Source organism: Leucoraja erinacea, chromosome 2 (assembly GCF_028641065.1).
Source record: "Leucoraja erinacea ecotype New England chromosome 2, Leri_hhj_1, whole genome shotgun sequence".
Classification (NCBI taxonomy): Eukaryota; Metazoa; Chordata; class Chondrichthyes; order Rajiformes; family Rajidae; genus Leucoraja; species Leucoraja erinaceus.
This window is the reverse complement of record NC_073378.1, coordinates 82,859,902-83,004,080: the sequence shown is the minus strand read 5'-3', so window position 1 is coordinate 83,004,080 and position 144,179 is coordinate 82,859,902. Positions and strand designations below refer to the sequence as shown.

The following is a 144,179-nucleotide window of genomic DNA, read 5'->3' as shown; positions in this document are numbered from 1 at the left end:
TCTCTTGTTGATTTAGGATAATAAAACATTATGAATAGATAAGATCTAGATTCCTAATTATTTTACATAATTGAGTGACAAACATTTTTCATTGTTGAGTTCAAATGAAACTAGGTAATTTGGAGATCATGTTGCAGGTACCACTCTATGTATTTATATATCTTATATATTTACTGCAGGTTTTCACCAACAAAGATATAAAATTGAGTAGATGGAAAGACATGCCATTATTCAGTGAGATCATAGCTTATCCATTTTGCCCATGATCCTAACAAAACTTCCTTTGATCCCAATAGAAGTCGACTATGAACACATTCAATTCTTTAGGATCAACTACCCTTCGGGACGGAAGATTTCCAAGATTCACAACCTAGTATGTAAAAATCGTTTCTCCCCACTTAGAGCCAAATAATTGACTTCTTACCTGGTTGTAATCCAATTTAAAATACTTGTTGATTTTTAATGCAGAGTTTATATTTACCAGTCAGACTAAAATCAGGCTTTTAGTTTCAATCATAACATCGTTCATTGTCTCAACTCCAGAGAGCATAGATATATCTTACTCAAAGGTCAACGCACTTATCCTAAGAATCCATCTGGTGAAAACTCACAGCACTGACTCCATATGCATCCCTGGATAAGGAAACCCAACATGCATGCAGCAATCCAGATGTTGTTTCACCAAATGCCAAGTAGCTTATTTGGAAAGCAGCTAATAAATGACCAGTGACAAGAATGAGACCAAAAACAAGATTTAGGAAAAAGCAAAAACATTCTCAGATGTATTTGCATTGGTAGTGGGTACCCAAAAGGCTTTGAACGTTTAATAATAAAGGACAAAAGTAAAAATGTGTAAATAAATAATTGCTACAGGTAGGTAAAGTAATCTATTAGCAATGGATAACTATTAGTGAATCAAAGTACTGAATCAATCAGAACACAGGCTTACAAATTATGCTAGGCCTATAGAAGGTAAAAAAGTGTTTGAAACAGTGCTTCTGTTTCTTATTTAAAATTGTTCCATTTAAAACAATAGGAGAGGTTGCAATAGGAAAGATCATAGACTGATTATAAATGGAAAGCGATCAAGCCAAAATATTAGGGAAGAGATTGTTTGTAGGTTTTGCAAAATCAGTAAACCAAACTAAAATTGTTCTGGTTGTCTATTTCAAGGCATCTGCTACATTGTTTTGCAAATACAAAAATATTAGCGAAGCTTTTGAACTGTGTTTGATCATTTCTGTGAGACCCCTTGAGACATTTTCAAAGATGGTATATAAATGGAGCAAAAATACAAATTGCTGGAGGAACTCAGCAGATCAGGTGGCATATGTGAAGGCAGAAGGATGGTCGACGTTTCACATAGATACATACAAAAGAGTGAGCAATCTTTTACGACTTCACATTGTTCTCATGTCTGCATATTGAAAATGCATATACGGCCTGAAAGAAAAATAATCTTAATGTGATGAGCTCTGAAGGATCATTGTCCATTTCTAAGCCTGCATTTCATAAAATAGCAAATCTCAGATTCAGATTCAATTTTAATTGTCATTGTCAGTGTACAGTACAGAGACAATCTCTCCATCCAGGTATCTATAATAAAGAACAATAAAACTAAATACATCCCAAATCTCAAAAATAACATTTCAGTTTCAACCATGACTGCAATCAAAAACAAATCAATGAAATTACATATTTTGTTCACTTTAATTTTTATTTGCATATAACAACATAAAAAAAAATACTACCAATTCCAAATGATCTTACATTAACCAAGAGGGGAAAATATGAATTCTGCTTCCAGTTCAAAAGGAAGATCGCTCCTGCAAACAAAAACATGTAATGACTTATGGTCAAGTTGACAAACTGCACAAGGACATTTAGATTTCATTCTAAAGCCCACTAAGCTGTCAAACTATGCCAGAGTCCTTTAATTGGTCTAGACAATCAAGTAAGTCTTTCAAAACCACCTAATACCATATGGTCAAGAAGAACAGGCTTCTGTTGACAAACTGAGTGCTAATGGTCTACTGCAGTGCTTATAGAGTAAGAGAGGATCAGTGTACATAACTCACAAGAAGCTGTAGATTTGTTTTTTCCTGGTATTAAACATGTACATTCGTGAACAATCTAAAACTTTGCATGGCATTCCTACATTTTAACCTCAAGATATGAAAGAATTCCTGCTGTTTATCAGAACAAAGGTTCACTTTGCACACACACCATCTCAAATTATCATTACAATACGTCGTTATATTTGTAAATCATAGTACACCAATAGTTCACATTTGATTAATTTATTATAAGGTAATTGCACAATTCCATGAACATTGAAATATAAAATATAAAACATTTATATAAATGACGTGTAGCATCCCATCAGACATCTCGTAAAGTTCCTGTGTCTTTCATTCTTCCATTTTCTGCAAAACTATCCTTGACTGCAGAGTTTATTTTCACATTCACAGTGACAACACCAGGTGACCACCGTGACCAGCAGGCTAAATAATAATTCACAACTCCATATTCAAAAAAACTCAGACAGATGCAGATTTCCAATATCAGGAGACAAATAATGATCACAGTTTAATAAACTGTTCTCTTTAGTAACATGAGGACGTCCCATTTTTATTTATTAAAGGTAAAAATAGAAGATGCAGTACTTAGAAAGTTAGGATACGTCTGCGGAGGGCCAATAGTTATATTGCTTCATAAATTCCTAAGTAACTTTAAAATCTGAAATCCAAAGATGGAAAAAAAAGTGAAATATATCAGAACAAATAGCTTTGGGCAGAACACTGAAATTACAATCAAAATCTATCCTTAAAAGAGGAAATTACCGTTTATTTTCTTTTAAAAAGCTCATTTGCAATAAACATTCAATGAACTTTCTCCCTCCAATAAAGATAACTCCCTGCTGTGTCAAGGTTTCGTAAGTAGTGCTCATTTGTTATCTCAACCAAGTGGCCATTTTCATGTAACGCATGGAACCAGTTTTTCTTTAGCTGCCTTTTGTCTAGAAGTGTATCAGAACAATGCCAACACCTACACTTCAAGCAAGGAATGCTAGCAAGCAATTAGGCCAATATTCCTTTGCCCAGAGAAGCATCTTACTATTCAGGAAAGTAATGGAATTGCTAATTGTATTTAACAATTCGAAGACTAATAACACATTTTACAAGGAACATTCTGAAAAAAATACCCAATTACCAAATTGGGTAATTCCAAACTAAATTCCTCCTCACATATAAAATAACACTGCTCTGATAAGTAAATCAAATGTTAAATTTTACACATCGTCAAGTACAATTCCAACTGAATCTACAGGATAAAACTCAACAGAAAGTTCTGTAAACCAATCCTGCCATAATTAATGCAGAATCACTGAATGATTTAAATGGAATGGATAAGTTAAGGCAAACAGTTACCCGTTTATTTTACCTCAGTGAATTTTGCTGTCTCAATCAAATGTAGCTAAATTCATAGACTTAAAGAAAACGCTTGCTTAGCAAATAAGTTATTAAATCAAGGCAATGGATGATAAATTTCCATAAATTAATACAGAAGCAATTTATGAATGGCTGATTTACATTTTCAATGTGCAAGAATAATATTTTCTACCAACAGCTCTTGTATTAAAAACAAACCATGATAACTTTGGGATTGCCATTTGTAGCACACATAATGCAAACTCACAACCAACATTTAGGTGCAATTAAATGTTGTGTTCAGTTCATAAAAAAGGATTCATCAAATGCATTTTACATTTTCAGTTACGTTTAAATTTCTTTCAATTAATTGCAGTCGTTTATTTTGGTGCTTTCTACAAATGAACGTCTTACAAAAAAAGGCCTAAATTTCTTCAGGCTTTTTCTCTCTTTTCATTCCAGAAGTTGCAATTAAAAATAAAACGGCTCAGAGTCAGACATTCCCATCTACAAAAAGAAAAACACTGCATCAAGCTCCGAGCTTCCATGAATTTCTTTTGCAAATGAGGTCTATATGGATGATTTAGGTTTGGAGAACAGTCTAGACTGCAGATTTGGAACACATGCCCAAAACAGAAAATGAGCCACAAAACAGATCCTTGCAATTTTCATCTTTTACGACTTCACATTGTTGTCACTGCTGCTATTTCCAAGCCCTGAGGATGAAGTGCTGATGAAAATAAAATAATAAAGAGGAAATTGGTTTCTACAACACAGTTAAAGCCTGAGTAACAGAGGAGAACCTTAATTATCTCCAGTCTTAGAGAGACAGGAAATTTGGTCTTTTAATTAGGTGTTTGCAGTAGAGTCTGATATTTTTTGCTAGATAATTTAAAAGGAAATAACCCAAGTCTAACAAAATGAAATTCAGATAATCAGAATACAGATAATTGAATTTTCACTGCATTCATTAAGTCAGTGTGGAGGTGCGAGCAGCTTTCTATGATGAGCTGTCACAGCTCTATAACAATGAGATGGATTAACAATGGTTTTAAAAAATATATAGTGGGATTAAAATCCTTGCATTTCGAATTTAAACAGATCTTTGCTTTTTACACTTCCTCGACAGGGAACCTTTGGCTGGACGTTGCGTGCCTATGAACAGCATCAGAAACTGTATAGTCGGTCAGACCAGAGACGCAGGCCTCAATCTCTGTGGTGCATAGTTGTGTCTGCAAGAAGAGGTGCAATCTACTGTCGGAAAGGAGGATGTTGCTCTGCAATACTCTGCAAAACAAAAAGGATCATGTCAAGCACTTTCTTTAAAAATGTATACATTGGACAATGAATAGGCTATTATGTGATTAAATACGGAATATGATGGGAGAAGAATAAAGCAAGAGCAGCTGATATATTTCAGTGAACTCCTGCATGTTCTTTGTTTATTAAAAAAAGAAGCTGTACAGTCAAAAAATAGTGTTTTCTCACAGCTCAGTTAAAGCAGTAAGTTGCTGACAGGGAGAGAGAGAGAGGTCCTTCACCAGGGAGTCTTGCAATTGAGAAATGACTAATTGAGACAACACCACAGGAAGGTCAAAACCAATCAACTTCACATTCATTGGTTTACATAAAACGTTACAGTTGTGTGTTTGACTAAACTCTGGATGCAGATGGTCTAGGAGATGGGGCAACTGTGGTTCACCAAGATTTCAAAACAAATATAGAACCGCAAGGACTTAAGGAAATGTTGGCCACTCTTAGTCAGCAATTATGCACCACTACGGAGAATTACTTTTCAAAAAAGAAAAGTGCACAGATTATTTACCTATTTAAGCATATTGCAATTTCCCAAATATCTTCACAAATTTATATTACCTTAAATATAAATCATTATGTCTTTTCATTAAGGAGCCTACATTGATTGTTTTATTAACATAAGTATTAGAGGAATAACAGTTCTGGTTAAAATAAAAGCTAATGCAATCATATCAAATGCAAACAAACACATGTAACAGCAATCATTCCTCTATTCCGTTCTTTCTCCCACATCAAAACTCTCCTATACTAGCCCACTCTATCCTCTTCAAGATTGGTCGGCACTTTCAAATGCAATACAATACAAATCCTAGGATCTAATGAGCATTCAGCCCAAACTACAGAAACATCATAACAAAACTTGCTAACTTTCATACTTGCACAACATTTCATATGTTCAGTTTCAACCACAGTTAATAAATTGAATGAATCATTGATTTTAGCTTAATAGTTGAATTTGATAGTCTGAAATGGTAGTTTGTCAAAACCATGATTTGCTGTAATAATATAGCAACATTTTTCATTACAAATCATTTAAAAAAGCTTAGTTATAGAGTGAAGTACCTCAGTTATAGGTGCCTATTGACCAATATATGGTAAGGAACTACCATTTAGATGGATGTTTTGATTTGTATAGTTTTGCCAAGAATCAGCTCTGCAATGAAAGCCTTTTGGGGAGAAAATAATATTTTCCAATTTATTTGTGAAATTAAATATAAACTGATTTATTTTGGACAATTCGTAATTATCTAGAATTAGCCCGAAAGCCAAATTTGGAAGATATAGCCAGCCTTTAGACTTGTATGTGCTTTGTATGCAATTGTTGAAACCAATAATAATTTTTAAAACTACAATTATGGCACAGGTGAGTACAATGGGATTTTAGCAGTTTGCATGCAAGATGGTGCTCGCTAGTGTAAATTTCATAAGAGCAATTCCCCTCCAACTTACATACAACAACCATTTCAATGCTTTGAAGATAGATTCAAAACAAACAAAATTATATATTCCTTAAATATTTCTACAGTATATGTAGTTTATGATCAATAGTCAATGAACATAGAAAAATTTAGCCAGAAACAGCACAGGGCCATTGGGTTTGCACTGACAACAAAGCCAATCTAAATGAATGCCTATAAATGGTCCATATCCTCTATTCCCTGTCTGTTCATTAGTCTGTGTAAATGCCTCAAACCCTGCCATTCTATCGCGTCCCACGACACCGACCACTCTCTGTATAACAAAAACATGCCTCGCAATTCTCTTTTAAACTTTTCACCTTGCATCTTAAAACTATTTCTTTGGTATTTTACATCTCTATCCTGGAAAGAAGACTGACTATCTACCCTATAATCAATGTTTCATTTTTCAATCTTTACAATCTTCTGATCACGATTGTATGGCTGATAGAAAGAAATACAATGTCATATGAACTATATAATACCTCGTGTCAGCTCTGGACTTAGAATTAAGATGCATAATGTCTTCTAACGTGCATCTTCTTTGTCCCTACATTCAGCTTTTGTCAAGTATCCCTGCAACACTAAAATACTCAAATACATATTTTACTTTCAATAAGCCTTATGGATTTCGCTGCTGCCATTTGAAATTTCTGATGGGTATATAACAAAATAGCCATCATAAAAACCTCGTCAAGTAGTCCTTTAGGTTAAAATCATACATACAATGTATTTAGTCTCTTGGTCCTGAAGTCCAAGTATTTGCAGATATGTAGCTCCATTATTTAAAAAAAGAACATTAGCCTTTACATTTATTGAATGGAGTATAAAAAGAAACTGTTTTGAGAGTCCTTTTCAAGCACATGTTAAACCACACCTGGACCACTGTGTAACATTTTGGGTATTGTTTTTGTCCAGGAAGGAGTACACTATCCAGATATTAGTGTTTTAAGCATTAAATTATGAAATATTAAATAAACAGATCTTGTGTTATCTGGGATATAGATAGTCAAGAATGATCCTTAAATAGAAACATAGAAACTAGGTGCAGGAGGAGGCCATTCGGCCCTTCGAGCCAGCACCGCCATTCATTGCGATCATGGCTGATCATCCCAAATCAATAACCTGTGCCTGCCTTCTCCCCATATCCCTTGATTCCACTAGCCCCTAGAGCTCTATCTAACTCTCTCTAAAATCCATCCAGTGATTTGACCTCCACTGCCCTGTGTGGCAGGGAATTCCACAAATTCACAACTCTCTGGGTGAAAAAGTTTTTTCTCACCTCAGTCTTAAATAGCCTCCCCTTTATTCTAAGACTGTGGCCCCTGGTTCTGGACTCGCCCAACATTAGGAACATTTTTCCTGCATCTAGCTTGTCCAGTCCTTTTATAATTTTATATATTTCTATAAGATTCTCCCCTCATCCTTCCAAACTCCAGTGAATACAAGCCTAGTCTTTTCAATCTTTCCTCATATGACAGTCCCGCCATCCCAGGGATCAATCTCGTGAACCTACGCTGCACTGCCTCAATCACAAGGATGTCCTTCCTCAAATTAGGAGACCAAAACTGTACGCAATACTCCAGATGTGATCTTACCAGAGCCCTATACAACTGCAGAAGAACCTCTCTACTCCTATACTGAAATCCTCTTGTTATGAAGGCCAACATTCCACTAGCTTTCTTCACTGCCTGCTGTACCTGCACGCCAACTTTCAGTGACCGGTGTACAAGGACACCCGGGTCTCGCTGTACCTCCCCCTTACCTGACCTAACCCCATTGAGATAATAATCTGCCCCCTTGTTTTTGCCACAAAAGTGGCAATCATCCTTGACTATCTATATCCCAGATGACACAAGATCTGTTTATTTAATATTTCATAATCTAATGCTTAAAACACTAATATCTTGATGGTAGCGAAGGACAGTGGTATTAAGAGGAATGTGCAAGAGAATTACTCAGCTGTAAGATGGCACCACTTAGAGGCCAAACAAAATCAGTCAACAAGGTGGATATGGCGTCACAATGATGTTCCTTGGTGTCCAGAGTATAAAAATGGTGGAACTCATATGGTCTTTCCTCAAAAAGCTTAATGACAAAGTAGAATGTTAATGTTGACAGTGAAACAGGAATTTAAAAGTTTGCACATGAATTTTAAATGTTTATACATATCAGAAAAGCTTAAAAATGGTTTAAAATTTGAACTATGCAGCTTTAAATGGAATACTCTATATGTTCTCTAAACCTACCAGTGAATATTTATAGAATTCTTTAGAAAATCTGTTCATTTAGCTGATATATACATATATTTTCCTTAAAGTATGACATTCTTGAGTTTTCTCCAGTTCCCTTTGTGTGTGTATGCATACACACACACACACACACATATATATATAGTTTTAGATGCAGCATCAAATGATCAATTGATTGAATACCTTTTCAGCTGCAGAGGATTGTGAAAAGGCAGAAAAGTTGGATAGAACCATGGAAATTTGAATTTAATCTTGGAAAATGCAAGGCAATGATTTAATAAAGATAAGACATTAACAGTGATTGCTAAAGTCCAAGAGTGTATTGTGGAGAAGAGAATCGTGCTGAACAATCCACAAAGCAGAGTTAAAGTGGCGAAGCAGGTATGTGGTATGCTGCCCTTCATTAGCTAGGGCTTTGAATAAGACCAGAAAAGTCTTGATACAAATCAATTAAAACATTGGTAGACCACAGCTGAAGTGTTATATGTGGTTCTAACCACCATACTGTAAGGAGGACGTAATAGTGCTGAAGTGGTGCAGAGCAGATTCACTAGGATAGACAGTAGGTGCAGGAGTAGGTTATTCGGCCCTTCGAGCCAGCAACGCTATTCACTGTGATCATGGCTGATCATCCACATTCAGTACTCCGTTCCTGCCTTCTTACCATATCCCCCGACTCCGCTGTCTTTAAGAGCTATCTGTATCTAACCTGGGATGGAATGTTTCAGTTATGAGGGGAGCATGAATAGGCTGGTTTATCTTCTTTGAGCTCTGGTGGCTGAAGGGAGACCTGACAGAGGTATACAACATTATGAGGGCATAGATAGGGTAAACAGTAGGAAACCTTTCCCCACAGCAGGCAGACCTACCACGAGAAAATATACATTTAGACCATGGAGGAGGAGGTTTATGGCGAAGTTGAGAACATTTTTTTTCACCCCGAGGATGGTTGCACTTGAATTGCTGAGGCTCAGAAGACTACAGACCAAGTACTAGCAAATGGGATTAGTATAGATGGACAATTGGTGGTTGGCATGAACATGGTGGGCTGAATGGCCTGTTTTTGTGCTATATGGAAGAGACATAGTTTTAAATAAATAAAAACAAACTCAGCCGTACAATTTGCAAGAAAGTGCATTCCAAATATTCAGTAAAACTATAGAAGTAAATACATGTTTGAAAGAATGAGCAAGTTGCTGCAATCTGTAAATTATCAGATGTTTACCGTGCAGATTATGAATCAATTTACACAACGCAATGTTCATACCTCAACCACTGGCATTAATTCTACTCAGTCTAAGTTACATCTTGATACTCCTTTTTTTGGAAGGATGAAAATAAATATTCGTAACACAAATATAAAAGCCTGTTACCAGGAATTTAGTGAAGCATAGTGTCAAGAATGTGACACGTTCACCCGATGCGACATTGGGGTATATAAGTCTGATACTGGGGACTATGATGAGCAAACAAATAGAGGGTTCCAACCCAAAATGTCATCCACCCATGTTCCCCAGAGATGTTGCTTGGCCCGCTGAGTTAATCCAACATTTTGTGTTTTTTGTGTAAACAAGCAGCTAACTGGGCAACTATGGAATGCTTCTTTTCTGAGGCATTTCAAGTTGATTATCGGAAGCAATCTGTATTATAAGGAACAGTTGTTTTAAGTTTTCGTAATATCACATGTTTAAACTATCATTTCATAAAATCTGTATGCTATGTCTTCAGGGTGCATATATCCACTGCATTAGCACCAATACATTGACTTGGAGCTGTTCCGAGCAGGGTAGAATATTTGGGAGGCCATAAACAATAAAGACTATTTCCACCCCCTTCCTCTCCCCCAAATGCATTTTGGAAACTGGCATGGCAGGTCTCAATAGGTCTTGTAAAATCACTGAAATTATTGAAAGGAAGGTGCTCCAGAACACTCCACTGATTGCATGAGAAGTGATCACCACTTATTCCACAACCGAGTGGTCGTACAGAATCACACATTTTAATTCAGATTACAGCCCATCCTTTTCCTGATCTACTTGCCTTCATAAATTTACAACAATAAATATTCAGCCAAAATAAATACACAAGACCCCTCCCCCAAAATAATTACTGGATGAGTCACAGGCCTGAGACCAATTGTAAATCATTCAATAAATTACCATTGCAACCCTTGGGGGCAAGCTCTAAAGCAGACATTTTCAAACCAAAAGTTTAAGATCCATTTGAAATATTGATCAGCAGAGTTTCCAGCTCAGACCATTCAGAGATGGAGAGTTTCACCTTGCTGGTGCTACAGGATGCCATGCTCCAGTTAAGTCAGAGCTTGAGGTCCGGAACGCTTGCACTACTTGACAAACGTAACACCAGCAAAAGCAATGCACAGAAGGCACAGTTATTTCTTATTTTAAACCAAAAAATTCTGCAAGAAATAAGGATGTTCAAAGAGATGTGGTTAATTTTCCCACAATCATTGCCCTGATCCAGTGATTTAAAGCTGGAAGTTCTTTGGAATAGTTGGCTTGTACCCGAGTATTTGGGAAAAAGTTCAGGCTTCTTATCTAGAGAAATGACAGAAATCCTGAACATGCTCCCAGCTGAGCTCTGATCTGGGGACTGCTCCCCACTGATGGACTCCCCTAGATGGGGAGATCTGCTGAACCTATGCCAATGCATTCATTGTAAATGACTGCTGAGCTGGGATGGGGAGAGGGACAATATAGTTCCCTTTCTTTAGGTCAAGTTATTTAAATCATTCCAAATGGCTGAAGTGTTTTAATGAGATTTTTAAACATTAAACTCCATTGCAGTATTTTCAGTTTTCAACATTGGTGAATGTCAGAGATATCAAATCAGCTTGGCAGCGGGAAAGACTGAGAGCACAAAATGTTTTGTGGAGAACATGGCTTGTCAACTTGGATCAGATAGGCCCCAAGCTGCATAGGGCATTGCCTGTCAGCAGCAAGATGGTGTGCACCCTGATGCAGAGAAGCTAAGGAAAAAGCAAGTTTATGTTTCAGTGATGTGTTCTCTTGACTGTTCTCCGAGTACAAAACAATTGGGCTATTAAAGCCTTGATTATATAAACCATACAACCTCCATATTGTCTAGTGCACAAATCAGATTCGAATGTCATTGTCAAATCTGCCACAAGCTGCGTACAAGCTTAGGAATAAGAGGTACGCCATTTAGAATGGAGATGAGGAAAAACTTTTTCACCCAGAGAGTTGTGAGTCTGTGGTATTCTCTGCCTCGGCAATGGAGGCCAATTCTCTGGATGCTTTCAAGAGAGTTAGATAAAGCTCTTAAAGATAGCAGAGTCAAGGGACATGGGGACAAGGCAGGAACGGGGTACTGATTGTGGATGATCAGCCATGATCACATTGAATGGCTCAAAGGGCCGAATGGCCTACTCCTGCACCTATTGTCTATTGTTACAATTTTGTAGACAATTTTGAACAGCCTCATTTGGCTAGACTATTAAATTTTCTCAATTGAAACAAACTACAGTGCCTTCCATAATGTTGGGGATAAAGACCCTTAATTTATTTATTTGCTTCTATACTCCAGAATTTGAGATTTGTAATAGGAAAAAAAGCACGTGGTTAAAGTGCACATTGTCAGATTTTAATAAAGGCCATTTTTATACATTTTGGTTTCACCATGTTGAAATTACAGCTGTGTTTATACATAGTCCCCCCATTTCAGGGCACCATAATGTTTGGGACACAGCCATGTCATGTAAATGAAAGTAGTCATGTTTAGTATTTTGTTGCATATCCTTTGCATGCAATGACTGCTTGAAGTCTGTGATTCATGGACATCACCAGTTGCTGGGTGTCTTCCCTGCTCTGCCAGGCCAATATTGCAGCAATTTTTTGTTATGCTTGTTTTGGGGGCTAGTCCCCTTCAGTTTTCTCTTCAGCATATAAAAGGCATGCTCAATTGGGTTCAGATCGGGTGATTGACTTGGCCATTTTTTAGCATTGAAAAACTCCTTTTTTGCTATAGCACTATGTTTGGGATCATTGTCTTGCTGTAGAATGAACAGCCGGCCAATGTGTTTTGAGGCATTTGCTTGAACTTGAGCAGATAGGATGTGTCTATACACTTCAGAATTCATTATGCTACTACCATCAGCAGTTGTATCATCAATGAAGATAAGTGAGCCAGTACCTTCAGCAGCCATACATGCCCAGGCCATAACACTCCCACCACCGTGTTTCACAGATGAGGTGATATGCTTTGGATCTTGGACAGTTCCTTCATACTTAGCTCTTGCCATCACTCTGATATAAGTTAATCTTCGTCTCATCTGTCCACAAGACCTTTTTCCAGAACTGTGGTTGCTCTATTAAGTACTTCTTGGCAAACTGTAACCTGGACATCCTAGTTTTGCGGCTAATCAGTGGTTTCCATCTTGCAGTGTAGTCTCTGTATTTCTGTTCATGATGTCTTCTGCGGACAGTGGTCATGGACAAATCCTCACCTGACTCCTGAAGACTGTTTCTGATCTGTCGGACAGGTGTTTGGGGATTTTTCTTTATTACAGAGAGATTTCTTCTGTCATCAGCTGTGGAGGTCTTCCTTGGTCTTCCTTTGCGATTAGTAAGCTCACCAGTGCTCTTGTTCTTCTTAATGATGTTCCAAACTTGGTTTTGGTAAGCCAAGTTCTCAATAATGGCTTCTTTGACTTTCATTGGCACAACGTTGGTCATCGTGTTGATAAACAGCAATAAAAGTTACCAAAGGTGATGGAAAGACTGGAGGAAAGACTGGGTGCTGAGAGCTCTGATACCTGCATTAAGGAGGCATTTAAACACACCTGAGCAATTATAAACACCTGTGAAGTCATGTGTCCTAAACATTATGGTGCCCTGAAATGGGAGGACTATATATAAACACTGCTGTAATTTCTACATGGTGAAACAAAATGTATAAAAATGGCCTTTAATAAAATCTAACATTGTGCACTTTAACCACATGTGATTGTTTCTATTACAAATCTCAAATTGTGGAGTACCGAGGCAAATAAATAAATGATGGGTCTTTGCCCAAACATTATGGAGTGCACCGTATAAGGCCAGTGACCACCTTTAAGGTTACCTCAGAGAAGACTCCAGGCTGGCAACAGCCATGCAGTCAACAAAGAGAGGAGGAGGCCACACAGCTTCTATCGCATTCCACAGGAAGCTCTGAGAGAGCCATGGGGTCTGCACAGTCTGTCAACACATTTAAGCAGCCAAGTCCTCATTAATCCCGGCACTCACTGTGCCAGCTAATGTGGCTCTTAGTCTCTGCATCACAGTGCTGATCAGTTGAACTGTTCATCCCAGCCCATCCAACACCAGTCCTGCCATTCAGCCTCTGCACATTGCCTCTGCTGTTCAATCCATACTGAGCAAGCAGCACCAAGATTCCCATTTCATTGCTATAAGGGCTCATACCAGGTCCTCAGCACAGTGTTGCACAGCCTGAGTGGACGACCATCTTATGGAAGTGGCAATGGGGCAGTGCACAGGTGTGAGCATTCACACTTCAGGACAAAGAGTGCAATGACAAACCAGTGCTCTTGTAGGGTCAATCTGAGTGATGTGCCTTTGAAGAATAAATACCACCCAAATCCAATAGCTGTTAAAACTCATCTGTAAACCAATAATAACTTCAGCATTTGAGTTAGATGCTGTGCAATTAAATAATTCTACAAATAACTCTGTCCGTACTTTAAAATAAATCCATAATTTGGCTCTAGGTATTAACTGATTTGAATAAAGTGCCTTTATTAAAATAACAAAGGGAATTACAGAGCAACTGAACATATTAAATGTTGAGCATCAATTGTGCATGACTCCATGCATATTTGCAGGGATTTTGAGGCCTCAGAGATACTTCAGAGGTATTACAACAATGCACCAGAAACAATTGGTTTCTATGGTGACAAGTTGAAGGTAAAACTCTTGATGATGAGGAGCAGCAGTGAACAATTTCCATGCTTCATTCGATCCAAAGCACCAGAAAATAAAACAGATTTCATCAGCACACCCCACCTATTTGGATCTGGCAATAAGGGCAACACAGTGGTGCAGTGGTAGAGTTGCTGCCTTACACCGCAGAGACCTGGGTTAGATCCTGACTACAGGTGCTGTCTGTACCGAGTTTGTACGTTCTCCCTGTCACCGTGGATTTTCTCCAGGTGTTCTGGTACGCCAAAGACGTACACGTTTGTGGGTTAATTGGCCTCTGTAAAATGTAAATTGTCTCTAGTGTTTACAACAGTGCTAGTATACCTTGTGGTCATGGTAGCGATTGTGGTCGGCATGGACACACAAGCCAAAGGGCCCATTTCCACGCTGTATCTCTAGTCTGAAGTCTAAAATTTGTGAATGTTAAAGACCTGTACACAAATGCATCTTTCTATGAAGTAAGGCCAATAAATGTACGTACAAAAATGCTGGAGAAAATCAGCGGGTGAGGCAGCATCTACGGAGCAAAGGAATAGGTGACGTTTTGGGTCTTGATTTTTTTCAGCATCTGCAGTTCTTTCTTAAACAGAACAATAACTGTACACAGATGTAACTGCTTGCTTACATTGCATTTTTGAGCAGTTTACTGCTGTTGCTGAATCTGCCTTAGGAATTAATATTATGAAACTGGGTGAATATACAAGGAAAAGCCCATCTTAATTGCAGGAATCACTTTAATGGGCCAGAACAATTACCACATTCACTGCAGTACCAACCTGTAGCCACATGATGGGAGTGGAGATTCAATAAAAGACAGATGAAGACATCCAGCAACAGGAATATAGCGAAGCTGAGCCAGCAATAATTTATTGGCGATCAAGGGCTAAAGGCATTATTTTTAAACTAAAAAAGTACATATGGAAAGCCCAATGCAAAAAATACCTCAAATTATCGCAAAGAGTAGGAGTAAACGGGTCCTTTTCACAATGGCAGGCAGTGACTAGTGGGGTACCCCAAGGCTCAGTACTGGGACCCCAGCTATTTACAATATATGTTAATGATCTGGATGAGGGAATTGAAGTCAATATCTCCAAGTTTGCGGATGACACTAAGCTGGGGGGCAGTATTAGCTGTGAGGAGGATGCTAGGAGACTGCAAGGTGACTTGGGTAGGCTGGGTGAGTGGGCAAATGTTTGGCAGATGCAGTATTATGTGGATAAATGTGAGGTTATCCATTTTGGTGGCAAAAACAGGAAAGCAGACTATTATCTAAATGGTGGCCGACTAGGAAAAGGGAAGATGCAGCGAGACCTGGGTGTCATGGTACACCAGTCATTGAAAGTAGGCATGCAGGTGCAGCAGGCAGTGAAGAAAGCGAATGGTATGTTAGCTTCCATAGCAAAAGGATTTGAGTATAGGAGCAGGGAGGTTCTACTGCAGTTGTACAGGGTCTTGGTGAGACCACACCTGGAGTATTGCGTACAGTTTTGGTCTCCAAATCGGAGGAAGGACATTATTGCCATAGAGGGAGTGCAGAGAAGGTTCACCAGACTGATTCCTGGGATGTCAGGACTGTCTTATAAAGAAAGACTGGATAGACTTGGTTTATACTCTCTAGAATTTAGGAGATTGAGAGGGGATCTTATAGAAACTTACAAAATTCTTAAGGGGTTGGACAGCCTAGATGCAGGAAGATTGCTCCCGATGTTGGGGAAGTCCAGGACAAGGGGTCACAGCTTAAGGAAAAGGGGGAAATCCTTTAAAACCGAGATGAGAAGAACTTTTTTCACACAGAGAGTGGTGAATCTCTGGAACTCTCTGCCACAGAGGGTAGTTGAGGCCAGTTCATTGGCTATATTTAAGAGGGAGTTAGATGTGGCCCTTGTGGCTAGGGGGATCAGAGGGTATGGAGAGAAGGGAGGTACGGGATACTGAGTTGGATGATCAGCCATGATCATATTGAATGGTGGTGCAGGCTCGAAGGGCCGAATGGCTTACTCCTGCACCTAATTTCTATGTTTCTATGTTTCTATTATAAACCACAATCTAGGAGCACATATTCTTTAAAAATGCAGACCCTCCATTCAATGGTAGATTCAAACCAAGTACTAGAAAAAAATCTGCAAACATTCCAGTAATTATTTTGATTTCCACCATGTGTGCTTTTTTTAAGTTGCATCATTTGGTTGAATGCCAAAAGGAGACTGACTTTCCCCAGACAGGCCTGAGTAGCTTCATTCGTTCTTAAATGGAGCAATCCCATCTCTAGCACTGTGCTATTTCAGATCAAAATTACATGTAAAATGATAAATTAAAGCTCACGGCACATAAACTAGACAACAATAAATATTCTGAGCAGTGGAAGATCAGTGCTTGGAGGGAAAAAGAAAAATAGTGAACTGAACAGGTACCCTGAGAATATATATTACTATTAACCATATAACAATTACAGCACGGAAACAGGCCATCTCGGCCCTACAAGTCCGTGTGGAACAACTTTTTTTATTTATTTTTTATTTTTATTACTTTCCAAGTAACGATGGCACAAAAGAGTTATCTTAACCGAGATAAAACCTGGCCTCCACAACAGTTTCAAAGTATTGCTTAGTTTAGTTTAGTTTAGAGATACAGCGCGGAAACAAGCCCTTACGGCCACTGGGTCAGCGCCGACCAGCGATCCCCGCACATTAACACTATCCTATACCCACTGGTGACATTTATTTTACATTTATCAAGCCAATTAACCTACAAACCTGTACGTCTTTGTAGTGTTGGAGGAAACCGAAGATCTCGGATGAAAACCCATGCAGGTCATGGGGTTAACGTACAAACCCCATACAGACAGCACCTATTGAACAATTTATTTTATTTTCTTCGGTATTCAACAAGGAGAAGGATATTGAATTATGTGAGGTAAGGGAAACAAGTAGAATAGCTATGGAAACTATGAGGATCAAAGAAGAGGAAGTACTGACACTTTTGAGAAATATAAAAGTGGATAAGTCTCCAGGTCCGGACAGGATATTCCCTAGGACATTGAGGGAAGTTAGTGTAGAAATAGCAGGGGCTATGACAGAAATATTTCAAATGTCATTAGAAACGGGAATAGTGCCGGAGGATTGGCGTACTGCGCATGTTGTTCCATTGTTTAAAAAGGGGTCTAAGAGTAAACCTAGCAATTATAGACCTGTTAGTTTGACGTCAGTGGTGGGCAAATTAATGGAAAGGATACTTAGAGATAATATATATAAGCATCTGGATAAACAGGGTCGGATTAGGAACAGTCAACATGGATTTGTGCCTGGAAGGTCATGTTTGACTAATCTTCTTGATTTCTTTTGAAGAGGTTACTCGGGAAATTGATGAGGGTAAAGCAGTGGATGTTGTATACATGGACTTCAGTAAGGCCTTTGACAAGGTTCCTCACGGAAGGTTGGTTAAGAAGGTTCAATGGTTGGGGATTAATGAAGGAGTAGCAAAATGGATTCAACAGTGGCTGAATGGGAGATGCCAGAGAGTAAAGGTGGATGGTTGTTTGTCAGGTTGGAGGCCAGTGACTAGTGGGGTGCCACAGGGATCTGTGTTGGGTCCACTGTTGTTTGTCATGTACATCAATGATCTGGATGATGGTGTGGTAAATTGGATTAGTAAGTATGCAGATGATACTAAGATAGGTGGGGTTGTGGATAATGAAGTAGATTTTCAAAGTGTACAGAGAGATTTATGCCAGTTGGAAGAGTGGGCTGAAAGATGGCAGATGGAGTTTAATGCTGATAAGTGTGAGGTGCTACATCTTGGCAGGACAAATCAAAATAGGACGTACATGGTAAATGGTAGGGAATTGAAGAATGCAGGTGAACAGAGGGATCTGGGAATAACTGTGCACAGTTCCCTGAAAGTAGAATCTCATGTAGATAGGGTGGTAAAGAAAGCTTTTGGTGTGCTGGCCTTTATAAATCAGAGCATTGAGTATAGAAGTTGGGATGTAATGTTAAAATTGTACAAGGCATTGGTGAGGCCAATTCTGGAGTATGGTGTACAATTTTGGTTGCCTAATTATAGGAAGGATGTCAGCAAAATAGAGAGAGTACAGAGGAGATTTACTAGAATGTTGCCTGGGTTTCAGCAACTAAGTTACAGAGAAAGGTTGAACAAGTTAGGGCTTTATTCTTTGGAGCGCAGAAGGTTAAGGGGGGACTTGATAGAGGTCTTTAAAATGATGAGAGGGATAGACAGAGTTGACGTGGATAAGCTTTTCCCACTGAGAGTAGGGAAGATTCAAACAAGGGGACATGACTTGAGAATTAAGGGACAGAAGTTTAGGGGTAACATGAGGGGGAACTTCTTTACTCAGAGAGTGGTGGCTGTGTGGAATGAGCTTCCAGTGAAGGTGGTAGAGGCAGGTTCGTTTTTATCATTTAAAAATAAATTGGATAGTTATATGGACGGGAAAGGTATGGAGGGTTATGGTCTGAACACAGGTGTATGGGACTAGGGGAGAATACGTGTTCGGCACGGACTAGAAGGGTCGAGATGGCCTGTTTCCGTGTTGTAATTGTTATATGGTTATATGGTTGTCAGGATCGAACCTGGGACTCTGGCGCTGTGCCGCACAAGCATCACAAGTAATGCCACAATGGCAAAATAAGTTTACATACTTTTCTAGGAATTCCTGAAGTCCTTGACGACGCTGCTCTAAGACCTTGGCGTTACTGGTGCTGAGGAAGGTTATTTTAGGAGGAATCTCTGGTAAACTTCTATAAAGAAAAGAATAGTAGGGTTTTCATGGTCTGATCAAATGGCTTTTAACATTCAAAAACATCACAACATCTGATCATCGGGGAGGGGGGGAGGGGGGAGGTTTTACGAGAATCTCAAAAATACAGAACAAACTTTATTGTGAAAGGCCGAATAACAGGAAATATTTGTGATACCCAGTTGCATGCAACCAATACATTACACAACCAAGACAAAACTGAAGATTTAAAAATATATGCATTGCTTAGTCTTAAATTAGATTACAAGTGACAATAAAAACTATTGCAACTGTGGTGAACGCTCATGTTTTAACAATTTTAACACTAATGAGCACTTTTTATTCCTGTTCAGTCTGTGACCAAATGCCAAGTAGAGATAATGATATTCACTGACTAAGACTCAGTGGAAAGAACGCAGTCTAAAACTGGTCAATACCAACCAATGTTAGCATACAAATTGCCCCTGATGGCTCAGGCATGTTTGAGAGAGTTGGGACAGGGGACATTGCAAGAGTTGGGAAAAGGAGGATGATGCTTTTGTGTTACATATTGGGAGGTCCAAATCAGATTTTCACCGGTAAATTGACAAATCATCTTCATATTAGTGCAAGATTCAAAGCTAAGCTAGATAGATTGTTATAGAGTAGACAATAAAAACGTACATCAGCACAGCATTGTCTTGTAGCCGTTGCCTTAGCCAAGCAAATTCCTTGTAACGTCTTCTGACACAAGATGTCTTCTTTGTAAAACACATGCTATTAGTCTAGATTCAAAAAAATTAAAAAGCACTTAATTAGGACAAGCAAACAAAGTGTTTAGCCCATGCATCAAACATGAGGGAAATGAAGAGGAGGGAGATGGGGTAGGAAATGTAGGAAACTATCAATAAAATTAGCATCTTAAATAATTCTAAAACGTCAGTGATACAACACATGGCCAAGAACAGATTTTTTTAAACTGTGGGTACCTCTATTAATACCAGAGTATTGGAACACATTTATGCAACTCAGAGCAAGGGAAAAATCTCTCCAGCTATAGATGAGAAATTGTGTTAAATACTTTGAAGTCTACACTGTGCAAAATCTAGATACTGCAGTGAATGTTTTTCTTTCTGACCAGTATTAAATCTCAAATTTTCAAAACCTGATAAGGATAGTGCACATGCAGACATCACATCAAGCAAAGATACCTGATAAATACCATGTGCTGGCCTCATGAAAAACAGAGCACATGATTTAATCTAACTGCCATTTTTAATGTACTTGAAAACATTTTTTAATAAGCATACTAGACCAAGTGGCACCCGTTCAAACCCGTTCCCCTACACACACGTGCAGTGTCACAGGGGAGGGCTGGGCCCCGAATGCAATATTCCACCACTCACCCATATGTCCCAATACTCACCACCCCATAGAGATGGGGGGGGGGGGGTAGAGAGGGGGGGGGGGGGGGTAGAGAGGGAGGGGGGGGAGTAGAGAGTGAGGGGGGGTAGAGAGTGAGGGGGGGGGGAGAGAGAGTGAGGGGGGGGGGGGGGTAGAGAGTGAGGGGGGTAGAGAGTGAGGGGGGTAGAGAGGAAGGGGGTTAGAGAAGGGGGTAGAGAAGGAGGGGGTAGAGAAAGAGTGGGTAGAGAGGAGGGGGTAGAGAGGGAGGGGGAAGAGAGGGAGGGGGCAGAGAGGGAGGTGGCAGAGAGGAAGGGGGAAGAGAGGGAGGAGAGCAGAGAGGGAGGGGGGTAGAGAGGAAGGGGGTTAGAGAAGGGGGTAGAGAGGGAGGGGGTAGAGAGGGAGGGGTAGAGAGGGAGGGGTAGAGAGGGGAGTGAGAGGGGGGGGGGGTAGAGAGGGAAGGGGAGGTGGAAGAGAGGGAGTGGGCGGGGGTAGAGAGGGAATGGGAGGAGAGTAAAGAGAGGGTAGAGGGAGGGGAAGTGGGGCAGAGAGGGAGAGGGGCAGAGAGGGAGGGGGGTAGAGACCCCACCCCATCTCCCTCCTCTTCATTTCCCTCATCCTCCTCCCCTCACTCCCATTCCTTGCCCCAGAACCTACCGGGGCCTGAAACTCGGGCTGGTTCTCATACAGTCTACATCCCGGCCCTGGCTGTAGACTGCAGCCATCAGCTCGGCCGTGGCTTGGGCTGCAGTCCAGGCCCCAACTACATCTCCGAGCTCCTCCCTGACCCTGGCTTGTCCTTGGTTCCACCAACGGCTTCTTTCTCGGCTCCGATCCCTACTCCATGCCAAGCCCCGGGCTCAGCCCTCACTCCAGCTCCAGCACCAGGTTCGGCTCCAGGCAAGGCCCAGACACGATCGTGACCGCGGGCGGGCGGACCCGGGCGGGCGTGGACTCGAGTACCCGAGGACTGCGACTGGACGAGGCAAAGGGAGGGGGTTTCCAGAACATTCCAGCATGGCGGCTTCCACCCGCCGTGAAGAGCCGGAGTATACCCTCGTGCCTTGTGAGTGCATTGTGACGTCACTCGGGGTTTTTTTTCCGAAAGTCGGTGAGTTTGGGCTGGTTTTAAAATTAAGAATCAATAACTTTGTGGAGATGCAAAGGAAAGATGTTTATCGCCTCCATGGGAATAGGGAGCAGAATGCGAGCAGTTATAGAACAACTGGTAGTCGTGCCATCCAAAACATTACACTACACCAAAGAGGATGTGCAAAATTAATTATCCATACTGCAGAGCTATATTGTAAAATAGTACATGGGAATGATTAGAAGCAATGTGTGGCTCAGGACTTTTAACAAAGTTGAGAATTTCCAAGACAGAAAAGAGGATTACCCAATATTTTTTTTTTAACTCCAAGGCTGTGCACCAATGCAACATCCAAATACTGCTGATGTTACATTGCATTGGTGGTCATGCCATCATTCTGAAAGTACTCAACATCAATGCGAATTGTAAATAAAATAGCAATAACATGTTGAAACACGCAACTCTGAAGCAACTTAGTATGGAGGTAATCTGATTACACAAGTATAACTATTTTGAATGTAGTTTCTTTTATAACCCAAGATTTATTTCCAGAAATGACTTACTGAACGATCAAATGTACTTACATGAACACAAATTTCATAATCTACAAACGGATGCCAGGAATCTTCCTTCTGAATTTGCGGGTCTCGTACCCACACCGTGATGAATTCCTGGTTTGGCATATTAGAGAACGTCACTGGAATTATCACTTCACAGCAAAATGTACAGAAACGTTACTGCTTTTGTACAAGCATCCAGAACATGTCGCAATTTCTAGGAAGTTAGACGTGTTGAATCATAGCACAAGTTTCTTTCACCCTCATGATCAGATTTATGAAACCCAGAAACACAATAGTGCCAACAGTAGAATATACAGATATTACAAACATGGTCCACTGTGATACGCGGGGCAGGGCATCATGGCACCATGGATATGAAGCTGCACTTGTAACAGACTATGTGTTTCCAGATCCCATTGCAATTCGAATCTAAATTCTATAAATATGGTAATTCATAGATGGGGAGACTCATCGCTTCTGCACATTTTGTGATTCACTCAAGGCCTTCAGGATTATGAGGAATCAGACTATAACCACTGCCTTGCCAATGTTACCAACAAAACAAAAAGCAAAAAAAACACAAAGTGCTTGACTAACTCATCAGGTCAGGCAGCATTTCTGGAGAACATGAATAGGCAAGGATCATTCTTCGCACTGATTAGGGCGGGGGGGGGGGGGGGGGGCATAAGAAATGGAGGAAAGCTGGAAGAGAGGAGGGGCAGGACAAAGCCTGGCAAGTGATAGGTGGATACAGGCGAGGGTTTTTTATTTGCTAACTTGCAAACAAACAGAATTTGCAATGGGGGGGGGGTTAGGAGGATGCTGTCTGTCATTGCCGATTGTCCACTAGAAATGAGTAGGGAATTCACTCCAACCACCGGGCAGTCACTGCGTGAAAGAACAAGTTGTTTTCAAAGTTTTTTTTAAACAGCTAAAAATGTAAGCAAGGTAAAAAATGTAAAGGCTGTTTGTTACGTTATTCAATAGAGTATCATTGCACAAGTCTCAATCAAAACCATTGCTTGTCAATTTCAATGGCCACCCGCAGTGTAATTTGCACCCTGCATTCATAAAGAGACAGTGGCGTCTGATTACTATGGGGACACTCAGTCCGCTAAAATCAAAACCCATTATAAAGAGGTCATTAATAACGAGGATAGACTGTACTCAACTCAACATCAGCAGAACACAAAGACAGAAATTGGCTACTTTTCAGCTCACTATTCATCAGTTTGGATAACTTTCTGGGCATTTCCAGCATTTATTTTTAAATGAAAAAGCATGTAGATACAGAAAAGGTCTAGAGAAATTCAGAGAAAAATTAGGAGGTATGACACAGCCCTAGGGAGTTAGCCTTTTCACCATTTCCTTCTCAGCGGCCTTAATGCTGGAATGTAGCTCCACTACCTGCCATCCTTAGCCTGATCATCAGTCTACCAGTTTACTCATTGACACGTTTGAGTTCAATCCTGTCTCAGTGTAGTGCATTTCCAGTAGGGTTATTGGAGGTCTTGTGATCTATTGTGAAACTTACTTCCAAATGCTGAATTATCGAGTTGAATCAGGTTAAGCAACTGTGGAAATTACTGTGGACCTGAAAGCCTAAATGTGAATCACATTTTCTCAATTAAAATAAGTATCTAAAATCTTCAATGTTTAAAAACATTGGCAAGACAGAGAAAAGGAAAAGGTAAGGTAAAACAAAAGACAAAAATGTCTTACCCATAACAGGTCAACATATAATAGGACCTCAGAGATTGGTTCTCCAGTATCTGTTGGTTCACCTCATTCAGCCAATACCTTTTCACCCATGTTTATTATTATATACAATACCCTAGCCCACATCCCAGCTTTTCCACATAAGACTTTATCAAAGTTTTTTTGAAAATAATAAATAGTCACATGTTCGGAGTTTAGTGAGGCAGAGTTTGCTCCGACAAAAGTGATTTTGGCTTTCACTTGCCAACTAACTTCCATGCAAGTTTTCAAGTAGACTTTTAATCTTTTTTACCCAAGCAGAATATGATGTGCTATTCCTCCAGTTTACATGTGGTCTCACTCCGACAATGGAGAGTAGGACAATAAGATCAGTATGGGAATAGGAATGGACCCTGGGCTGTGTGATTATTAACAGATATTTTCAAATGGTTCCAAAATGTATTGATGTAAAGAGCCAATTGGGATGAAGCCATGTCTTGTTGATAAATTCTGCCATTTAATAAAATCTCAATGTTGTATTGTTATTAATTAATTGTGTACGAATCTGCACAGTGTGTTTACAAGACTGTTGTCACATGATTTAAACCTCACCATGATGGCTTGAAGCAATTTTCTTCTAGATATGTGCACTCTTGTCTGAAAATGCATCTTGCTTAGAAACTCAATGGTACAGAATTCCCAGGAGTTGCAAACACTAAAACTAGAGCATTAAAACTCCACAGCCCTGGAAAGATTTCAAAGTTACTTACATATTTGAAAATATGATAAGAGTTACACTTCTTACCTTTTTCCCATCCTTCATCTTGTTTTCCATTACTTCTAGTTGGAGTCTAGGTAGAAAATCCACATATTATCTCAATTTCTAGGTACAGTGCACAGAATTAAAAACTAAACAATGAGTACATAACAATTATAAAATTAGATAAGGCACACCAATAGAAAAAAAACTTACTTTTACATAAACAGTAGCATTCAGTTCAATAAATAAATCTATACCCTAAAGTCCAGCATTTCCCCATTCCCTTTCTAAAATTCCCTGCATCTCCAGCCATCTCTACTCCTTTCAGATTTCTTAAACCAGGAACTACTGTCCTAATATTGTGCTGTTTAGGTCAAAACCGGTCCATTATTGCTCCCATGTTGCATCATATGGTGTTAAAGGGTGCCAAACAACTGTAAATCGTTGCTTCTGCAGTTGTATAGGGCTCTGGTGAGACCACATCTGGAGTATTGTGTACAGTTTTGGTCTCCTAATTTGAGGAAGGACATTCTTGTGATTGAGGCAGTGCAGCGTAGGTTCACGAGATTGATCCCTGGGATAGTGGGACTGTCATACGAGGAAAGATTGAAAAGACTAGGCTTGTATTCACTGGAGTTTAGAAGGATGAGGGGGTGTCTTATAGAAACATATAAAATTATAAAAGCTAGATACAGGAAAAATGTTCCCAATGTTGGGCGAGTCCAGAACCAGGGGCCACAATCTTAGAATAAAGGGGAGGTCATTTAAGACTGAGGTGAGAAAAAACGTTTTCACCCAGAGAGTTGTGAATTTATGGAATTCCCTGCCACAGAGGGCAGTGGAGGCCAAATCACTGAATGGATTTAAGAGAGAGTTAGATAGAGCTCTAAGGGCTAGTGGAGTCAAGGGATATGGGGAGAAGGCAGGCACGGGTTATTGATAGGGGACGATCAGCCATGATCACAATGAATGGCGGTGCTGGCTCGAAGGGCCGAATGGCCTCCTCCAGCATCTATTTTCTATGTTTCTATGTTTCTGGAATCAGCTGCAGCCCGAGTTTACAGAAATGCCTTTTTTTTAATTTGTATAATGCTGGCCAATCCTGCATTGTTAAATCTAATATCCCACTAAACTGGTTTGAAAATTTCCAGGTTATTTCAAACTTGGATGCTCAAGCTGGGATGTCACATCTTTGAAATTCAAAGCGATGACAGATGTGCTCATTTCACGTCAGAATAATTATTTTTCTGGAGTTGAAAGTGTCTTGCTATCCTGATGATGCAAAAGCCCCTGCAGTCAAATATCAGGTTACACAAGGGAAACATTCCTGAAAAATCATATAACTGAGGCATTAATGGCCGTGAAAAATAGGGGGAAAGGGAACTGGTACCAACATTTGATAACCTGGTCTGTCTAACACCAGCCCTCAAAGACAGCCTTCCACCACTGAGATGTCGAACAATTAATTGCTGTGGAATTTCCACCAAATGGCAAGGGTTGCTATTATAGCAACGTGCAGTCACTGGGAAGGTCGGCATTCACACGAGGTTCCCGCATGCCAGCATTGTCAGTTATACAACTCTCTATGTGCAAGGATAAAATGATTGTATCCCTGATTTCATGAGCATATTCACTCCTGAGCACTGAGGTAGTAGCATACAATGTAAAGGTGAAGCAGGGAACCTGTCGTCAAATGATAGGGAGTGCGCATATAGGTGTCACTGTAATGACCAATGGCATTTCTTTAGATTCCAGATTGTGAAACATTCCATAAAAATGACAATAAAATACAACTTAAAAAAATTAAACTGGATTGTTCTTGCATTAATCCTACTGACTTAATCAATGTTCATTTAATATTTGATTGGCTCTGCAGACATTATTCCAGTGCCTCACAATCTATGTTGCTCATAAGGCTATGATGTGGAACAATCAGATACAGTCTACCATCGTTATTACGGATTTTTTTTATAATGAATTTTGGTTATAAAGGACCGAAGCATCCGTTCATGGTGGCGTTTGCTGGACAGTGCATAGTGCAGTGTTGTGCAGCGGAAAGATGGCTGCAGGGATAGTTCGAGCAATAAAACATTCTTGAAAAGCATTGCAATGGGCAGGGGTTTGCAGCGGCTGCAATAAAGCGAGGTCCGGGGGGCGGAGGGAAACGCACCTGCGTCACCCTATCAACGCATGCCTCAGTCGCCTGATAACAGCGTAAGGCTTCCTTTGCACTGCCCCTGCTACTACCACGTTACCCGATAAGCTGGTGCCACATGACGTGCTCACAGTTGCGGGAGCAGAGAGAATGAAGGTGGCATGGGTACCTGCTGCTACCATGTGTGGGGCCAGGGCTCTGCAGCTCCCCGCCCTGTGAATTCCCCATAGTATCACCCCCCCCCCCCCCCCCCCCGCCCCGCTCAGTGGCCTTGGGTTAAAGTAGCTAACACTTACACCCCCCCACCCTTTACTTGGTTATAGTGGACAATAGGCAATAGCGGACACCATCCCTCCCCCCCCCCCCCCCCGTGGTCTGTTATAACAAGGATTTACTGTATACAAGATGTCTGAACAGTCTATTTTCCAATTCATCATAGAGGAAATGAATTATCATCCCCAAACTTATGGAACCTGGAGTCAGCACTCCCATCAGCAGATAGATCCTCGACTTCCACACCAACAGACCATAATCAGAGGGGATAGGTAACAAATTATCTTCTATGATAATCCTCAACTGGTGTCCCATAAGGATGGGTTTTCAGTCTCCTACTCCTTATACACTCATTACTGTGCAGCCAAATATCAAACAAACGATTTATATGTTTCCAGATGACACCACTCTAATGGGCTGGATATTAAATAATGACGAGACTGTGTCAAGGATGGACAACCCGGTTCCAAGATAACCTCTCCCTCAATGTCAGCAAGACAAAGAAGATTGCGATTGACTTCAGGAAGCGAAGCAGTAAACGTACCCTGTTATATATTGATGTCACCGAAGTGAAGATGGTTGAAATCTTCAGGTTCAGAGGAATAAACATTACCAGCAATTTGTCTTGGACCAGCCACATCAAAGCTATGGCCAAGAAAGCACACCAACGCCTCTACTTCCTTAGAAAGCATTTTATCCAGATGGATCATAACATGAAATTGCAGATGTAGCCCAGACCATCACCCAAATCAACCGCCTTTCCAATGACTCAATCCACACTTCACATTACCTCGACAAGGCCAATTGCATAATCAAGGGACAGTCTCACCTCGGCCACAGCCTCTTCTGCCCTCTCCCATTAGGCAAGAGGTACAGAAGTGTGAAAACACATATCTCCAGATTCAAGGAGTGTTTCTTTCCCAGTTGTTATCAGGCAACTAAAACCGTCCTTTCACCAGCAAGAGTGTGGTCCTGACCTTCCATCTACCTCATTGGAGACCTTTGAACTATCTTTAATGGGACTTTATCTTGCAGTAAATGTTGTACCCGTTATCCATTATCTATACTGTATACGGCTCGATTCTAATCACATAGTCTTCTTTCACCGGATAGCACACAATTAAAAGCTTTACACTGTTCTTCGGAACACGTGACAATAATAAACTCAACTAAATCAAACAGAGAAGTGGATAGTGTGGCAATAGAGATGGCCTCTTTGGCCTGGATGGTGCTGAGATATCCGTTATTATTGTATCACACAGTCTGTTAACTGCAAGGTATACCATTGACTGTACCTTACAGATTGTGAAAGGCTATAGGTTAGTCAGGAGACGAGCCACTGGCTGAAGAATATCCAGCATCTGACTTCCTGTAACCATATCATCACAACACAGGCACAATAGATTTCTGGTCATAACCCTCAGGATGTGATGCTAATATTTTGAGGAGCTATTGCCCAGCATTTTGGCACAAATTCTGCTGGGCACATATCAGCACAGGTCTGAATTTTGTCTCGTTCTGGCCAAATGTTTACAATATACATGGACTGGCCATGAAAAATTGCACGATGAAGTAAATATCCCACCATCTCCAGCAGACATGCCTACATCTGTCTTTAATGTGTAGGCAAGGTGGTTGAAGCAGCAAAAGAACATAACATAAAGTCCAATTCAAGATAACATAAAGTCCAATTAAAGATAGACTGAGGGCTTCCAATAAGGTAGATGGTAAGGATCACTCTCTAGTTGGTGATAGGATGGTTCAGTTGCCTAATAACAGCTGGGAATAAACTGTCACTGAACCTGGAGCTATGCATTTTCATACTTCAGTACCTCTTACCTGATGGGAGAGGGGAGAAGAGGGGTGACCGGGTTAAGGCTCGTCCATGATTATGCTAGTGGCCTTGCCAGTTGGCGCGATGGTCTGGGCTGCGGCCACAATTCTGTTTCCAGCTCGTCTAATTCACATCCACCATGGCTCTATAATCATGAGTGGCGATCTGCTGCTCATTCACTACTGAAATAACATTCTTTAATCCAAAGCTGCAATGTGTTATGGAGCCTGTGGGTGAGCATTAGTTAAACTTGTTGGCAAGCGAGTGCCACTGATCACACTGTTGACAGCAATTTCCCTCACAATCGTATGAGTGGAAATAGCTGGAAACATCATGTACTAGAGGGGCATGGTTAAGGTGAGAAGCAAAAACATTTAAAAGGTAAGTTGCAAAAGCGTTCTGTCAACACAGATAGGGATAAGTGCCTGGAACATACTGTCAGGAGTGGCAATGGAAATAAACATAATATAAATGTTTAAGAGGCATTTAGAGAAATCAGGAAGTTGGAGTCCAAGAGGAGGAGCTATTCTCCAGGGGCTTTAATACAACCATGACACAACCAAAGACTTTGCTTTCAAACATACAAAAACCGCAGTGAAGCTGCACTTACCCAACACCCAGGAAATATTAACTGTTCAGTGTTAGTATAAATGTTGTCAATTCTTAATCACTGCCTAACTACTTTTCTCTGACGCTAGAAATTTCCTTTCACTTTCTGTTAGTGATTCGTGGTTGCATTAACTCAAAATATTCCAGCACTTGCTGGATCAATAACAAAATGTATTGAATGTTGAAAATTTGACAAATGGAAATGCCAACAGGTGCAACAATACCTCTGAAATGAGAAAACGCACTGGACATGTCAGAGAAAGGTTCTTCAGACATTTCTTGGTTAAGCCTCTTCTCAGTAAACATTCCACAATCTGATTGGCTTGGGAGATACGCAGTGCACACTCTATTTGCAGTTCCCATATCAAGATCCCCAAACCCAGTGGTTTTCTGCCCTGATTGTTTAACTGCAGAGCCCCTTGAAACGCTGTGGGTAAGTGTTACATAAATACATAGAAAATAGGTGCAGGAGTAGGCCATTCAGCCCTTCAAGCCAGCACCGCCATTCAATGTGATCATGGCTGATCATCCACAATCAGTAAGTAACCTGTTCCTGTCTTCTCACCATATCCCTTGATTCCGCTGGCTCTATATACCTCTCTTTTGAATGCATCCGGTGAATCGGCCTCCACTGCCTTCCGAGGCATAGAATTCCACAAATTCACAACTCTCTGGGTTAAAATGTTTTTCTTCATCTCAGTTCTAAATTTCCTACCCCGTATTCTTAAACTGTGGCCCCTGGTTCTGGACTCTTCCAACATTGGGAACACGTTTCCTGCATCTAGCATGCCCAATCCCCTAATAATTTTATATGTTTCTATAAGATATCCTCTCATCCTTCTAAATTCCAGGAAATACAAGCCCAGTAATTCCATTCTTTCATCATATGGCAGTCCCACCATCCCGGGAATTAACCTTGCGAACCCACGCTGCACTCCCTCAATAGCAAGAATGTCCTTCCACAAATTAGGAAGCCAAAACTGCACACAATACTTGATCTCACCAGGGCCCTGTACAACTGCAGAACTGCCCACTAATTTCCTGTGTGAGGCCTTATCAAAAGCTTTAGTACATGCTTGGTTGTTTTTCCCGCGTATATATTATCCGGTTCTGGCTCTCTCTTCTATAATACTAATTTGTAAAGAGCGGAGCTAAATGTAATTGGCATCTACGGAGTATTTCTAGATGCTGCTTTTTCATATTACTTATGTTATTTAGCACCTTTTTTGCTTTTTCTCTATAGTGCACCTTTTTTGGGGATATACCTACAGAGTTCAGAAACTGGGAGCACCCACCCAACACCCAAAAGGTTGAGTTATTGTGTTGCACCATCTGAAATAAAGGAACCAGTTATAATGCAAGACGACCCTCTAAAGAAAACTGGAGGAATTACGTTCTGTAGCTGGAACATTAGGGGCGCTAATGAACCAATCAAAAGGGGTAAGATTCTTGCCCAATTAAAATCACTCAATGCCGATATAATATGTTTACAGGAAACACATCTTAAAGCTCAAGCTCAGACCAGGCTGAAGGCCAATTGGATCGATCACTCCTCCTATCTCTCTAAATCCAGAGGAACTGCAATTATAATCCGTAAAGGCATACCATTTAAACATAAAAACACCATTGCAGACAAAGAGGGTAGGTATGTCATAGTCTCTGGGGATATACATTCTACCCCACTTACCATGGTAAATATTTATGCTCCTAACTTTGATAACCCACAATTTTTTAAACAAAATCTTGAATATAATTTGAGTTCACCCATGCAAAATGTGATAATCGGGGGAGATTTCAACTGTGTTTTGGATCAATACCTCGATAAATTTGCCCAACAAAAGAGACATAATATAAAATCAAAAATCAGTGAACTTTTAAATGCGTATATAAAAATACAAATATAATAGACTTATGGAGGATTACAAACCCTGCTGGAAGAGAATGCTCCTTCTACTCATCAGTACATAAAACGTATACACGTATTGACTACTTCCTAGTGGACACTAAATTAATACCCTTCACAACTAACCCTAAATACCATAATAGTATCATTTCCAATCATTCTCCATTAACCTTCTCCTTAAAACTAGAAGGAATGTTTAACAAAAAATCGTTTTGGAGGTTTAATCCTCAAATACTACATACTTAAAACAACAGATGGAACTCTTTTTTGAGACCAATGATACCCCAGACATCTCGCCCACCCTATTATGGGAATCTTTTATTAGAGGTTCTATTATTTCATATCAAGCTTATCAAAATAAAAAGAATAGGATGGAACAATTGCAACTAGAAGAACAGATCAGACAACTTAATTTAGAAAATGCGATAGATCCAACTATAGACAAACACAATAAGATAGCAATATTGAAATTTAAACTAAACAAAATCTTATCTGCAAGAGTCATTAGATTATTTCAATTTACAAAACAGGAAAATTTCGAATTTGGCGATAAGCCACACAAACTCTTAGCACGCCAGCTGAGAAAAGTTGAAAAGAACACTATTTCAAAAATTAATTCAGATAAAGGTGAACTGCTAACGCTTCCCAAAGACATTAATGAAAGATTTGCCCAATTTTATCAAAACTTATACACATCCAAAACATCAACAGAAAGCAGAAAAATTACAAACTTTCTGGACAACTGTAAACTTCCAACACTTAACCGCTCGAACAAGAGGAATTAGGAGCACAGATTTCAATTAAAGAAATAGAAGAGACAATCAATTCACCGAAGAACGGTAAAACACCAGGACCAGACGGGTTCAGTAATGAATTTTATAAAAGATTTTACGAGGTAATTTCCCCACATTTACACAATCCTTATACACATGCATTTAATGAACAGACATTACCACAAACACTAGCTGAATCAACTATCACACTTATACCAAAAAAAATAAAGATCTAGAAGATCCGGGATCATACAGAGCAATCGCTCTGCTAAATACAGATCAGAAAATACTAGCGAAAACTTTGGCAAGAAGATTAAGTAAATACGTTAATAAATTAATATACTCGGATCAAACGGGGTTTATACCCAAGAGACATTCATTTAATAATTTGAGATGCCTTTTTAACATAATGTACTCATACAGAATTAAAGAAGAAGACATCAATTATTTCATTAGATGCAGAAAAAACATTTGACCAAGTAGAATGGAAATACCTTTTCACAGTACTGCAAAAATTTCAGATGGGAGAGAATTTTATTTCATGGATAAAATTATTATATGATAGGCCGACTGCCAGAATACTGACCAACCACATACTTTCTCCGAAATTCCAGCTATCCAGGGGCAATAGACAGGGATGTCAATTATCAACCCTGTTATTTGCCCTTGTGATTGAACCCTTAGCAGAAAGTATAAGAGTACATCCGAACATTCATGGCTACAATAACAAACACTCCAATAATAAAATATCATTATATGCAGATGATGTATTATTATATATTACTAATTCCCAAATTAGCATTCCAAATATATTAAATCTTATAGAGGAATTCGGTTCCTTTTCAGGATATAGAATAAACTGGCACAAAAGTGAAATTATGGCAATAAAACCTCAAGAGCCGACACACCTTTTAAATTTCCCTTTCTGAATTGCTACAGAAAAATTTAAATATCTGGGTGTTCAGGTAACCAGAAAATATACCTCTCTATTCAATGCAAACCTCCTGCCTTTAGTTACTAAATTAAACGCTCTTATTCATTTCTGGAAAATACTCCCGATGTCTCTAATAACAGAATAAATGCTATAAAAATGATCTTCCTCCCACAATTTCTCTATTTATTTCAATCAATACCGATATACCTACCTAAAATTTGTTTTTAAAATCTTGACTCTCGGATTACAAACTTTATTTGGGATTATAAAACACATAGAATTCATAAACGACATCTATGCAAACACAAAGAAATGGGCGGATTGGCTCTCCCCAATTTCTTATATTATTGGGCAACGAATATTAAAAATTTAATTTATTGGCTGGATTACGCTTGCCAACAGGTAGACTGGTTAGTAATAAAGAGAGAGGACTGCTCGCCTTTTAGTATAGGCGCGATTCTTCTCTCTCCAACAAAGTTGAAGAACACACTATATATTAAAAATCCGATTATACACAGCACTTTACGAATCTGGAGACAAGTAAAATCAACTTTTAAACTAATAATAATAATAATAATAATAAATTTTATTTATGGGCGCCTTTCAAGACTCTCAAGGACACCTTACAAAATTTAGTAAACAGAATACAAAACATGCAAGCGGAATGAAACAAAACAAAAAATAACGACAAAAAAAAAAAAAAAAAAAATAGTAAAGACATCAACAATACACAATTCAAAGACACAATTCAAAGAGAGAGCAGCAGCAGCTAATCGCGCCAGCGTTCACTCTCCCTTCCGGCAGCCATCTTGGAAACGGAACAATAAGGATCTTTAACGTAGAAACATCCCCCCACAATGGTTACCATTATGGGGGAAGGCACAATGTCCAGTCCCCACCCCCAGTTCACCCATAGACGGGTCAATTGAGGCCTTCACAGTTGCCTCTACGGAGGCCCGATGTTCCAGGCCGTTCTCGCCGGGAGATGGTGCTCCGGCGTCGGGAGAGTCCTCTCAGCAGCTAGGGACACCTGGAACGGCCGCTTTCTTACCCGGCTTCCAAAGCCGACAAGGCCGCGACGGTTGGAGCTCCAACACTGGCTCCAGATGTTGAAGTCAGCGTCGCCACCCGCAGCTGCCCGCTCCTCAGACCCGCAGCTCCGCGATGTTTTTATCGGCGGTCTCCAGCTCACCGGAGCTCCAGCGCGGCGACCCAGGCAAGGCATCGCCCGCTCTGCTCCGCAATAACGCTCCAGCGCTGTGCCGCCGCCGAGGTGCTGGGTGGTCCCCTCGGGAAAACGCCGCACCAGGCCCGCTGGTAGGCCGCGAGGACGGGTCGACGGTGCAGCCTGGAGAATAGCTGCCTCTCCAACCAGGTAGGGACCTAGAAAGTAGTTTCTCCCTCTCCCCCCCCCCCCACATAAAAAAGTCTAGACCTCCTAAAAACAAACACTGAAACTCACTAAAAATTAAAGAAGAGTGAAAAAGACGGACAGCTGCTAGCTAGCAGCCGTGCCCCAAGATGGCGCCCCACTTAAATGTGAACTAAGAAATTTATCTTTTCTTTTACCAATAGTTAATAACCCTTCATTTAAGCCGTCTACTATAGATAAAACGTTTACTTAATGGGAAAGACTAGGAATTTAAAAACTTGGAGATCTCTACGAGATGGGAAATCTCCTGTCATTTCAGAATTTACAATCGAAATACAATCTGAAAGGTAATCAATATTTTAGATATCTTCAAATTCAAGATTATTTGAAAACATATATGCATGACTATCAAACTCTGCTGCCAGATATATTAGACGAAGATTTGAATAGAAACTCAGTCAAACAATTTAATATTATACTTGTACAATACCCTTCTAAATATAGAAATTCCATCATCAGACACAATTAGAAGAGACTGGGAAGAGGAACTAGGCCTAAAAAATTTCAAAGACAGATGGGGAAAAAAAATCTTTTATATATACAAAATTGTTTGATTAATGTTAGACACATTTTAATCCAATTTAAAACACTGCACAGACTATACTACTCAAAGACTAAACTGAATAAGATTTTTTCAAATGTATCGTCTATTTGAGAATGTAAATGTCTCCTTCTTAGAGTATAGAAGCAACTAGAACACACTCCTTTGTCTCTTGCATAAAACTACATAACTTTTGGAAAGGATTTTTTTCAAAAACATTAAAAACAAAACTGGACCCCCATACGGAACTGATTATTTTCGGAACATCAAAAGCCTGCCCTGAGCTATCAATATTTCAAAGAAGTTTCCTTAATTATGGCTTGAAAACGGCGCATAAATTAATACTTAAATTTTGGAAACATACATCTACCCCTACTCTTAAAATGTGGATTACAAACATGTCTGAAACGCTACATCTTGAAAATATGAGACTTGTCTTAGCAGGAAAACCAGAGCTATTTTCGAAGACATGGATTCCATTCATTGATTTATTACAAGGATAGTATGGTGCAACACAACTTGGGAATTAAACCGATTTACGGGGTGGGTGATGGGTGGGGTGAGATAAGAAGCAGGTATATCATCTCTTTTTGTTTTTCTTTCTGTTTTTATCTTTCTATTTTTTTTAATTTTTCTACTTACATACTCTTCGACTACACTTATTTGGTAGTCTGGGGGTTTTATTCTTACACATTCACTTTCTCTTGCTTTTTTCTCTCTTTTTCTATTTCATCTTAGCTAAAAATTAAAATTGAAGCTGTACAATAAATGTATTATGTCATATACAGCGGTTTATACTTTTGTACGCTGCTTCTAATAAATAAATTAAAAATAAAAAAATAAAAAAACTAATGTCTTCCGTGTTGGTTAATGGCCAGGTGGACTTCCTCATTTGCCGCTGACTACAAAATTCGGGTAGTACATTGGCTTGCGCTGACACACACAAATAGTTTACAAAGAAATTTAAGGGTCATCATAAAAACTCATTTTATTCACTCTCAGTTTATGTATCGTGAACACGATACAGAAAACTGCCCTCATTACGTAGTTCTACCTACTTATCAAAGCACATTCAATATTTTTTTTATATCAGTTCAAAAGGTTTGCTCATTGAACATTTATTTCAAAAATTTGCCACCAAAACCGCCATCACATAACAAAAGGTAACTGTAGTCCCAGCACCTTGCAGCACCACACTAGTCACTAACTGCCAATCTGAAAGAGACCCAGGGCTCGCTGGTGACCTGGGAACAGCAGCTAGTCCCGGGGCTCGCAGGTGACCTGAGAACTGCAGCTAGTCCTGGGGCTCGCATGTGGCCTGGGCGCTACAGCCAGTCCCGGGGCAGGCGACTTGGGAACTGCAGCTAGTCCCGGGCCTCGCAGGTGACCTGTGTGTTACAGCCAGTCCTGGGGCTCGCAGGCGACCAGGGAAGTACTGTAAAAAAGGTTTCCAACCCCTCGACTAAACCAAACCCTTGATCCTGCCCCACCAGCCTTTTTTCAACATTTAGCAACTCAAAATGAGGGTGCGTCTTCATTGCCGGGAAATACGGTATCTAAAATAAAACCTGGTCATCCCCGAGTTAGCTGGGAAAATAATAACACTGCCGGGTATAATTTAGGTGGTAAGTCATTAATTCAACCATTAATAAATATTCAATTTAGAAAATCTGCAGCTACAGTGTGCTCAAAAGTCACATGTTTGGTCAACCTCAAATCTACAAATTATTGCTATTGTCAAATTTTACAATTGTGAATACCCACCCAGAAAGATTTATGTGCATACATAAAAGTGGTCAACAGATCAAATTTAGTTCTTTGAAAGGTTGTCTTGGCTATAGTGATAATTAATCTCCAGGGCAACATTAACTATTTTAATGTATCATGAACACGATACAGAAAACGGGATACTCCAGTCCACACCACATAAAAATAGTGGATACATTTAAATGCAATGTAAAATCCATTCATGTACAACAAAATAAGGGATGCTTAAATATAGAGTTAACTGTGGACAAATACATGAGTTTAAAAACATTTTTTTATATCATTTTTTTATATCATTTTAAAACTCATTTTTAAAATATGTTTTTTGGCATTGAAAATCACAAAAACAACTGTGCCAGTGGGAATTAGACCGAGTCAACTCCGAGAAAAATTATTAATACAAAAAGACTGATTCCATCGACATGAGATACAATATCCCACTATCTTTCAAGTTTCCATATTTGGATATTTTAGTATTTGTTACAGGAGAAGCCCGAATATTTAGCACATTTTTACAGTTTCAAAATTTTAAAACTCGAAATTGTAATTCTGTTAAAATATTTTGAAATAAGATGCAATTAATTATAAAATGATCATGACACTACACCCACTACAACAGAAACACCAGGTGGAACATAAAAAAGAACTCAGATTTGCACTCACTTTGTCCTGCATTATTGACATCAGTCAGTAATTTGGTGAATCTGATCAAAGTTCAGTTGGCCAGATAATTCACATCTTCCTTCCCTGACTGTGGTTTTACTAAAGTTTCTTCAGACCATTCGGCTGAATAAAGGATGACCAAATTCAACAGAACACTTTCTCTCATTATATACAGCATCAATTGCCAGTCTGTATAAACGGATAAATTAATTTATCAATTAACGAGGCAGCAACAGAATTAGACATTTTCATAGTAAAGCCCTAAACCTAGAGGGAATCTTTACTTGAAGCCTGTAAGTTATCACACAAATGGAACATAAACCAGTGAAAATTTACAATACTTCTCATATAGCCACTGCAGTGTAAACCACCAGTAAAACATACTTTTTGAAAATGGGAAGTAAACATGACAACAGATTGAATATTACAAATGCATTTATATGCAAGATTGAAAGTATTTGTCAGTAACTCCAATGTTGCTAATCCATCCAGTAAACAACAAGCAGGCAGATGAAAAGTCCAGTGTTTGAACCTGTGTTTAATTAAACAGTGGCAATCAGTTGAGAATGACAAGGTTAAATTCCAAATACTTATTTTCCAATTCTGAGGGGTCATTGACCTGATATATTAACTTATTATCTCTCCACTAAATGCTGTCTGACAGGCTGAATATTTCAAACCCCCCCGTTTTTTATTTCAGTTACTCATGGCCACACTTAACTATTAAGCTCAGCTGTTATATTCCTTGTGACAAACAACATTCACTGAATAAAGAAAGCAGTCAGTAAGACTAAATGCCAACAAAAGAAAGAAATTCATGAAAAGAACCATTAGAAAAGGCAATTCAACCTAATATTACATCACCCGTCCTAAATTAGATGACATTTTTTAACTGATGAAACACTATGGGAAATTTGGGAGAAAATGATTGGTGATTTTCAACACATGGGATTGCATGATTGATAAAAGGAGAAGCTTACAAGTAATGAAACATAGAAACATAGAACTGTAGATGCTGGTTAAAACCCAAAGCTCACAAAGTGCCGGAGTAACTCAGCAGGTCAGACAGCTTCACTGGGGAATATGGATTTGTGGCAATTTTGATCAGGTCTGAAGGAGGGTCTCAACCTGATGCGTCACCTATCAATGCTCTCTAGAGATACTGCCTGACCTTGAACATTGAGCACTTCCAAACATTTGCTAATTGCTAGATTGTAAATGGCACAGCAAAAATAAAATGTTGCTGCCTCACAGTTCAAGCAATGTGGGTTAAATCGTGATCTCACATGCTGTCCATGCAGTTTCACTTTCTCCCTGCGCTTACATGGTTTCTCCTGCATGCCCAGTTTCTTCCCACAACCCAAAGAAGGTCGGTTGGTAGATCATCTGGATAATGTGATTCCCTTCCTATGGGAGGCAAGTAGAAGAATCCGGATGGTGGTCATGGGCATGAGAGGATAAGTTACCAGGAAATTGTATTAATTTATTTGCTCTGACTGCTCGCACACTCAATGGGCCAAATTACCTCCTCCTATATATTGCAAAATAAACAGATATACAGAGAAAAGCACTCCTATTGGCAGTGGCTGGAAAAATATATAAAGGAGACTAGAGATGTATATGCAGCATGCAAGTTATTAGTGAAGACAGATTCAATAATTGCGGACAAAAGGTAGTTGGATAAGCATTAGGAAAGAAATAATCTACAGGGCATGGTAGGAGCGAGGTTGGTTTTATATCGACGTTATAAACACAATGTCCTCCTGTCATAGTGTAAACAGTTTCTGATTCTATTAAATGTTTATATTGAAGTGCCAATTCACATTTTATGATCTCTGGGTTCTTATGGGTCCACCTCTAACCCATTGTGAACATTAGACTTTATCTACGGAACATATTAATTCCATTAAGACAAGACAGCTTTTCGTTTAATTTTATAGCCAACGAGATGTGCACAATTCAGATTGATGGTGTACAAATTACAATTCGGTACAAATTAACCTAATACAACTGGAAAATTATGGGATTAGGCACAGCACAGATTTTACACATCTGCATATTTCTCACCATTTATTTAAATAGATTTTTTAAAAGTGTTGCGTGAAGTCAGATGGGAGATTAAAATGCACTCATAAAGTCACTTTGCTACACATCCAGACAACAGTACAGAATGCTATTTAGCATTTTTACTGACTTTCTGGTTCAGTTATCAAAAAAATCCTGTCAGGACTACCACAGATCAAAGAAATACTCAATACCAAATTAATACGTGTTCCGCTAATAGGCATAGTAAAGGACGTGCAATTAATGAGAACCTGTTCTCAATATGTACCATTCTTGAGAACCTCCTGCCCAACTAGAGGCCCAAACTAGAGGGAAGAAAATATGTTAATGGATACTTTTTCAGGGCTGACAACATTGGGTAAGAGTTGGGAGTGAGAAATTGTGAGAGACCAAGCCCGAGGGTGCACCATGGTGCCCCGCCCATGGTACGGAGCTTTTGCATTTTTCAGCTTGAAATTGTGCAATCTGGTGCATATCTTGCGAGTCTTTTAACTTACACTTGAATGCAATATTTATGCTTTCAATTGGATTAGCTATGAATAAGGTTATGCTAAATTGCATATCTAATTATATTCCACATTGGAGCCAGGCTCTGATAAACAGCTGCAGCACATTAATGATCTTAGTGTATTCAAGCATGGAAATCAGATTATAATCAAGCTCTTGGCCCATGTTGACCAACCTGGGTCTCACTGCACACCTGTTACTACTCCTGACCCTGGCTCCAGTTGCATACCTTCTCTCATTCCTGACCCTGGGTTCAGCCCAACACTGGCCCCTTATTCTACCCTGATCATAGCTGCTTATCTGCTTAGGTTCCCATTGTCCCAGCTTTGACTGCACACCTAGTACTAGCCCAGACCTTGACTCTGGATCCACACTTGACCTTGCTCCTAGCCCCTCTGCACAGACAATATATCTGGCCCACACATAAAGCCCCATATCTGACCCCCCTGGACTTAACCTATTACGTTGAAGTCCGCAGGTGCTTATCTAATGCGGTAATCTTTTATGGGGCACTTCATGGACCAAATTTAGCATTACAACATTTGCTGCATCCATTGGCTTCCTTGTTATCTAACATGCTAGTTACTTTGTCAAAGTCATCATCAATTGGTTGAACATAATTTCTCATCCATAAAATTACACTCACTCAGCTGTCTCAGTATTCTGTTACCATTTCCTTCATTTTCTTAACAAACTGTCCTAAAGAAATTTTGACCCCCAATATTTTCAGTATTCTGCTGTCTTCATCTCAGCTGGGACTTTTCCGAAATGCAAAGTCTAATAACAAGATATTTAAGCAATAATATTCTATTTAATGTGATCTTGAGAGTACATAATATTTTCTGTGGCATTCATAACACAACAATGATAAAAATATATTTGTTTTGATTGCAACTACCAACATGCATACATTATTATATTACAGTTGATATGTACCGAGGGCAAATTTTTGTTCTATGCTCCCCATTACCAATTACTTGTACATTGAAGTGATTGAAATCCAAGTGAAATTTAAATGACATCAGAAAAATAAAACCTCCGGGATGGATGATATTCATTCATCGGTTGGAGTCAGTATCAGCACAATTACTATATTAAACTTTGAATCTTCAGATGCCCTGGTTCAAGCTAAAACTAAAGACAAACAATAACCTCCTCACACATTCCCCTGCAAGTATCTCTGTCACTCCTTTAAAACATGCCCCTTCGTTGAACAAGCTCTTAAACATTGCATTTGAATCAGTTTCCATCTGATTACACTCCTTGAGGATGTTCATCTACGTGTTCAATTAATAAAACAACAAGATTGGGTACATTTCTATTCAACCTGTCAAATGAATTTGGGGTGGGGGGTGGTTTAGAAACAGTCAGTGAGGTAAACAAACATAATCGTTGAGTGGCAAATGACAATAGTGCTATCTTCCCAATATTTAACTGAAGGAAATAATGGGTTATCGGGGCTATATGTTCTGACAGACTGCATGACACCTTGCATGTCATTTTAATGTTACACTTATCCCATCCCCTTGGATATTCCAGATTAATAAATTAAGGTTTTGTCAACTAATTACAAATCAGGCTAATTACAAATCAATAGGAGAAGCAGGTGGATGACCTCAGGTTCGTCCGAGAAACTGAGTCGTTCCTCGACATGTCCTACAGTAAGATTGTTACGCCTAAGGTACTGGAAGAGAGAAGGTGGGAGACAGTGAGAATGGGAGGGAAGCATGGAATGCAAAGGTCCCCGGGTGTTGTACCTCTTGTGAACAGGTTCACCCACTTAGAAGCTGTCAGGACAGAAGACGTTTTAACACTGAGCGGCAGACTGGCTTGCGATGCGAATAGGGCTGTTGAGCCAAAACCAAAAAGGCCATAGTCAGGCAACGCCATTGTAGTGGGAGACTACAATTACCTTACCACCCATCGCATGACATTTTAAGACCCTTATCCTTCGTAAGACCCTTACCACCCATCGCATGACATTTTCTCCATCCTCCCATCTGGGAAGAGGTACAGGAGCATTAGCTGCAAAACCAGCAGGATGCTCCTCAGCTTCTTCCCACAGGCTATAAGACTGTTAAATGGACTTTGCCCCCTGCCAAGTATCGCGCACAAACCCCCACACTGCAGCAGAGCCACTGTTGTGCCGCTGCCGGTCGGAACGGCTGTTGAATGTTTAGTAGAGTGTTAAATTTGTTCATGACATGTATTTTTTAATTTTAATTCCTATTTATTTTTTAATGCAAACTGAATGGACACTGGTTGAGCAACGTTTTTTTGTTTCCTCTGGGTATGCCAATACTCAGGAAATGACAATAAAGATTTACAATTACAATTACAATTACAATTACAATTTACAATTTACAATTACTCCATCGTGAGAGGTACGGACAGGGGTTTCTGCGGCAACAGACGGGATTCGAGGATGGTGTGTTGCCTTCCTGGTGCCAGGATCCAGGCTGTCACGGACAGAGTGCAGAAAATCCTCAAGAGCAAAGGTGAACAGCTGGAAGTGGTTGTGCATGTCGGCACAAACGATGTCGGAAAGAAGGGAATGAATATTCTGCAGCGTGACTTTAGAGAGCTCGGAAAAATGCTGAAAAGCAGGACCTCCAGTGTTGTTATCTCCGGTTTGCTTCCAGTTCCTCGTGCAAGCGAGAGCAGGAACATGGAGATACGGGACCTGAATGTGAGCGTAGAGACAGAGGGGTGGAAATGAGGGTAAAGCAATAGGTAGCAAGGTGAAAAGAAAAAGTGGCAGGCAGACAAATCCAGGGCAAAAATCAAAAAGGGCCACTTTTCAACATAATTGTATAAGGGGTAAGAGTGTTGTAAAAACAAGCCTGAAGGCTTTGTGTCTCAATGCAAGGAGCATTCGTAATAAGGTGGATGAGTTGAATGTGCAGATAGCTATTAATGACTAAATATAGTTGGGATCACAGAGACATGTCTCCAGGGTGACCAAGGCTGGGAGCTGAACATCCAGGAATATTCAATATTCAGGAGGGATAGACAGAAAGGGAAAGGAGGTGAGGTAGCATTGCTGGTTAGAGAGCAGATTAACACAATAGAAAGGAAGGACATTAGCTTGGAGGATGTGGAATCGATATGGGTAGAGCTGCGAAACACTAAGGGGCAGAAAACGTTAGTGGGAGTTGGACAGGAAGGTAGACTATTATCTGAATGGTGGTCGATGCAGGTGCAGCAGGCAGTGAAGAAGGCAAATGGTATGTTAGCATTCATAGCAAAAGGATTTGAGTATAGGAGCAGGGAGGTTCTACTGCAGTTGTACAGGGTCTTGGTGAGACCACACCTGGAGTATTGCGTACAGTTTTGGTCTCCTAATCTGAGGAAAGACATTCTTGCCATAGAGTACAGAGAAGGTTCACCAGACTGATTCCTGGGATGTCAGGACTTTCATATGAAGAAAGACTGGATAGACTCGGTTTGTACTCGCTAGAATTTAGAAGATTGAGGGGGGATCTGACAGAAACTTACAAAATTCTTAAGGGGTTGGACAGGCTAGATGCAGGAAGATTGTTCCCGATGTTGGGGAAGTCCAGAACAAGGGGTCACAGTTTAAGGATAAGGGGGAAATCTTTTAGGACCGAGATGAGGAAAACATTTTGGTGAATCTCTGGAATTCTCTGCCACATAAGGTAGTTGAGGCCAGTTCATTGGCTATATTTAAGAGGGAGTTAGATGTGGCCCTTGTGGCTAAAGGGATCAGGGGGTATAGAGAGAAGGCAGGTACAGGATACTGAGTTGGATGATCAGCCATGATCATATTGAATAGTGGTGCAGGCTTGAAGGGGCGAATGGCCTACTCCTACACCTATTTTCTATGTTTCTAATAACATTAGCCAACTCTGAAACACGAAGCGCTGAGCATTGGGATCCAGATATCACGAACAACTGGCCTCAGTTCCCTGCTCACATCTGGCAGTGCTCTCTGTCTGAACCAGGGGCTGAGTGGGGGGAGGATGTGGGAGGGGGGTGCACCCCTCCCATGGTAGGGACTTTTTAAAATTTGATGTATTGAAATCATGTTTTAGTGCATTGTAAAGTATGATTTCAATGTTTTTTGTTTAAAGTATTTTTAAGAGGTAACATTTTAAACTTTTTCCACACAAAGGGTGGTGGGTGTATGGAACAAGCTGCTAGAGGTGGTAGTTGAGGCAGGGACTATCCCAACATTTAAGAAACAGTTAGATTGATACATGGATAGTTCAGTTTTGGAGGGATATAGACCAAAAGAAGGTAGTGTATCTGGGACATGTTGGCGGTGAGGGCAAGTTGGGCCGAAAGGCCTAGTTTCATGCTGTATCACTCTATGACTACATAATACCTCCACCATGCTTCAAAATCAAGTGGTCAAATTTCATTGCCATATATACAAGCATAGAAACCTAGAGCCAGCACTGCCATTCAATATGATCATGGCTGTTCATCTAAAATCAGTACCTCTTTCCTGTTTGTTCCCCATATCCCTTGAATTTGCTAGCCCCAAGAGCTAAATGTAACTCTCTCGTGAAAACATCCAGTGAATTTTCCTCCACTGTCTTCTGTGGCAGAAAATTCTACAGATTCACAACTCTCTTGGTGAAAAATGTTTGTCCTCATCTCAGTCCTAAATGGCCTACCCCTTATTCTTAAACTGTGACCCCTGATTCTGAACTCCCCCAATATCGGGAACATTTTTCCTGTAGTTACAGTAAGTGTAAATCTAGCAGGCAAGCAGGATGCTTTCTTCAACCAGCCCCATTTGAAGGCCACTATCTTCCACCGCTTCTACCCAGTGCTTGGTACCTACTTCCAGCAGCCACTGGTTGTCCTCCAGGATGCACCGAGCCGCAGCCTGGTCCATGCCATTCCCCAGGGCAAATCCGGCGCAGAGACTCTCAAGGCAGCGGCGCGATGCTTCCGACGCCTCCGACAGCCCGGGACTCTTGCACTGAGGCTGCTCCATGGCCGGACCTGCAGCGAGCGACTCTCCAGTCCCGGCACCCCGTCTGTATTTGCCCCCACCGCTGCTTCTGCTTCCATCCCTCCCTCCTCCCCGGCTCTCCAACACCCACGACCAGGTTGCTCAGAGCACAGCAGCGCCTCATCCAAAGCCGGAGACATTGAAAGATGTCTAGCGAAAAAAGTGGGGGGGGGGGGGCTGCAGCACCCCCGGTTCCGCAGCCCATGTACCTCTCTCCTGCCACTCGCCAACCGCGCTCATGTCAGCCGCTTCCTGCACATGGTATTACTTGCTGCGCTGGGTGACACTCATTCACTGCCCGGTCTGTGTCTTTCAATGTAAATTTGCACGGGGACATGGTTTGGAAGTGTGTGACGGTTTGGTCAAGTGAGAATAACAGAGAATAAGAATGCTTCTGTCTTGACAACAGACGCGCACACAAGCAGTTGATATTAGTTTTGAAATTCTCGTTGATCACAGAATTTCTCACAAAAGAGCGTGAGAAATTCTGTGACCAGCGTGAGAGCATGACAATTGGACGAAATGCGTGAATCTCACACTCAATGCGTGAATCTCACACTCAATGCGTGAGAGTTGGCAGGTCTGCTTTTTATCCAATGGCCCGGATGGCAAATCTCCAACAAGGAGGGTGTAAATAGCTCATTCTAAGCTGCCCCCCAGTCTAGTTTCAGTCAAAAAACACTGAATCAAGCACGCGCAACTAATCTTTATTTTGACAAAACACAATTATAATTCAATCAGTATACCTAACCACCGCGGGTTCGATCCTCGTATATAAATATATAACACACACATATGTATGTTTCTCTAGTTTCTTTCTTGTGATCTCCCAATTTTGTTGAACTTTTTTTCTTTCATTCAACCTCTCTCTCTGAAATCCTAATATTATGAATAAATAAAAATGAGCACATGCCAAGATATTTTTTCATTCTATATTAGTGTAAAGAAATATAGTGTATACATACCTACATTGATGGAGAAGTGCGAGCATTATACATGAAAACTGTGCATTGCTACCATAGTTTAGTTTTTAATTTAACATATATTTGAGGGAAATCTACATATATTTGAGTTACCGTATTTCCCGGCAATGAAGACGCACCACCATTTGAGTTGCTAAATTTTGAAAAAATGATGGAGGGACAGAATCGAGGGTTTGGTTTAGTCCAGGGGTCCGCAGCCTTTTTTGCCTAGGGGCCAGGACCCTCCGGGACTAGCTGCAGTTCCCAGGTCACCTGCGAGCCCGGGTCTAGCTGCAGTTCCGCTGTCCGGGCCCGGCAGCCGCTCGCAGCCAGCCGAGCTCCGAGTGAGTTTTTGAATGTGAATATCTCATAACTAAACATTTGTGGGTTAGCAGTGTATTGCATCAATCCACTCATTTTTAAATCGTTCTACAACAAATTTCATAATAAAGATAATACTTTTTATTTCTGTCATTTATGGTAAGATTTACATAATTTATTGTTTTATGTGCGAGATATACAGGGTGTTCAGAACAAAGATGGCAGTTCTTTGACAAGTACTCCGTAGTTCCCTATAGGAGATCTTATCAACAAGTATTCTGGACCCACTGTCAACATCTGAAATTACAGTAAAATATCATATAGAATTAACTTATAAGAACAAATCTGATTATAACTACATAACTGCAGAATGGATGATATGTCACTTAATTGCAATTGTTTTCAGGGGTGGGGAGAGACATGTATATTGAAGATGCATTTTTCCTCTAGTAGGTCAATTTATGCCTACTGAATATATTCTGTATTCATGCCTACTATATTCTGTTGTGCTGAAGCAAAGCAAGAATTTCATTGTCCTATCTGGGACACATGACAATAAACTCTCTTGACTTGACTTGATTTATCTTAAATGTAGACGAGCTTACAATACCATGCATGCCTTACGACAAGAACAAAACCAAAAATGTACAGCAGTGTAAAAATTGATACCTTTATTATTGTTTAAGAAGAAACTGCAGATGCTGGAATATCGAAGGTAGACAAAAATGCTCCAGTATTTTTGTCTACCTTTATTATTGTGCTAAGTCTAGATCTATAAAAGAAGACTTTCTAATAACTTGCTCATGTACCAAAAAATGTCATATATAATATAATACATTGTCGGGATCATAAGAATAGATTTATATATGTTACAGTCATCATACATTGGGAAGGAAATTAAGGCTTCAATGTGTGCTCCTCATGGCATGTTGTTGTTCCCTATAACTATCATGTATTTTAAACACCATTGATCCGTGTACATTGTGTATATATATATTTTTTTAATAATTTTATTTATTAGTAGTAGTGTACATTACAATAATATGCCAAAAATAACATAATACATTTCCTGTACCACTTCATATTTTAAACTTTAAAAAGCAGAAAAGTAAAGAGAGTGAAATAGGATAGTGAGTGTGTGAAAGAGTGATCAAAAGAGACCCTTAGACACGAAAAATTCGAAAAAGAATTAAGAAGTAAGCCATAGAAAAAGAAAAAGAGAAAAAGAAAACAGAAGATATATTAAAAGTAAAAAAAGAGATAAAAGGGATATACCAACATTGTGTATATTTAATAGCATTTATCGTGTATTTTAAACATTATTTCAAACCGGCTTAAACACAAGGCGATTCGGGATCTCCCCTGCTTGGAGGTCCTGAATTGGCTGCCTCCTACCGGAGACCAGGACTCATGATGTTATAGGCCGCGGGCCGGAGCTTTTCTCCGGCGAGGAATCCCAGACTCCGCGAGGGAAAGTGCATGCTGCCCCCGCGACTAGAAGCTCCACACACCGCGGCTTCAGGGTGTTATAGTCCGCGGGACCAGCGATCAGAGCAATTCTTCTGGCGACCACCGGCTCAGCGATCTGAGCTATAGGAAGAGATCGGCCTCAAGACAGAAAGTTATAATTTGTTCTTACCTTTCATCTTTAGTGGGGAACCTGAAGAAAGATTGCTATAAAGTGCTTGAATCGCTTACATTGGCGATTCAAGCACTATAGCAGAACGGCTCGCTACGCGTGTAGATGTGGGCGCCATGACAGCAGCCCATTAAAAAAATATATATATATCTATGATTCCCAAAATGGCACGTCACATTCTGAGCGAACTAATCCGCGAGTTCAGACGAGTTTGCCCTCGACTCATACTCGCAGAATGGTCGACACGAGGTCCTAGGAGGTCTTTGTAATTCTCCTTCATGCTCGGGAGTAGTCCCCGTGTACTCGAGGCCTCAGCTAGGTCGCGGCGTATTTTTCAACATGCTGAAAAATGCCTGCGAGGAAAAAAAGGTCGCCATGGAAAAAAATCGATATTTTTAGGTTTAGGTTAAGGTAGGTCGTAGGTCGGCATGTTATTCGTAGGTAATCAAGAGTAGTCAAAGGTAATCAAAGGTAATCGTAGATAGTCTTCAACATAGTCGAAGGGAGGTTGAAGGAGATCGAAGGAGGTCGTCTTCACTCTTCACTATTCGGTGTCCAATTTTCCCAAAGCTAGTTGAAGCTAGTCTTCAACATAGCTGAAGGAAGTCGATGGAGGTCTTCCACGTAGTCGAAGGAGGTCTTCAACATTACACTTTTTCAAACTCTCCTAAACTCGCCAATTAGGTCGCCGCAGTGAGACAGCCCCTTTATATTTTGTATGCCTCTTCAATGAGCATTCACATGGGATAATAATTGCTCCGAAGGGAACAAAATATTTCATGCGCACTAATATTCCAATAAAAACAAGTAGGTGTCAACATTCTCACCAAAAGTATTCTTTCAAACACTACATTAAAAAAAAAATTCAGTTTCCAATTTTGTGGGGTAGTGCTGTACTCAAATTAGTCGCCAACATAACTTTCAAAATACATTAGTTATGAATCCAAATAATAAGCAAAAGCTGGAAAAACCTGCTCAGTCCCTTATACCTGCTCTGAATAATACACAAAAGCAGGAAAAACCTGCTCTGCCATTCATTATGACCATAGCTGACATTTTACCTCATACCACATCCCTGCATTAATCACAAATATATCCCTTAGTATCTAAAAATCTATCAATCTGCCTAAAATAAACTGAACAAATGAAACTTCACTGTTCTTTTGGATAGAGAATTACAAAAAGACATCACCCTCTGGGTAAAAAAAAAATGTTTTCTCATCTCCACCCTTCATGGATGACCCCTTATTCTGAGTTCCAGATAGTCCAGTAAAGGGAAACCTCAATGCCTATCTTGTGGTGTAATTTGTAATTCCCAGACAATTAATTATATTTCTGTGGCCTGTTAATCTGGATAAGTAAGTGGAAGGCTCCAAGTGCATCCTGTTGTATTCCCCAAAATTTCGGGCCAACTGTTTGGTGGCACGTTGGCGCAGCGGTAAAGTTGCTGCCTTACAGTGCCGGAGACCCAGGTTCAATCCCGACCACGGGTGCTGTCTGTACAAAGTCCGTACATTTGCCCCGTGACTTGCGTGGGTTTTCTCTGAGATCTTTGATTTCCTCCCACACTCCAAAGACGTACAGGTATGGAGGTAAATTGGCTCTGTAAATGTAAAAATTAGGCATAGACATAGAAAATAGGTGCAGGAGGAGGCCATTCGGCCCTTCGAGCCAACACCACCATTAATTGTGATCATGGCTGATCGTCCCCTGTCCATAACCCGTGCCTGCCTTCTCCCCATATCCCTCGACTCCACTAGCCCCTAGAGCTCTATCTAACTCTCTCTTAAATCCATCCAGTGACTTGGCCTCCACTGTCCTCTGTGGCAGGGAATCCATAAATTGTCCCGTGTTTGTGGGATAGTGTTAATATGTGGGGATCGCTGGTCGGCGAGGACTCGGAGGGACGAAGGGCCTGTTTCCACGCTGTAAATCTAAACTGTTTGGTGCATGCTTGAGGCTACGAAATAGAAACTTCACTGTCGGGAAACTTTGCTTTTCTACAGGGAAGAGTAGCCCATTGTTGATGAGATTTTTATTAAATTAGTCTTTTAACTTCCAATTTAGCAAACCAAATAAAAACAATAGTTAATGCACTGCTGTAAATGCAGCTATTATAAAGCAAGTTTTGTCACAATAGTGACATTAATAAAAAGGACCAGAAAAAAAATACCAGAGTTATATTTGCATTCCACAATAACTGATATTTTAGAATACGACTACAGTTTACAAGGGTGCTTTATGGTCAAACCAGAACTGACAGTGGATGGATAAATCTGTCATTCACCACATCAATACCTGGTCAACTCTACACCCTTTAGATGTGATAGAGAAAACAAAGGCCGCATCAAGAATTGCAAACAGGAAGAAAAAGAGTATTTGTTTTAATACACAAATACTTCCTCTAAATGTGGTTACACAGAAAAGCTGGAGAAACTCAGCGGGTGCAGCAGCATCTATGGAGCGAAGGAAATAGGCAACGTTTCGGGCCGAAACCCTTCTTCAGACTGATCAGGGGTGGGGGTGGGTGGGGACAAGAAAGGGAAAAGGAGTAGCCGGAAGGCTGGAGGGTGGGAGGAGACAGCAGGGGAGCTGAGGAAGGGGAGGAGACAGCAAGGACTAACAGAATTGGGAGAAGTCGATGTTCATGCCCCCGGGGTGCAGACTCCCCAAACGGAATATGAGGTGCTGTTCCTCCAATTTCCGGTGCTGCTCGCTGTGGCCATGGAGGAGACCCAGGACAGAGAGGTCCTGAAGAAGGGTTTCGGCCCGAAACGCTGCCTATTTCCTTCGCTCCATAGATGCTGCTGCACCCGCTGAGTTTCTCCAGCTTTTCTGTGTAACCTTCGATTCTCCAGCATCTGCAGTTCCCTCTTAAACATCCTCTAAATGTGGTTCTTGGCACTCACTGTAATTCTAACCATGTGCAACATTTTCTGTACCTGGCCACCAACTCTCAATTCCTGCACTAACTTGCTTTTCTCCATTTCGGCTTTCAGTTCTGAAATACAGAAGTCTTCCTAGATATTGACTTCAGCAGACTGGTTCTCTCAGTCACCCCATACCAGCATTTAACATTCTCAGGTCACGGACAGGATCAAGTCCAGACTCTGAAGTCCCTTGAAGGCAGTCTAAGTCCCAAGTCTGAAGAAAGAGACCCAAATGAACATCACCGAGCCATGTCCTCCAGAGATGCTGCCTGCTACGGCAACACATTCCTTTTTTTAACTCAAAAGTAATTCTCCAGACATCTTTGAAAATCACAAGAGAATACCCACCGCCATTTTCACAGGCAGTGTGGCCAGATTGCAACCACACTATGGATGATCCCCTCACATGGTGTCTTCAACCTATGCCATCTGATTCTATTCCTCTCAATATATTGCAATTCTCTGTTCCCCTCTCCACTACAATTACGTTGTTTTTGCATATCTAAATATTTCCAACATTATTGGATTTTAGTTTTTTAATTTTAGGTATGCAATAAAAATGTTTCTATATCATTGATTGTTCATTATTATCTGACAAATATATGAAATTAAATGAGGAAGTGACCAGAGAATGTGTTAGGGAAACTAATGCTGTATTTCTGATTTTAAATAAATTCTTCTGGTTTTAAATATATAATTTCTTTCATTTCATGGACTTCAACTTCACCACCAATTTTCATCCTGCACTCAAATTTACTTGGACCATCTCCCTCTCCTTTCTCGATTTGTCTCCATCACAGGAAATAGACTATTGACTGACGTCTATTACAAACCAACTGACTCCCACAACTATCTTGACTACACTTCTTCCCACCCTGCTTTCTGCAAAGACTCTATCCCCTTCTCACAATTCCTCTGTCTACGCCGCATCTGCGCCCAAGATGAGGTGTTCTATACTAGAACATCCGCGATGTCCTCATTCTTTAGGGAACGGGGGTTCTCCTCTACCATCATAGATGAGGCCCTCAATCGTGTCTCCTCGGTACCCCGCAGCTCTGCCCTTGCTCCCCCTCATCGTAACAGAGACAGAGTCCCCCTAGTCCTTGCTGTCGCTTACAACACACAATCATCCGAAGTTTCCGCCACCTTTAACGGGATCCCACCACTAGCCACGTTTTCCGAACTCCACCCCTTTCCGCCTTCCGCAGAGACTGTTCTCTCTGCAATTCCCTGGTTAACATCCCTTCCGACCCAAACCACCCCCTCCCCAGGTACCTTCCCCTGCAAACACAGAAGATGCAACACCTGTTGCTATACCTCCTCCCTCGTCTCTGTAATGTTTAAAGAGCAACAGAAGATAACCAAAAAGGCAATACGGGGAGAAAAGATGAGGTACGAAGGTAAGCTAGCCAAGAATAAAAAGGAGGATAGTAAAAGTTTATTTAGGTATGTGAAGAGGAAAAAATTAGATTAAGACCAAAGTTGGACCCTTGAAGGCTGATAAGGGTGCATTTATTATGGGGAACAAGGAAATGGCAGATGAGTTGAACAGCTACTTTGGATCAGTCTTCACTAAGGAGGACACAAACAATCTTCCTGATGTACTAGTGGCCAGAGGATCTGGGGTGACGGAGGAACTGAAGGAAATCCACATTAGGCAGGAAATAGCGTTGGGTAGACTGATGGGACTGAAGGCTGATAAATCCTCAGGGCCTGATGGTGTGGAAGTGGACGCATTTGAAGTGAGGAAGTGGCTCTAGAAATCGTGGACGCATTGGTGATCATTTTCCAATGTTCTATAGATTCAGGATCAGTTCCTATGGATTGGAGGTAGCTAATGTTATCCACTTTTTAAGAAAGGCAGGAGAGAGAAAACAGGGAATTATACACCATTAGCCTAACATCGGTGGTGAGGAAGATGTTGGAGTCAATCATAAAATATGAAATAGCGGCACATTTGGATAGCAGTAACAGGATGGGTTACGTGGATTTACAAATTTACGTATTTACAAAATTTTTGAGGATATAACCAGGAAGATTAACACGGGAGATCCAGTAGATGTAGTGTATCTGGACTTTCAGATAAGATCCCACATAGCAGATTAGTGGGCAATATTAGAGTATATGGTGTTGGGGTAGAGTGCTGACATAGATGGAGAAGTGATTGGCAGACAGGAAACAAAGAGTAAGGATTAACGGGTCCCTTTCAGAATGGCAGGCAGTGACTAGTGAGGTACCGCAAGGCTCAGTGCTGGGACCACAGCTATTTACAATATTTAGCAATGAATTAGATGAAGGGATTACATTAGCAAATTTGCAATGACATAAAGCTGGGTGGCAGTGTGAACTGTGAGGAGGATGCTATGAGAATGCAGGATGACTTGGACAGGTTGGGTGCATGGCAGATGCAGTTTAATGCGGATAAATGTGAGGTTATCCTCTTTGGTAGCAAAAACAGGAAGGCATTATCTAAATGGTGTCAAGTTGGGAAAAGGGGGAAGTACAATGGGATCTGGGGGTCCTTTGTAAATCAGTCAATGAAACTAGGCATGCAGGTACAGCAGGCAATGAAGAAAGTAAATGGCATGTTGGCCTTCAAAACAAGAGGTGTTGAACAGAGGAGCAAAGAGGTCCTTCTGCAGTTGTACAGGGCCCTAGTGAGACCACACCTGGCGTATTGTGTGCAGTTTTGGTCTCCAAATTTGAGGGAGGACATTCTTGCTATTGAGGGAGTCCAGCGTAGGTTCACAAGGTTAATTCCCGGGATGGCGGGCTATCATATGCTGAGAGAATGGAGCAGCTGGGCTCTGGAATTTAGAAGGATGAGAGGGTATCTTATTGAAACATATAAGATTATTAAGGGTTTGGACATGCTAGAGGCAGGAAACATGTTCCCGATATTGGGGGAGTCCAGAACCAGGGGCCACAGTTTAAGAATAAGGTTTAAGCCATTTAGAACGGAGACGAGGAAACACTTCTTCACGCAGAGAGTTGTCAGTCTGTGGAATTCTCTGCCTCAGAGGGCAGTGGAGCCCGGTTCTCTGGATACTTTCAAGAGAGAGCTAGATAGGGCTCTTAAAGATAGCGGAGTCAGGGGATATGGGGAGAAGGCAGGAATGGGGTACTGATTGTTGATGATCAGCCATGATCACATTGAATGGCGGTGCTGGCTCGAAGGGCCGAATGGTCTACTCCTGCACATATTGTCTATTAAACCAACCTGATCTCCCGGTTGCTGGACACTTTAATTCTCCTTCCCATTCTTACACAGGTCTTTCTCTCCTAGGTCTCCTCCATTGTCAGAGTGAGGCTAAACAAAATTGCAGGAACTGCATCTCATATTTTGCTTGGGCAGCTTGCAGCCGAGTGGTTTGAATATTGATTTCTCTCACTTCCAGTAGCCCTGGCATTCCCAGTCTGAAGAAGGGTCTCGACCTGAAACGTCGCCTATTCCTTCTCTCCAGAGATGCTGCCTGTCCTGCTGAGTTATTCCGTCATTTTGTGTCTACCTAGCATTCTCTCTCTCTCTCTCTCTCTCTCTATCCTTCCCCCTCCCAAGTCGCACCAGCTTCTCGTTTTCACCCTACAAACAGCATACAGCTTTTTTTGCATACAGTGCCCTGCATAATGTTTGGGACAAAGACCCATCATTTATTTATTTGCATCTTTACTCCACAATTTGAGATTTGTAATAGAAAAAAATCACATGTGTTTGAAGAGCACATTATGAGATTTTAATAAAGGCCATTTTTTATACATTTTAGTTTCACCATGTAGAAATTACAGCCGTGAGTCCCTCATTTCAGGGCACCATAATGTTTGGGACACATGGCTTCACAGGTGTTTGTAGTTGCACAGGTGTGTTTAATTGCCTCCTTAATGCAGGTATAAGAGAGCTCTCAGCACCTAGTCTTTCCTCCAGTCTTTCCATCACGTTCGGAAACTTTTATTGTTGTTTATCAACACGAGGACCAAAGTTGTGCCAATGAAAGTCAAAGAAGACATTGTGAGACTGAGAAACAAGAATAAAACTGTTAGAGGCATCAGCCAAACCTTGGGCTTACCAAAATCAACTGTTTGGAACACCATTAAGAAGAAAGAGAGCATTGGTGAGCTTACTAATCACAAAGGGACTGACAGGAAGACCTCCACAGCTGATGATAGAAGAATTCTCTCTATAATAAAGAAAAATCCTCAAACACTTGTCTGACAAATCAGAAATACTCTTCAGAAGTCAGGTGTGGATTTGTCAATGACTACAGTCCGCAGACAACTTCATAAACAGAAATAGAGGCTACACTGCAAGATGCAATCCACTGGTTAGCTGCAAAACTAGGATGTCCAGGTTACAGTTTGTCAAGAAGTACTTAAAAGAGCAACCACAGTTCTGGAAAAAGGTCTTGTGGACAGATGAAATGAAGATTAACTTGTAACAGAGTGATCGCAAGAGCAAAGTATGGAGGAGAGAAGGAACTGCCCAAGATCCAAAGCATACCACCTCACCTGTGAAACACGGTGGTGGGGGTGTTATGGCCTGGGCATGTATGGCTGCTGAAGGTACTGGCTCACTTATCTTCATTGATGATACAACTGCTGATGGTAGTAGCGTAATTAATCCTGAAGGGTATAGACACATCCTATCTGCTCAAAACTCATTGGCCGGCAGTTCTTTCTACAGCAAGCCAGTGATCCCAAACATACTGCTAAAGCAACAAAGGAGTTTTTCCACCTAAAAATGGTAACTTCTTGAGTGACCAAGTCAATCACCTGATCTGAACCCAATTGAGCATGCCTTTTCTATGCTGAAGAGAAAACTAAAGGGGACTAGCCCCCAAAACAAGCAGAAGCTAAAAATGACTGCAATACAGGCCCGGCAGAGCATCACCAGAGAAGACACCCAGCAACTGGTGATGTTCATGAATCACAGACTTCAAGCAGTCATTGCATGCAAAGAATATGCAACAAAATACTAAACATGACTACTTTCATTTACATGACATTGCTGTGTCCCAAACATTATGGTGCCCTGAAATGGGGTGACTATGTATAAACACTGCTGTAATTTCTACATGATGAAATCAAAATGTATAAAAATAGCCTTTATTAAAATCTGACAGCGTGAACTTTAACCGCATGTGATTTTTTTCTACTACAAATCTCAAATTGTGGAGTACAGAGGCAAATTAATAAATTATAGGTCTTTGTCCCAAACATTATTAGGGCACTATATCTTTCATTCATTGAACTTCATCTCTCCACATCACCGTCTATATCAGGGGGCGCCGGAGGTGGGAGGTGGCAGCCCTGCCGGCAGTCTGTTCGTTTTTTCATTCCTTTTGTTATTTTTAGCGCTTGTTTAAAGTTTGTTTTAATGTTTGCTGTTTGTTTTATGTGGGGGGGGGAAACATTTTTTTCAAGTTCCTACCTTCCCGGAGAGGTGATCAAGTTTCGGATCACATTCTCCGGGCCCTGCGGCCTAACATCAATGGAGCTGGAAGCCGCCTCGGACTGTCGTGAGCCTCACCGTGGGGTGCGGACTTACCATCGGAGCGAATCTCTTGCCTGGGATCGCTCCCACCGCGCCTGCGGACTTACCATCAAGGGCTCGCACTCTCGGGAGAGGCTAGTCGGGAGCTCCAATGTCGCAGAAGGTTCGTCCAGCCCTGATGCGAGGTTTGATCACCCTGCGTAGGGGAGCTGACATCGCCCCGTTGCAGGAGCTGAATGCCTCGACGCGGATGGCCTGATCGCCGCCGGCTACGGGACTCAAGACCGTCCCGTTAACAGGGGGCCTCGAGGCCCCCGACCAAGGAAGAACAACAAGGGAAGGACTTGGAACTTTATTTTCGCCTTCCATCACAGTGAGGAATGTGTAGGAATCACTGTGATGGATGTTTATGTTAAAATGTGTTTTCTGAGTGTTGCTTTTTTAAATTGTACAATAAATGAACCTTACATCTCTCATTTCCCTTATCTCTAACCAGCCTGAAGTAGGGTCTCCACCCAAAACTTCACACATTCCTTCTCTCCAGAGATGCTGCCTGTCCCGCTGAGTTACTCCAGCTTTTTGTGTCTATCTTCGGTTTAAACCCGCATTACATTTCCTTCTTACACATTTATTTCATGTCTGTTGTCTGAAGAACAAAAAATGCCAGTTTTTCTTAATCCTTCAGTGGGTTGTGCAATCTATTCAAATCCATAATTCAATCACCAATTTGACTGTGAAAGTGTTAAAAGTTATCACCCAATGCCACATTACTTCCATTCTCAGACAAAAATATCAGATGAGTCAGGGATCAGCTTAGCAGGAATGCATTTTTCATTTCCTCCAAAATTCTTTGCAACATTTTTGCTGGGTTAGTCTGTGTACAAGATGCTGGCTGGACATCAATGTCTCGTCTTAATTTAACCTGAAAAACAACTTCTCAATGTGTGGGGGAATACGTGTAAAACATGTATTTGTTTTGAATTAAAACACATTTGATATGTCTCATGTTTTTGTTCGCAATTCCTATAATCACTATCTTCACTGTTTTCCGGTACTCATGGAGGGTCAACATGAAAGTTAACCCTGCTTTCCTTGTTACAGATGCCGCCTGACCTGTTCAGTGTTTAGAACATGTTCTATTTTTAATTTCCGACTGTAGTTTTCCCCCCCAGTAATTTCTAGCAATGGTCTCAGGCAATTTTAAGCCGTCGCATATTTGAAAAGTGAACAGCGTGGGATCCGAATGTTCTTTACAAACTTTCACTTTCGTGAGATTTTTTAAAATATACCACCAAGCAAGCTGAAAAACAGAAGTCCAATTATCAGCTAACAGATAGCGATTTCGTCCATTGAAACGGCGCTACAGGAGTTAGTTCCTCCATTTAAAATCGTACCCCAAATATGCGGTCTAAACAGCCAACAAGTCGAAATATAGCAAATACAAATGAAAAATGCCAAAGAAAAAACAACATGATTTCAGCAGATTGTTACGGGAAGAGAGTAAAACACCAAAACACAAGTTGGACGCTGATCCAGTGGATTAGAAATGTTGCAATTTACAGCTATGGCGACTGATAGTTATAATGTCAACGTGCGACTAGTATCCCAGCGTCGCTGGCAGCGACCACCCTCGACTTACCTGAGACTTCAGCTCTCCCCCACCTCCAGCGTTCGCGACCCGTGCCCGCCTCCTTCACTGCTCCGCCCGCGACTGGAGCGCCAGATCACATGCCACCGATGAATAAGATCAGCTCTCCACAGTGCTTCCGCCCTGGCTCGGGGTTTGGAAATGAAAATTCCCGTCTAACGCCACCCCGTTCGATTGTGCAAAACAGGCAATTTTCACAGTAGGGATTTTATTTATTGGTGGCTTTTAATGTGACGTCGAATATTTCATCATGATTACGCAAACCTGCAAATTTCCCTTCACATAATTTCCCATATTGTATCTTTTTCATCCAACTACAGAATCAAATAAAACTGTTAATGGAAATCAATGTCATTAAACATAAATTATTATACATATATGTACAGATTCGTGTATATTACATACGTTGTAACAAAACCATGTACCAAATAGTATATTTTTAAAACTGATTTTATTTCCTGTAAAATAGGAAAGACTGCAAATACTGAATATTTTGAGATTTAAATGGAAGATGCTGTAAATATATCACATTCAAAATACATATAAGATTGACAGATGAACAAAATTGGTCTTATCCTTTTACAATTACAATCGTATTCTCCCATTCTTCCCCAAAATCAACCTCTTTCTCACATGCTAAATAGACGTAGCCATAGGTCTATGGGATGAAGTATGGAACCATCTTGGCACAATCACGACTCGGGTATTTACACGTTCATAAGTTAAAAGAGTGGAATTAAGCAATTTGCCCCATCAAATCTAATCTACCATTCAATGATGGCTTATCTATTTTTCCTTCTCAACCCCATTCTTCTGCCTTCACCCCATTAACCCTGACATATTAATCATTTGGTTGTTTGAGAAATTCACAACTGAGGCCAATCATGTATATCAATACCACGGTGCACACACAATAGTTTTGTGTGATATGTGGGCCACGTACAGCTCTTCACTGCCTTACGTGTGACCCACTTGAAAATCTTATCACGTTAATCAAGTTAGAGATCCTGATTTGTGCATATTGTTTACCAGTTGACCTCCACAAGACCTTAAGGACAGGTAAGTTAGGCAACAAAAAGTAACCCAAATCTCTGCAAAACACTTGTCATGTTATAGTTCTACAAGGCGTTTGTGAGGCCACATTTGGAGCATGGCTATCTGGACTTCACTCCTTCCCACCCTACTCCCAAATCCTTCGTCTACGCCACATCTGCACCCAGAATGAGTAGTATCTGGAACTCTGAAAAGACAGGGAGGAGTCTCGTAAACGTATCGGGAACTCAGTGGTTAAAGTACAATAGGCAGAAAATACTTTTAACCAATTCTGAGAATTTAATCATAATAAAGACGTTTGCTTAAAATGTTAAATTTGAATTTGCGTGCTAAAAGGACAATTGGATAAGAAAGTAAGGAGCTGGAATTTTTTCAATCCAAATTTACCAAATTCAGGACCTCATACTGAAGTGCTGGTTAGTTCCTATTCCAGACCTTCATATTGGAAGCTGGATGTTGTAAAGTGTATATTTTCTTCCAGGTTAAACTGTGTACAATAAATACTTTGTTAAAATTGTTAATAGTTAAAATGTGTTAAACTGCAGTTTTGAGTGTATTCAAAATTTGCTGTTGTTTCATTGTATTTACTGTGTATTGCTTTTGATTTAAAGTTTTGAATGTTAGATACACTGTTGTAATAGTGGTTTGAATCAACTGTATAAGAATATAGTTTGATTGGGACTGTTATTGTAATTGGAGTCAGACTCGTGGCTGTTCAACCAGGGGTTCGTATCCTTCCGATCGCTGTACTGAAGTGATTCTTCTGTTGGTTAAAAACAGCATGACAAGGGATTAAAATATACTGTGATTTGCTTTTGGAACTGTACCGTTAACTAATGCAATATTAGACGAATGCTTGTATTTTATATTGGAGTATTTATTTATTTATTTATTTATTTAATTTTTTTTTTAAAAATTGTTTATTTGTTCCAAACAAGTAAAGACATAAATAGGAATAAATAACAACAACAAAATCGAAGTAGTCAAACAATTGGACATTCCAGGCAATATTTGCAAAGCAATGAAAAGCATAAAGCAAAATTTAAATGTCCAACACTTTTTCTTTACAAGCTCGAAAAGGAGTGAGAAGAAGAATAACTTATTTAATCTCACCCCTTCTCCCTAAACCCTTCTTCCATATTTAATAATTAATTAATTAATAATAATAATAATAATAATACCCTAGACAATTTTTAGAGATGCATACAAACATATATATACATACAACTGATATACACATACAAGTAATATGTATGAAGTAACCAAAAAACATAAATAAATAATAGTATGTTTTTGTTTCATAGTAATAATAGTATGTTTTTGTTTGATAGAAATAAATGGTATAATTTCTTGTCTGTGTACGATTTTGCTTGTGTGTTTTGAGCTCATTTGCATGTTTAGATTAAGGTTGCTTTGGCTATATGAAACTGGCTGCGGAAAAGTTTTTCGATTTTGTTTGTAGGCTATGGGCCGAGAATCAAAAATGGTGATTTTAAACTAAATAAGAGAGGGGGGGGGGGGGGGGGGGGGGGGGGGGGGGGGAGGGGGGGGGGCAAAATGGGATAGTCAAGGACGGAGTTAAAGGGAAAGGGAGTAAAGGGATAGTTAATGACCCCAGAATTAACGGAAAAGAAAGCGCACAAAGGGATAGGAGAGTATGGCCAAGTGTAATAGGGATCGATGTGAAAGGTGAGATGTGTAAGGAATTAAAAATACTGTATATGAATGCGCGAAGTATAAGAGGTAAAGTAGATGAGCTTGAGGCTCAGTTAGAGGTTGGTAGATATGACATTGTAGGGATTACTGAGAAGTGGCTGCAGGAGGATCGGGCATGGGAACAATATTCAGGGTTATACATCCTATAGAAAGGACAGGCAGGTGGGCAGAGGAGGGGGGTAGCTCTGCTGGTGAGGGATGAAATTCAGACCCTTGCGAGGGAAGACATAGGGACTGACGAGGTAGAGTCACTATGGATTGGGTTGAGGAATTGCAAAGACAAGAAGACACTAATTGGTGTTGTAAACAGCATACAGACACAGTCTGGTGTTTAAATCACCTTTAATCATCAGTCATGGTGGTGCAGTACATTACGTTGTTAGTTCATCTCTATCACCAGTGTAACTACGTAATATGGGAGATGGGTGTTAATATAAAGTGTACAGTAAGGTGGAGTTAGTGGTAGTACATTATTCTAATTGGTTCACATGCAATAACCAATCTACAGGTGTTATCTACAGACCCCCAAATAGTAGCCCGGATGTAGGGTGTAAGTTGCAGCAGGAGTTAAAACTGGCATGTAACAAAGGTAATGCCACTGTGGTGATGGGGGATTTCAATATGCAGGAAGACTGGGAAAATCAGGTTGGTTCAGGACCTCAAGAAAGAGAGTTTGTAGAATGCCTCCGAGATGGATTCTTAAAACAGCCGACCAGAGAAAAGGTAATTCTGGATTTAGTGTTGTCCAATGAACCAGATTTGATAAGAAAAGTTGAGGTAAAGGAACCGCTTGGAGGTAGTGATCATAATATGATTAGTTTGAATCTGCAATTTGAGAAGGGGAAGGTTAAATCGGAAATGTTAGTGATGCAGTTGAACAAAGGGGATTATGAAGGCATGAGGGAGGATCTGACCAGGGTAAACTTGAAAGGGATCCTAGCAGGAATGACGGTGGAACAGCAATGGCAGGAATTTCTGGGCATAATCCGGAAGACGCAATTTTCATTCCAAAAAGGAAGAAAGATTCTAAGGGGAGTAGGAGGCAACTGTGGCTGACAAGAGGAGTTAGGGATATAATAAAACTAAAAGAAAAGAGTATAACACAGCAAAGAGTAGCCGGAAGCCAGAGGATTGGGAAACTTTCATAGGACAACAGAAGGAAACAAAACGGGCAATACGGGCTGAAAAGATGAAGTACGAGGGGAAGCTGGCTAGGAATATAAAGGACAATAAAAGCTTCTTAGATACAAGATAATTCGTCACATATACCAATTGGTACAGTGAAATGTGTGGTCGCCGTACAATCATACAAATAATAAAGAGCACAGAACACGATAGATTTTAAAACACAGACATCCCCACACAGCGGGATCAAAGTTTCCCACTGTGAGGGAAGGCTCAAAAATTCAGTTGTCCTCCTCCGTTGTCCTCCCGTGGTCGGGGGGCACCAGAACCCCCGCTGTCGCCACTACCGGCAGCCCGATGTTCAGGCCCACTCGCCGGGGTGATGGAAGTCCAACGTCAGGACTGGAGGCTTGGACATCCGAAAACAGCCACCTCCGACCAGAGTCTGCGGCTCCCGAAGTCCACAGACCGCGCCGGGCGGAGATTCAATGCTGGCGGCCCTCGGCAAAGGGTCCCAGGTCTCCGCAATGTTGATGTCAGCGCCACCCGCGTTGGAAGCTCTGCAAACCACAGCACCGATGTTGAAGCAACGGGCCCAACACTCCGGACCTTCCACTGCGATCCCAGGTGAGGCATCGCCCGCTCCGCGATGAATCCAGTGCTGCTCCGCCGCTGCTGGAGCTCTGGTCCGGTCCCCGGCAGGAAAGGCCACTCCAATCCAGGTGGTAGGCCCCGAGGAGGGGGACGAGGACACGACTCGGATAATAGTCGCATCCTCTCCAGGAAGAAATGGTTTCCCACTTACCCTACCCCCCTCCCCCACATAGAAAAACTAAAGAAACAAACATACATATGTTAAGGGAAAAAGAATAGCAAAGTCAAATGTGGGTCCCTTGAAGGCAGACACGGGTGAAATTATTATGGGCAACAAGGAAATGGCAGAAGAGTTGAACAGGTGCTTTGGATCTGTCTTCACTATGGAAGACACAAACAATCTCCCAGATGTACTGGAGGACAGAGGATCTAAGGGCGTAGAGGAACTGAAATAAATTTTCATTAGGCGTGAAATAGTATTGGGTAGGCTAATGGAACTGAAGGATGATAAATCCCCTGGGCCTGATGGTCTGCATTCCAGGGTCCTTAGGGAGGTGGCTCTAGAAATAGTGGACGCATATGTGATCATTTTCCAATGTTCAATAGATTCAGGATCAGTTCCTGTGGATTGGAGGATAGCTAATGTTATCCCACTTTTCAAGAAAGATGCGAGAGAGAAAACGGGGAATTACAGACCAGTTAGCCTGACTTCAGTGGTGGGAAAGATGCTGGAGTCAATTGTTAAACAGGTAATACCTGTAATGGGGCATCTGGATAGCAATAAAAGGATTTGTCCAAGTCAGCATGGATTTATGAAAGGAAAATCATGCTTGACTAATCTTCTGGATTTTTTTGAGGATGTGACAAGTAAAATGGATGAAGGGGTGCCAGTGGATATAGTATATCTAGACTTTCAGAAAGCCTTTGATAAGGTCCCGCACGGGAGACCGGTGAATAAAATTAGAGCACATGGTATTGGGGGTAGGGTGTTGACATGGATAGAAAATTGGTTGGCAGACAGGAAGCAAAGAGTAGGAGTGAACGAGTCTTAGTTGGCAGGTTTAAAAAACAAATGTTGCTGGAAGTTTGCGACGCTGGATTAAATTTAAACGCAACTAAAAACGCCTTCAACATCATGGATCGCAATATCAGGACAAAACAAAAGGTATGTCGTTTATTTAACATGTTATTTCGCTTTATGGTGTACATTTATTTTAATCTTATGATGCAAAAAATGTTATTTAGGCACACATACAAATCGGCCGTGTCTTGCCTGCTGATATGGTCTTAAATTTACGGCAACAGCAACATTCCAATCGATCACATTCCAGAAACACCCACCCTCAAGATAATTAAATTCATTATTTTTTTTGGACAATTATGTCATAAGAGCATCTAAATTAGATTCAGATTCAATTTTAATTGTCATTGTCAGTGTACAGTACAGAGACAACGAAATGCATTTAGCATCTCCCTGGAAGAGCGACATAGCAAACGATTTGAATAAATAATAATAAGTGTCCGGGGGGGGTGGTGATTGGCAGTCACCGAGGTACGTTGTTGAGTAGAGTGACAGCCGCCAGAAAGAAGCTGTTCCTCGACCTGCTGGTTCAGCAACGGAGAGACCTGTAGTCAGATGTATGGTGTGCAAAAAGCAGTCCTTGGCGATGCTGAGCGCCCTCCGCAGACAGCGCTTTTTGGACAGACTCAAAGGGGATTGATTATTTCTCTGCAATGCCTTCCGGTCGGAGACAGAGCAGTGAATGTACTGTGATGCAGTGGATTGCTTTCGATGGTGCATGGTTCACCATCTGAGGAGACAGATTTCTTCAAGGAAGAAGAGACGCTGATGAGCCTTCTTGATCATTTGACCAAGTAGGTCAAATTCAGGACCTGAAGTAGAAACACGTTCCATTTTTAAAAAGTCTACAATGAGCTCCTTTTCTTCTTGGAGTTTTGTGTGTGCTAAGTGCTGGACCTGGTAGGCCAGCTCATCGTTGTTGCTGATGAGGCCAATCACCGTTGGATACTTAGATGGTGTTATTTAAATAAATTTTTTGTGTTATTGTTACAGTTTTAGCAGATTTTGCTTTTTGATCAAGATTGATTATCTTGAGATTGAATGATGTTTAGGGATCTAAATTCAATTGAATTTAGATGAGATTTTAAAAAACATTTTTTTGAATTTGAATAGAGTTTGAATACTTAGGCTATTTTAAAATTTGGCCTTTTCTTAAAAATGGATGATGTTTAATCTAGTATTGAATTTTTTGTTTATTGAATAGATGATGGATAAAAACTATTATACTTTTTGTTTATTTAGTATTTGTTTTACTTTATTTATCATTTCTACCTTTTTTCTAAAACTGCAAATAATAACTTGTTTCTGTTAATGCTGTTCAGTGGGTTTTTTTCCTTTACATATTGAACAGATGTCTCCAAAGAAGAAATGCAAAATTGTCAATCCAAATGCCCAGCAAAAGGGACTGATATAGACAGCATTCGCAGAGATTACTACTATCACTACTCCAAATGTGATGATCTACAGGACATTCTTAATGGGAAAGTAGTGGGCAGAAAGGCATGTCATGCGTGGTTTGAAGAGCAAAAACCTGTAGTTTACAATGCCAAAATTAAAAAGTTGAGGAAAAACAAGGTGTTCAGAGTTATTTATTGGTTGCAATCTGAGGAGTATGATGATGCTACTGATTATGATATGCCAATGTACCAGCGCTAGAATTTGTAATTGATTTATATATCTGTTACAGACTTACAGCATATAATACAATAATATCAAAGTTCTGATCTTGAGAATATTCCATGTTTGAATTTTCAAGGCAGTCTGGGTGTTTATTACTATTTCCATCACTACGGTCAATTTTGTAATTAGCTACAATTAGGTAACTAACTAATTATATGCTTTGATTTCAGGTCATCCAAGAAAGATGTTTTATATTTGTTTCCGAATGCTTCAATCTATAATAACTGAAAATTACATTCAGTTCTATAATTTTTAAGAAAGTCATGAGCTTTTGACCGTCCTCGATCACAGCTTTTGTGTTAAGTCAATGGAAAAGCAATAGGGAACAAGATGTTAATTTCCAAGTATGAAAATGGCCATAACTTTTTTAATACTGAAGATATGAAAGTGAATTAGATATCAAAGTTCTTTTTATGCTTTATCTGATGGAATAAATTACAGGCTTGATTTTTAAAATCTCAAAATTTTACAAACATTCCTAAATTAATGGGTGAGGGCAGTTCCTGATGGTTCCCTCGTTTACTGAACCCCACTGATTGCCAGTGTGCAGAATGGGGGTCACGGCCATAGTGGGACTGGGGCAGTGCCAGGCTGGGGGAAGGCTAAGGCATCTTCCACTCACAGGAAAATGCATAACCTTAACCCTAACCCCAACTCTACCCCCTTCCAGAGCTGCCCACGGCTGGAGCTGGAGCAGCTTTGGGACCAGCTGCGGGCTCCGTAAGTGTGGCCACTCAGCGCATCCGCCTCGGGCAGCATGCCCTTCTCGATCATCGTGGTGATGATGGTGGGGAGCAGCCCACCCTGCACACCGCCTGGGCCGCCTTTAGCACCACCATAATGCCGGCTCCATCAGACCACTCGCTCGCTCGCTGCCATCCGAAAGCCCGAGCAGCACCCACCGGCCATCCGACCACTTGCAGCACCCACTCCGACCACTCTCACGACCCACTGTCAGCCCAGCCACTCTCACCACCCACTGTTGGCCCGGCCCGGCTGCCCACTCTCACGACCCACTGGCAGCCCGACCACTCTCACCACCTACTGTCGGCCCGGTCCGGCCCGGCTGACCACTCTCATGACCCACGGGCGGCCCGACCACTCTCACCACCCACCGACGGCCTAACCGATCTTCCACAGCATCCTTCGGCCTACCAACAGCCCGACACACTGACTGACTGACCGACAAACGGACCGACCGACCGACCCTGACCCTAACCTTGACCCTTACCCTGACCCCAACTCTACATTTGTTATTTATCATTTTTATTTAATAGTTTACATCATAACTTTATAAAGATAAATTAATTGAAAAACAAAATTATCAGCAAGGTTAGCATTACCTTTATTCCTTGGAAACCTTGTTATTGCTATAATGAGGAGGCAGCCATGATCCCAGGGTCCTGGCTGTAAATTACCATAAAACAAAGCGCTGGATTGGTCAAGTTGAGCCCAACCTCGATGTCAAACGTGCATTGATTGGACAATTACTACACGGAAAATGTGAAATTTTTGTCATATTTTATAAAAATGTGCAGGTTTTGTTCTTGATGAGTCATTTATGATTTATATAATATTTTTACACAATATGTTTAAAATTCAGGTAGTTCCGTGAGTAGGGTCACGAACAAACACACCAGCTCCTTGACCCACAGCCTATTGACTGTGTTTGAATGTTCACTGAAGCATCTTAACCTTTTGAAGACTGAGGATTGTTAAAATTGTTGAAGTTGAAATTGTGCGGATTTGTGGGAGACTGTAGTGGAATTTGGGTACCCGATTGAAAGGATTGATTGTACAATTGTGTTGTGAGAAGTGCGAGACTGCTGGCGCGTTTCAAAACTTTTTGCCATTGTTTGAAAACGAGTTTGATAGCCTCGGAGATTGTGGGAGAAGTGTGAGTTGTTTAGGAGTTTGTTTCCACAGTCTGCAAATATAGGAAATCACATGGAGCAAGATATGACAGAGGAAGTCCATTGCAATTAATATGCAGTGAATTTCCACAAAAAACTGAAAGATTAAGAGACTTTTCGGGAGCAATGAATAAGAAATTAGAGGACGAATTATGGCACAAGGGAGGCGTTAGAGCATTAAAGGGAATAAAGTATATAGAATGAATTATTTGGCAATATAGTGACACTGAGGTAGCGAAGGAGTTAATAGGATTGTGGAGAACATATTATGCAACCCGGAATGCAAATAAAGAGGTTATAAGAATGGCAAATTGGAAGGGAGCAACAAGGCTTGGGATAGAGCTGAAAGATATGGAAGTCTATCAACCTCTAGACACCTGGAGAAAGGAGCAGGAATGTGCTCCCAGAATGACCTGGATAGGGTGCAGGAGCAGGGAAGAGGGAAATCTTCAGAGGGGAAATTGGCACCAGCAGATCTTGAATTTAATGACGCAGTGGGTACCATTGACCTTAAAGGGGAAAAAGACAACTATTTGAAGAGGTGGGAAAGTATTCTAATTAGAGGTTCACAGCCTTCCCTTTATTCTTCTCACATTCCCAGTACTTCAGACATACTTTGTTTAGCTTGTAAAAACAACACATGTTTGGATTCGGCAGGACCTTTAACTCCACCTACTGAATTTACACCAAACCTTGCTTCACCAACAGTGGTGATGCCAGCACGGGATTCTTTAACCCCGATTACATTAACGATAGATAGTTCAGCAGCTCACGGTACTAGGAGGAAGGTTAGAATAGAGCCAGTATTCAAGAATAAGAGCTTTGAAGAAATAATACAACCCCTGAAGTGTCCTTGTGAGCCTGTGCCTAGACGGGCAGCGGGGGATCATAAGTACCCATTTGACAAGTACCGTGATTCCCTTTGTGAGGAGGAAAGTGCCTCTGAGGGTGAGACAATAGCGGGAGGTACTAAAACAGATCCCGACATAGCAAATATTATGAGGGAAGAGTGAATAACCCATAGGCAGTTCCTAGTTAGGCAAGTGCCTACCTCTACATTTGATTCGGTTAGTGCAGCGGGTGCAAATAATCCCTGTACGCCAGATGCCCATACCCCATGGAAGCCCGACAAGATGATGACAGTGTTAGGCAAAATCCCTGATAGAAAGAAGTCACCTGCTTCCTTTGCAGGTTACTTGATCACGACAATGCATAGGTATTATGCAGACTCCCGAGACCTATGGGATGTGATACAACAGACAATTACACCAACAGAACACATTAGATTTCTTGCAGCCTTAGGACATCCAACACATGAAGCATTGGCACATATAATAGCAGATAGTAGGGCACGGAAAGAGGCAGTTTTAACTGCCGTTGCGAATACCTTTCAGAACCCAATTGAGCTAGCTAGAATTTTGGAGATAAAACCAAAGAAAGAAGGGGGAGCAGATGAGTTCTTGGGAAGATTTTCAGAACTGAACATGGATCAATCAGGTGACCTAGATTATCGGAGTGGGGCAAATTATCCACAATACTGTGCCATATTGTTGAATTGTCTTCCTACCAACGTGGCTGAATCAATCAGAACTAATAATATGGACTAGTCGAACAACAGTGCCAGTCAGATGGCTCGGGCAGTGAGATACCACTGGAGAGATATAAAAGAGCAGGAAGGTCAGCCTGAAGATAAAACAAAGACAGAGTTCGTGGCTAAAAAGGAGTTGCCAAAATCAGACTTAGGACGGGGGGAATCCAAGAGCAATGACAGATCGTGAATTTGAAATTTGGGAAAAACAACTCCCAGTGGATTGCTTTGTTGACATACCTGCCTTTGAGCCGATTTTCCCTAGATTAAATTGGAGAAGGAATAAAATGGTGGGACCAGATCAGTGCTATACTTGTGGTGAAACAGGGCATTGGAGTAGATATGTCCAATGAAGGAACAAATAGGAGGAAGCGGTCAAAGAAGTGTCACAAGGTCAGTGGAACCGTTGGGACCCTAGAAATTACAGGAGCACTCGAAATCCTAACGATCAGGGAGAGCCGAGAGTAAGCTGGTCAGAAGATCAGGGATCAAGAGGTCAAACACCTTGTTGTGTATTTGGGTGCTTTGAACAGACTTGAAATAAGGCTCGGCACGGGAGTAATCATACAAGCTTCTTTACTGCAGGACGCCACCTTGAGTCTCCCCGTGCACATGCGTACTTGCACAAGACATCACAAGACAACACAAGACATCACTAGACACTAATTACATATGCTAATCATCACATACCTAACACTCCTCCCCCTTTAACTTGGAGGCAGGTAACACAATTTCTATTACATACATAACACTCCTCCCCCTTTAAGTCCATTTCACCTATGCTCTTTTCCTACCTATCATTGAATAATACTGTTGCACAATGGTATTATACTTAAACCAATTACATCACCCCTTGCTTTATGAGTAATCATTTATACAGGACGCAATCCCCAAATCTGTTGGGTGGTCTTTTTATCCTCTCCGACCTGCGTCTCTCTGGCTGTGTCGGACTTTGTCGGTTATCTGAGACCTCCGGCTCTGGCTGTGATGATGTACTATCACTAATAGCTAGAGGTTCCCCGCTCTCTGACTTTCCTTCAGGATCTACCCTAGCTGTGGGAGCAGTCAAAACTATCAGCAGCTTTTCGATTGGTTGACCCTATTCTCTTGGATGGATGTTCGCATGCTCCTTACTGTTTGGCCAGAATGCTCTTATTTGACCGACATGACGATGCACGACTCTTCCGTCATTCAACTTTACATTGTACATTACCTCACCGATGACTTCTTCTATCATTCCATAAAGCCAAGTAGGGCCGGAAGTGAAGTTCTTGACCATGACATGGTCATTCACTTCAAAGACTCGTCCCTTGCTTCCTCGATCTGCTGTCTGTTTCATTGAAGCTTGCTTCCTTCGAACAAATTTGCTGAGATCGGGTCGCAGAATGTCTAGTTTAGTACGTAATTTCCGTCTGAACATCAGTTCACTAGGTGACTTTCCCGTCGTTTCTTGTGGTGTGACTCTGTACATCAATAAGAACCTCTGGAGCTTTATTTCCAGATCCGATCCTTTCACTTTTTTCACAACTGATTTCACCGTCTGTACACTTCTTTCGGCTAGTCCGTTGCTGGACGGGTGTTTAGGTGATGTTTGGATATGGCAGATGTTGTTACTGCTGAGGAACCAGGCAAACTCCTCCGACACAAACTGCATACCATTGTCTGTGACCACTGTTTCCGGTAACCCATGAGTTGCAAACAACCGTCTCAGGGCCCTTACTGTGGCTGCTGATGTTGCATGTCTCACTCGAATGGCTTCAATCCATTTGCTGTGAGCATCGACAACAATCAGCAAATTCTCCTCGTCCAGGTTTTCATAGTCACAGTGAATCCTACTCCAGGGTTTCTACGGGAACTCCCACGGGTGGATTTGGGCTGCCACTGGATTATGTTGACTCTGCTGACAGCCGGGGCAACTTCTTACTTGTTGTTCCAACTCTTTGTTGATCCCTGGCCACCAGACATATGACCTGGCCAAGGCCTTCATGTTCACGATGCCTGGGTGCATACTGTGCAGCTCTTCCAGGATCCTAGTCCGCATCTCCACGTTATCCGGTATTACCACTCGTGATCCCCACAGGATAACGTCATCTTCCACGACAGCTCCTCTCTCCTGCAGGCAAAGGGCCTCACTTCCTCTGGTAGATTCCTTGACCCTGGCCACCCCTGCATGATGTGGCTCCTTACCCTTGAGAGGACTCTGTCCTTTCTGGTAGCCCTTCTCACTTCCCGTGCCTCAACGGGACGCGTGTCCAGATCGGTGAGCAAATTGATGCATGCCTCTGGTGCTTCATCGAGCTCCGCGAGCTCAGGGTGATTCCAAGAAGAGTCCTCTTTGTGGATTGGCAAGCGCAACAACGCGTCGGCATACTGGTGTTTCCTGCCTTCCCGATGGACAATCTTATAACTGTAGGCAGACAGGATCATATGCCATCTTGCTACTCGGGCCGATGCCATTGCACTTGCAGGCTTGTGGTCTCCAAATAGTCCCATCAGAGGCTTATAATCAGTTACAATGGTGAAAAATCTCCCATGTAGCTGCTTGTGGAACTTTTTTAGTCTGAAGATGATAGATAAATCCTCCTTCTCATATTGTGCGTAATTCACTTTGCTGGGCTTGAGAGTGCGTGAGGCAAACGCTATTGGACGTTCCTGTCTCTCTGCATCCACATGGCTTATCACAGCACCCAAGCCATAGGGGCTTGCATCCGTTTGGAGCAGGATTGTATTGGCTGGATCGTAATGCGTCAGCACACTGTCACTCTGCAGGAGACACGTCGATCTCTGGAATGCCTGCTCTTGTTCCTTTCCCCATTTGAACCAGGGATCGGGCTTGCCACTTCTCTTCCCACCCTTCGACTCCGCTGACTGGTACTCTTCCTTCAGCATTAGAATCAATGGTGCAATCTGCTGTGACAGGTTGGGAATAAACTTCCTGTAATACCCCAGTAATCCCAGGTATGCCTGCAGTTGCCTTTGGTTCACCGGTCGCTTGGCTTCCCGCACCGCCTCGACTTTGTCTTGAAGCGGACGAAGGCCCTTCCGACTCAGTCGATGTCCGAGATAGTCGACGGACTGCTGCATCAGTGCACACTTCTCCCTCTTCAGGTGCAACTCACTGGTTTCTAGTCTTGATAGGACCGCTTCCAGGTTCTTGAGGTGCTCTTCGTCAGTCCTTCCGCTGAGGATGATATCATCCAGATAGGGCTTGCACATGGGAATGTCCGCTAGCAGGCTCTCCATTGTTCTTTGGAATATGGCTGGTACGCTAGATATCCCACAAGGTAATCTAGTATACTCAAAGAGCCCTTTGTGTGTATTAATGTACCTCGGTGACTGCCAATCACCCCCCCCCCCCCCGGACACTTATTATTTTTTATTCAAATCGTTTGCTATGTCGCTCTTCAAGGGAGATGCTAAATGCATTTCGTTGTCTCTGTACTGTACACTGACAATGACAATTAAAATTGAATCTGAATCTGAATCTAATGGTGGTGTACCTCCAAGCGTCTGGGTCTAACTCTATCTGATGATAGTCATGGGAGAGGTCTAGTTTAGAAGAACTTCTCTCCTCCTTCTAGTTCCTGCAGGAGATCCTCCAATGTTGGAAGTGGATACTGTTCCACTTTCAGCACCTTGTTTGCTGTGAGCTTATAATTTCCACAGACTCTCATGGCCCCATTCTGTTTCTTAACAGCTATGATTGGGCATGCAAAATCTGCTGTCTTCACTGGCTTGATAATGCCCTCCTGCAGCAAGTCATCTAATGTGGCATCTATTTGCTTCCTAGCTGCATATGACACTGGCGCTGCTTTGTAAAATTTGGCCCCACTGTTTCCGTCTTGTGGGTACACTTTGGCTTGGTACCCCTTCAGTACTCCATGGGTGCTGTTATCAAACAGCTTGGCGTGCTTGTTTAGTACTGAGCCCAAAGCCTCTCGCAAATTGTGTATCCTACTTGGTGGTCTTAGACTTGAACCCGGCGTCTGCTGGCTGGCCATATTTGACAGCACTTCAGGGTGCCTCCCCAACAAATCTCTTCCCATTAGGCTTGCTCCTTTCTTGACCACCACTATGGTCAGCATTTCTGGCTTCCTGTGAGGATAGAGCCGTACCTGTACCGCTGCTTCCCCGATAATGTCCACCTTCTCTCCTGTGTAGGATTTTAGTTTAAGGCTGCAGGCATCCAGTCTGGGTTTCAGACAGAGTTCTTTGAAGGCTTCCTCTGGTATTATAGTCTATGGACTTCCCGTGTCCACTTCCATTTATACATCCTTGCCATTTATTATCACCGTGGTCGTATACGGTTCAGCGTTCGACAATTTGTTAATTGATTCATCGTACAAGTGGCCTATATCATACTCTGATGAATGCGACTCGGTCTCCTCCAAGCGGTTTGCCTTTTTCCATAACCGTCTTCTCCCCTGCTGGTAGGCTCTAACAGCATCACACTGCCTTTTGATGTGACTCATTCCCGAGCACCTGAAGCACCTACTATCTCGGAACCTCCACATTGCCGGCTCATGGCTACCGCCACATCTCCAGCACCTCTTGGAGTTGGGAATCTTGTCTTCAGATGCCCTTGGTGGACCATGTCTTCTTCCATCTCGGCCCCTTGTCTCTGGATGCCCTTGGACAACTCCTTGTCCCTTTTAGTCTAGGTTCCTTCCTTTGGATCTGATGGACAGGGTTAAAATCATCCTGGGACCTTCCAATCTTCCTGATTTGCTCTACATCCTGTCCCGCGACCTCCATTGCCGTTGCAATAGTGACTGCGGTCTCCAAGGTCAGATTCGGGGTACCCAACAGTTTCCTCTGGATGTTACTATCTGCACATCCTACCACCAACCTATCCCTTAGCATATTTTCCAATTCCTGAAAATTACACCCCTCACTTAACTGACAAAGCTTTGCTAGGAATTGCGGGATAGTTTCACTTGCTTGTGTGCAGGTATAAAACCGATACCTTTGCACAATTTCTGTTGGTTTAGGCGAGAAGTGAGCAATTAATGCCTCTTTACATTCCTCGTACGTTTTAGTCGTGGGCTTTGCTGGCTGCAGCAACGCACGTAAGGTGTGATAACCCTTGCTTCCTAAGCCTGTGAGGAAAATTGCTCGTTTCTTCTCTGCCGTAGTGACATCATTTGAACTGAACCAAGCCTCTAACACTTCAGTCCATTCAATAAAGTTCTGATCTGGATCAAACAGGGGCATATTCCCATACACTGTAGTAGCCATGGTACCTGTTGCTATCCAGGTGCCTTTTTCAGGTGCTAACACCGATTACCTCAAGATAATAAAACACATATCTCCTGTACAGACAAAACACTGACTTTTCCAGGATAACAGCTACACTGTATTAATTAGCTTTAGCAACAATCACTATCTCTTACTTAATCTTATAATAATAGATATATATTATTAACTAACCCTTTTCTATTCCTATTCCTTCTATGCACACAGATTTACTTAAATTATTGATAACAGTGACCCATACATTAAATCCAAACAGTCCTGCTTTTACTGTGACAATGCATTACATTCACAGAGGATTTTTATTATGAAGGCTTTCACTGCTCCAGCTTGCGGCCTGTGGACTCTGGTGCCTCCTCCACCTCTCGAGGTGTCCCCGCCGGTACTTCTGCTGATGGCCTCACCGGACCTCCACTGCTGCTTTAGCTGGCTCAGCCGTTACTGTTGCCTCCGCTGGCTCCACTGGCTTTGCTCCAAGCGTCAGGACTGTGCCTCTCTTGTGGTCGGTTTTCTCCACTCTCTTCCCCGACCGGGCTGACTGTTCCCGGTTGGGCTGAAGACTCAGCTTCTCTCGGTGGCTCTCTGGACCTGTCTGTGGCCTACACGGCACGAAGCCCTCACCCAACGTCTGGGGCTGGCTGTGGGCTGCAGGGGAGCATTACTGCCCCTGCTTGTTTTCCTTCGCTCTTCCCTGAGCTATTGCTTCCCGTCCCCACCTTTTTTTCTTTTCTTTTTAGCACCAATTTAAAACCATTTGGCTTGGTGCTGTTTCCAACTTGTTTCCAAATACTACTTCTATTTTTAAACTTGTTTTCAATTCTTCTTGCTGGCCTTGTTCTTATCTTCGTTCTTTTATCCTCATCGCCAATTGTTGTGTATTTGGGTGCTTTGAACAGACTTGAAATAAGGCTCGGACACGGGAGTAATCATACAAGCTTCTTTACTGCAGGACGCCACCTTGAGTCTCCCCGTGCACATGCGTACTTGCACAAGACATCACAAGACAACACAAGACATCACAAGACATCACTAGACACCAATTACACATGCTAATTATCACATACCTAACACACCTTTTGAACGCTGCATCAAAAAATCCCAGAGTATTATAAAGGACATTTCCCACCCCGGACACTCCCTGTTTGAACTGTTGCCGTCAGGCAGACGGTACAGGTCTACAAGGACAAGGACGAACAGACTAAAAAACAGTTTTTACCCCATTGCTATAAAAGCACTAAATGTAGCCGCAAAGGAACGCAGAGGCGATACATACTAAGGGACTGTGGTACACTGTGAAATCGACAGAAGGATGGAGGGTTGGGTGTTTATGCGTGCTATTTTCATGATATTTATTTTAGTTGTTTATCTTTTAATATTTTATCTTGTATGTATCGTTAGCTTTTAGAAATGTTTGAATGGTGCACTGACTGGCTGACACTTTTAAATTTTGTTGTACATGGTTCATGTTACAATGACAATAAAAAAACTATTCTATTCTACTATTCTATTCTACACCTTTTTCACTAACCAACCATTTTCACAGTCCTGATCCGCCAGTCAGTCCAGAATTTACGGACAAAACAACCTGACCCCTACCTCAAAACCTATTAAAGTAATCTAAAGGAGTACACCATCACCATAAACATTGAGAATAGTACAGAGAAGACAGTCGAGGAGAATAACCCAGGATCAAGAAACATTTGCAAAAGGCACAATACATACCCTGAGGAATATTCTAAAGTAAAGAAAGTGGCAGCCTCGGAAGTCTGCTTCAATTGTAACTAATTAGGTCACTAGAGCAGGGCAAGCCCAACGAAAAGACAAAATAGAACAAAGTATGAGAAGAACAAAGAAGCAATAGACTAAGAAAGGAGACAAAGTAACAGTTGTTGATGTGCAGGAACTCGATGGGAATCGGATTTGGCACGAGTTGAAGGAGAAAAGGGAGCTGTAGAATACACTGAGGTACCAGTAAGATTAAAGAAATTATCCAGCAAGTAAAAGAGACTCAGGAGCAATAGCTGGAAAGGAGCAATCACTATGGCAGAACCGAACAATTATAAAGCAACTGTGTCTGAAGAAGGGTTTCGGCCCAAAACATTGCCTATTTCCTTCGCTCCATAGATGCTACCGCACACGCTGAGTTTCACCAGCGCTTTTGTCCACCTTGTATCTAACTAAAATGTTGTTGAGTTTTATTAGGCCTCCAGGACAGTGTTACCTACCTATATCATCATCTGGGGAGTGAGGCATACGAGTATGTGAACCCTCAAGAATGGGCAGAAGTCACAGCTCAGGTCGGATGTGTGAACATCAATCCCATCCAAGTAGCTCCCCAGAAAGCGGTAACACTTTTCCTTTAATATCCAAGAAGACCACAGGCCACCGACAGCATTGATAGATTGATTTGGGGAATGCCAGAATAAAACTGCTAGTCAATCAACAAGAACTATACAGGTTGCTCCTTACAGTAACATCCCTACTCTTGCAGTTCTGAAACTGAAAGAAGATCAATATAGACTGGTACAAAATCTAACAACAATTAACTCAGTTGTAAAGCTGCTCCATACATGTACTGGTGCCAACCCCTGCTAACAACTCCGAAAATTAAGGCATTAACACCTCATACCAGCGAAGAAGATGAATCGAGTCAGTGAATTAAGAAGGTACAGGAAGCCTCCAGAGATTAAAAGATCATTGAGGCAGACTCCAACTTTGGAAAGATCATTACGCAACCGTCTCTTCTAGTCCTACTGCATTGTTTTGTCTGAATGGGTAATTTCAAGTCTGATATAAAAATATGGGAATAGATATAGCTCTGTAACCAGGGGACACCCACTCTGCACCCAAATTCTAACAACAATGTATAACAATTTATAACCAATTGCAAATTTGACTCTCTATCAGGAAATCATAGGACATGGTCCATATCTATGAGAGTGTTATTGAAATGACTTTAAAACGTAGCACCTAACAATGGCTTACCAGAATAGCATGGGATCTATTTCAGAAATAATTGAAATTTTTGATTTGGGCACTGTACATAAATTAACTCAGTATCTTCTCTTGTCTCACCCCCAGAAAGCCAATCAGAAATCGGACAGGACTATTCAGTGATCGCCAAGGAAAGGACAGACCCTAACAGATATCTGGAATTGCGGTGCTAATCTGACAGTTAAAGAATACCCTGGGAATGCAAGATGATAGTCAAAAATAATAAGGTAGACTAAAAGTTTAAATAACAAGCTCCAAGAGGTCGATGCTAACCACCTAGAGAGGAAGAACCATTATTGCCTATGGGACTGTTCAAGATATTATAGAAGGATTACATCAAATTAGAGGAGTGCCAGGGTTATAGGTACGTGTTTGTCAATGTCATTGCATTCGGCTGGTGGATTAAAACTTGCCCAACCCTTGATAATAAAGCGGCTACTGTTATCAAGGAGTTAAAGAGAAATTATCCCTAGATTTGGCATCCTTTTTGACTTAGCTTAGATAATGATCCACATCATATTAGAACAAACTAATATAAATTATGCGAACAGCTGGAGATCCAGCAGCAATTGTATTGTGAATATCGGTTACAGGCTGCTGGATTCGTAGAAAGTTAAGATCAAACCCTTGAAACTAAATTAGCTAAATTGGAGGTGAGAATAAAATTACTTCCCATAGTTTTGTTTCAAATAGGAGTCCTGCCTGTAGCGAAATCTAGACTGAACCCAACAGAAATCATTATGATAGACCCTTAAGAATACCCTAGAATCAAAATGCAATGAACATAATCAATTTTCATCGTGACGGCGGAGATGACGACTACATTCTAGCTTTGACTATAGTGTTGAGAGAATTATGTTGTAGACTGGGAGCAGCATATTTTGTTGAAGGTAGAAGAGAGGAATGCATGGGTACATCTCCACCACTGCAAGTTTATCAGTGTAAGTATGTACTGCTAACTTACTTTATTCCAGGCTCTTTTTGAAACTTCATACTCTACTATGGATCAAACACAATTATCAAGATGGATGGAGGGGATTTGCACCCATGAAAACTCGGGAGGTGAAGACATCATCAGATGGAAATCATGAAGCTACGCCCACGCAAACTCAGGAAGCTTGGTGAAATTCTGGGAAAACACATCAGCATATTTTTGTTAAGATATCTGTTAGAATAAAGCAGTCACTGTTGTATTGTGGTTATCATTAATGATGGGTTATCATTATGATAAAATGGAGGAATGTTAATATTGCCTAAAATAGAGCCATTATAAAATGGAGGATCTTTGCATTTGCAAGGCCTGCTTGGTCTTTTTCCGTGGAAAGCAACAAACTGCGAGCTGGTACCAGAAGGTCTAAGGTCCTAGATTGAAATATCAGATAAGGTGAGGTCCGGATGTCCTCCCCATAGTTAAAATGTATGAGGACTCTGCAGAAAAGCTCAGAGGTATTGCAGATGCATAATCAGGATTGGCCAGCTGCAAAGGGATTGTAAATACTGTTAATAATGTTGCAAGATGTTTGTGCTGATGTTTGATGATTGGCTGAAGTGTGAAGCCTTGTTTGAATTGCCACCCCCATGTGGTTCTGCCCCACAGGGTCCAATGACCGAAAAAAGTGATCCCCACTAGGATCGTTGTCGATCTTCTGGAGGAGCGCTTGGGACTGCGTAATCTTTTGGAGGTGTCTGCTTGCACGAGGCTGAAGGGCTTGGACAAGCAGAGACAAGGATCAAACCCGCGGTGGTTAGGCATTGTATAGGTAGCGCGTTGTTTCAAAAAATAAAATTTAGTTGTCCAGTGCTTGACTCAGTGTTTTACGGAACTCGACAAAGGGGGGTTAGCTCTAGGAGCATAATTACACCTGCATCCTCATAGCATCCCCCTCAGAGTTCACACTGCCACCTAACTTCCTGTCATCTGCAAATCAAATGTTATTTTAATCCCTTCATCTAAATCATTAATATTGTAAATAGCTGCGGTCCCAGCACTGAGCCTTGTGGTACCCCACTAGTCACTGCCTGCCATTCTTAAAGGGTCCCATTTATCCCTACTCTTTGTTTCTAGTCTGCCAACCAATTTTCTATCCACGTCAGTACCCTACCCCCAATACCATGTGCTCTAATTTTGCACAATAATCTCCTATATGGGACCTTATCCAATGAATTTCTGAATCCAGGTACGCTACATCAACTGGCTCTCATTTTCATAGTTACATCGTCAAAAATGCCAGAAGATTAGTTAAGCTTGATTTCCCCTTCATAAACCCATGCTGACTCAGACCGATCCTGTCTGCTATCCAAACGTACTGCTATTTCATCTTTATAATTGACTCCAGTATCTTCACTGCCATCGATGTCAGGCTAACTGGTCTATAATTCCATCTTTTCTCTCTCCTGCCTTTCTTAAAAAGTGGGACAACATTGGAGCTACTATCTAATCCACAGGAACTGATCCTGAATCTATAGGACATTGGAAAATGATCACCAATGCGTCCACGATTTTCAAAGCCACTTCTTTAAGTCCCCCGGGATGCAGGCCATCAGGCCCCGAGGATTCATCAGCCATCAGTCGAGTCAAAACACCGTTTTTTTTAATGTTTCGGCCTCGTTTCCATTGGTTCTTTTGCTTTGACCTCTTTGCTTCGGCTTCTCGTCCGTCAGCGCCACATCCGGGTACCCACTTTAAGAAAGTCCTGTGTCCTTTAAGAAATCCTTGACCGTGCTTCTTAGGAGGCAAAGAGACTATCCTGGAATCTTGCTCATGGCCACAGAAATGCTAGTCTGTAACCCTGACTATGAAGTGCCCTATCACTACCGATTGTCTACAATTCAAGCCTCCCTGCAGTACAACAAAGCCTATTTTGGTCTCACTGATTTGGCTGTTGCTGTTGCTTTCCTCTGAGTGTGCATTCCCTGTGATATTAGACTGTCACTGCAAAGGTGTCTCCAATGCAGGGCTCGAAATTAGCAGTTGCCCGGGTGCCAATGACCACCCAAAGTGCCTCCGGGCAACTTAAATGTAGTCATTTTGCCCGGCTTGTCACTGCAGATACTGGTTTATACCGAAGATAGACACGAAAAACTGGAGTAACTCAGCGGGTCAGGCAGCATCTCTGGAGAAAAGGAACGTGCCAGTTCGTGTCGGCTGCGGCGACGACGTAGTGCTGAGCAAAGATACGGGGTGTGGGGTGACGAAGGGTTGGAGCGAATGACGGGCTCCGTACAGCAGCGGCCGCATTAGCGGCTCCTCCTCCTCCAGCACCCTGCCCGCCCTGATAGCGGCCGCTGCTTGCCAATCCACTAACAGCGAATACCGCTTTCAAAGCAAACCATTCCACACGCCAAGGCCGAGAGGGAGGGAGGGAGGGGGAGGCCCTATTCCGCCGTCTGAAGCAGCTGCAACGCTCGGCCTCGCACCTTCCTGTTGGCTGACGGAGGGGCGGAGGCGGAGGCGAGGAGCTCCCAACCGCCTCCCCCTTTGGCGGCAGCCCTTAGCGGTGGACAGGGACGGCCAAGGCAGCGGGGCAATGATACCGTTCCTGTCCTCTCTCGTACCCCCCCCTTATCCTGGGACCCCTCCTCCACCTCTCCACTGATCCCCATTCCCGCCTCTATTCAGTCCCCACTGACATCCCCTGTGCTCCCCTCCACATCAACCCCCCACACCCCCCCCCCCATCCTACACTTGTCCCCCAATTCATCCTGTACTCATCCATCCTGCACTGCCACCCTCCATTCATCCTGCACTGATCCCACCATTCATCCCGTACTGACCCACCCTCCATTTATCCTGCACCAATCCCATCCATCCTGTAGGGATCCCACCATTCATCCTGTACTGATCCCCTCATTCATTGATCCTTTACTGATCACCCCCCATCCTGTAGCGAACCCCCCCATTCATCCTGCAGACCCTCCGAGCCACACTGCACTGAGCCCCCCATTCATCCTATATTGATCCCCATCCATCCTGTAACGATACTCCCATCCATCCTGTAGCGATACCCCATTCATCCTGTAGTGATCCCCACCATTCATCCTGCACAGAACCTCTGATCCACACTGTACTGACAACCCCCACCCCCCATTCATCCTGTACCGATCTTCCCATTCATCCTGTACTGAACCCCCATACATCCTGCACAGACTCTCCGATCCACACTGTACGATACCCCATTCATCCTGTACTGATCCCCACCATTCATCCTGCACAGAACCTGTACTGATCCATTCACCTGTACGATTCAACCCCCCTGCCCCCCAATCCACAAACCTGTACCCCCCTTCCCATTCCCCCATCCCATCCTGTACTGAACCCCCATTCATCCTGCACCTGCAGATTCTCCGATCCACACTGTACTGACCCCCCCCCCCCCCCCCATCCCATTCATCTTGCACTCCGATCCATACTTTACTGATCCCGTCATTCATCCTGTACTGATCCCTCCATTTATCCTGTAGTGACCCCCCATTCATCCCACACCGATCGCCCCCCCCCCCCCCCCCCCAATCATCCATCCTGTACTGATTCCCTCATTCAAGAAGAATGGGGGAACAGTCTGAAGAAGGGTCGACCCGAGACGTTGCCTATTTCCTTCGCTCCATAAATGCTGTCTCACCCGCTGAGTTTTTCCAGCATTTGCCTACATCCTGTACTGATCCACCCCATTCAACCCCATTGACATCTCCCGCGCTCTCCCCTCACAATTTTACCTATTCCAACCAACACGCACTAATTCCCCTGCCTCAATCCATCCATCCTGCACCTTGCCTTCTCACCCCTCCCACCATCTATCTATCCCGCACTGATTCCCAGTCCCCCCCCCCCCCCCCCCCCTATTGTGCTGGAAATGACTTCAGAGTGAAAATTGACTATGTTTGCTAACGGAATGCAATCAAATGTGTTTTAAATCCCAATGTTATTATTTGGTTTAATCCATAAACATGGATTAATTAAATTGTGAACACGTGAAACATTAAAACCGCAGTGTTCTATTGTCACTGCTACTGTTGACACGTTATTACAGAATTAATTTTAACGGCAAATCAATGCTCTTAATATGGAGTATCAGTACTGTTATTTAATGAGCAACATTCACAACTATACATTGGCTTTATCTAGGTTTTACTTCTAGTCGGTCATATACATCACAAATTTGGTCAGGAGATATTTCAGTTGAAATTTTAACGTTAATTCTGAAGTGGGAATGATGGAAACAGCATTTATCAATAATTAAAAAAAAAAAAAAATCAGGTGCATACAAACGGGGTCTCTTCATTGTTGTTCACAACACATACATTTAATCTGAATGTCAGGTAATGTGGCTGTAGATGGTTTATGCATGCAACCTATAATGTAGCTACCTCGTCACCATTAACACACCCTTTCATATCAGTATAACTATGATCTCCTCCATTCTCCTCCTCCCATTTTGTCCTGGTACGCCTGAAGGATGAATGCAGCCAGTACTGGGATGTGTGTGCCATGTGCTATATTAAAGACTCTAGTAAAGGTTACAGTGTGTCAGACTAGACTCCTTTACATGGTGTCAGATAGTTAGTTAGACTCGCGTCTCCCGTTTACCGGTTTTATTTTATAATTTGCCCGGTATTCCCTATCAGTTCTGATGGCCTCCTCGTGCAGGAAACCCTCTCCCCTTGTCTTTGATGCGGACATTGCGGAGCGATGGAATACGTTTGTGATGGACTACACTCACTTCGTCAATATTGCGCACAGAAATGCCCCTGCTGCGGTCCGTGCCTCCCTCCTGCTTAATCTAGCAGGTCCCGATGCCATGAAGAGAGCTCGAGCTTTCGTTTATGATCCAGAGGTCCTGGATGCCAACGGCCAGATCGCCGTGCCAGCTGAATCTGCCGCCGACCCGGTATGTCTTTTGCGTAAATTTGCCGAGATTTGCGACCTGCCCTCCAACCGCATATTGGAGCGGTCCAGGTTCTTCACGCGGAAGCAACAGCCAGAAGAACCTGTCGAGTGTTTCATCGCTGACCTGCGCTATCTTGCTCAGCGGTGCCGTTTCGAAAATATGTGTGACCAGCTCACCAGGAACATTCTAGTTACTGGCATGTTAGACCAGAAGTTACGTGCTGATTTGCTGCAATGACCTGACCTGACACTGACTCAGGCAATGCATGCGTGTCGCATCGCCGAGGTGGTAACCCCTACACATGGGGTGAGGGGATCTGACAGCCGCGCTGTCAATCTGACTGGTGTAACTGGTGTTACAGGGCCACGACGTTTGCACGACAGTTCCCGCCCTACACCGCGGCCCGCCCGTCCATCTCGGGACCCGCGGGCACCTAAGTGTCCCAATTGTAACTATGCCCACCCCGTGCAGTCTCAGTGCCCGGCTTTCGGAAAATCCTGCAATTTATGTAAGAAATTAAATCATTTTGCTGCCGCATGCCGTTCCCGTGGGAAATTTCCACCAGCTACTAGCCAAATCCTAAACAACCATCAGCAACTTGATAGTGAGATGGACTCTCAGTCTACTGCAGACACTGCCCACGACTCTGCGATCGAACATTCCATGGGAGAGTCAAGTGTTTACACTCTCCTTCACAGCCTCTCTAGCCTCCCCGATCCTTCTGTGCTCATTACGGTGAATAACAAGTCATTCTCTGCGAAGCTGGATACGGGTGCAAAAGTGAATGTTATGTCAACATCACTGTTCAACAAGATAAGAAAGAATGAGCTGTTGACTGCCGATCGCTCTGTTTTGCGTGCCTATGGGGGAGAGGAACTAACACCTGTGGGGAGGGCCACTTTCCACTGTGTCCTGTGACCTGTCGTTCTTTGTTCTGGATTGCGACTGTGTCACCTTGCTGAGCAACCAGACCTGCCAGGATCTCGGTCTGGTGTCTTTCGACCGGACAGTTCACGAGGTTGAAGCTGTGATGGATCCGCTATCCGCGTATCCAGACCTTTTTGACGGTAAGCTGGGGAAGCTGCCGCTAGTGTACAAGATTGCAACTGACCCCTCTGTGATGCCTGTAATTCGCCCGCCGCACAGAGTGTCATTCGCCATGAAGGACAAGGTGGAGGCTATGCTAAAGGACATGGTCGATATGGGTGTTCTGGCGTCAGTCAGCGAGCCCACCGAGTGGGTCTCCACCATGGTCGCCACAATGAAGAAAGGTAAGAATGAGATACGGGTGTGCATCAACCCCAAGGACTTGAACTTGGCTATAAAGCGGCCCCACTACCCAATGCGGACCGTTGAAGACGTCGCCGCCCAAGTCGGACAAGCAACGGTGTTTTCCGTCCTCGACGCCAGGAGTTCATTTTGGCAAATACCCTTGGACAAACGCTCCTCTGACTTAACAACCTTCGGCACACCCTTCGGCAGGTTTAAATTCTTGCGGATGCCGTTCGGCATCAACTCCGCTAGTGAGGTATTCCAGCGCTCCATGGAGCAACTGTTTGCAGGTCTGCCCTGTGCAATTATTGTGGACGACATTCTGGTCTACGGCAGAGATGTGGCTGAGCATGACCGCAACCTCCGCAGAATCCTGGACCGCGCCAGGCAGGTAAATCTCAAGTTGAACCCGTCCAAATGCCGTTTCCGTGTACCTGAGGTCCCGTACGTTGGCCACATTTTCACGGCCAAAGGGTTGAAGCCCGACCCGCAGAAGACGAGCGCCATCTCTGAACTGCCTGCCCCCACTGATGTTGCTGGTCTACAGCGCTTCCTGGGCATGCTCAACTACCTGGGAAAGTTCATTCCTGACCTCAGCCAGCTCAGCGCACCCCTGAGACAGCTTACTAAAAAAGACATTGCCTGGTCCTGGTTCCCACACCACCAGCAGGCTTTCGACCTGTTAAAGAAAAGGCTGATCAGCACACCCACTCTGAGGTTCTTCGATTTAAAGCGTCCGGTGGTGGTGACGTGTGACGCCTCACGTTTTGGTCTGGGTGCTGCTTGTCTGCAGCCGCACGATGATGGTTCTCTACAGCCGGTCTCCTATGCCTCTAGGACCATGAAGGACACGGAGCAGCGCTACACGCAGATTGAGAAGGAGCTGCTGGCAGTTGTGTTCGCTTGTTCAAAGTTTCGAGACTTCCTGTTTGGCAACAGTTTCACTGTCGAGACGGATCACCAACCTCTGGTGACGATCCTAAACAAACCTATCCACGTTGCTCCCGCAAGGCTGCAGCGGATGATGCTGCAGCTGCAGCGCTTTGACTTTAAAATTGTCTACAAAAGTGGCACCGAGATGCATGTGGCTGACGCTCTGTCCCGGGCCCCCCGGACCTCACACGACCAGCATCCCTTCGAACAGGATGACCTACAGGTGCTGAACGTGAATTTCGTCCCTTCCAAGCAGCTCCAACGCCTGGCTGCGCACACCGCCGATGACCCCGATCTTCAACAGCTTGCCGCTGTCATCAGGCGTGGATGGCCCGTCAAACGCACCTCTTTACCCGCTGGCATTCACCCCTTCTTCCTGGTTCGTGATGAGCTGGTGCTCATCGATGGCATTATCATCAAAGGCCACAAAGTTGTCGTCCCTGCATCCCTATACGACCTGTACTTCAATGCTGCCCACATGGGGCATCCGGGGGCTGACGCCACTATCTCGCATGCCCAAGAACAGTACTATTGGCCTGGCATGGCGAAGTACATCAAGGCCAGAGTGGCCTCCTGCCCGGACTGCAATTCTCTTGCCCCGCATCAGCAGCGTCAGCCGCTGCTACAACAGCCTGCCCCTGACATGCCATGGTCCTCGCTGGCTGCCGACATTTTTGAATGGCGTGGAAAGCACTACCTCGTTTTGGTGGATTCTTACTCTAATTGGTTCGAGGTGGACCTTCTCCCTGCCATCACCTCGGAGATGGTCATCAGCAAGCTCCGCCGCCACTTCGCCACTTTTGGATCCCCTGTCCGGCTACAGACTGACAACGGCCGCCAGTTCACCAGCGCTGAGTTCAAAGCCTTCGCTACAAAGTGGAACTTCGATCATTACACCAGCAGTCCAGAGTACCCGCAGAGCAATGGCCTGGCTGAGCGCGCTGTACGCAGTGCAAAGCACCTGCTTGAACAGTCCCATCTCTCTAATGATGATTGCTACCAGGGGCTGCTGAACCTTCGGAATATATCCAGGGACTGTACCATCAAATCGCCTGCCCAACGGCTCATGTCCCGCGTTATTCGCCCTCCGATGCCGCCCAGCAAACTCTGCCCAGGGTCCTGCCCCCCAGCAGCAATTGCTAGAAGCGTGCCCCCGCTGCCGACAAGTAACATGCCTCTCTCCCGGTTACTGCCAGGCGTTCTCCGTTTTGCAGACGTCCCAGTTTCTCCAAACTCGCTACCGTGGTGGGGGTCAACATGCCTTGTTCGGTTCCCGTTCTCCGCTCTCCTCCTGCCCGTCTCTCTCTCTCTCTCCGCCTGCCGCCCGTTCCTCCCCTTCCCTCTCTCCTGGTTCTCCAATACCTGCCGGTTTCCCCTTGCAGCCGGGGTCCCCGCCGGCCTACTCCTTCCTCCCTGTTCCTGTTCCCGGTCTGCCCTCTCTTCTTTCGGGTGGGGAGGGTGAGGGTGCTGTGCGCACTCGCTCGGGTCGGATCGTCAAACCTCCGGATCGCTACGGAGACTTCGCTTAGTTTTGCAGGTCCTGTATAATCAACCTGCTGTTCTTATAACTCTGTTTAAATTGTATGGGAAAGGATGTAGATGGTTTATGCATGCAACCTATAATGTAGCTACCTCGTCACCATTAACACGCCCTTTCATATCAGTATAACTATGATCTCCTCCCTTCTCCTCCTCCCATTTTGTCCTGGTACGCCTGAAGGCTGGGTGCAGCCAGTACTGGGACGTGTGTGCCATGTGCTATATTAAAGACTCTAGTAAAGGTTACAGTGTGTCAGACTAGACTCCTTTACAGTGGCGTTTTGACATCTTTAAACATATTACCAAAAGAACATTTGCTGCAGTTATGTACTTTGGCCATCTCTTGTCAGTTAGTGCAATGTTTAACCTGTCAGATGGGTATAGTCAGTTTTAACAGCTATTATCATAAAATGCCTTTAGAAATTTCCTTGCAACCTGTATATTTTGTTGTGGATAAATTATGTGGGAACCGAGAGTGTTTCTGTACCAATAGCAATAACAACACATGCTATGGCCATGTCATGATAATTTTCGGTCCTTCACAGAAAACATGCTTGCATCAATCTGTAGCCTGCACGGTTAAGCATATTTGTTACCATGGTCCAGGATTTATTGACACAGGTTGATCATATGCTGAATAATCCAACAAGATTTTTATTGGGAAGTGGAAAGAAATAATAGAAATTGCATTAATTGCAACGTGTAAAGAGTTGAGGTACTGTATTTTAATTTTGCTGCATGTCATTGTGGTATATATCATGTCTTGATTGGTGAATATGTTTAGTTTGCGACTTTATTTGAAACAGAAATGATATGTGAATGCTTCATTGAACATAATTCCGACTGGTAATTACGCACTTCGTTCGAGCACATTGTCGCACGCGTCATGCAAGCCGTCTTAAATTGACTACCTAAACTGTCATTTGGCAACTTAAAAAGCTGCCTAAGTTGCCCAGTTGGCAACAGGGAAAAAAACGTTAAGTGAAAGCCCTGCTCCATGCCCCGCAACGGGCCTTAAATGATATACGACTGGCATATTCCAAGGTTTAGGAAGGTGTATAAAACAATGCACTAAAGCCTGATGCAGCCAGCATAAAGGTTCCAAAAGGAAGAACAGTCCAGGGATGACCTGCCACCATTGAGGAGCCAAGTCTGTAAGCCTCTCAGATGATATTGAGGAACCAAAAGTGGCATTGGCATACTGTACGAGAAACATGTCACAATGGCATTTACTGTTTATATAATGAAAACAGTATATTAATTATATAAATGAATATATACATAGATATATTAAAAAAAATAGATTGGTGATACCACATCAGGAATACTGTGTATAGGTATGTTACAATACTTGCCTTCAGCGGCGCTGCAGTTCTGACACTGGCCGTGTGAGCGACTTTGGCGCCTTTGAGGGGAGTGGGTTAAAATGCCGTTTTCTCCTGCCTGTCCGAGATATATTTTCTCGGGCTACTACCTAATGCTGAATAATCGTTCCGACCGCCGTTCTCGGAATTAAAAAAACAAACCGCAGGACAATCTCAGCGCTGGAGTAAAATAAAAAGCGACTTCTAACACCGTCAACGCAGGCAACGGAACGGATCTCACGTGCGGGACAAAACATAAGGTAAGTCGTGTATTTTACATATAAACTTGCTTCTTAGGACTCTTTAATCAAAATTTCATCAGCAAAAATGTGATTATGTAAATATACAAACCGGCAGTGTTTTTCCCTGCCGATATGGGGTTTAAATTCACCGTAACCGTAACGTTCCAAGCGATCGCGTTCCACAGAAACCCACTCGCAAGATGATTAAAATGGCCATTAATTTACGGGAATTAAACACTAAATTACTTCCATTTGGCCTATAAATTCATGACAATGAGATTTAAAAATCATGTTATAGTGCAAATTCTTGTGTGAATGGTATTTGGACACTTAGACTCTTTAAAAATGTTAACCTTTTCTTAAGAAAATGATAATGTTTAGATCCAGTAATTGAATTTTGTAATTAGCCACAATTAGGTAACTAACTAATTATATGCTTTAATTTCAGGTCATCCAAGTAAGATTGTTTCATATTTGTTTCAGAATGCTTCAATCTATAATAACTGAAAATTTCATTCAGTTCTCTTAATTTATAAGAAAGTTATGGGCTTTTGACTGTCCTCGATCACAGCTTTCGAGTTAGGTCAATGGAAAAACAATAGGGTACAAGATGCTAATATCATAGTATGAAAATGGCCGTAACCTTTTTAATACTGAAGATATGAAAGTGAATTATGTGTCAAATTAAACTTATTTTTATGCTTTATCTGATGGGATAAATTGCAGACTTGATTTTTAAAATCTCAAAATGTTGTAACATTGCTACTGTGTACAGTATTATTCTTATTTAATTAAGGGTGTAAATGCTTTTGAAGCAATTTGGAGGTATCTGGAATGAAAATCAGTTGGAACAGTGGTGCAGCAGGTACAACCACTGCCTCTTGTCAGAGACTTGGGTTTGATCCTGGCCTCGCGTGCTGTCTGTATGGACTTTGCACTTTCTCTCCTTGGACACTTGGATTTCCTCCGGGTGCTTCCGTTTCTTCCCACATCCCAAAGACAAGTAGGTTTGAAGAAACATAGAAAATAGATAGAATAGGCCACTCCGCCCTTCGAGCCAGCAGGATAACTGTAAATTGCCCCTAGTGTATAGCGAGTAGATGAGAAAGTGGGATAACATAGAATTAGTGTGAATGGTGATCGATGGTGGGCTCTGTAGGCCAAAGGTCCGGTTTCCTTGCTGTATATCTAAACTAGTCAGGCTGGGGTTGTATGGGGTTGAAGCTTATTATGAGATGGTCTGACTGAAGCACATAAGATTCTATGGGATCGTGTCAGGGTGGATATGGAAAATATAATTTTTCTCTGGTAACATCTGGAAGCAAGGTCAAGTCAAGAGTGTTTAATTGTCATATATAGCATCATCAGTGAAATTCTTAGTTCCTGTAGCTTTGCAGGCCCATTAATGCAATAACACATCAAGTTATCCAACATACAATAAATTATCAAGTAATACTGGGCAACAAAACTGTAACAGTGCAACCAAAACAAAGTCAAGAGTAGATAACAGCTGCAGAGGTTGATGTTAGCATGGTGCTGGGTTTAAGAGCCTGATAACTGTTTGGAAGAAGCAATTCTTGAACCTGGTGGTCACAGTTCTCAGGCTCCTGTACCGTTTTCCCCCATTGGTAGTGGCGAGATGAGAGCATGGCCAGGGTGGTGTGGGCCTTTTATATTAGTTACCTTTGCGACAGTGCCTCTTGCAGATTCCTTCCTTTCCCATCAGAAAACCAATCACATTCTACAGCCTCCTTTGTTCCTGTGCATTTGATTTACTGAAACAGGCCATAATCCAACCAATACAGTGTACACCATGATGCAACTAATCAATATGTTCTCAGTAGTAGTTTGAGAAGAAACTATTCAGTGGCATACCAGTGCTCCTCAATCTTCTAAGGAAGTATTGACAAGATTTATTTGGGATTGCATCAGTTTGCTGGGCCTAGAACAGATCTTCAGAGATTTGAATTCATTTGCAAACCAAGGAACTTGAGGCTGCTGACTCTCTCCACCATCAACCTACTGAAAAGACAGGTTCATGGATCTTTGGCTTTCCCTTCCTGAAGTCAGCAAACAGCTCCTTAATGTTGCTAGCGCAGACCACCATTACGGTTCTGGCATCATTCAGATTATCAATCTCCCTCCTATAGACGGAATCATCGTTACCGTTATTCATCCAACAATGGTGGTATCTTTGGTGAATTTAAAGGTGGCATTGGAACCATGTCTGGCCAGTCATGGGTATAGAATATAGTACAGTTCTAAGCAAAGTCTTGAGGTGCTTCTGAGTTGATTGTAGCTTGCCAACGAGAAAACCAAAGATCCAACTACATAGGGACAAGCAGAGACCTAGTGTTGAACACTAAGCTGTAGTCAATGAACAACCACCTGATATTTATATTCTTATTGCCCAAGTGGTCCAGCGTAGAATGGAGTCGGCAAGATCACACTCCCTATTGATTTTTTTTGTGAGGGTAAGAAAATTGTAGTGGGTTCAGGTCTTAACTAAGGCAATAGTTGATCTGCATCATAACTGACCTCTCAAAGGACTGCAAACACCAGTGCCACTAGTCCGCCATCACTGAGGCATATAACCTTGCTCTTCATTATTATGAGTGGCCTTTTAAGGCAAGTGGAGACCTTAAGTCTACTGAGCTACAACTTGGTTTTGCCTTATAGGAAGTAATGGCATGCAAGTTCTGCCACAGCCATTGAACATCTGCCTGATCCTCTAGTTTAGAATAAAAGTGTCTCTTTACTTTCTCAGTTGCCTTATCAAAGAGGTATCCAGAGTTATTATACGACCTAGTATCACCAGACTTGAATTCCCAAGATCTTGTTCTCAGCAGACGGCAGACCTGTTTTATCAAAGACTTCTGGTTTGGGAACACTTATGGGTATTAGACTTGGGTAAAGTGGCGGCGCTGTTGAACAGCTGCGGCTCGCCTGCAGTCCGTCTGTTTTTACTTTTGTTTGTTGTTTTTTTTTGTCTTGTTTTAGTTAAATTTTAGTTTATTAGGTTGTGTTAGGGGGGGGGTGAAACATGTTTTTTTGTCTCTTCCTTCAGGGGAATGCGACTTTCTTGTCGTATCCTCCATCTCTGCCTCCGTCTGCACTGAGTCCTAATGGCGGTCTCCAATGCTCTGGAGGCAGAGCCAGCCACGACTTACAACGCGAGGCTGGCCGACTTCGGGGCCGTGGTGGCGGCGGCCCGACTCGCTGATGCGGCGTTCCAGCTTTCGGCAGCGGCCCGACTCGGAGCTGAGGCTGTGGCGGGCCGACTCAGAGCGGAGATGGTGTTCCGGCTTCCGGAGGTCCGCTGGACTGGAGGGCGGCATCTTCGGCCTGGATTGCCTCAGTGCAGAGGGAGAACAAGGAGGGAAGAGACAGAGACCAAGACTTTTGCCTCCATCACAGTGAGGAGGTGCTTGGTGAACTCACTGTGGTGGATGTTAATTTGTGTTTATTGTATGTTTTGTTATTTATTATTATTGTGTATGACTGCAGGCAACGAAATTTCGTTCAGACCGAAAGGTGTGAACGACAATAAAGGAATCAAATCAAATAATGATGGTCTTGGTGGAAACACATTCCTCAGAGTTTTTAACCATCTCATCAATCATATCATATGGCATGTGAGATTCACATGGGGGCGCCGTCCTGTACCGGTGTGGCCGCCCAGCCTGCAGCTGTCCTTTTCTTCATCTCTTTTTTTAATTTTTAGTTAGTTGAGTTTTTGTTTTTCGGAGTTCTAGTCTTTTTTTATGTGGGGGTGGGGCGGGGGAAGGGGTAAACTGCTTTCCAGGGTCCCTACCTGGTTGGAGAGGCGTTTTTTCCGGGCAGCACCTTCGACCCGTCCTCACGACTTACCAGCAGGCATGGAGCGGCATTTCCTGAGGGGACCGCTCAAAGCCTCGGCTTCTGCGTCGGCACAGCGCTGGAGCAGTATCGTTGGCGATACCTTGCTTGGGTCGCTGCGCTGGAACTCTGGTGAGCTGAAGACCACCGATGAACACCGCGGAGCTGCGGGACTGTGGAGTGGACAGCGGCACTGAACTTTACATCGGAAGCCCGGGATCTCTCGCCGAGATCACCAGTGGTGGAGCTCCATCCAGCCTGTCGGCTTCAGAAGCTACGGTCGGTAAGGAAGCGGCTGTCCAGGTTTCCCAAGCTGAGGATTCTCGGTCTCCCGACCCGGAGCAAGGAGTATGTGACTAATAAAGAACCTTTGGAGCAGGCTTAAGCAGCCTAGTTTCCGCCTCCTGTTCCAAATTAGGATAGTTGTGCAAGGTGGAAAATATTTAAATTATGAATTAAAGCAGTGGGTGGTTGGGTAGCACAGATATGTGAATGTATATGAACAGGAATCAAGGGTATTGAAAATTAGGACTAATATGACAAGAGATTGGGCAGAGGAATCGATTTTGGACCATTATATATCACAACACTGAAAGCAATTAGAGTGGGTTGGAGCAACATAACCTTTAGCATCTGCATTTCTAAACACCATGTGGACTTAATTGGGGTATATGGTGAAATATCAACTCCATCTGTGGGAAAAATAGGGAGCTACAACTCCCAGAATATTTCCAGAGCTGGAATCTCCAGGAAGATCTTAATTATAAATAAAGGTAGTGACTAAAGTTTGGCTTTGTAAAGAATTGAATTATTATCAAGAAGAAATCTAAAATAATCTATGGGTATAAGAGATCCTATAATTTCTATCAAACTTTGAAATTGTTATTTCAGTGCAGAAAGTAAAAACATGAAGGCCATTCAGCCCATAATATCCAATAAAGAACTACCTAAACTAATTAAATTCCAGGATAGTCTCTCGCCTCCTTAGTAGCACAGTCAAGGATTTGTTAAAGCACTTAATTCATATCACTGCAGATTACATCTCCCCATATTGCATATCTGGACCATGTTTAAAGTAGGGGGCTCTTTCTCCAAGACCATTTCACTCACTGGATGAATCCTAATGCTCACTGAAAATAAAATATTCCTCTTTCCACCTCTAATGATACAAATTACTTTAATTCAGGACTCCTTTATGAATCCTCCAACTATTACTCACAGCTAAAATTTTCCAGATTTAGTAACATTACAATTCTCCTCTGTACTCTTCAGAGCTATCACACTTTTCCTGCAATGCAATGACCAGAACTATAAGCAGTACTCAGAATCTGGGTTATTGGAAAAAAAGAAATGTGATTTGTATGCAAGTCTCTCATTGCATTGATCAAAGATATTTACATTCAGCACACCTGGTACCATAAATCTTCCCCATAAAAAGTCACATTTCACATCATCCATTGTTGCACAGATGTCGTAATACTGGATCAACAATCACATCCAGGTAATAGATCGGGTAGATGCACAGGGTCACCTGCCCAGAGTAGGGGAATCGAGGACCAGAGGACATGGGTTCAAGGTGAAGGGGAAAAGATTAAATAGGGATCCATAGGGTAGCTTTGGGTGTATGGAACAAGCTGCCAGAGGAGGTAGTTGATGCTAGGACTATCCTATCGTTTAAGGAACAGATAGACAGGTACATGGATAGAACAGTTTTAGAGGGATATGGACCAAGCGCAGGCAAGTGGGACTAGTGTAGCTGGGACATTGTTGCCAGTGTGAGCAAGTTGGGCCAAAGGGCCTGTTTCCACACTATCAATCTATGACATCCAACACAAGAGAAACAGAATAGAATGGTTGCCTTTTATTGAAGTCTCCCTCCAAAGAGTGAGTGGGCAATGTCACCGATTCATAGTTTGTTTCTTTGCCTAATAGTTGCAGAATAATAGCATCTGAGCCAAAGTATAACCAGAATGGTTTTATTGAGCGTGTAAAAGGACGCCTGCTCCCATTTTATGTTCTCCGACCATGATTTAAGCATACTGTGATTCTGCAGATTTATGGCTTTTTTATCCCAATCTAAACAGATTCAACCAACATTCTATGAAGAGAAAGATTTAATGCCTCAGGTCAATTAACTGGAGAATTAAGAAGACAAATGTGTTGTACGTTGCTATAGGCGGGTACCAAGATTGTCCACATGACAATGCTGTTGGAGCTGTTAATGCACAAGACCGCTCAGAAAACATGTTAAACCTAATTTACCTCCCACAACTGCAGACCATGCTAGAAACATTTGATGATCTTACAAAGGACAGAGCTCCCATCTTGAAGATAGACACAAAATGCTGGAGTAACTCAGCAGGACAGGCAGCATCTCTGGAGAGAAGGAATGAATGGCCTGTTAACTTCTTGATTATGCACAAAAAAGCAACAAATGTTTTACCCAAAAAGACAAAATAGTTTTATTAAACATTTTATCCTCAGCTGTTAACAAAAATCAACATTACTAAATAACCTAGGCAATACACATACAAGTACTCAAAGAAAAACAATAAAATCTGAATTTATAAATAAAAATCGTTCAGGTTTCAAAATTAACCCATGTTTCCAAGCTGGTCAGAATTTCTTAATTTGAGTATGTTGTTGCATCAGTTCAGCATTAGAAGATAAGTGGAGTTGATTAGTTATTTCATGATCACATTGTGTTTCATAGGTATAAACCAAGGCCTTTGAATAGTTATAACTTTCACATCCAAGTCAAATGGCATATGAAGACCTGGCCATGTATCCAAGCTACAATTCAGCAGATGTATTACATCAGCACTGAATTTGCATTGGTTGATCAGTTCCAACCTTTCCAGAAACCAAGCAAGCTCCAATTCCACAGAAATAGTGCACGTCAAGTTATATTTTAAAATCACACATTTACAAAAACCAATGAAACTTCACAACAATGACTTTAGAAACTAGATATCAATAAAGTAAAGAAAATAGTTGGAATAATTTGCTGAGCCAAAGCTATTGCAAGTTGGAACTAAATCACTTGCCCAGATAAAGCCCGTGTTATTTTTCCTACTTGCCGTTTAGTTTTTTTAAAACTTGACAATGTAAGCAAACAAATACACAAAAAAAAGATAATATGATGAAGGGGTCTAACCTCAAATCCTCATGACTGATTTAGTACAAGCTTGTATTATGCGCAAACAATTTTTTGGTAAACAAGACTAGACTACTATCAATAAAATGAATCAAAAGTACATTTCATATTTATGTATTTAATCAATGCATCCCAAGGTTCCAGGACCAATGCACAGGTCAGTTCAAATCACTTGCAGTCAATGGGAAATAAACAAATTGAACTTTATACGACAAGTGCAGGTTTAAAAAAAAAAACAAAAAAAACTTGGGGGCAATAACTGTACATCCAAACATTTCTCCACAATATCCTTCAGTTACACACATCCTGCAGTTAATTTTCCTCATCATCTGTAGAATAGGAATGCCATGTCAATCTCTCTTCGTAAAATGCAATCACAACCTGTGGACACTTAACATTGGCTTCCTTGGATGGGACCAGATCGGCATCATCAGAATCCTTCCTAATAGGGAGTTAAATGAGAAACATTTATACGATGTTTAGTTATATAAAAAGCATTCTAAAGACAACATTTTGAAAGTAGACTTTGATTTAATGACAAACCTGTGCATAAAAGTAATTCAGATGACCGAGTGTAAATGCTAAAATCAATGCAACAGTCAAACCAAGTCTAAAGCATTTAAGCACATGGGGCAATTTTCGCGCGGACATAAAATGGACAATGAATTAAAATTTGCCTTAGCTTCATCACTAAAATCCCACATGTGCTAGAAATAAGACCTGTACAGTAAAATCAGATGCATCTCAATTAAAACCATTTTCCAATACAATGTTTAAATTTGACCACAAGAGGCCACTAGTTTAAAAAGAGTAAAACAAAACACTTTGTTTTATTGAAATCTGAATAAAAATACACAAATTTTCAACATGTATATAAAAAAAGATTCATTTTTATATATATTTTTCCAGTTCTGATGACTACCAACCAGTAGCTCCAACATCAACCCCATAATGGAATACTTCAAAAGAATGTTAATCATCCACATTGGCGCCAATCTTTCAGGCCCCATGGCATGCAAAGGCTTGGGGCCTGCAAGGTTTGCAAAAAATAGCTCCAAGAAGGACAATCTCTCTTGCGATACATTCAGCCAGATCACTTTGACAGGAACACTTATCAGGATCCTATTCATTAACCACAGCTCAGCCGTGATCACCATATAATAGTTTACAAATATCAAATGACTTAAAATGGCCCAAGAAAAATAAAATGAAATTCTCAACTAAAATGGAAAATAAACTAATTCACAACATAGTTCTTACCACTTCATCAGAAACATCAATTCGCCACTCGAGTCAGTTGCACCAATGATGCGTTCTGGCTCCAATCCTCTGGCAAAACCTCTTGGTTGATTGTCAGTCTTAGGAGGGAAAAAAATTGTTATTCATTAGCATGCATCAAAAATTGAAGTTGTGTAAAACGTGAATGAACAAACTAAGAAACTGTATAATACCTTGCAGAATATTAATAGGCAAGGGTAGCAAAGAAATTGAAGATCAGAGAAACAAAGAGGCAAGTAACAATTCAAACACCAAGGTAGAGAGGCTCAGTAGTGTTCTGCATTGCGGCCAGGACGCATGTCGGAACGGATGGCAGGCCACATCTATCACGTGTACACATGGATCCCGCCTCGGATGGCAGGCATCAAATCACGTGTTCACATAGATCCCGCCCCTTCGAGGACGCCATCCAGAGCACTGGCCCCTAGGTACGAGCAATCGCGAACAGGGCGTACCTATGGACCACTGCCTTGGCTCTGTCCAGAAGGCGGTGGCTCAAATACTCACACTCTCTCGTCCCGGCCTACTGACAACGCCGATCCCGACTGTGAAGCTCAAATACTCACTCACTCATCCCCGGCCTATTGACAACCCAAATCCTAACACAGAAGGTGCGCAGCTGTGCCAGCGGCTTTGCGCTCGATGCGGTACAGCCAAAGCTCGGCGGCCGCCAGCGCAGGCCTCCTTGTGTCACCATGCCTGGGGGCCGGGGCCTCAGGAGATACCAGAGATGACGGAAGTCTGTGGGCTGGATAATTACGGGGGGGGGGAGAGAAAAAACCGCCTGCGGGCCAGATGATTTTGGGTTATGGGCCACATTACCCCTGCTTTATGTGATACCATTTGGTGATGTGTGAGACATTTGGTTCACTTTCCAAAGAATGGCCCTATTAATCTTTCATTGGCTCCATCTCAATGACATGTGCAAACTGATTAAAATCATGCCAAACTCTGCTAGTTCCTCTGCATCATTACTAAGTTGCAAACTGCACATCACATCTGTCATTATTGCTTCCATGAAGACAAACATTTCAATTTAACAAAAAGTCTTGTTCACCAGCACAACACTATTTTTTATAGGTTTAGCCTCCACGATCTGAACTCTTAACACATAGAAATCTATAATGGAAACCTATTTGATCATTAGCATCCTGTTAATTTTGTCACGACAAGAAACAGAATGTGTGAAAGTTTAAAGGGCCTGACCCACTTGCCGATTTTTTCAGCGACTGCCGGCAAAATTGACTGACGCATCAGGTCACCAAAAAATTTGCGGCGTGATGACGTATGACGCGCGGTGTTTTTCTTTTGTCGTGCTGGATTTTGAAATGTTCAAAATCATTTGTGACCCTGATATGACGCCTGCAGTGGCCGAAAAAAAAAATCGCCAAGTGGGACAGACCCTGAACTTTCCTATCCCATCCCTCATTCTTGTAAACTACTGCATACCTTTCTCCCCACACCTCTACAACTTTTAAAATGCTCTACAATCTTTCATTCTAATCTAATCCTTTAATCCCTTTGCACCGCAACTAACATTAGAACACCTTCAAACATCTGGCATTCATTCATGTTTTAAGTGCATCTTTTACCATACAACTAATAACTTAAATTTCACCAAAAATTAAACATCAAAATTTTAAAATCCAAAATTGCACATGACCAACTCTACTGCTAGTTTAGAATATAAATCACATTGAATCGCATCGTTGATTACCCTGAAACAAAAACAAGCGGTCTCACTTACAACTTCAAATTGACATCCAAATATTAAATAGTAAATTCATAATTAGCTAGCCATTATGCAGGTGGCAATAAAATGTAAATTGGCAGCAGACACATAATATGAATTTATACCATCTGCTACATACTTCCCAACTGACTAGGTTTTCACTGGTGGGGTGGAATGGGAATAGCTAAATGCCTGAGGCCCAAAAGTACCCCACAGAGACCAAATTTATGCACTCAATGAAACACAAGAGACATGTCCAAGGAGCACAATTGTTTATCATGAGTGAGAAATAGTGCAGTTGCAGTTTTATTGTAAACAGCAAAGGTAATTTATATCATTTAGACTCAATGTAAACAAGTTGCATCAGCTGACTCCGTTCTGAAAACATCAATCCAAAAAAGTCTCTTACCGGGTCCTTTTTCTTTTTTGGCTTGTTTTCTTCACTTTCATTTTCGGAAACAGATTTTCGTTTGAATGCATCTGTACGCTCTTTGGTGGCTTTTTGGGAATCTAGAAATTCCTGGATCAATTCTGGACAATCCAAATTGTCCTCTGGCTCCCACGTATTATCAGCACTAAAACAAATTCATAATATAATCAAGTAAAAGCTTACTCAAAAAAGCCCGATTCCCATTAAACAAAGTAGATTTATTCCAAAAGCAGAAGCGCAAAGGGCAGATCTAACCCTTTCAAATTAACGACATTAACAGCAAACCTTAACAGAAGTAACTTGTACTAGTACTAGTACAGCAATGAAGCAAGCAGAATGTTGAGTAGCTTTAAACCTAGCATTCTGGTATTGGTGACATAACATCCATCCTCTTAACAAAATAGTTCACTTTTTATATAGCTTAACTTTTATTCTTCTTATACTCGTTAAGGACAAATAAAGTGCATCCATATTGGAAACATACATGAAACTAGAAAAAGTGTCGAAACAGTCAATGGCAGGTATTAAGGAAATGAAAGGTTGCTGTACCAGACATTTGCTCTGTACGAATATTATTGTGCATTAAAATATTAAGTGCACTTACACCAGGGACATCAACCCGATTTTAATGTTGAACAGAGTTTATGAGTTGAATGACAAAAGATTATGAAACCTGAACTCTAGTTTAACACCAGCATTGTTGTATAGTGATAAAACATTATCAATGGCCATCTTTATCCAATGTCCTTCAGGAACTGAGACAAATGTAATATGCAGTGTGGAAATAGTCCTTTAGCCCAACCAGTCCACACAAGCCTCTTTCATCTAATCAAATGACACGTCATTCTCCAATGCATCAACACTATTCCCTCAATGAGGCTATATTACAATGTTCTGATTCTCTAGCTTTTTTTGTGATTATCTAGTATTGATAGCTGTTCAGCACGTAGTTGCAAATCGTGTAACGTTTATTTTTCCTTTAAATCCTGTTATAATCTTAAAGACCTCTTAGCACTCAGCACCCTGTACACTCACATTATCCTACACATCAGGGCCAATTCACAGAAGTCAATTAACCTACAAACAGTAGACCTTTGGAGTGTGGGAGGAAACCGGAGAAAATCTGAAAAAAAGGTTAGCACTCAGTTAAGATTGAACTCGGGTTTCTAGTGCTAGAAGGCAGAAACTTTACCACTGCGCTGCACCACAACTTTTAATTCTACCCAGAGAGAAAGAAAGATTAATGCTTGGCTTGCTCACTTTGCAAAACTGTCCTGTTGAAATAGGATTCAACTGTTAGTGATAGCAAAAGGATTTGAGTATAGGAGCAGGGAGGTTCTACTGCAGTTGTACAGGGTCTTGGTGAGACCACACCTGGAGTATTGCGTACAGTTTTGGTCTCCAAATCTGAGGAAGGACATTCTTGCCATAGAGGGAGTGCAGAGAAGGTTCACCAGACCAGATTCCTGGGATGTCAGGACTGTCTTATGAAGAAAGACTGGATAGACTTGGCTTATACTCTCTAGAATTTAGGAGATTGAGAGGGGATCTTATAGAAACTTACAAAATTCTTAAGGGGTTGGGACAGGCTAGATGCAGGAAGATTGCTCCCGATGTTGGGGAAGTCCAGGACAAGGGGACACAGCTTAAGGATAAGGGGGAAATCCTTTAAAACCGAGATGAGAAGAACCTTTTTCACACAGAGAGTGGTGAATCTGTGGAACTCTCTGCCGCAGAGGGTAGTCGATGCCAGTTCATTGGCTATAATTAAGAGGGAGTTAGATGTGGCCCTTGTGGCTAAGGGGATCAGAGGGTATGGAGAGAAGGCAGGTACGGGATACTGAGTTGGATGATCAGCCATGATCATATTGAATGGTGGTGCAGGATCGAAGGGCCGAACTCCTTGCACCTAATTTCTATGTTTCTATAGATACATTTTGGTGAGATCTTTGTGTCTCTATCAAATCCAGACTCTTGCCGTCCAAATACGTTGTCTCTCTATTCCTCCAACTCATTCACCCACTTTGAACCTTGCATGTGTCTTCTGCAAGATCGTTAAACATCCATCTGAAATGAATTGGTTCTCCTATGTATTTAGTGTCCACCTCTTTACTAATTTCATATTACTACAAATTTAAAAATTATAGGAGCCAAATGTTGCAAATAAAGTGCGTGACTCAATTATACCATTTTGATTGCATACCTATTTTTTTTAAGCAGATCGGAATAAATATAATGGCCAGTGGGTAACTTTAAAATATTAGAAGATTGCTAGTTTTTGTCAGTGGTGTGGAATCAATCTTTACATAAGAAGGATTTCACAGCACCATGTACAGCAACATATTGTAAAATCACTTCCACTAATAATCCTGCAACATGAAAGAAAGACACTATCAATGGACATTGAATTTCATGATCAATTAACCAGTAAGGCACAAAAAAAAATCAAGTAATTTGGAAATGTTTCTACAATTATGGGTGGAAGTGGAGACCTTTCAATTATGAGTGTTACAAAAGAATACTTGATTTATTTCCAAACTGAAACTGTCTATCTGTAGAATTTCAAATCAAAATGGTATGCCCATTTCACCGTCCAGCATTCAAACAGAGTAAAAAAAGATTGCTTTTGCAGTAAAGATCCTTACTCTGTAAAACCTTTCCACTTCAAAAGATATTCAACCCTTCCTTGTACAACTCGTCTGTCTAACACTCGTTCAACAATATATTCTTCAGGCTGAACATCTTCAGATTTTTTTGTCTTGCTACCTTGTTTCTTTCCCATTTTTGCTGCAAAAAAAAAAAAAGACGATAAAACACAAAGTGTGCAGTAGCAGAAAATATTTGAATATTTACTTTTAAACAATCTAAATTAACAAAAAAACAATTTATGCTACATGGCCCCATGTTTCCCTTTATCTTACAAAAGGAGCCCAAGCTAAGGTTGGAATTTGGATTTGAATAGTGTTCCAGTTTTCTCCATTATCAACTGTTAAGTTGAATGGAACATGCTTACATTATGGCACAGGCCAACAATGTAGGAGATTAAGGTATCTACACAAAAGCTTTGCCATTAAGTATTGAAAAACTGACCACTGGCAGCTCCTCAAATCCATGTACTGCAGCTAGTTAGCCCTAAAGACAAGCACTTGTACAAAAGTGAAAGTGCATGCTTGCAGGAATATTACAGTTTGAAGCTACAAGAATATGGGAAAACTGCACTAATCGGGTGGTTTACCAGTTGGCAAAAAACAAATCCACAAAAGCTTAAGAAAATTTGATTTCATCCAAGTAATCTGTGAACATTACCCCTTAGATTATTTCTTATAGATTTTAAGTCTCTAAAATTAACACCTTAGTGTATGCTTTGCACATTGTTATTTTAATTTCGTATAAGATTGGATTGTATCCGAACATACACAAACATAAGGTTTCTTAACACATGGAAACACTAAATGCCTATTTTCTCTTGCAAGTACTGTAAAATAATCTCCCATGGGCAAAGCAAATGACTTAAGCAGTAACTCAAAACTATTACATAAAAAATATGCAGATTCTAAATGAAAGTAGTTGAAATTACAAATCAACATGCATGTGCTTAAGATGCATCACTACTTTACAAAATAAAAACAAATTTCACACTACAAAAAGTCAATATTAAGAAATGCAAATATCATAAAACATTAACTTTCAAAGTGGGGCTGCCACCCCCAAGTAGGACAGAGGATATTTTAAACAAAAATAGGCTATTATCTCCACTCGTTTAAATAAACTCCACTCTGCATACCAAATTTGGGTACGGCACTTGGGTAAAATGGGTGTTAAGAACATCTGAAATCTAGTGTCAAAAATTACTGATTTCTAATCTGATAGGCTTAAATTTAAAGTTGCTTGATAATAAAGGCCAATTACAAATGTTTAAATACGACCCATTTCTGAATCACTAACAATAATGTTGCTCTGACTTATTTTTCCTTACCAGATTCACCTCTTGAAGCAAATACATACAGAGAAAATAGGCAGAGATAAATTACTGGAGGAACTCAGTGGTTCGACCAGTATCTGTGGAGGGAGTGGACAGACGACATACAGGGTGTGGACCCGTATTCAGACCGATGGAGTAGGGGTGAGAAAATGGTGGGGGAATTGGGTCTCTTTGAGCTTCCTCCCCACACTCCATCAGTCTAAAGGTTCCCAACACAAAACGTCATATTTCTATTCCCTCCACAGATGCTGCTTGACCTGCTGAGTTTCTCTAGCACTTGGATTTTTTTTTTAATCTAAGCACATCGAGGCAACGTGCTGCAATGAACACAAAACAAACTTGCTCTTGCTTAAGCTCAGAACAAGTTTTCAGGTAATGCCGTTGGGCTAGGGAAGGAGAAACTGGTCAGCCACACTGCCAAGTAATATTCATTTGTAATTTCTGGGGGAACCATTTATGCATACAAAACAAAAATGTCTCAACTGAAGTCAGCTGTGGTGTTTTCTTTCTTCCCCCACTTTGAAATCTGAAATCCCAACACTGTCAGTCCCCAGAACCACTGGTAGCATTAAAACAATATTTCCAATCATTGAACAACAAGAAGCAACAGTTGGAAAACTCAGTAATTTCTTCACCATACCATATTTCTACATAGTGATCTGCCAAAGCACTAAGAGCCCACAGTAGTGGGTCTAAGACAACCTTGCAACAATGGGTGCACAATATTGGGCTATTTTATAGTTTATAGTTTTATAGTAAACAAAAGAGCAGATGGAGGAACTCAGCAGGTCAGGCAGTATCTGGAGAGAAATGAACAATGTTTATGGTTGAAATTCTTCATCTAGACTGAAAGAGTGGTGGGAATGTCGCCAGTATTAGGGCAGGGCGAGGAGGGTAAGCGGAGCTGGCAATAGGTGGATACAGCTGAGGGGAGTTTGAATCTTGTCCGGGAACATTACCATCTGGTTTGGGAATTGCTCTGCCAAGGACAAGAAGGCTCTGCAGAGAGTAGTGCGTTCGGCCGAACGCACTATGGGAACTTCACTCGCCCCCCTGCAGGAACTATACAACAGGAGGTGCAACTCCAGAGCAAATAAAATCATGGGAGACCCCTTCCACCCCTGCAACGGACTGTTCCAGCTGCTACGGTCAGGCAAACGCCTCCGTTGCCATGCGGTGAAAACGGAGAGGTTGAGGAGTTTCTTCCCAGAGGCAATCCGGACTGTAAATGCCTATCTCACCAGGGACTAACTCTACTGAACGTTTTTCCTTCCATTATTTATTATGTAAAAGAATATGTGTGTTATGATTGTGTTTATAATTTGTTTGGTTGTTTTGTTGTTTGTCTTTTGCACAAAAGTCCGCGAGCATTGCCACTTTCATTTCACTGCGCATCTCGTATGTGCATGTGACAAATAAACTTGACTTGACTTGAATAGCAGATAATAATCAGGTGGGGAGGGAATGGTGGAGATAGTAACTGAGGTTTGGAGGGGAGAAATGTATAAACAGATGCAGATTCTGGAATCCGATAGTAGAAAGGAAGGGTGGTAGCAGATGTGAAGGAGGGAGGGGAGGGGGGGGGGGGGGGGGGGGGTGAGCAGAGGGGATCAGTAGGAAAGTATGAAGGAGGAGGAAAGAAATTGGGGGAATGGGGTGTGTCCATAAGGTGGAAAAATTGGAATCTGGAGCCAATCAGGGTAGATCAGAGGACAAAGTGGGTTACCTGAAATTGGAGCATTCAATGCTCATGCCATTGGATTGCAGACTACCAGAGCAGAATATCAATGGCTGTTCCATGGCGATGGTGGACTCAAAGTAGACACATTGATATAGGGATGGGGAGGGGAAAAGTGTTCGGCAATTAGGAGATCCAGATGGTCAGTTTTCAGCATGGAGGTGCTGAGCAAAGCAGTCACTTACTCTGCTTTTGGTTATTAAACTTTGCCCACACCTTCCACCCTACCAGCCGTCACATACAACGAATAATCCCCCGACATTTTCGTCACCTCCAATGTGATCCCACCACTGGCCACATCTTCCCATCTCCTCCCGTCAGCTTTCCAGAGACGACTCCCTCCGTAACTCCCTGGTCAATTCGTCCCTTCCCACCCAAACCTCCCCTTGCAACCGCAGGAAATGCTACACTCGTCGCTTTACCTCCCCCTCGACTCCATTCAAGGACCCAAGCTGTCTTTCCAGGTGCGGCAGAGGTTCACCTGCACCCCCAACCTCACATATTGCATCTGCTGCTCTACATCGGTGAGACCAAGCGTAGGCTTGGCGATCGCTTCGCCCAACACCTCCACTCGGTTCGCATTAACCTACCTGATCTCCCGGTGGCTCAGCACTTCAACTCCCCCGCCCATTCCGAATCTGACCTTTCTGTCCTGGGCCTCAACCATGGCCAGAGTGAGGACAACCATAAATTGGAGGAGCAGCACCTCGTATTTCTCTTGGGCAGTTTACACCCCAGCGGTATGAACATTGACTTCTCTAATTTCAGGTAGTCCCAACTGTCTCCTCCCTTTCTCAGCTCTCCCTCAGCCCACTGTTTCCGCCTCTTCCTTTCTTCTTCCCGCCCCCCCACCCTTACATCAGTCTGAAGAAGTCTCGACCCGAAATGGTGTCCATTTCGTTTGCTCCATAGATGCTGCCTCACCCGCCGAGTTTCTCCAGCATTTTTGTCTACCTACTCTGCTTTTGGTATCACTTAACTGAAAGAGGCCACACTAGAGCATTGAATGCAAAATATAAGATTGGTGAAGGTGCAAGTGCATTTGTCTCACCTGCCAAGTCTAACAGCACTTCATATGCCGCCTGCGTCTACAATCCAACTTACGAACACTGATTTCTCCAACTATAGTTATCCTGCACCCCGCTCTGTCACTTTATCTCCTCCCCCCCCCCCCCCCCCCCCCCATCTACCCTGGTCCTCTCTCACTACATTTTCCCTCACCCGAATCCCATCGTCTTCTCTTTCCCCCCGACCCCCCCCCCCTTTCCATTGGGCCCTCTCTTCCCCACCACTGCTTACCCCCTTTCAGTCTTCATATTATTTTCCAGAATGCAGTCTTTTATTCTCGTTTTTATCCTCTTCCCTCCCCTTCTTGCTTTTCTGCCAATCAACCCATCCTCACCATTATCCACATTGCTTGTCAGCTCTCCCCCCACCACCTAATACTAGCTACTTCCTCTCTTCTCTCAGTCTAGAATGATCTCAACCCAAAACGTTGACGGTCCATTTTGTTCCACTACTTTACCAGCTGAATTCTTCCTGCTGCTCTCCTTTTCTTGCAGCAGATCTCAGCATCTGCAGCCTGATGTTCTTCAATTCTAATTTATGAAGATGGTTAGCTCATCAAGGTAATGCACTGAATAGTTGAGCTGTACAATCAAAGTTCCTGGTTAGAATACTGGTCTATTTTAAAAGCAATTCCTAACTGCACAGCAAGATACAACTTGTCTGGTTCCTTCCATCTACATCCGGGACACCTTATATATTCTCAACAGTTCAACTTCCAATTCAACTTCGAATTTGTCCTCTCCCTCAACATTTCTTTTGATTCCGCTCACCTTCACTCAAATGAGTGTCAGCTATTTTTGCTGGCTATGTTAAACATTACAAACATACTCCAGCACCACACTCCAACTCTTTCTCTCCTACAAGGTCGACTGCATATGGACTGCCTCTTGCACTCGTGCAGAACTCATCTATTTCAACCAACTTCCACCCTATCCTCAAGTTCACTTGGACCATCTCTGCCGCATCTCACTTTTTTCTTCCAATTATGGAGAAAGTCTATCCAGGTATCTATGTCTCTCTTTCGAAGTTTATTTGTCTCAGTTGACAATAGACAATGGGTGCAGGACTAGGCCATTCGGCCCTTCGAGCCAGCACTATTCAATGCGACCATGGCTGATCATCCCCAATCAGTACTTACGTTCCTGCCTTCGCCCCATATCCCGACTCCGCTGTCTTTAAGTGCCATATCTAGCTCTCTTGAAAGTATCCAGAGAACTGGCCCCCACCACCCTCTGAGGCACAGAATTCTACACTCACAACTCTCTATGTGAAAAAGTGTTTCCTCATTTCCATTCTAAATGGCTTACCCCATATTATTAAACTGTGGCCCCTGGTTCTGGACTCCCCCAACATCGGGAACATGTTTCCTGCCTCTAGCGTGTCCAAACCCTTAATAATCATATTCTCTCAGCATATGACATTCCTAGCCCAGTTGAGGCCTAGGACATGAGATGTCAGATGCATTAGCACATCCGAGGTCCTCTCTTCAGGACATTTATGGATGGAGCCCTCATCCGCTTCTCCTTGCAATTTTGCTCTCATACCCTCATTACCAAAGTAGAACAGTGACAGAGACCAGAATTCCCTCTGTCCTTATCGTGGACCTCAACTGCCGCAGCATCCAACATCATTCTCCAACATTTCCGCTGCCTTCAACGAACTTCGGCCAAGTCACATCTTCCCCTTACCACCCGTTTTTGCTTTTCTGCTGAGACCACTCTCCACGACTCCTTAGTTCGCTCACCCCTCCGCAGCTGCCCCCCTCTTTCCTCTGTACTTTCCTCTGCATGCACAAGGGGCGCAACACCTGTCCTGATATTTCCTCCCCATCTCCATTCAGAGGCCTATAGAGCGCTTCCATGCGAGACAAAGATCGACATGCACAACTGACAATCTATTGGATTCAGTGTTCTTTATGTGGCCGAACACCGTCGCTCAGTCCTCCAGGACCAACACAAACTCCTGGTTGCTAGCCACTTCAATTCTTCTTCCCATTCCTGCCTGCCTTTGTCCTCCTCCACTGCCAGATTGAGTATACACACAAAATTGGAGGAACAGAACCTGATGTTCAGCATACGTAGCCCACATCCCAACAGCATGAACATTAAATTCTTCAGTTTCAACCACTCCCCTTATCCATCCACCCAGCTCTCCCCTGCACACATTTCATTAAACTTTCCTCCACTGATGTCGCCCGCTTCCTTTCCCCTTCTCCATCACTCTGCCTCCCTACTGGGAACCCATTCATTCCCCTCCTTCAGCTTCGACATTTTACTCCCTACCTTTTTTAACATATTCCATCACCTGCAGTTCTTTGTTTTCTCTGCTGATCAGTTTCTGCCTCGGTTGCTACCCATACTTTGCTATCCCCAACTGATCCGCCTGCCCATCACTCCTCCTAATCTGGATCCACCTATCATTGCAGTTCTTATTCCCCCCCCCCCCCCCCCCCCTTACCAGTCCGTAGTATCCCTATCCAAACATTGTCTGTCCATATCGCTCCAGAGGCCACCCACAAAGTACAGTCTGTTTGTTACTCAAAATTCCAGCACTGACAGTCTCATGTAGAACTACCAGTCTTTAACTGATTCCCAAATGCGTAGAGATTAGGTAGGACAGAAATGAAGTTGGCCACAATGCTCATCACCTAGTGTGCATAGGCTAAATGATTACAACCAAAATGCAAATGGTCACTTAAAAAAGCCACTGGAGGAAAGCTAGTAATAACACTCCAATGAGCACAAGGAGTATAAAAATAAAGCAAAACTTACTTTCAAATTTAAACCCTGCAAGTCATTTTAAAATGGCTAACATTTTTAATTTACAGGGAGGGGAATAAACTAATTTGCCCCTCATCTTTCATCATGAAAATAAGGGCTGATAGCTGATCCAGTGGACTATGCAAGCAACTGACCCTATAAATAACTGTTACCACAGTTCTTCCCATTTTACACAATATAAAGCTAATTCCCACCAAAGTGTTAAGAAAAATAAACACAGTCTGCAAAACATGCCCAATGTATAGATTGCAGGATTTTCAGAAAAGGTTTTGTAGTTGTACTGATTCATACTACCTAGTGAAAGCATGCAAGTAAAACAAAAGTGGAAAAGAATTTCACACCTGGATGTCAGAACAGGATTAAAACTACCGAACCCATTCAAATTTTGAACTAGACATATCAAGATTGAATAAAATAGATTGATGAATGAGACTGCACATACTTATAATCTCAAACAACCCTTTTACAATTGCTTTTGTTAGTGGCATTAATAATCATTTCCTACTAACCAGGCCCTTCCTAAATCAGTTGTACAATTGACAAAAATAATTTTAAAAAGTTTCCCATGGCCCTCCACCAAATTTTGCAGATTTCTAATTAATAAAGTCTGCCATTTGCAAGTGTTTTTTAAACCACCTTTAACATTAAGAACAGCATAACAACTGCAGTGCCCATTTCATTGGATTGAATGCTTGTCTGGTACTCTAAGAAATTGTTAACTTCATTCTGTCCTCAAAATGGCAGATCTAGTAACATAGCACGAGTACATATTTTTATTTTGGAGCCTGGGAATTGACACACAAATTTTACTCAACGCTCAACTTAACATCAAATGATCATAAACTGTAAATGGGACATAACATGATGCATTGTCTTTATTATTTATAAACATGGATTAACTCACTAGTAGAAACAAGGCTAATAGGAGAAAAAAAGGATTCTTCAACCGTAGTCATCTTCTACTGTGTATCCGCCTACTCAATCAAGTCCTAGGAAAAAAATCAGTAGTTGCTCACACATAAATAAAGTCAACATTTTAAACACTTACATTTTGGTGTAATCAAGACAATAACAACTTTTAAAAACCTAATTAGAGTCTTTACATTATTTTAATTTAAAAAGGGACATAGTGTAAAATATCAAAATGTGTTTACAACTGACTGAAGCAGTCAACGGTCAACTTCCCGTACACTAAGAAGCCAAAACAAATTAATGAGTTTTATGATTCAAGCCGAAGTGCATCTAACAACCCAGGTTTTTAAAGAACTCGAGATAGAAACTGAAATGTGCTGCACATGGAATGTACACAGGACAACTTTAAACGTTTACTAAATTTTCCACTTGAGCAACCCGATTACAACCGTTCATACTATCACACTATTCATACTGTCCCAAAACGTCGCCTATTTCCTTCGCTCCATAGATGCTGCCTCACCCGCTGAATTTCTCCAGCATTTTTGTCTACCTTCGATTTTCTGCAGTTCCTTCTTAAACATACTATCATAGCCAATATTTTACCCCTATATCCAAATCATGCTGTTTTGTTCTCGGAAATAGTATAAACCAAGTTTAGTCTTTGGTTTATCTCAAATAAAAATTTGTCTTGAAATTAATATATTCAAGCTGTAAAGAATACCTAACTTGTTCGTTAAGGACTTTTCGCAAGATTGCGTCTCCTACCAGTCTGTTTACTAACTTTATTAACCAAACAACAATCGTAAATATAACATTCAACTTCCGCACAGATTCAGTTAAACAATGGCCCTACTTGTATTTCTAAATTAAATTAACCTAACAACAAGCCACATAAAGGAAACAAGATAATAAAAATGTGTTAAAAGAATCACTGGACCTGGCAAACACTAACGCAAATACCAAAGAACAAATCAGATCTGTTTTAGGTATCAGGCTTGAAAGAACGCGATGGCCACCCTCACGGAAAACAAAAACTAAACGACTACAACAAAGCACAGGCTCAAATAATTTTGATAATTGATAAAATATCCTTGGTGTGGCGACCCTACCCGCCCAAATCAAGCAGACAGAAAACTCTAGGCCTACACGAACCGCATCCACACAATGCAAACACAAGTTTATCAATTCGATAATCGGGCCCTAATTAGCACGTCTATGCGGCGCGGCTTCAGGGAGCTCCATGCAGCCGTAGCCATTGGAGCTTTGATGGCGGCCGGCTGGGAGCAAGCAAGGCCACCACCGCCGCCGCCGCCGCCTGCCTGATCGCTTGCCGCCCTACCTGCCCTTTTCGCTCTGTTCTGCTCTGTTCTGTTCTGCTCCGCTCTGTCTCTTCTCTGTCTCTTCTCTGTCTCTGCCTCTCGTCTCCGGCTCTCACTCTCGCTCGCTCACGGTCCCGCCAAAACCACGCGCTCACTCAATGCGCACGCGCAGGCTCAGCCAGGCTTCCCTTGTTGTTTATAATATTTAAATATCGGTTAATAACCAACTAACCAGTGGTTGTAAATTCAGAAAAAGCTAATCCAACATATGTGAGTTGAAAGAAAGAACGGACAGAAAAACTATTCATTTTTCTCGAGACTTCGGGCTTTGTCATGTGATCTGGGATAAACTGTTGGGAATTATTTAGCCAGACTTTATGAGCATATTTTGATTATTTTATAACTCTGTGTTGATGTTAAAAAATACAGAGCTTAAGCTAAAATATTTTTTGTATGATCTTGAGAAGTTATTTTAAATTGCGTCATTCCGACGGTGTTTCGGCCTTCTCCGCTAAACGCCCCCTTATCTCAAACACCTTCCGTCAAACAGGCACGCGATATTTACAAACACTTTTAAAAAGCATGTTGAACGGCATGTTGAATTTGGGAGCGCAGCGTTGTGTTTAGACAGTGTTGTGTTTAGACAGCGTTGTGTTTAGACAGTGTTGTGTTTAGACAGACGTTTATATTTCCGACTGTTTTCCAGACACAAAACCCTATTTTCCGTTGGCGACTCGGCGTCACGTGACGTGACGGGAGGGCGACCATTTTGTGGCTGAGACCAGAGAAGGTTCTGGAAGACGGAGGCGGCATCAGCTGAGGCCTGGGCTCGGCGTTAGATTCAGGCACAACTTCCAGCTTCATTTAAAAACGCTTGCATTACAATATAGCTATTTTGGAAACCATTATTCGAACGGGATGGAGGTAAGGGATAGGGGAAATAGATTTCCGGGCGGTATTGTTTTTGTATTTTTATAGAGGCGGAGGACGAAAGAAAAACACACATATGGCGCTGATAACGGCAGCAGATTGAAGACCATGTCGGTCTTCGTACCGGACGAGTGAGTGGCACGACGTAATAAAACCTCTCGAAGCCGTTGCTCACGGTACAGCTGATTAATTTAAGGGTCTATTTTTTATCACCACACCCCCCCCCCCTTTCTCCCCTTCCCCCTCCACATCTCTCCCCTTCCCCCTCCACATTCCCCCCTTCCCCCTCCACATCTCCCCCCCTCCCCCTCCACATTCTCTCCCCCTTCCCCCTCCACATCTCTCCCCTTCCCCCTCCACATCCCCCCCTTCCCCCCCCCCCTTCCCCTTCCCCCTCCACATCTCCCCCTTCCCCCTCCACATCTCTCCCCTTCCCCTCCACATCTCTCCCCCCTCCCCCTCCACATCTCCCCCCCCTCCCCCCACATCTCCCCCTTCCCCCCTCCACATCCTCCCCTTCCCCCTCCACATCTCTCCCCTTCCCCCTCCACATCTCCCCCCTTCCCCCTCCACATCTCCCCCCTCCCCCCTCCCCCCTCCCCCCTCCCCCCTTCCCCCTCCACATCTCCCCCCTTCCCCCTCCACATCTCTCCCCTTCCCCCTCCACATCTCCCCCCTTCCCCCTCCACATCTCTCCCCTTCCCCCTCCACATCTCTCCCCCCCCCCTCCACCCTCTCTCCCTCTCCCCTTCCCCCTCCACATCTCTCCCCTTCCCCCTCCACATCTCTCCCCTTCCCCCTCCACATCTCTCCCTTTTCCCCTCCACATCTCCCCCCTTCCCCCTCCACATCTCTCCCCTTCCCCCTCCACATCTTCTCCCCTTCCCCCTCCACATTCTCCCCTTCCTCCCCCTCCCCATCATCTCCCCCTTCCCCTCCACATCTCCCCCCCCTTCCCCCCTCCACATCTCCCCCTTCCCCCTCCACATCTCTCCCCTTCCCTCTCCTCATCTCTCCCCTTCCCCCTCCACATCTCCCCCCTCCACATCTCCCCCCTCCCCCCCCCTCCACATCTCCCCCCTTCCCCTCCACATCTCCCCCCTTCCCCCTCCCACATCTCTCCCCTTCCCCCTCCACACCTCTCCCCCTCCCCCTCCTCATCTCTCCCCTTCCCTCTCCTCATTTCTCCCCTTTCCCCATGTTTCCGAGTAAAGAACACATTCAACACTAGGGAAATAAATGAGAGTATTTGAAGGGAACGGGTAAAAGCTAGGGTAAAAGCTTTATATGGGTTGTCCATTCTCCAGCACTTTTGGAATATTACAAGTACTTATTAGTTAAATATACTTCGAGGAGCCATCACGTATGTACAGGAGAAGGCGGCCAGTTCATGGCACATTTCCACAAGCAGTAATGTAAGGTGGACACAAAATGCTGGAGTAACTCAGCGGGACAGGCAGCATCTCAGGAGAGAAGGAATGAGTGACGTTTCGGGTCTCTTCAGCAGAAATGTAATATTTCCCTTATCTCTATTTTTTTTGTGGTAGATACTGGCCATTTCTTTCATTATAACCTTAAAACCAAAACATTGTACTGAATCACAGAATAATGATTTGACTAATCTGACGATGTATTTGTGCACATCACACTTCAAAATAGGTGGGCTGCATGTGAGATTCAAAAGAATCTCAATGTTGTCTACATTTCAAATAAGACATAATTACCCTGGTTCTACCCATTCTGTCAATCATGTTTATGCAAATAAAGGTGTCTGCGTCTTTGTTCATTTCAGACATTTGATGAACTGAACTTTATTTATAGAGCACTTTAAAAACAACCACTGTTGCAACAAAGTGCTGTACATGACTAATCATAAAAATAAAACAAAACAATAAAAACATTAAAAGACAGTAAAAACAATAAAAAACAATAGAAACACTAAAACAGGAGCAAAGTCTCATGCAGGGTCGAAAGCCAAGGAATAGAAAAGGGTTTTAAGACTAGCTTTGAAAATGGACAGTGAAGGGGCCTGTCTAATGTGCAAAGGTAGAGTGTTCCATAAAGTCGGAGCAGCAACAGAGAAGGCTCTATCCACTCTGAGCTTCTGCTTAGACCTCGGTACCTCCATGATCAGCTGACCTAAGGCACCGAGCAGGAGCGTAGAATATGTTGTGATGCTAAGAGCATATTCAGACCAAAACTCACTTCCAAGGGGACCAATCAACACACTTTGTTTACAATTGATGTCTGCCAGTGGACAAGTAGAGTTAATGGACGGAATTTGAGTATAGGCCTAGATGGTTCTTAGCGTGAGAAAAGTAATGGGTTTGTACTAATGCCATGCTTGGATTGGAGGTCTTGAAATGGCAAAGACAAGGAATTTTGAAGATAATGAGATTTTACATTTTTGTCCCCTGATTGGTTTGACATTAATGTTATTAAATTAACACAGTAACAGTTGACAGGGATTGCCATGACAGTTTGAAATAAGATCTTATCTATAGAAATTGAGAAATGGCATTGGAATAATCAACTTTTGTGGTAAAAGACCTGCTGGCTCTGTCCTGCCTCCTCTTTCAGCTTTCTTCATAGGTGAAAAATGAGGTAAGGTTACAGATGGTAATATTGCTGGGGTCAACTTTGCTCTCCATTAAGTAGTGGTAGATCCAAATGTAAGCTTTAGAGAGTGCAAATGGAAATAGTCAATGTAGTGTGAGATTATAGCATCAGATCAATTTTAGAAGAATTTCAGCTTATGTACACAACACTGGACCAGCAGTAGGGCAGCTGGGTGTAGAACAGTATTTGAGGTACGTAGAGCAGAGTATTGTTCTATATGGATGTGGGTGCTTTTTTTACATGTCCACATTTTAAATTTAGTCAGTCTTGGTAAAATCTCTTGAAGCTTTTGGCTTTAAAAATATTAATCATGGGTAGAAACAAGAAACTGCAGATGCTGGTTTACAAAATAAGACACAGTTTTGTTGCATTGTCTTTCTGCTGACTGGATAGCATACAACAAAAGCTTTTTGCTGTCCCTCGACACGTGACATTAAACTAAACCGAAATTGAGCATCTCAGGAGAAATCTCGAACGTTGACATTTCGGTTGGGCCCTTCTTCAGGCTGATTGTAAGTGTGGAGGAGGGGGGGGGGGCTGAAAGAGGAGAACAAAGCCAGTAAGTAGGCCTATTACCTGCCAGGCTTTATCCTGCCCCTCTCAGCTTCCCCCGCCCCTGTGAAGAAGGGACCCAGCCAGAAAAATCACCTATCCATGTTCTCCTGTGATGCTGCTTAACCCACTGAGCTGCTGTGGACTGTCTTCTTCAGTCAGCAGCCTGGTCCTATTTTTAAAATAATTAATTTTCTCACTACTGAGGTGTTTTTTGTTTTACCAGGCTAAGATACAAAATGCTCTTTAAAGACCTCCCATAACCCTCTGCAATATACCTTTGCACATGGACCTGATGCTGGAGTATCCTCTTAATTTTGTAGCAGGACTACTGGTTAAATTATTTAACCTATTGAATCTCTCCCCAGAACAGGGATAAAGAGCAGTATCGCAAGCTGTTCATCGGCGGTCTCAGTTTTAATACAACAGAAGAAAACTTAAAAGGCCACTTTGAACAATGGGGAAAGCTGACAGACTGTGTGGTAAGTTCTGAAATTTTAAATATAGCTGTTTACCAGGTGAGATTTTCAAATAGACTTGCTGTAATTTTAGAAACATAGAAATTAGGTGCAGGAGTAGGCCATTTGGCCTTTCGAGCCTGCACCGCCATTCAATATGATCATGGCTGATCATCCAACTCAGTATCCCGTACCTGCCTTCTCTCCATACCCTCTGATCCCCTTAGCCGCAAGGGCCACATCTAACTCCCTCTTAAATATAGCCAATAATAATAATAATAAATTTTATTTGCGGGCGCCTTTCAAAGTCTCAAGGACACCTTACAGAAAATTAACAAGAGAGGAAAAAACATATAGTCGGAGTAAAATAAATAATAAGGACATCACAATCACAAATTAAAGACAGAATTCGCTCCAAAGACAAAAAATCAAAAACACAATGTGAAGAGAGAGCAGCGGCAGCTAAAGCGCGCCAGTGTCCGCTCTCCCTTCCGACAGCCATCTTGGACACAAACTAACATATTCACATTACACACAGAAAATCATCCCCCCACAATGGCTACCACTGTGGGGGAAGGCACAATGTCCAGTCCCCATCCCCAGTTCTCCCAAAGTCAGGCCTATTGAGGCCTCCGCTATTGCCTCTATGGAGGCCCGGTGTTCCTGGCCGTTCTGGCCGGGTGCTGTTGCCCCGGCGTCGGGAGAGTCCTTTCAGCGGCTGGGCCACCTGGAACGGCTGCTTCCTAACTGGGGACCGCGGCTTCCGAAGCCGACAAGGCTGCGCCAGTTTGGAGCTCCCAGGCTCCCGATGTTAAAGTCGGCGCCGCCCGCTCCGCAGACCCGCAGCCCGGTGTTGAACTCGGCGGTCACAGCTCACCGGAGCTCCAGCGCGGCGCGCAGCGATCCAGGCAAGGCATTGCCCGCTCCACGATAGCGCTCCAGCGCTGTGCCGCCACCGAAGCCGAGGTGCTGGGCGGTCCCCGCCAGGAAACGGCGCTCCACGCCCGCTGGTAGGCCACGAGGACGGGTCGACGGGGCAGCCCGGAGAAAAAGCTGCCTCACCGACCAAATAGGGACCTAGAAATATTATTACCCCCTACCCCACACATTAAAAAGACTATCTCTCCCACAAACAGGACACAGAACTAACTAAAACTGCAAAAAAAAGTGAACTGGCCTCAACTATCCTCTGGCAGAGAGTTCCAGAGATTCACCACTCTGTGAATTTTTTTTTTTCTCATCTCGTTTTTAAAGGATTTCCCCCTTATCCTTAAGCTGTGACCCCTTGTCCTGGACTTCCCCAACATCGGGAACAATCTTCCTGCATCTAGCCTGTCCAACCCCTTAAGAATTTTGTACGTTTCTATAAGATCCCCTCTCAATCTCCTAAATTCTAGAGAGTATAAACCAAGTCTATCCAGTCTTTCTTCATAAGACAGTCCTGATCCCAGGAATCAGTCTGGTGAACCTTCTCTGCACTCCCTCTATGGCAATAATGTCCTTCCTCAGATTTGGAGACCAAAACTGTACGCAATACTCCAGGTGTGGCCTCACCAAGACCCTGTACAAATGCAGTAGAACCTCCCTGCTCCTATACTCAAATCCTTTTGCTATGAAAGCAATGATTTTAAATCATTGACCTTCAAGTGGCTTATAGCCCCCTGTAATCTCTTTAAATAAAAAATAAATTAACACATGACTTTGAACTTATTTTAATTGTACAACATTATCAGAATAGTTAAACATTAAATCATATCTTAATTTTTTTTAGCATTCAGAAGAGGAATGCCAGTCATTTTTTAAAAATTCTTGAAATCTGGTAATTTACTAAGATTTCAACGTGTCTTCATAAAATTTACATTTAGAATAGATTTGAATTTTGGCATTCAAGGGCTCAGCTAACTAGCATAAGCCTTCACATAAATAGTTCCAATGTACTAATGCGAGAGGGCAGCTGTTAATTATGCTTTTTTTCAGATTTATGTTTATTCAGATTCAAGTTTGTGGACTTAGAAGTCACTTTCTTTGCAGGTCATGAGGGATCCTCTAAACAAAAGATCAAGAGGGTTTGGATTTGTGACATTTTCAGCTGCTGAAGAAGTTGATGATGCAATGGCTGCAAGACCTCATAAAATTGATGGTCGTGTGGTGGAGCCTAAACGTGCAGTGGCAAGAGAGGTAAGTTTTCAATGTGGGGTTTTCCACAAATAAAGATAATGAACTAAATTAATGAATAACCTCAAGTTTATGAAGGAACTGCAGATGATGGAAAATCGAAGGTAGACGTTTTGAGTTGAAACCCTTCTTTAGACTGATGTGAGGGGGGCGGGAAAAAGAAAGGAAAGGGTGGAGCCAGTGGGCTGAGTGAGAGCTGAGAAGGGTGGAGAAAGTTCAAGTGAGTTTATTGTCATGTGTCCCTGTATAGGACAATGAAATTCTTGCTTTGCTTCAGCACACAGAACATAGTAGGCATTTACTACAAAACAGATAAGTGTATCCATATACCATAATATAAATATATACACACATGAATAAATAAACTGATGAAGTGCAAATAACAGAAAATGGGTTATTAATAATCAGAGTTTTGTCCGAGCCAGGTTTAATAGCCTGATGGCTGTGGGGAAGTAGCTATTCCTGAACCTGGTTGTTGCAGTCTTCAGGCTCCTGTACCTTCTACCTGAAGGTAGCAGGGAGATGAGTGTGTGGCCAGGATGATGTGGGTCTTTGATGATACTGCCAGCCTTTTTGAGGCAGCGACTGATAAATCCCCTCGATGGAAGGAAGGTCTGAGCCGATGATGGACTGGGCAGTGTTTACTACTTTTTGTAGTCTTCCTCTCCAGGGCGCTCAAATTGACGAACCAAGCCACGATGCAACCAGTCAACATGCTCTCTACTGTGCACCTGTAGAAGTTAGAGTCCTCCTTGACAAACTGACTCTCCGTAATTTTCTCAGGAAGCAGAGGCGCTGATGAGCTTTTTTGATAATTGTATTAGTGTTCTCGGACCAGGAGAGATCTTCAGAGATGTGCACGCCCAGGAATTTGAAGCTCTTGACCCTTTCAACCATCGACCCGTTGATATAGATGGGGCTGTGGATCCCCCTCCTACTCCTTCCAAAGTCCACAATCAGTTCCTTGGTTTTGCTGGTGTTGAGGGCAGCTTACTGCGTGGCACCATGTGGACAGTTGCTCGATCTCTCTTCTGTACTCTGACTCATCCCCATCAGTGATACATCCCACACCAGTGGTGTCGTCAGCGAACTTGATGATGGAGTTCGCACTGTGACTGGCTACGCAGTCATGAGTATAGAGTGAGTACAGCAGAGGGCTGAGCATGCAGCCTTGAGGTGCTCCCGTGCTTATTGTTATTGAGGCTGACACATTTCCACCAATACGAACAGACTGTGGTCTGTGAATGTGGAAGTTGAGGATCTAATTGCAGAGGGATGCGCAGAGACCCAGTTCTGTAAGTTTGGTAACCAGCTTGGAGGGGATGATTGTGTTAAATGCCGAGCTGTAATCGATGAATAACAGCCTGACATATGAGTTTTTGTTGTCCAAGTGGTCCAGAGCGGAGTGGAGGGCCAGCGAGATCGCATCCACCGTTGATCTGTTGTGGCGGTAAGCGAACTGCAGTGGGTCCAGGTTTTTGTCGAGGTAGGAGTTGATTTGCTCCATGATCAACCTCTCAAAGCACTTCACCACCACTGGTCGATAGTCATTGAGGCACGTCACCTTACTCTTCTTGGGCACTGGTATAATTGATGCCCTCTTAAAGCAGGTGGGGACCTCAGAAGTGAGAGGTTGAAAATGTCCGTAAAAACTCCAGCCAGTTGGTCCGCACAGGTTTTTAGAACGCGACCGGGTATACTATCAGGTCCAGGTGTTTTTTCGGGGGTTCACCCCTCTGAAGGATTTCCTGACGTCGGCCTCTGTGACTGAGACTGAAATACCATCACAGCGAATGGGGGCACTGGAAGGCACATCAGTATTCTCCCTATCAAAGCGTGCGTAAAACGCATTGAAAGTAGGGACTACCTGAAATTAGAGAAGTCAGTGTTCATACAGCTGGGGTGTAAACTGCCCAAGTGAAATATGAGGTGCTGCTCCTCCAATTTACAGTGGTTCTCACTCTGGCCATGGAGGAGGCCCAGGACAGAAAGGTCGGATTCGGAATGGGAGGGGGAGTTGAAGTGCTGAGCCACTGGAAGATCGAGTTGGTTATTGCGAACCGAGCGGAGGTGTTCGGCGAAGCGATCGCCAAGCCTACACTTGGTCTCACTGATGTAGAGCAACGGATGCAATAGATGAGGTTGGAGGAGGTACAGGCGAACCTCTGCCGCACCTGGAAAGACTGCTTGGGTCCTTGAATGGAGTCAAGGGGGGGGGGTGTAAAGCAATGGATGGAGTTTACCTCCCCCCTTGACTCCATTCAAGGACCCAACTTTGTTTCCAATTTGTTAGCTTGTCTTATTCGATGTGTTCTAACCTTTCGGACCAGCCTGTGAAGCAAAATCGTGTAGAAGGCCTTTTTAATGTCCACATCTATGACCTCATCCTCTCCCCACCCTTATCCATCCTCTTGTCATAATTTCAAGAAAAACAATCCAATTTGGTATGCATTGATTACCCATGCGCAAGTGCGGGGAATTTATAAAATGTACATATTTCTTCCATTCTAAGATTGAATTATTAATTCACTGTCACATATTTGGTTCTTTCATAAACATTGTTGGGCAGATATCAATGACAACTGGCTGGTCATGACTAATTTTGGTAGCAATTTGAATTGCAGCATTAATTGAGACGAGGTGTCGATGGTGTGCTGTTCTCAGTTATAATTCTGCATTTGTACTATTCAAAGTTGCATGGTATGTAGTTATATATTTATCCTGGGTTATATTGTTAATTATGTTGAATTTTCTAACTGGCGTAGCCTATGACTTCCCATGTTAACGATATATTCGTTTTATTTTTATTATGTTTTATTTTAGACTTTTTTAGTTGACATCCTATTTCTTTATTTGGCCAACATTACACTTTGGGAACCAAATGTTCATGATTGCAAAACTTCCAGAGATGGTGTTTCGATTTTTTGAAACCTTTTTTCTGGTGGTATTTTTTAAACGTTCCTTTAGCCACTGCCATTGTCTGAGGCCTGATTGCCACTGGGTCTGCTCTGCTTCTCAGGGGAATTAAGTAAAAGCATCTAATGCTGACAAGCATATATGTTTTGGGGATTAGCACTTGATTGTGTGCTGACAACGGGTTGTATGGAGCACAATCCAACTCATTATTTAGTTATTTAGTGATTAAAATATTAAAATATACTTTTTTCTAGGAATCTGGGAAACCAGGTGCTCACTTAACTGTGAAGAAATTATTTGTTGGTGGAATAAAAGATGACACTGATGAACATCACCTCAGAGCGTATTTTAAGAACTATGGGAAAATAGAATCCATTGATGTAATAACCGACCGACAAAGTGGGAAAAAAAGAGGATTTGCATTTGTATCATTTGATGACCATGATCCGGTGGACAAAGTAGTCCGTAAGCGACTTTAACAGAATTGCTTTATTCATTACATAATTCTTTATTTTTCTCTTTTCCCCTCCACTCCTCTTTCTTTCCCCACCCCATGTTTTCTGGCTTCTAGGATTCTGGGGGGGAAAAATCTAGCGTAGGAACTACCTCTGCTTCACGCATTACAGATTACAGATAGTTTCCTTTGTAATGCTCATTTTCATTATTGATTGAAATTGTTATTGGTACTATGGGTAGCACAGTGGTAGCGATGCTGCCTCTCACTTTCAACTGAATTGTATACAATCATGCTATGTAGAGAACATGCAGCCCCTGAACAGATAGTGCTATCTGTTCGGCATTTTCATTTTCTCAGCAGGGCTTTAATACCCCTAGGTATTCTGGATTACTCCTAAATTTTAAAACTTAGTTAATGTGTTAATTGGCCACTTTAAATTGCCCCTAGTGTATAGGTGATTGGTGGGAATATGGGAGGAATGGGTTACAGGAAAAGCTGACAGAAGTGGATTTGCTTGGAGAGCCAGCATGAGCATTGGCCTGAAATGGTTTACTGTGTCATAAGAAAAGATGGTGTGATATGGGATTTATATGGTGAAATTTGGCCAAATCAAGTATTTCCTGTTCCACAGTGGAGAATTGCATTTGTACTTACATTTTGTAAAATGTTTTTTTTAAATCTCCCTCCGTGTGTTGAAAGTACTTTGATACAAAACTAGAGTCAGTTGAGGTAAACAAGGGCAGTTAATTAAGTGATTCATGAGGATGTTAACGAAATAAACCTGAAGTGCGTACAAGAAGCTGTTGAGCAAGAGAAAGTGGGAATATATAACTTTGTACACTGAATTGCAGGGAAGGCGAGGTTATGAAGACATTTAGACAAAATAAACAAATATTGAATTTGAGGACTAGTAGGTGAAATATAACAAACTGGGCTCTGTATGGCTACTTCAAATTGGGATAACTGCACATCATCAGTTCTATCCAGGATGCATAGAAGAAATCTATAAATGTCAGTATTCTAAAAGGCTTCTAGTTAACAATTCCACAATATCTGCTCCAGGTATTGTAAAATCAACGCTTCAAATTTAAAAATCTTTTGACCATTGTAAAGATTCTTGGTAATACTTTGCATACTCTTGTAAATTTTTCTTCCAGTTCAAAAGTATCATTATGTTAATGGCCACAATGCAGAAGTGAGAAAAGCGCTGTCTCGTCAGGAAATAATGGAGGCACAAAGTACCCGAATGGGACGAGGAGGTATGTTATCCAAACTGGTAGACAACATTTATTACGGGGTAATATTTTACAGATTTTCATGGGGGGGGGGGGGGTGATTATGTATGAAATTGCAAAAGACACATCTCACAGATGATAATATATGGGGAGTTGCAGATCAGTTGGGTCGATGGTGGCAACTATTTCAGGAAGTTTTATCGGTGCACTTGGAAGGATTATGGATATGGGTTTACATTGGATGGTTTACATTACAACGGTTGAAGGGGGTCCCAGCTTCTCAATCTAAATTAGTGATTTGGATGAGGAGAATTAAGTATATTGTATTTAAATGTTAGACCTAAATGGAAGCCTGATATGTGAGGGAATTGCAGATTTGCTTCAAGAGCATGTTGTGTGCATTTTGAATACAAAATGCAAAATACTTTAATTTTGGGAGATTGCAAGCCATTGTTGATCAGAGGGACCCGAGTGTCTTGATACAGGACAAATGCACATAAGCACACAGAGCCCGAGTGGTCAGAAAGCTAAATGATAGGTTGGCCTTCTTTGCAAGATGTGAGTGAAAGGGTGAAGATGCTAACGGGGGCATTCTTAGGCTATGTATGTATCTGCTCTCCTATTTTGGAGAGAGATTTGCTAGATTAAATTTAGAGTGCGGTTATCCTATTATGTTAGAGAGTAAACGGACTGGCCTTGAGAGTTTAGAGTAATTTGTATGTTAGATCAGCTTTTAAGAGGTGTTTATATCATGGTTTTTCCTGATTTTACAATGTGCTTAATCATTCAGAAGAGATGAGAAATGTCTGCATAGGAATATTTGGAATTCTCAGAGGTGCACTGTGACAGTTGAGTTGCTGAATACATTATTCAGATTTTTGGATATTAGGGTTGTTAGATTTGGGGTAAATGTAAAGATGTCGCTGAAGCATGACATTGGTAGTTAAACCTATCAAATGACAGAGTGCATGAGCTAATGGCTGTTACCTGTATTCTGCATTTTTGTTATCATTTAGTATTTCTTCAATATGTAAATAACAATATTATAAATGACAGGTGGAGGATTTAGAGGAGACTCTCGTGGCAATTTTCCTGTGGGTCGTGGTGGAAACTTTGGAGGTGGACCTCGTAAGCTTTTATGATAGCTTTGCTTATTTAAAGAAAATACTTATTTATTACTTTATGGTGGCTGTCTTTTAAGTTATTTTATTATTGCAGATGGATTTGGAGGTGGTCGTGGTTTTGGTGATGGTCCTGGTTTCAATGGATATGGTGGAGGTGGTAAGTTTGATCGCAGAAGTATTTTTTTAAGATCCACCCTTTCTGAAAGGTGTTGGTATGTAACTGGAGTCTGCTTCCATCAAATACCTACTGATTCTTCAACATTTTACTGCATGCATTTTGATGATGCAAGCAGCAGAGTCTGGTCCTGAGCTTGGTGATATTTCCATTTGTCCTCTTTAATAGCTGTAACGAATAAGCTTGGCTTAGAAATGAAAGCGACAATAGAAAGCACTATTAGGGGCGGGGAGTAGTGGAAATTGACATGAGGGATGAGTAGAAGTAAGCACAGTTGACATTGAAGCACATAGGACTAAAGGAAGAAAGAGTTCTAAAACATGATTTGTGAAAATGAACATTTGTTTTTAAAAAGTTGTTTAAAATAATTAGAAACGGAATTTGTTACTCAGACAACGGGATTTGTTGACTGTTGTCGCTGGTGGTGTGCATCAAAGACTATCGCCATGGCCATATTCTCTTTTTGTTGCTACCGTATGGGAAAAAGATACAGGAGCCTAAGATCTATTATGTCCAAGTTCAAGAATGGCTTCCTCCCAACAACAAATGGATTCTTGAACCAGTCATCACAACCACATCTTAGCCCTACTGAACACTACAGATTTTAAACCACTGTGGCTTTTAGGTTTTTGCACTAAAATGGATCATTTAACTCAATAACATATTTATACTTTTTCTTTGTAAAATTGCAACATGTGAAAACTTCGTTATTCCAGTTCTTATCTGGTATATGTGATAAATAAAGGCACTCTTACCTAGAAAACTGGTTATGATTGTTGAGTCTCTAGCTTTGAAACTTCAGTGATGATACTACACAGAAACCATTGCCAAAATTTAAAGGATAATGGGAAGCAAATTGCTGCATTAACTCGAGGCCGAGTTACGTCAACACCTCACCCCACCCCCTGGTATTTGGCTCTATGACTCCTCCCTGTTCTGTGTTCCTCTCTGAACGAGCAAGTTCTGCAGACCTGGAGGACAGGCGAGATCCTGGGGAGGTGAACAGAGGGAGTGGGGGGACTGCGGGAGAGGGGGGAATGGGGGAGGTGAGGAGGGAGTGTGGGAATAGAGGGAGAGGAGTGGGGGTGATAGAGAGTGGGGAATAGATAGACTGCCCCTCCCTCCCCACTCTTCCCCCTCTCTCCCCTTCCCCTCCCCACTCTTCCCCCTCTCTCCCCTACCCATCTCCCTCCACTCTTTCCCCCTCTCTCCCCTCTCTCCCCGTACCCCTCTCTCCCCCTCACCTACCCTCCACCCCATCCCCTCCCCAGTCCCCCCCTTCCCTTCCCCTCCCCCCCAGTCACTCTCTCTCTCTCTCCTCCCATCTCTCATCCCTCCTACCCCACCGTCCTCCCCTCACCCACCTTCCCTCTCCTCCACCCCCTCTCCCTTGCCCTTCTGTCTGCCCCTTTCTCTCTGTCTCTCCCCATTCTCTCTCTGCTCTTACTCTCTACCCCCCCTCCCTCTCAAGACACGCCTGCGAGTTGGGGGCTATGCGTCACTGGATAGGGCGGTAATGGGGTAAAAGGAGCATATTAAATATAATATCAAGGGGGATCGTTAGCGTGTGTGATGGGGGGGGGGGTAGTTAGTGTGTGATGCCGCATGCTGCCCCCCCCCCCCCCCCCCCTTCCCCTGCAACCACACGTTGGGGGAACAGACTCAACGGGTCTGCACTTGGTCTAGTTTAATTTATTTTTCTCATTTGGAAAGTAATGTATTAGAGCTTAAAGGAATCTTCGGGTTAGGGTTCATATCGGCCAAGTAGATATCGGATGATGGCTGTAAATTTCATGCAACGGGGATTAGCAGATGGATAGGTACATGTAATTGTCTGCCTCTGGTAATGGGCAAAATTAGACCATTAGTTTACAGGGAAATCTGATACATATTGGAGAGCCGCTCCTCTTTGAAAACGAGGTCACATTTACTATTTTGCAATCCACTGATATCCTGAAACTTGTTGACTTTTGAAATCAGTTTCTCATGTTTTGTCCCTTATGGTACTTTTTTTCCAACCTATTTAATAATATTGTTCGGTTTTGAATATTTGCAGTGTCTTCCATCATGACACGTGCAAAATTATTTTGTTTTAAATATCAGATATAGATATCCATTTCATCTATTTTCTATGTTGGCGCTTTAGTTCACCACTGCTGAATCCTGAAAAATTCTCTGTTCATTTGATAGTTTTCACATTTTGTAAAATGTTCTAGTTTTTAAATATTTGCCTTTGTTTGTTGATACAGATTAGAGGAACAATACTTAGTTCAGATCCTTATTTCTCTTCTAGTTTGACATCAAGCCGTTATCTTCCTGATTGAATTTGCAGCTTTTATTTAACTAGTCCATTAAATGTATCTTTATTTTTTTCATATTCTGCTGTTTGATTGGGTTAAATTGTTGCTGATTAGTATAAAATAGCTTCTCCCCTATCTGCTGCTGATCAATTGCCTATTAGCCTATTTTACAGTTACTCTATTGCTTTGTATTGGTTTAGTATTGTCATGTTAGTGCGATTGAGTGAGAATTTTTGTATTCTATCCAAACAAATTGATCATACATGGGTATAACAGGAATGTGCAAATATAAAAGTACCAGAGTGCAGAACATTGTGTTGCAGAGATAGGAAAGATTTGTTTTTAAGTGTAAAGTCTGCAATCGGGTAGGTTGAGAATTTGGATCTACCCCCTTCATTATGAGGGAACCCGTTCAATCTTCTGGGGAAGAAGCAGTTCTGAATCTGATGGTACATCCTTTCAAACTTGTGTATGTTCTGCCCAATGGGAGAAGGAAGGACGCAGATGAAAATGGTCCTTGATTATGTTAGCTGCTTTTCTGAGGCAGCGTGCAGTGTAGATGAATTTGATGGTGGGGAGGCTGATCTGTGTGAATGGACTGGATTACATTCACAATTCTCCAATTTTGTGCTGTCCGGCAGAGTTGATGCCAAACCAAACTGGTGCATCCTGATGGGGTGCTTTTTACAGTCCAACTGTAATAGTCGAGTCAGCTATGCTGATCTTCCTTAGTCTTCTGAGGATTACACTCATTTGAGAATGCTGGTTTTGGAATCTTAAACTTTATTTTGAGTTCTGTGTTGTAATCACTGCTCCCCTGAGGATCCTTAACCGCAAGATAATATCAAGCCCACCTCATGACGTGACCAAATGTAAAATAACCTGTTCCTGGCTGTATTCTGAAATATTGTTCTTAAGAAGCAATCCCTTGTGCAAATTGTTCAAACAGGAATCCCATGCCAGATTCATTAGTCCAATCAATGAGCAGATTAATATCTCCCTTTATTTATGGTGCCTCATGTATAATTTATGTTTCCCTGCTTGTGCTCTAAGCAACTGTGAGCCAATGATTTAAAGGTCTATGGATTGCTTTCTGACTTTTTTTGTTACTTCCAGTCAAATTTTTCCAGGTTTAGTTAAACTTGCTGTTTTTATTTGGGTGGGTCTGTTGGTTATGAGTTGTATCTGCACCTTTCTATGTGAATTTAATTTCCTTTCTTGCTTTCAAGCACAACTTCATTTCTACTTCTTGAGGAAACATTTTTGTTGAACAGCTTAGCTCTTGGGTGGTTGAATCTAGCCTTATTGGGTTAAATTGTGCAGCGAGCCACAATTGCGCAGCTTGCCAAATTCACCCAATTATTTAATCTGTTTTCTATTATTAAGGTGGCAACTATGGCGCTGGATTTGGTGGAGGATTTGGTGGTGGCTATGATGGAGGTGGAAATTATGGTGGTAAGTACTTTGCTACTGCTGTTGAGAAAATATTTTTGGTCCCTGAAGGATGGCATGCAATGTAGTTGCTGTGTTAAGTACCACTGCTTTGCATGTGTGGTAACTTTGTACAGAATTGGAGTAATGGACAAATTGCTTTTGAACTGATCTGTTGAATAATGTCAAGTTTCCAAAATTGTTTTCCTCGTGAGGATCGGAGGGTGTTCAGAAATTGTAGATGGAAAAGCACCATCCCAAACAAATTCAGAATTGAACAACTGTTCCAGATTCAGCCTTTCCTGCCAATCATTTTGAGGTTGTTTTAAAAGATACAAGTAAATATCTTAAATTGGTTCAAGGCAGGAATATGATTTGATCTGAGAAAACTGATGCAACCATTTATGTGCACCAAGTGTGCTCTCCTGAGAAGAACTGCACAATAGTGCTGCCAGCAGAGCTTCTACTTTGCAGCTCCAGCAACATGTGTTTGACCTGGACTCGTATCAATTTCTATGTGGAATTTGCATATTTGCCCTGAAACAGTTTCTATCCACATCCTAAAGATTGCAGGTTGGTATTTTAATTGTTCTCTAAATTGCCCCAAGTGTTTAGATCAGCGGTGAAATAATTAATGTAAATTGATGCTTAAATGTCATGACAATAAAAGTGGGAGTAGGCCTTCTGGCTCCTCAGGCTTGTCCTGGCTCAGGATCTCTTCTGTGCCAGTTTCACAATTCTCAATTCCCTGATCTTTGCAAAATTTTATTTTAAGCCTCCAATGTTCCAGCTTTAATGCCCTTCTGGGTAGAGAATTCCAGGGACTTGCCACCTTCACTAGGAATTCCAGTACACCTGTTTAAATGATCACCCTCTTGTAACTTTGTTCTAAACTTTCATCAGTGCAGACATCTTAAGATCTTGTAAGTTTTAATAAGACCACCCTCTGATTCTATTAAGCTTCAGATAAAACAGTTCTAATTTTAGTTCGTTACTAGACTAATTGTGACCTGTTGCGTCGCTGTCCCCCAACGGAACACCTTCCTCAACGCAATATTCCACCGCTGACCCATAGCCCCCAATTGCGCAGGCGCAGATCATTTGACCATCCTCCAGCACTCCCTCCCCTTCCTCTTCACCCTCCCTCTTCTTTCCCCTCTCCTCCGCTCCCCCAATCCCTCCCTCTCCTTTCCCCTACCCCCAGTCACTCCCTCCCTCTTTTCATAACCTCTCCCCTTCCTACCCCCTCCTATCCCTCTACCCCCCCCCCCCCCCCCCCCCCCCCCCCCCCCCCCCCCCCCCCCCCCCTCCCCCTCTCCTCCCCCCCCCCCCCCCCCCCCCCCTCCCCCCACCCCCCCTCCCCCCCCCCCCCCCACCCCACTATCCCTCCTGACCAATTAATCTTGCCGTGTGGAAAAAAAAAATTGCCATTGGAATATTGTAAATGCTCCAACTTCGCAGGTGTGGCTGAGGACCCGTCGGGTGCCCTTTGCAGCGTCAATAAAGACGTGCACGGGAACTTGCCCCTAACTGCGCATGCGCGGGTGGGGGTGCTGTTTTAAGTTGATTTTTAAAAAATGTAATGACTTCTGAAATATAAAATATACCATCGATCTGAACAAAACTTGTTTCATTTGCAGCACAGCACAATGTGCTACACAAAAAGTAAGGTGGGCCAAAAATCGTAGCGCTATCGTGTACCGTTTTTGTACAAATTGAGAAACAACGCAAAATTGCAGATAACAAGATGGGAGTTTAGTTATATAATAATATTATTATAATATAAACACACACACACACACACACACAGAAATTCAGTGAAAGGAGACCGTTTTGAGAAATTGATCTACTTTTTCACCCAAAACAAGCCTAATGTTTTCTAAATGTAGTGTCTCGGACATGTCAGTAATCCACATCTTCACTGTGGGAACTATTGTCTTTTTCCAAAATTTGAGTATCAGATTTTTCGCAGTTATTAGGCCATAGTCAAGGACACTTTGAAATATCGTTAGCTTAGAACAAGCTTCTGACATGCCTAATGTTATCAGTTTTATATCTGGCTCCAGTTTAATTTAAAGTATTTTAGAGAAGATATCAAATATTCCCCTCCAGAAGTTTTGTATCTTTATACGGGAAGCAAAGGAATGGGTTAAAGTCGCTTCTTGAAGGTAGCATTTATCACAAATAGGGGAGACTGTTGGGAAGATCTTATTCAATTTAGTCTTTGAGTAGTAAAGCCTATGCAGTATTTTAAATTTTATCAGGAAGTGCCTGACATTGAGAGAGCAATAATGTATGTACAGCAGGCTTTCCTCCCAGCTATCCTTTGAAATTAATAAACCCACTCGTCTTCCCATGCTCGCCTATACATCTCAGAAGATGGGGTATGCGCATTTAAAAGAATGTTATAAATGTAAGATGTGAACTTGCTTGTGTCGGCATTTCTATTCAAACAATCGTCTAGTATATCTGGACCAATAAAACGACAATCTTGTGTATATGTTTTTACATAATCTCGGATTTGAAGATATCGAAAGAGATTGCTTGTTCAAATGATATTTCTCTTGTAGTTCTTGAAACGAGAGGAAAATCCCCTTCTCGTAGAGATCTCCCACCGTTTCAATTCCTGAGTTTTTCCATTGCGCAAACGCCTTATCTAAAGTAGACGGTTTAAACGAGGGATTGTTAGCAATTTGTAGAAGGAGAGAGAAATGTCTTAGTTTTACTTCATTTCAACTTGTTTCCAGATACGTAGGGTACTGTGTATTATCGGATTTTGCTCATACGTTGATTTATTCAGATGTGTTGGAGAAAGACGAATTGCGCCTATGTTAAAAGGCAAACAATCTTCCCTCTCCTTTTTTAACCAATTTACCTGTTGACACGTATCATCCATCCAGAAAATTATGTTTTTAATATTAGTTGCCCAGTAGTAGAAAAGGAAATTAGGAAGAGCTAATCCTCCATTTTCTTTAGGTTTACACAAATGTATTTTGTGTATTCTGTGCATTTTGTAGTCCCAAATGAAATTTGTAATAATAGTCAATTTAAAAAAAACAAAATTTTTGGGCAGATATATCGATATTGATTGAAATAAGTATAGGAATTGTGGAAGAAAGATCATCTTTATGGCATTCACTCTACCTATAAGGGAAATAGGGAGCGTTTTCCAGAATTGAATGTGGGTATTTAGTTTAGAGATTAGTGGTGGGAAATTTGTTTGAAATAGAGGTCTATTTTCTAGTCACGTAAGATCCAAGGTATCTAAATTTTTCAGTAACAACTCTGAAGAAATATTTGGAGTTGTGAAGGGTCTTGAGCTTTTATTGGCATAATTTGTGCAGGTGAAAGTGGCAACACCTGCAAATGTGGTGAGAGTATATGGCATGCTTGCTGTCATAGGTCAGGGCACAAATATTAGACATGTTGTTTTGCAACTGGAAAAAAACTGAGATGATACTTGGAGTATTGTGTGCAGTTCTGATCACCATACTACTGGAATAATTATTGCATTGGAGAACCTGCAGGGACAATTTACCAGGATGTTGCTTGGACTGCAGGACTTAAGTTATGGTAAGAGATCAGATAAACTGGGTTTGCTTTCCATTAATGGAGAGGCATGGTTTGATTGCATTGTGCTTCTCTAAATGACTTGCTATTTATTAAATTTATGGAATCTGACATTTTGCCAACTGAAGTAAAAATAACTGGCCTACAATTTCCTTTTTGCCTCCCTTCTCTTGAACAAGTAAAACAGATTTTGTTTTCTAATCCACTGATACTTTATTCGTAAATTTATTAAAAAAAACTTCAATCAATGATGTAATTTCCATCGGGGCCCTGACAACATCTTGCCTTTGGCCTCATTTGTTTTTTTTTTAACATGGTGGAGATTATTACAAGTTTTCTCATTCTTCTTGAGGCAAGCCTGTATGGCATACCTTTTGGCATATTTGCAACAGCATGAAAACTGGTGCAAAATATTGCTATAAATTTTCTGCCGTTTTTTTTAATTCCCATTAATTATTCCGCATTCTCATCCTCCAGGGCACCCAAACTTAACTTGGGTACTCTATTTTGTATATCCATAGAAGCTCTTGTTGATTTTTATATATATTAATTGTCCATTTCATATCTATATTCTCCCCCTTATTAGATTGCATTCACACACAAATAGGGAGTGTTTTCCAGAATTGAATGTGGGTATTTAGTTTAGAGATTAGTGGTGGGAAATTTGTAAATCACACAAATAGCGACTCTGTTAACAATCATTGTTTTGGGGGCAGTTGTTTTGTACTGTGTTTCCACCCTTAATTAAATGGTACTTTTCAGTTTTGCAACTGTTGGGTGTAAGGATAGATAGAACAGTTGAATCTGCAACATATAGTGGAATAGATAATTTTGTTTCTTTTAGGACAAATTTATACATTTTTCATATCTAGAATTAATCATTGTCACTCTTGGTGATTAGAAAATATGAGAAATGTCAAACTTGGATATTGATTTTGCTGATAAGTATTTGCAGTGTTGGTGAACATTTTGGGAGAATTTGCTGAGTAAACAGAAAAGTTTGTGGTTGTGATTTTACAAAGTACATTGAAATCCTTTCACAATAATAGCAAAGGACAATAGAGGAAATGAAAAGGCTTGAACAAAATACTCGTAGTAATCTGCCTTTTTTTTAAACCTTAGGAAATTTTGGTGGTGGTGGTGGTAACTACAATGATTTTGGAAATTACAATCATCAGAATTCTAATTTTGGACCAATGAAAGGTGGAAACTTTGGAGGTAGAAATATGGGTGCACCATATGGAGGTAATTTTTTTTTTTTTTTTTTTTTTTTTTTTTACTATATGGTAGAAAGATGGGCAGTTCATAGAAGTAAATTAAGTTTTGTTCCCTCTTGACTGGGATGAAAAGTATTCTTGGAAATTAGACCCTTCATGATTTTGTTTGCTTTAAATGCCATGGTGGATTAGTTTGATTTTTTTTTCTTTGCCAGTATAATGTGGTGCCCTGCCCAGTAATCACTTGAATTCAGCATACCATGAACATGGTTTGAAGGTTTAGCCCAAATTTATGTTGTGGAGTATTAAATTTTATGTTAGTGAAGTTGCCTCCATTCATTTTTACTGCACTCTTACTCTATAATTTAAAATAAATTGTAAATTAATCAGCATGGAATTCTAGTTGTTATCCCCTCGTGGAATCTGCTACTGTGTCAAGTTCCAGACCCATTCAATTTTCTTTAGCACAAAGGTGTAGGCAGACTCCAGTGAGGCTGTTGTTGCAGGTTGTCAAAAAGTACTATATTTCCGATGAGACACTATCTGTTGCATTGGGAATGCACAGAATCCCATAAGGCTATCTGGTCATATGTGATTATTTGAGACTTTGCTGTCCACAAGTTGTTTTTTCACTGACTACTTTTCGGAGATTCTTTGTACTGTTAAGTCTGTTGGATGTTCCATGTATGAAATGTTTTCTTCCATTCTGCCCTCCAGCTAGCCTAGTGGCATCCTGTTAGTGATCTGATTTGGTGAAAACTTAATTTTACAAGAGTAGCATTATGTATTTTTACCTGTTAGATATATTTTTATCAATATGGAGGAAATAACCTGTGCAAGACCACCTCTGGTGAGGTTAATTAGGACTTTTAAATTTATATGCATCTGAGTTGGCCAAATCAAGTGTTAAATGTCAATTGCTAAAATTCATGTTACATTGATCAGTTATTGAAAAGCAATGTAATCCAGTTGCACTAATCATTGCATGGATATTATCATTTCAGAACTTACTGAGTAAAAACTCGCAGGAAAACCGTAACAATTTGTCTTTGTTCCTTTATAACAATAAAGCAACAATTGGAATGTTCAGCCTGAATATCTGCAATATGCATCATACTTAGATATTTTGCTGAAGTTTCAATTGGATATTTTCTTTGTCTTTGTGCCTTTTAAGTACTATTTTCTTGAAATTTAATTAGAACCACAATCCAACCTTAAATGAAACTATGTTTGAAATTGACCTGCAAAAAAGGAGCATTCTTTGAAAATTCAAACCAATGAATAAATTCCAAAATCACCAGAAAATTTTGTGTTAATTACAATGGATCCATTTTCAAATGCGTCATAATTAAAAATAAATTAAACCTTTTTATGATAATTAACTTTGTTTCTCAGATTTATTTAATTATGAATTGGATTAGAAGTGAGTCACTCTTATTTATATAAACAATGTAATTTACTATTGGAAATATTGCATTGCATTAAAAATCACGTCAATTAAATTTCAGTGGATGATTTAGAGTGCCCACTTCATTTAAAAAAAATATTTGAATGAATAAGACTTGTGTATCAGGAAAAAGTAGCAGATTCTTGCAATTCCTGTACTTCAATTTTAAAAAAAACTATTTCTCAGAAGTCAAAAAGCATGCAGTTAAAAGTTTGGTCTTTGTTTTGATCCTTGTTATCCCTTTTGACAAGTTGCTTTGGTGAAATTTAATGGAGGGAAGCATTACTCTAGAATTAGTTCTTGTAATTGACAGCTATTTAAACTCCTTGATGTAGTGAGCAGTTCTTCATTCGAATACTGGAATGATTATTTCATCCATACTGTTTCTTGGTAGTTCTACTTTGTACCATTTTCATCTTGAGTATTAGTCTGAATTTTTGTCTACAAACATTTCATTTTCATACTGCAGCTTTTTTGTGTAATTGGTGCAGAATGGCCTTTGATGTTTTAAACTAAAGGTTGTCACTCAGAGGTTGACTTGCTTAAAATATCATGGAATTTTTCAATCTTGTGGTTTAGAACTATATTCTTGAGAAATGAATAACCAATTTAAATTTAGTTGTTTTAGTTTATACCCAAGACAGAACATAAAACAGTACAGAAACCGGCTCTGTTGCACAGTTAAACTTTTCTCTTCTGCCTGTGCGTAATCCGTATCCCTCCATTCTCTGTGTGCCTAGCCAAAGGTTTCTTAAATACCACTATCATACCTGCTGCCAACAACCGATAGCACGTTCTAAGCACTCGTCGATTCTGTTTAAAAAAAATCTTGGTTGATACTTAAATTTTGGAAAAATACAACCACACCAACTGTTAAAATGTGGATCAGGAATATGATGGACATAGCACGCCTTGAAGAAATGAGACTCCGACTAATAGATAAATATGACCAATTCTTAAAGAGTTGGTCTCCTTTCATCGACTTTTTGGAATCATGTGATGCAGCGGTGCCGTAAGGATTGCTGATTTCAGTTCATGACGCGGATAGAGCTACATCTCCGAATACAGATTTGAAAAATTCTCTTTTAAGGGGCCTTCTCTTCTATTTCTACTTTCCACTTTCTCTCTTCCTTTTTTTATTTTTTATATACACACTTCACGTTTTTCTACTCTCTACCATCTATTTTTCCACTTTTTCCCCTTTCTATTGTTTTCTTTTTCTTGTTCTGCTTACTTCCTTCTTATAACATAAAACTAGAGGTTGTACATAGAATGGATTACGGTATTACATAGTTGGCACCTAAAATTAGGTGCCACTGTACTGTTTTGTGCTGTATTAACTTCTAATAAAATAAACAAAAACAAAAAAAATAATAAAAATAAAAAAAATCTTGGCCCAAATATCTCCTTTAAACTTTGACCCACTTGTATTGATGCTATGCCTCTTAGTCTTTGACATGTCGGGGAGGGGATGATTGGTGGTTCTGACTGTCTACCCTATCTGTTTATTTTGTTTCTATCGTGTCTCTCAGACGCCGGAGTTCCAGAAAAAATGAACCAAGTTTGTCCAAACTGTCCTTGTAGCTAGTACCGTCTAATCCAGGCAGCATTCGGATAAACATCCTTGGCACTCTCTCCCCATCCTTCCTGTAATGGAGTGACAACTGCACACAGTACTCCAGGTGTGGCCTCATCAATGTCTGATGGAGCTGCATTATGGTTTTCTGACTCTTTTACTCAATGCACTGTCATTGAAGACACGCATACCATTTGCCTCCTTTACCACTGGGCAATTTTGAATTAAGTTGTTACCACTGTGTCTACTTGTGTTGGGAGCTATGAGCTCGGACCCCAAGATCCCTCTGTACATCAATGATGTTAAAGGTCTTGCCATCAACTAATACTTTACTCTTGGATTCCATTTTCACAAAATGCAACATGTCAGACTTGCTTGGCTTAAACTCTGCCATTTATCCTGCCATTTCTGTCGCTGATCTATATTTTTCTACTTTGGCAAGCTTCCTCGCTAATCCTGGTGAACAGTCCATCTATGTTTACGTCCAAGTCATTTATGACAGACAACAGAGGTCCCAGCACAGATCCCTGCAGAACTCTGCTTAAAGAAAACAATGATTCAATTATTGGAATTTCTATTAAAATATTATTTGAAGAGTGAGATGTGTCCAGTCCTTTATTCAATCTTGTGGTTTGGTTTGTATTCAAAAGATGGACTTTAATATCTTGGTTTTGCAAATGGGTAATATTGCTTATTTTCTGAATCTATATTTGGGCGAAGCTCCACTATAGATATGAAGTACTGGAAACGGGAGGTCTGGCTGCATCTAGGAAAGACATGGTTCACTTTTCATACTGAAACCTCTTCCATCAGATTGGTGCCATTTTACTTTAGGAAATTAAACCTAAATTGTACTCATTTAAATTACTGTGGTGTATTTAAAGGACATTGTCATTCTTTAAGATGAGAGGAATTGGAGAATTTTATACTTTCCTGCAAGAGCAGAAGATTGCATGACATTTGAGATGGAATAGTGATCAAAATAACCAGGATTTGTGGTACTATAGTTCATTATTTCCCATGCAAACTGATTGAATTTTGTGATCATTTAAAAAACATTTAATTCTAGGAAACTATGGAGGAGGTGGAGGAGGAGGATATGGTGGCCGTAACAGATACTAATTCAATAACCCATCCAAGGGTAAGTATGTGATCCATTCTTATTACTGAACATTTTACTATAAATAGTACCAGTGGCAACCATTTCAAAGTTACTTTTAACACTTAGATTTGTTAAATATAGAATGCTTCAAGTAATTTAAATATATACACCATGTATTTGTTCCAGTTAGATATGTGCAACTATTCATAATTGTAGCTGGTTGCATGGGGAGAAATAATGTAGCAACAAATTGTTTAAATTAACTTTTATGGAAACATAACATTTGGCATAACGCTTGAAGGGTTTTGTACCATTTCAATATTATATATAGAGTAACCTTGGATTTTTATGATTAACTGCTGCTTACTGTTTACCTCTATTTTATTGTAACAGGCATCACTATATAAATAGGGGAGGATGAGTGCCCAGAGTTTACAGGACAGCTGCAGGTTATTCTCTCAGCAAAATTTTAAGGAAAAATTTATCTCAGCGGAACATAAAAAGGCAGTGAGATGACGGAAGACTCCAGAGCACAGGCAGAGAAAACCATTTTGTCAATGCTTGGGATTGTTTAATTGAGCGGACTCTTGATGTGGAGAAAGGACTGTAAAGATGCCTTGGAGACAGATTTCTAGCTTTTTAAATTTTTCTTTGCTGTAGTGTTTTTGTAGTGTTCTACACAAGTTCTAATGTGGGATTGTTATGAGTTTGAGGGGATTTTTGACATTTAAATATTCTTAGATGCACTGAGAATTTTGAGAGCTATGAACCAGGATCATGGAGTTATAATATTCAGCCTTTCTATGTTAAATATCTGCAGTGTGTAGAGTTTGGAAAATGTTGTATGTCCACAATAACTTTAATAAAATCCCCCCAAAAAAAAGAAAAGGGGTGTGTAATTGTTTTCTTAGGTAGATATATTCTGGGTGGGTAAATATTAAGCTTTTGACACAGCCAGAGAAATACAAGGACTGCTAAGCAGGCAAAAGGTGCAGAGATGAATCGTCAATTCCTCAGAATTCTTTTTAAACTGCTAGAACTGAGAATGGTTTCTGCGAAATGGAGAGATCCTTAGATCGTATAGATACAGCAGCCACTTCATCGGCCAGCAAAGGCAAGATCCGACGTTAAACAGCAAGTGGTTTACACTTCCAAGAATACAGGTCTAGCACAAGAAGTCTGAACAAAGAAGCCTATTTTCAGCCAGCACTTATAACTGAGCGATATTCACGGATCAAAAGTTATAACTACAATAAATTTAAAGACAAGGCCAACGAAAACAGATGTCTTATAGAGCAGAATAGAGCTAAGCATCAGTTAAACTTCACCATGTAGGTAAGATATTATTTAATTGTCTTATTTTACAGAAGTGATGAGGTCAATACTTAGCTCATAGCAAACTAGCAGATAACTGTTTTGAATTTGCTAGGAAATATAGTACAATGTGTGGGAATTTCTTTACACCGTATTCTCTGTGGAAGATCATGCACAAAACGAATGGTTGCTTTGTGCCCGACTAATAACCTTTTCTGTGCCATTTAAGGTTTTAGTATCTCAAAATGGGTGTTGATTGTCCACTGGACCTTAGAGCTGCCAGACTTGATTCCACATGTGATCAGAAACATCCTCAGCCAGCATCTGACTTATGTCAACTGGTCTGATCTGCACTAAAACTGAAATCACAGTGGTGAGGGCAGTGATCTTGGCTATAAGCCACATGATGAGTTTTGTTCTCTGCTGAAGTAGGTAAGTATATGGAACTGAATAGTATGTTAACATTGATTTTAAAATACCTGAGCTTCACACCTGGTGAATTTTCCTATAAATGTTGTCCCATGATCTATCTGAATTTGTTGGCATTTGGTGAAGTACATTTAATAATGTTAGGATTAGCTTTTAATCTTTTGTTATTTATTAAAATAAAATTCATGGATAATGTTTGAGGATGGGACATTTTGCTAGCTTGTCATCACTATTCTTGGGTTTTGTGTTCCCTGTGAGCATCAAATGGTTATACTGGAACATTTTTTGTGCAACATTATATCAAATTTTGCCAGAATGCCAGGTTAACTGGATATTTTATTTTGCCAGAAATAAATGATGTGGCATGCATGATTTTTTTTTTTGAAATGATGGACAACCTGAGCAGACAAATTACTTCCCCTTGTGAAAAGTCCTTAATCTTGCAACAGAATATATTTAATGAGTGGTATCGAAAGTTTATTTACTTGAAAATAAATGTTCTGTAACACAGGTTCTGCTTATTGTCTGCTTTGACCGACACGGAACCCAAGTAGATAAACATTTTTAGATATTTGGTTCATTCGCAACATTGGATATTTTCAGGAATGGCAACTTGGATTTATTTGATGGTATCCAGCTGTAAAATGTGTTGCGGTTAGTGGGAGTGGATAGATTTATCGGTGTTTCATGTTGCTCGTTTTATTCTCCTGTGAATGATCATCAAGCACACCCTAGTAGGCTGAAATTTGAAGAGTTTCTGTATCTTTGTTAGTTGATGGCCTAGTTTTGATATTTCCAGAAAAATATGGGGAAAAGAGGAAGCTTGATCATTTGCCTCTACGGTGGTTGAAATCTGGAACACATGAGGCTAGTTGGTGGATGCAGATACTGTCAACAGTTTAGTATTTAGATGGACACGTGAAGTGCCATGCCATAGAGAATGCTTCAAGCTGAATACTGGAAAATGGGATTAGTATAGTCAAAGGGACTGTTTCCGTGCTGTCTAATTATATATTTTTAAACCACAGAAAAATAACTTAAAACTTCTGCAATTAAATTTAATACTGCCTAAGAAAGTTTCAGGAATTTAGTTTTTTGAGGTTAAAATGTGATACTTTGAAAAGAAATAGGATTGGATTTGAAAATTTGGCAAAAAATGGGTTGGGTTGCAATGGCTAAATAGACCTCTTTATTGGCTTTTGTTCAGTAGTGGTGCAATAGTTTTACTGAGCCGTACTGGTTACTCAAACAGCATGTGCCAATTGGGGTGTTCATTTGGGAACAAATCTAGTCTCAGGATAATTTTTAATCGGAAATCCCATGAGTGATGCTAGTTGGATCTTATGTGAATCATTTGAAGAGGAGTTATTTTAATTCATTCGTTTTTGATTTGTTTATTTTCAGCATTATTTCTGTGGATATGGAACTTACATTTGGATTGTTTCTTTTCTTTCTACCTTTGCAGGATCCGATACGGAACAGTGGATCATGAACATTTTTGGCAAGGAAGCCGAGTTGTGTGAATTAATTGCTTTGCATTCAGTGACAGGCTTTAAAGATGGTTTTGACCTGTCTAATCTGCTTAGTTTCTCATACAGCAGGCCTGCCATCCTTGGAACTAGTATGAATTTTTAAACCATAGTCCAAAATTGTGCACAATATGTCAAGTATAACCTCACAAAGGTCGTGTATGATTGCAGTAAAACATCTTTACTCCATGTTTTGAAATGCTGCTGTGATAAAAAGCCATCAGCTTTTCTGATTGCTTTAACATCTGCATGTTGGCTTTAAGTGAGTTTACAGGAATACATTGGACCCTTTGAACATCAGTATTACCCAGTCTATTTATAGTTTATATTACCTACTTTTCTACTATGTGCTCAAAAGGAGCTGCCCTACATCTTGGTAATGGTAGTTTTTGCCAAACCAGACTGTCTATATTCTCCTTGAAGGCATCCTCCCAATTCTCAGTTCCATCTAATTTTGTATTCATCCACAAACTTGGAAATAAGTTTAAACATTGCTAAATTGTTGGTAGATTATAAATAACTGGTACTCAAGCACTCAGATTATAAATAACTGGTATTCGAGTGTAGTTCACCCCCCCCCCCCCCCCCCCCCCCCCCCCCCCCCCCCCCACTTCACTGCCAGCCAATTTGAGAGCTGTTTGTTACGTTTCTCATTTCTGTCTGATGAAATTAATTAGTACTTCATTGTCTGAAAGATACTCTGACCATTGTTCGAAAATACATCAGATGTAGCCAAAAAACTTAAGATGTAGATGCAAATTTTGTGGCCGAACATGTTTGATTTTTTTGAAATTGGAAAACTGAAACCTTTGTGTTCATATCCATGTTTAGTTCTGTCCTCTAACAGCTGGTAAATGGCATAGTGGTATTTGGAGCAAATGTGGAAAGGTTAATGGTGAATAAAAGCCGCGGACGGATGATTGTGCTTCCAGTACTGGTGAGATTGTTGCATAAGTTCTGGATGAACCATTAAGAGTTGATGGGGCATTCGTGCATTAAAAAAAATCTGGGTTTTAAGGCCATCTTACTCTGCCAATTAGAAGAACAAAGGAATGGATCTGTGAGAGCCAGACATGTCTACTTGGTTGGTATATGATTAGAAAATATGGCAATGGGTCAAATTAGCTTACAACTCTTCACTTGTGTAAAACGTAAAATTCAAATCAACAATATCGGGGTTTTTTTTAAGTAATAGACTGCAATGTTTAAATTATACATGGATTTATTGGTCAAAGTATATAATACCAATGCAGTGGTGCCACAAGAAACAAAGTTATGTGTACTTTGCAAGGGTGTCTTGTATTCGGTTTTTATCACAAAGCTTTTATGGTGCTAGTTGCAAAGTAGATCTGCAAGGATATTGCCAGGGCTGGAGAAACTTTGGAGAACCACAAGCATAGGAGAAGCTGGGTATATTTGAAGTGTTTCTTTTGGAGCAAAGAAAACTGAAAACAAATCTAATTAGCATGTATAGAATTATAAAAGTTGGGTAATGATGGAGCATTAATAGAACAATTAGAGGAGAATCGAAGAATACTTCACCCGAGGAGGTCAAGACCTTGTAACTTAAGGTGGTGGAGGAAGAACTATTAATACTTAAAAATGCCAGGTATATGTACTAGCTGCACAACATTGGATGTTATGACTTAACAGCTGAGAATTAGTAAACCTTTGTTTAACATGGAAATGGGCCAAATGGCCACTGCTCTGATACTGTGTGTCATCAACATGTTTGAAACTGGCAGTGCAATAGGCTTGCGTCATATCGATTAGTTACAACCTTGTGTCCTGATTTCCTTTAGTAGTTTGGAAGAGTGCTTTTTATATTCCTGGGCTGAGGGGAAGATTTGGGCTAGTATAGAATAACAATAATTGCCAAGGAGATTTGGATGTCAAGAGTAAGGCCACGTGATGTTGGAAGTGAGAGGTGACCATGATTGTGAGCAAAGGTATTCCAAATGGGAATTCAAGGGAGAACAGGAGAGGATTGAACCTTGTGAGCAGAAAATATTTTATGCCTGTGGGATTTTGAAGACTCCTGCACAAATCCATTTATTGTGCTGCTAACATAGGATTGCATTTCACAATAGATGGCATCTACAATGTCAATATTGTTGCTATTATGCTGAAATCTTTACCTATGCTATAAGATATAGTGTACTTGTGCATCCCATTAACTAGTAATTTTCCGGTCTTAATTCAATAAATCTAAGACTGCACCACAGCAACTAGTGATCTTAACCGGAAATTAAAAAAATTCTGAGAGTTGGAACTATTGACCATTTTTTAATGGGAGTTGCATGTAATATTAAACTAACATTTCCATTATCTTTAAACAATTTTACTCAAATTGTCCTTTTTAACATCTCATTTCTTATTCTAAATGTTTGACTCACTTGATTATACCTATTATAATCTTGATTTTTTTTTACCTAGGTCTGGCATGACATACTTTCAAGTAAATGATAATCCCAGTATATGCTGAGGAATGTAAACAAAATGGGCCTCTGTCATTGAATTGTATGTGAATTCCAGCAACAGTATAGTAACAGGTCTGATGCATGTCACTCAGTAAATCTTCGAATTGCTGCATGTGCAGCATCATTGTGGAACTTCTGTTGCAGAGAAATTCCATTCATATTTAGTGTACTAAACGTGTTTAGAACTAATGCCAAATCAGATTGTCATTAAAAATAATGTAAAATTGGACAATCTCCAATGTTAAATCGTTTTCAGCTGGTTTACACACAGATATAAGCCCTTAAACTAGGCTTGTAGAATTCTCTGTGGGAGCAAATTCAGTCTAGTGCAGTTTCCAACTCTTCTGAGCAGCCTTCAGGGAAGCACATAATTTTTGAAGACTAGAAATAAACTGCTGGAGGGAGTCAGTAGGTCAGGCAACATCTGTGGAGAGAAATCTGTTTCAACAACTAAGTTACAGAGATAGGTTGAATAAGTTAGGTCATTATTCTCTGGAGCGCAGAAGGTTAAGGGGGGACCTGATAGAGGTCTTTAAAATGATGAGAGGGATAGACAGAGTTGAGGTGGACAAGCTTTTCCCTTTGAGAATAGGGAAGATTCAAACAAGAGGACATGACTTCAGAATTAAGGGACAGAAGTTTAGGGGTAACATGAGGGGGAACTTCTTTACTCAGAGAGTGGTAGCAGTGTGGAATGAGCTTCCAGTGGAAGTGGTGGAGGCAGGTTCATTGGTATAATTTAAAAATAAATTGGATAGGCATATGGATGAGAAGGGAATGGAGGGTTATGGTATGAGTGCAGGCAGGTGGGACTAAGGGGAAAACAAATTTGTTCGGCACGGACTTGTAGGGCCGAGATGGCCTGTTTCCGTGCTGTAATTGTTATATGGTTATATGGTTAAATAGACAGACAAGGTTTTAGATCCATCCGCAAGACGAGTGATCAAGGGTCCTGACCCAAAACATCGTCTGTCAATTTCCCTCCACAACTTGATTGCTTGATTGAAAGATACAGCGTGGAAACAGGCCCTTCGGCCCACCGAATCCATGCTGACTATCGATCACCCATTCACATAATTTTAATTTTATCACACATTCGCAATCACTCACCACACACTCAGGGCCATTTACAAACGCCAATTAACCCACAAACCACTGTCTTTGGGGTCAAGGAGATAAACTGGAACACCTGGAGAAAACCCACAGTCACAGGAGAGCATAAAAACTCCACACAGACAACCCGAGGTGAATCTCTAGCACTGAAACAGCAGCTCTACCCGCAATATCACTGTGCCACTGTGACCCACTGAGTTCCTCCAGCTGTTTGCTTCTTGCTCTAGACTCTAGATCCTCAGTCTCTTGAGTCTCCAGTTATTAAAGCCACTCTCACAGCCATACGGTATCTATGAGGGAGAGAGAAGCTGCCAAAGAGGGGGAAGCAGTCTCATAATTTCTCTTATAGGAACTTGTAAGTCTTGGTCATGGATTCTTACAGCACAGAAACAGGCTCTTCGGCCCAACTTGCCCACACCATCTCCACTAGTCCCACCTACCCGCATTTGGCCTATATCATCCCAAACCTTTCGTATCCATATATCATTCCAATGTATTTTAAATGTTGTGACTGAGCACCTGCCTCAACTACGTCCTCTGGCAACCCATTCCATATACCCACCAATCCGGGTTTGATCCTGACCACGGGTGCTGTCGGTACGGAGTTTGCATGCTCTCCCTGTGACCGTGTGAGTGTTTAGGTGCTCCGGATTCCTCCCACATTCTAAGGACGCACAGGTTAGTAGGTTAATCGGCTTCTGTAAATTGCCCCTAGTACATAGGAAGTGGATGAGAAAGTGGCTTAACCACAAAACTGGTGTGAACCGGTGGTCAATGTCACTAAATTGTCCCTAGTGTGTAGGATAGAACTTATGTACGGGGGTCATTGGTCAATGTGGACTTGATGGGCCGAAGGGCTTGTTTCCATGTTGTGTCTCTGAACTAAAAATGGGGTTAATGTGATAAAAGCTGGGAGCAAGGTTCTCTTCAACACAGGTGTGGACACCTAATGGACCAACCTGCAGAAGAGTTCCAGGAGGAAGAATCCCCACAGGGTGGAACAATGCAGAAATAAATTTCATGTCCTCATTTGTCACGAGAATCCGTGTGCCATTTTTGGTTAAGCCTAGAGAGTGGAGAATTTTACAGGAAATATATTTTATGGAGTTTGAGTTATTTAAATAAGGTGCCATTCATCAGGAAATACAGAGATGCTTCAGCAAAATCTTTTGAATAATTGAAGCAGGGATTCCTTTGTTCATGTCATAATCGGTGCAACTGGACCAACAGAACAGGATGTGAGGGATTATAATGTGTCATCAGAAGATTGAGGGGGGATCTTATAGAAACTTACAAAATTCTTAAGGGGTTGGACAGGCTAGATGCAGGAAGATTGTTCCTGATGTTGGGGAAGTCCAGAACAAGGGGTCACAGTTTAAGGATAAGGGGGAAATCTTTTAGGACCGAGATGAGAAAAATATTTTTCACATAGAGAGTGGTGAATCTCTGG

General features: G+C 41.7%; 3 protein-coding genes and 1 pseudogene across 16 annotated transcripts; 1 reads left to right on the top strand and 3 right to left on the bottom strand.

Annotated features, from left to right (window-relative positions):
- Positions 1–2,284: 2,284 nt before the first annotated feature.
- Positions 2,285–58,231, bottom strand: snx10b (sorting nexin 10b). 4 transcript variants are annotated; one of them, XM_055659719.1, is made up of 6 exons: positions 58,083–58,230; positions 24,707–24,752; positions 22,228–22,314; positions 19,837–19,937; positions 19,076–19,174; positions 2,285–4,718 (listed from the first exon to the last, which is right to left on the bottom strand). In XM_055659719.1, the coding sequence occupies exons 2-6, from the start codon at positions 24,734–24,736 to the stop codon at positions 4,544–4,546; spliced, it is 492 nt and encodes a 163-aa protein (XP_055515694.1). In that variant the 5' UTR covers positions 24,737–24,752; positions 58,083–58,230; the 3' UTR covers positions 2,285–4,543. The 4 variants fall into 4 exon arrangements, with proteins under 4 accessions (XP_055515694.1, XP_055515696.1, XP_055515702.1 ...); XM_055659721.1 differs by having other exon boundaries at positions 22,228–22,417; positions 58,083–58,173; XM_055659727.1 differs by having other exon boundaries at positions 22,228–22,352; positions 58,083–58,160.
- Positions 58,232–69,940: 11,709 nt separating this feature from the next.
- LOC129711756 (uncharacterized protein K02A2.6-like) lies at positions 69,941–70,882 on the bottom strand (annotated as a pseudogene).
- A 23,736-nt stretch (positions 70,883–94,618) lies between these two features.
- Positions 94,619–110,746, bottom strand: LOC129711764 (chromobox protein homolog 3-like). Of its 2 annotated transcripts, XM_055659698.1 has the most exons (6): positions 110,601–110,746; positions 109,251–109,335; positions 101,424–101,565; positions 98,758–98,923; positions 96,599–96,696; positions 94,619–95,780 (listed from the first exon to the last, which is right to left on the bottom strand). In XM_055659698.1, the coding sequence occupies exons 2-6, from the start codon at positions 109,300–109,302 to the stop codon at positions 95,651–95,653; spliced, it is 588 nt and encodes a 195-aa protein (XP_055515673.1). In that variant the 5' UTR covers positions 109,303–109,335; positions 110,601–110,746; the 3' UTR covers positions 94,619–95,650. The 2 variants fall into 2 exon arrangements, with proteins under 2 accessions (XP_055515673.1, XP_055515680.1); XM_055659705.1 differs by lacking the exon at positions 109,251–109,335 and having other exon boundaries at positions 110,601–110,725.
- A 342-nt stretch (positions 110,747–111,088) lies between these two features.
- Positions 111,089–136,752, top strand: LOC129711724 (heterogeneous nuclear ribonucleoproteins A2/B1-like). Of its 10 annotated transcripts, none has more exons than XM_055659633.1 (11): positions 111,089–111,504; positions 115,050–115,163; positions 117,171–117,317; positions 120,485–120,695; positions 121,845–121,946; positions 122,979–123,050; positions 123,141–123,203; positions 126,908–126,976; positions 131,645–131,752; positions 135,866–135,903; positions 136,258–136,752. In XM_055659633.1, the coding sequence occupies exons 1-11, from the start codon at positions 111,499–111,501 to the stop codon at positions 136,273–136,275; spliced, it is 948 nt and encodes a 315-aa protein (XP_055515608.1). In that variant the 5' UTR covers positions 111,089–111,498; the 3' UTR covers positions 136,276–136,752. The 10 variants fall into 10 exon arrangements, 8 of the variants coding, with proteins under 8 accessions (XP_055515608.1, XP_055515618.1, XP_055515628.1 ...); XR_008725916.1 differs by having other exon boundaries at positions 111,091–111,504; positions 123,124–123,203; XR_008725914.1 differs by having other exon boundaries at positions 111,096–111,504; positions 123,124–123,203; positions 131,645–131,767; positions 135,832–135,903.
- Positions 136,753–144,179: the final 7,427 nt, after the last annotated feature.

Bases quoted from the DNA above. Each gene is read 5' to 3' on its own strand.
- LOC129711764 (XM_055659698.1), bottom strand. From the start codon at position 109,302: ATGACTACGGTTGAAGAATCCTTTTTTTCTCCTATTAGCCTTGTTTCT. The intron at 96,697-98,757 runs GTAAGAGACTTT...TTCCCTCCTAAG, and splicing joins CAAAAAAGAAAAAGGACCCG to ACTGACAATCAACCAAGAGG. The intron at 95,781-96,598 runs GTAAGAACTATG...ACTCCCTATTAG, and splicing joins TTGATGTTTCTGATGAAGTG to GAAGGATTCTGATGATGCCG.
- LOC129711724 (XM_055659607.1), top strand. The intron at 117,318-120,484 runs GTAAGTTTTCAA...ACTTTTTTCTAG, and splicing joins AACGTGCAGTGGCAAGAGAG to GAATCTGGGAAACCAGGTGC. The intron at 126,977-131,644 runs GTAAGTACTTTG...TTTAAACCTTAG, and splicing joins TGGAGGTGGAAATTATGGTG to GAAATTTTGGTGGTGGTGGT.
- snx10b (XM_055659719.1), bottom strand. From the start codon at position 24,736: ATGGAAAACAAGATGAAGGATGGGAAAAAG. The intron at 19,175-19,836 runs GTACGTTTTTAT...TTTTCTTTATAG, and splicing joins CAAGACAATGCTGTGCTGAT to AAGTTTACCAGAGATTCCTC. The intron at 4,719-19,075 runs GTATGTAAACTT...TTTGTTTTGCAG, and splicing joins CTTCAGGAATTCCTAGAAAA to AGTATTGCAGAGCAACATCC.